General features: G+C 39.4%; 4 protein-coding genes and 1 long non-coding RNA gene across 5 annotated transcripts in view; 1 reads left to right on the forward strand and 4 right to left on the reverse strand.

The window, feature by feature from the left end:
- The first annotated feature begins 4,466 nt into the window (after positions 1-4,466).
- LOC123578466 (putative protein ZNF720) lies at positions 4,467-5,557 on the forward strand. The gene is made up of 3 exons (XM_045441339.1): positions 4,467-4,487; positions 4,608-4,734; positions 5,236-5,557. Exons 1-3 carry the CDS (start codon positions 4,467-4,469, stop codon positions 5,343-5,345), a joined length of 258 nt encoding a protein of 85 aa, XP_045297295.1. The 3' UTR covers positions 5,346-5,557.
- Positions 5,558-42,783: 37,226 nt separating this feature from the next.
- On the reverse strand, positions 42,784-49,910 carry LOC123578646. The gene is made up of 2 exons (XR_006702445.1): positions 49,870-49,910; positions 42,784-43,041 (listed from the first exon to the last, which is right to left on the reverse strand). It is a non-coding gene; the product is annotated as an uncharacterized LOC123578646 (long non-coding RNA).
- A 1,476-nt stretch (positions 49,911-51,386) lies between these two features.
- Positions 51,387-58,731, reverse strand: LOC123578467 (putative protein ZNF720; the record flags this gene model as incomplete). The annotated part of the gene is made up of 4 exons (XM_045441340.1): positions 51,387-51,516; positions 54,485-54,642; positions 57,299-57,426; positions 58,587-58,731. Coding segments are annotated over 2 exons (252 nt in total), but the record flags the coding sequence as incomplete, so codon positions are not given.
- A 10,233-nt stretch (positions 58,732-68,964) lies between these two features.
- Positions 68,965-76,113, reverse strand: LOC123578637 (zinc finger protein 429-like). The gene is made up of 3 exons (XM_045441639.1): positions 75,734-76,113; positions 75,147-75,239; positions 68,965-70,713 (listed from the first exon to the last, which is right to left on the reverse strand). The coding sequence occupies exons 1-3, from the start codon at positions 75,765-75,767 to the stop codon at positions 69,194-69,196; spliced, it is 1,647 nt and encodes a 548-aa protein (XP_045297595.1). The 5' UTR covers positions 75,768-76,113; the 3' UTR covers positions 68,965-69,193.
- A 62,684-nt stretch (positions 76,114-138,797) lies between these two features.
- Positions 138,798-144,179, reverse strand: part of LOC123578468 (putative protein ZNF720) — a 6,118-nt gene continuing 736 nt past the window's right edge. Inside the window, 2 exon segments of the mRNA XM_045441341.1 lie at positions 138,798-139,042; positions 139,526-139,652. Of these exon segments, the coding sequence (XP_045297297.1) occupies positions 138,936-139,042; positions 139,526-139,652 (234 nt within the window). The 3' untranslated portion in view covers positions 138,798-138,935.

Genomic DNA, 144,179 nt, shown 5'->3' on the forward strand with positions numbered 1-144,179 from the left:
TGGGTGTTTCAGGGAACAATCAGTTTTCAGTGGGAATCGACATCACTAGTGGATGAACGTTGGCAACAAAAGATAAAGACAGATAGCAATGTTATTTTTTGCTCAGGGGTCCTAATCAAACTTCCATCCTCAGCCTTTGGGTTTTCTCTCAGGTACAATAGGGGTCATACAGGGACTAGTATCCCCTTCCCTTGCCAGGACTCTCGTTCCCAGGAACCTCCTATCCCCTGGAACCTCCACCCCATGCTCTCCAGCCCCTGCCACCCATGGCTACCATGGTCCAAAGTCCTGGCCTTCGATGCAGCTGTGGCCCAAGATGGCTTGAGCATGACCATTGATCTAGGGCCTAAGCCTTGTATTCCTCTATTATGTGCTTGCTGCCCTGTTGGGTTTCCTTATTTATGGGGCAATGATTAACTCAGGGCAGAGATTCTGACGGATCTATTTGAAGCTTGATGAGTGATGCACTGTGGAGTGTGCCAGTATCAGTTGAACATTTGCCTCACAAGAAGGTTGGTAGCTCATCCAATAGGACTGATCATGTGATCAGTACCACTAACCCCAGCTAAAGTGCCATGAGAGACAGAGCATAGACAACACGTTGAAAAGTCATTTATTTCCCCTTGTTTTCAAATGTGGTTACTACTGTCAAAATCTAGATATTTTCCCCTTTGTGGGAAAAAGAATTTCTGGCATGACATTTTTCAAAGAAATCTCAGTCCAGTTAATGAATTGGGACAGATAAACTAAGGAGAAATGGGTGTGTAATGCTCAAAAGGCCTAGACACAAAGGAATAAATTCATAGACAGGGACCCATTGTTCTTTATGGGAGAGCCATATTTTTCGAACTGTTTTAGCTCTCTGAGGCAGGGGCTGCTGGTAGCACTGGGTTTGAGCACTAAAAGTGTAGCTCAGCTGTAAGGACACAAACAGTTTTATTCCCAGTGTAGACAGTAGTTTCTCCAAGCCAGTTGACAGGGAGGACTAGGAAGATGCCTGTGGTTCCTTGGAGCCTTATCATTGGGAATGAGGGAGACATGGAAAAGGTCGGCTAAAGAGCTGAAGGTGTGTTTGGCTCTTAAATTTGTAAGTCTCTTTTTTCCAATGTCCAGAAACTCTGATCACTGGAGAAGAAATGGGTTTAAACCTGGATAATAACCATAGCCTTCCTTACTTCCCTAAATGGTTCCCAAAGGGATCCCGTGTGGAGTTTCAAAACCGACCCTTGCTGTTGCCCCCCTCCTCAGATTCTGTCAATTGGTGTGGATTGAAACAACAGTGTTGGCTTAATTAAGTGCTCCAGGTGATTCTCTCTGAGGCCAGAGTCAGTTGGCAAGGCTTCCCATTAATTTATGAGATTTGAGTGCAGGCTTCTCTCAAGGAGAGGTAACTCCTCTACGTGAGTGTGGGAGGATTAGGTCTGCGCAGCACACTGTTCCTATGCTGTAGCAGAATTTGCAGGTGCCTGTGGGAGTCGAAGCCACTGAAACTATAGAAGAAAAACTCAGAATTGGGATCCAAGTACATAGTCTCCGTTTCTGAAAAGCTCCCGACACAAAAAACTAAGAAGTTTTGTCCTTCTGCATTCCAAAGTCCCGCCTGCCAGTGAGCACTTTTCTGGTGAAGACGTTCTGTTCGTGCCTTTAAGGGCATTTTCTCCTGATGCATGTGTGATTTTTCCCCAAATACCTTCTGAGAAAGAAATCTAGAGGACAAGGGGAAAGAAGAAGAAATGGGCAGCTCTCAGGTAAGCCTGGTGTTCCAGGTCGGAGGCCGTGCCATCTTTTCCCCCTAAAATTCCATGCATTTATAAATTGCAAATGTTGGTTTCTCTGTGTTTGGTGTTTCTGCCTTATGTTTTCACCAAAGCTTTACAACCTTCTCAGGAATGATACTCAAGGTTGGGTCTTTAGAACTCTTCTCCCCTATATGCAGGAATCTACTCTATGCTCTCAAACAAGGCTTTCACTAGGACGTCAACACTTGTCACTTTGAGGTGAAGTCCTGCAACTATTGCAAATAATCCCTTTAGGACAGACCCAAAGGGGAAGGTGTTAAGTCCAAGATTCCTGTTGCTGATGGGGTCTGGTGGTGGGATTTCAGTCGAGGAGAACCGCTCCTCTTTAGTTCCCCCATTTAGTAACTGTCTGTAGCGCAGGATGAAGAAAATGAAAAATACAAGGCCCCCAGTATCTTAGGAGTCCTCTTAAGCATATGGGAATCCTTCTGGAGACCTCCCTTTTGCCTTTCCCTCCCCCAGCTGCATAGTCACTCTTCACAAACCCACTGTGGATCTTGGTGCCCACAGGTCCTCTTTTTGTATTATAATAATACGAACTTTTTGCACCAAAAAATAAATGGAAAAAAACAGAGAATGGATATGAGGCATGTATAACTTGGAAAGTTAAAAAAGCAGGGGGAGAGCAGTCTTGGTTTGTCAAATGTGAAAAAGATACTCTGTTTAAAATATACTAGACATGACAGGACAGGGAAACAGCCATCTAAATGTGGTGTTTCTCCCATTCAGATGGGGCTCCCAAATATGGGACAATGATCCTGTGGAAGCTGAGGGCATGAGTGGTGAAAAGAATTCACCTGTCAGAATAAGATTTATGAATACACCTCAAGGGAGTGGTGGGCAGGACAGCAGAGGAGAGGCTCTTGCCTTGAGGCAGTGACTTCGGGCTGATTTTGCAGGGGGAAGATGAGTTTGTATGGTGACTTATGGAATTTGCCCTCATGTGGTAATTCTGTCTGGTTGTAAGTATCTGTGTTAGTTAGGGCCTATAGATATTTTAAGGCAGGTCACCTGCTGGGCCTGCCTCTCTTCAGCCAGGTGGGCCCTGTGGACTCCTCTACAATCCATTGCTTGAAACTGTTTGCCTCAAAGCAGCCTCTACTGAAAGTATATGTGATTGAAGTTTGTATAAATAGACTGTATTCTCTCATAATTAGACTGATAATCTGATTTAACAGAACACACCAGTGATCATGTGTCCTTTAGTGTTTCTTAGGCACTGATAGCAGTTTGTTTCCTTACAGTTGTTGTTCACTTCTTTAACTGTCCTGGTTCTCTATTCCAGATTTCTCCCCTATAACGTTCATCTTTTCCCCCCATCTTTCCTAAAGATCTTAGATTTGCTGAGTGATGTGCAGAAACCATCACATTTCAACTGGAAACTTCTTTCTTCTGAGTTTCTCTTTGCTTGTAGCTTCTGATGATAACTAAGGCAAAAGAAATGTAGCTTCAATTAAATTTCCTTATAACTTTCAGCCCCTTGATAAAGGATGTCATACTCTGCCTGTCTCAAGAATTGAATTAAAAAAAAAAAACATGAAGGCACGAAAGCAACTATGATTTCCTTCAGGAAGGGCATGTTCTGCCTGTCTCAGGTGTCTATTATTGGGCTGCAAGATGCAAGGAAGTTTTATTTAAGCTACGTGTCTCTTGACCTTGTATCACTCATCATTTTCCTCCTTTAACAACTTTGACCCTTACGTGTTTAAGATTGGTAAAGTGGAAGGTCTCCTCTTCCGTAGCTTCTTCCTGATGAATAAGGGCATAGAGATGTTCCTACCTATGAGGGAAGATCGGTCAGTTGAGAGTTTTAGTAGGAGTTAGGAAAGGCTAAGGCAGCTGTCTTTAGCATTGATAACATGTGGGAGTTTCCTTGAGGAGAAAGAATCATCTGTCCCCTTGATGTTCTGCCACTGAGTGTAATCACCAGGTGGAGAGAAAAAGGAGAAAACAGCAAAACATGATAGAATAACAAAAAGAAAAAAAAGCCCTAATAAATTTTTATTTTACTCCATACTCTGGTCACAGAAATACCCTTTTATTTACTGCTTTATATGTTGAGAAAATGAAAACAATAATCACATAATTGATGTATTTGTGTGTCTTAAAATCCTCCAAGATAATAGAGTCATAGATAGAAAGTGCAGCAGCTGGGGTTGTCACACAAAGGAAAATTGATTTGCAGCCGATAAGAAGATCAGAGGGAATAACTTCCAAAGGAGACTGTCAGATCAAGGGTGTGTGTGTGTGTGTGTGTGTGTGTGTGTGTGATGATTTCCTTTTATTTTAGATTTGGGTGGATAATGAGGAAGTGGAACCTGGTCATCTTAGGTAGAACTGGACATAATGTCACACATGTGACTTAAGAGAACACTTCTATGCATACTTTGTGTTATGTAGGTGAGGTTTATGTTCTTCCTTGGGTGGAGACTTTGGTATTACAAGAGGTTAAGATAGCTGTCCTCACTCCATGTGTTAACTCCATCATCCATATACATAAATATGAGTTGGGTTAAGCTCAAAGTGGCCTGCCCAAGCTCTTTCTTAGGACAGTCTTTATATTTTGTTGAATGTTTTCTGTTTCCATGACAGGAGACTGTGTCCACAGGGTGTTTTGCCAGAAGTAAAAGTTAAAATAGAAAAAAGAGGTTAAGTAAAATGAGGAATATGGTCAGTGGGTACATGCAGGTAAGCGGTGAACGTCAGTTCTTGTAGTCTATCTGGTGACAATAATTCCCTCTTTCATCTTAGGTACCATTATGAACTATGCCAATGGCCACTTCTTTGTAACTTTGGTATTTATTGCAGGGACTGCTGACCTTCAGGGATGTGGCAATAGAATTCTCTCAGGAGGAATGGGGATGCCTGAACCAGAGTCAGCAAGAACTGTACAGCGATGTGATGTTAGAGACCTATGGACACCTCCTTTTCTTGGGTAAGGGTAATGCCTTCTAGTTTTCCCACACCACCCTCAGAGTTTTGTTCCTTCCTTTGACAACTCTCTCTTGGAAGCTTCCTCTTTGCATGACTGAAATTGAGATTCCTGCAGTAAGGGAAGGAGGTAAGGATTTGTAGATGTAGAGAAATTTCTTCATGATGTTTCCTTTTCAGCTTTAGTCTCCCCTTTTTTTTAAGGTATCATCACCATTTATGAAGATTAATGTCAATTCTAAACATTGAGTGGCATAAGATGGTATTGCCTAAATCTTAAACTCCAATTTTTATTCCTTATTGTATTGGTAGTACTTGGAATGCAGGTCATGATGTGAATATTTGAAACTCCTCCTGCATGTTCTAAAGGGGCTTTTTCTTGTGCAACTCTGGGAAATCATTTTTTTTAGAATTCTCCTATGTCCCTTCTTGTTTGCTGAGTACAATACTGGGTTGAGAGATAGAATCTGCAGCGATAATTATATTCCTTCTTTCTGATAAACAGGTCTTGTTGTGTCAAAACCAGACCTGGTCATTGTTTTGGAACAAGAGAAGGAGCTGTGGGGTGTGAAGAGAAAGGAGACAGTAGCCTTACACCCAGGTAGGTGGAAGTGAAGCAGATGACACAAGTGAGGTCCAAATGTGAAGGAGGAAGATGGGTCTTAAAATGTTGTTCAGGTAGCTCTCCTTGAATGGAAATTCATTTACAAAGCCGAGTTTTATGTCTTCCCTCTCACAGAGGGACATCTGCTGTCTAACACATCACGCTCTTTGATTCTCCAAGGACTGTCCTTCAGCTCCATTGAAGGTCCACCACATCCACGGTGAAGGCCTCCATAATCTGAGAGCTTCTCCATTGCTGTGAGAGCCCTAGAGTAAGGAGATTGAGCCCCATGTCAGGCTATGAGCTGAGAATGGAACCTGCTTGAGATTCTCTCTCCCTCTCCTCCTGCCCTTCCCCAGCTCTCTCTCTCAAAATAATAATAATAATAATAATAATAATAATAATAATAACAACTAATAATAATAATAATACTCTACCTGTGTATCAAGTTTAGATTTTTTTTTTTTTTTTTAATTGGGTGTCGTACCCAGGACATGCTTTGGTACCATTCTCATTAACTTTTGTGTCTTCTATAATATTTTCTTTGTGGTTTACATAAAGGTTACCTAAAAGATCTTAAAGATATAAAAACCCATTTTAAACTGATAATTGCATACAAAATTATTCTACTTATAAGCTCCATCCCTGCACCCACCTTAAGTTACTGTTATCACAAATTCTATCTTTTAATATGTAATTTATTACCTAGATTTATGATTTTTGTACTTCTTTAAGATTTGTTTATGTATATAGAGAGAATGAGCAGGGAAGGGGCAGAGAGCAAGGGGGTCAAAGGATTGGAAGCAGGCTCTGTGCTGTAAGCATGGAGCCTGATGTGGGGCTCAGACTCTTGAACCGTGAGATCATGACCTGAGCTGAAGTCTGATGCTTAATCCACTGAGACACCCAGGTGTCCCAGATATTTTATACTCCTACTGAAAAAAAAATACTGTAGCAGAAATTAAAGTGACTTGTGCTACCTCATTACAACATGACAGGTTTCTATAATTGTGCATTTAAAAAAAAATTCTTAATGTGTTTTTATTACTGAGAGAGAGAGTGAGAGAGCGCAAATGTGGAGAGGCAGAGAGAGTCAGAGACACAGAATCTGAAACCGACCCCAGGCTCGGACTGTCAGCACAGAGCCTGATGGGGGGTAGAACTCATGGGCCTTGAGATCATGATCTGAGCCAAAGTCGGTCGCTTAACCAACGGAGTCACTCAGGTGGCCCAATTGTGTAAATTTTTATATTTAGCAGAGAGTTTTATGTTCTCATGTGGTTTCAGTTACTATTTACAATCCTATTATTTCAACCAGAAGGACCTCCTTTAATATTTCTTAAATTTTTTTTTTTAACATTTTATTTATTTTTGAGACAGAGACAGAGCATGAACAGGGGAGGGTCAGAGAGAGGGAGACACAGAATCCGAAACAGGCTCCAGGCTCTGAGCTGTCAGCACAGAGCCCGACGCGGGCTGGAACTCACAGACTGCGAGATCATGACCTGAGCCGAAGTCGGCCGCTTAACCGACTGAGCCACCCAGGCGCCCCCCTCCTTTAATATTTCTTGTAGGACAGGTCTACTTGTAAACTTAAAGGGATTTTTATTGGGAAAGTCTCTATTTCTACATTCGTGGAAAACGGTTTGCCAGGTAGGGTATTCTTAATGGATGTGTCTTGACCTTTCAATACTTGAATACATTGGCCCACGTACTGCCTCCATAAGGTCTACTGAGAACCCCAATACTAGTCTTACAGGAGCTCTCTTGTAAGAGATGAGTGGCTTTTTCCAAGCTGGTTCAAATTTCTCTTTTCACTTGTGAGTTTTGATAGGTTAAGTATAAGATGTCACTGTGTTCATGTCTTGACATTTATCCTGCTGTGAATTGACTGAACTTGTATCATTTGTCTCTTCTTTCCACATACAAGACTTGACTTCTTGATGTCAATGCTCTGCCCCCTTTCCCTCCCCTCTCTTCAGGAGTTCCCTTAATGTACATATTGAATTACCAGTTGGTGTTGCATGAGTCCCTAGACTCTGTCCTTTGATTCTTCGTAGATAGTTTAATACAAGAGTACTTTAGGTTGTCTGATTCTTTTTTCTGCTTGATCAAGTCTGTCACTGACCCCTTAGTGTATTTTTAAATTCAGTAATTATACTTTTTGTCTCCCAATTTCTTGTTAACTGTTGGTTATAATTTGTTTCCTTGGGTTTACATTTTGGTCATGAATAGTTTTCCTGCTATATTTTAGTTACATATCTATTTTTCTTCTTCCTCCATAAGCATCTTTATGATGGTTATTTTTAATTCTTTGTCAAGCAATTAATACTACTTTATTAATTTAATACCAGTTTTGGAGATATATTTTGTTCCTCTAATTGGAACACAATTTCCTATTTCTTTGTATCCCTTTATATCTTTGGTTGATATTTGTGAATTTAAAAAAAAAAACAAGCAAACAAAAAACCCCACCAAAGGTAAAACAAAACAAAACAAACAAACAAAAAAACCTACAGCCTCTGGGCTCAGGATTGTGGACTTTTGTTATACAGAAGAACACAAATTATAGTAATTCTGGGGACAGTGACACATTCTGGGCATTTGTCATGTCTGAATTTCTGTAACTGCAAAGTTTAAAAAGTGTAGTTACTCTTTAGAGCTCGTGATACCTTCCTCTCTCTGTCTTCAGCTCTGTAGTCTCTCCAGTGTTTGAACAAATGCTCACCTTTTGTCTGAGCAGCCACCACAGTGTATCCAGAGGATGCTCTCATTTCTTCTGTTTTCCATGCCGTGCATGACAGAAACAAGTCCCTCAAGACAACAAAGAAACCAGATCGTTGAACATACATTTGTTTCTCTCCTCGACAGAGGGAAGACTTTTCTCACAGTGTTGCCATGGAGTGTCAGGTAGGGTGAGCAGCTGTTGTAGGCAAGTGTCCTACACGTTCTTTGTTTTTTCAATGTGGATCTTCTTTTACACTTGTCTGGATGTGCTGTGTTCTGCTAACTGGCTTCTGGAGCACTCAAGAAGGTTCTTTGGTCTATATTTCGTCTCCGTGAAAGAGTAAAGTCCTGTTGCCTACTATTTCTCTATTCTGCTGATGTCCTATCATGGGTATTAATTTTGCATATTAGCCTTTTTACATATATGCCTGTCAGTGTAGTAACTGCAATGACTTCTTTTGTATCTTTTAGTTGTATCTTTCTGTAACACCCTAGGTTTGTTGGCACCAGGAGACTCTCCTGTACCAAAGGAGAGTCATTTGGTACAGTGATATGGGAAGAAGTAGAAGCTGTGTCTCTGAGTATTTCTACTTAAGAAAATGATGAGGAAGATGAAGGGGGCATAAGAAATGCAGAAATTATATTATACTGGATGTAACCAAAAAGAGACAATTACTTGTAATGAAATCCTACTGCTAGAAGAGATCAAGTATAGAAAACATTTGGAGGAAAACCCCTCCTTAAGTCAGTTATATTTGCAGGACAATGTCTTTGAAGTAAAATCCAAAAATCCATTTTTAAACCTACATATTCTCTGGAAGGACATTTGGAAATGCAGGAAAATCACCTCGTCCATACCAGAAGTAATTGCTGAAAGCACTTCAAATATAAAACTGGATGAATTCCGCAAATTTGGCATTTGAAAAGGAAGATAAAAATTCTAAATACGATTGATTTGAGAAGTCCTGTTTGGAGGGTTCATTATTCTTCCACCAACGCATAATTCCCCCTGTTTCAAAGTCTCTAATTTTGATAAACACGGGGAGGGGGGTGGAGATTATCCAAACATCAGTGTTCAATAGTTATCATATAATACTAAATTTGGAGCAAGCATTTATGTGCTGTGTTCTTAGGAAGGCCTTTAGTGAGGACGCTATCATTTGGATTACTGAGGTGTTAATAATGGAGATAGAACTTACAAAGGCAATGAGTGTGGGAAAAATATGAATCGAGGGTCAAGTCCTAATAAACATCAGAGAACTCCATCTCCAGAGAACCAGTGTGAAAGTAAAAGCTATGGAAAAGTCTTCTATGAAAGCTCAAATCTTATCGTACATTATATCCTTACTGCAGAGAAGACTAGCAAATATAACACCTCTGGGACAGCTTTTTTTTTTTTTTTTTTTTAATAAAAAAAAATTGTATTTTTTAAATTCACATCCAAATTAATTAGCATATAGTGCAACCATGATTTCAGGAGTAGATTCCTTAGTGTCCCTTACCCATTTAGCCCACCCCCCCTCCCACAATCCCTGCCATAACCCTCAGTTTGTTCCCACATTTATGAGTCTCTTTTGTTTTTCCCCCTCCTTGTTTTTATATTATTTTTGTTTCCCTTCCCTTATGTTCATCTGTTTTGTCTCTTAAAGTTCTCATATGAGTGAAGTCATATGATTTTTCTCTTTCTCTGACTAATTTCACTTAGCATAATACCCTCCAGTTCCATCCACGTAGTTGCAAATGGCAAGATCTCATTCTTTTTGATTGCCGAGTAATACTCCATTGTATGTATGTGTATGGACTCTTTCCATACTTGGGCTATTGTTAATAGTGCTGCTATAAACATGGGGGTGCACGTGTCCCTTCAAAACAGCACACCTGTATCCCTTGGATAAATGCCTAGTAGTGCAATTGCTGGGTCGTATGGTAGTTCTATTTTTAGTTTTTTGAGGAACTTCCATACTGATTTCCAGACTGGCTGTACCAGTTTACATTCCCACCAGCAATGCAAAACAGATTCTCTTTCTCTGCATCCTTGCCAACATCTGTTGTTGCCTGAGTTGTTAATGTGAGCCATTCTGACAGCTGTGAGGTGGTATCTCATTGTGGTTTTGATAACTCTGGGACAGCTTTTAACTGTTCTTCAAAATTCACTCAACAGCAGAGATTTCCTAATGGGAAGAAATCTAACAAATTTAAACAAGGCAAAGTCTTTACCGCTCAAAACTTATCAACCTAAGGAGATACATACTGGGGAGAAGGCTGACTGATGTAGGTATATATGTAGGTGTACACATACACAAAAATAAATAAATGGCAAAGTTGTTAATCACAACTAAAAACTTCCTGAACATCAGAAAAACATACTGAGTGATACCCTACAAATGTAAAGGATGTGGTGAAGTGTTTAGTTTGTAAGTAAAAGTATTCAACATGAGACATACTGGGGAGATAACTTACAAATAGCAAGAATACTGGCAAAGTCTTTACCTGGAACAGAACCTTAAGTAAAGGAAACATACTGGATAGAAACCCTAGAAATGTAATGAATAAGGAAAGACTTTGGGTTTTAATACACACATCAGTAAAAACCAGTCTTTATAAAGGATAAAAACTTGAAATATGTAGACATTTGGCAATCTATGTAATGAAAAGGCAAATCTAAACAAAATCAGAGAATTCACAGCAGGAAGCAGTAAGTCAATACCACTTTTCAAACATGATTCTAAATCAGAGTGTTTATTACAGAGAAAAATCCAAAGTTAAAATACCGAGATCACTTACATCAGTGTAGGATAAGGGGCACTAACCCCTCTACCACTGAAAATCTCTGTGTATCTTTTGAGTCCCCAGAACTTAAAACCATACCTACTTTTCCATGGAAATATCCTATTGTTGAGGCTCTGTGCTGACAGCTCAGAGCCTGGAGCCTTCTTCAGATTCTGTGTCTCCCTCTCTCAGCCCCTCCCCTGTCTGTCTCTCTTTGTCCCCTGCTCTGTCTGTCTGTCTCTCCTTCAAATATAAACATTAAAAAAAGTTTTTTTAAGTTAGAGAAACATTCTGAATTTAAATGTTTTGCTAATTAGCGTATAGAAAAAATATGGTAGCAACTCAAAAATCTGAGTAGATCTTCATAATAGCAATTGTTACAAGTCAAGAATATTATTTATGCAGTTAAAATAAAGACATTTTCACAGATATCTGAGGAAAGTATAGCTACTCTTCTATAAAAGGATGTAAGATTATTGTAAATCTACTTTTACTCAATAATTAGCCTTAATTTGGGTAGCATGGAAAGTACAACTCACAGATCATTATATCAGAAGAACAAGAATGGTTCTTGAAAAACTGTAATGTGCATTTTGGCCAAGGTCATACAGTGATTTTGCAGTAGTTTTCTTAGAGTGTATTTGAAATTAATATATACCCATTAATAACCCTGAATGGATTTTGTGTAATGAAAGAAGTGTTATCCTATACCAACCTTAACTTACCCCACCTTCATCAAGGTTGCAGGTAAACAGACAGTAACCCAAATTACACTTGACCCTCGTACAGCATGGTTTTGAACGGTGTGGGTCCACTTATAGGCAGATTTATTTATAGTACAGTACTGTAAATATAATTTCTCTTCCTTTTGACTTTTTAAATATTTTCTCGAACTTCCTTTATCATAGGAATACCATATACAGCAACTATAACATATCAAATATGTGTTAACTGACTATTTTTGATAAGGTTTCTTGCCAATAGTAAGCTATTAAAATAACGTGTTGGGGAGTCAAACTTGTACATGGATTTTCAGCTGCATGGGTGGTGGGAACACCAAACACCTGCATTATTCAAGGGGTGCTTTTTAAGCAGTGGGGTGATATCACTAATCTCTTTTCCCAGTGGTCTTAAACTTCAAATTATTTGAACTTAATTTTCCCAAAGTTTACATATTATATCTTTTCTTCCTTTTTGTAAGTGCTGGGGCATTAGGTGCTTTTAATAAGGATGATATAGGACTTATTACTGAGAGTGTAGCTGAACAATTTCCAGATACTGCTGACTTGGAATCCATAATGTATAACCAGGCTGGCTGCAGGGGGTTTGAACTGACTCTAGCTCCACCTAATAGCAAACACACTAGAGAACAGCCCCACAGTCACAAGCAAATAGAAGTTCTTCATAGGAATTCCCCAATCATCATTTGTATAAGAGTTCTCACTCTCAGTATATTTACCTTGTGCATCCCTTAGAGAAGAGCCCCACAGAGTCTGCAATTCTCCCTTCATTTTCATTTGAATTGTGCATTCTAGACTTAGCTCAGGAACTCTGAAGCAGTTCAACCATGTGCCCCAAAAAGGCATCTTCCCCAATCCCTGCCATTCTCTCTGCCTGCACTCAATCTTGACCTCTCCATGTTACTCTCATGGCATATTGTGTACATTCTCCATTATCTATGAGCAGTAAATTATTTCAATTTGTTGTTGTTGTTGTTTGTTGATCCATGGCTCACAAAATAATACACAGGGGTTCTACTTAACAATTGTTAATTCAACAAAGTCACTACAAATATAAGACATATCTACAGAATTCTCAATCACTAGTCTTATCCTATGTGTTTTTTAGTTTTGTTTTGTTTTTGCTTGTGTGGTTTTGGTGAGCATACAGAACAGAGTTTTATGATTTTGATATGCCCAGAATGCAATATATTATATTAAGCTAAAGATGGATTTTGGAGTGACGGTACTAATTAGGAAGAAGTATGCATGTGTATATGTGTGTATGCAAACCTGTCTCTTCGGAAGGAATGGGAATATTAGTTCAAATGAGGATATTTCAAATTTCAAAATTGATTTCCTGACAATCAAAAATGTTACAGATTTATAATGGGAATAATTCTCTCTACATTGTTTGTATTAAACTTATATCCCCTAAATCTCTGTGTATCTTGGTTTGAGAATCTCCCCATACAAATCCTGTCTTATCTACCTGGCTATTAGTCATGTAGGATCTACTCTGCTTTCATGTTCCAATGTTCATGAACTGTTGCTTATATGACTTGCTCAGGGATTTTAAGATTATTTGCATGAAATGACATGGTGATCAAATGTTAATTTGAATATAGGAGTAATTCTACAGGGAGCATATTCCATGTAGTTTAACCGATACATTTCCTTCCTTCTCAATTGGAGAAGAACACTGAGTAAGATTTCTTTAATGTTCTTTTCCCTTCTTGGAAATGATACCATCCATGTTACTCACTTTAGCAGGACAATTTGATGAGGTGAAAACTTGGAGAGTCATGGGTTGTTTTCACATTTATTTCAAGGGAAAAAGACATGGACAGTGCTGAGAATTTAGTAGATGTTCTAAATGTAGGAAGAAAACAATATTCTATTAAGATTGGTGCAGTCCAAGATAAGAAATAAAAAACATCTAGGCTGAAGCATTGGCACAAATTCTTTTTGTGGGGAAGGACATCTGTCCTAGGCTGCATGAGAGACTGAGTTATAGAAGGATAAATTTTACTCATTTTCTTTATAAATCATCTCCAGTTCTTCTGTCTCCTCATCCCCATTCCACTGATGTAGCCATCACAGTGTTTTTCTTTGCTGTGTTAAGGAGAATCTTCCCTTCCCATGTAAGCCCTGTAGGCACTTGTTTATTCTTAGTAGCTTGGAATTTTTAATTTTTTTTAAGTTTATTTAATCATCTTTTTTTTTTTTTTTATTATATGAAATTTATTGTCAAATTGGTTTCCATACAACACCCAGTGCTCATCCCAAAAGGTGCCCTCCTCAATACCCATCACCCACCCTCTCCTCCCTCCCACCCCCCATCAACCCTCAGTTTGTTCTCAGTTTTTAACAGTCTCTTAAGCTTTGGCTCTCTCCCACTCTAACCTCTTTTTTTTCTTTTTTCCTCCCCCTCCCCCATGGGTTCCTGCCAAGTTTCTCAGGATCCACATAAGAGTGAAACCATATGGTATCTGTCTTTCTCTGTACGGCTTATTTCACTTAGCTTGTGAAAGAGAGACAGAGAGACAGAGGGAAAGAGAAAGAATCCCAAGCAGAATCTGCACTGTCAGCACAGAACCTGATGCGGAGCTCAAACTCACAAAATGTGAGATCATGACCTGAGCTGAAGTCCGATGCTAAACTGATGGAACCACCAGGTGCCTCTAGAATTTGTTAATATAATAGGAAATGGTTGATAATTAGATCATTTGAGTCCATCTCTAATATTTAAACACCATTTTGTCACCACTTCCCTGGAAGAACAGAAAAAACACCATCAATGGACCACAGGATTATTTCAGGCACTTGGTACTGAGAGAGTTATGAGGACAGATAAAACATGAGGATAGTATACTTTGAGAGGAAGATAGATCTTACTAAAAGCAAATATGGAGCAGTCCTGAAAGGCAAGGAAGGACAGAGTAGGAGGCTCCCTTTGGTCACTGTAAGGTCTTAGGAAACTTCTTGTGACAGAGATGTGGACTTGGGAACCAACATGGTGGTTTTCTGGGATTGAGGGAAGTCAGATCCTTTTTTTTTTTTTTTATGATTTAATGAATTCCCCAGTGGTACTAAGGACTAGATGCTGTTGGATGCCATAGGTAACTCTAGTTTGACAGACCCAGATGTATGGGGGTTGATGGAGAGGGGATATTGGATGACTTAAACATTGTGGGCATAGCTTGAAGATGTCATATGACAAAGTTGATGTTGAAGAAGAAAGCTGCTGGACACTAATAGTCAGAACCTGCAAGACCTGTGGGTAGTTCCTGAAAGCACTGACATTGCAGGTATATAAGCCCAACATAGGTCTGACCTGGTGTTGATGGGTGACCTTCCAAGGATCCTGACCCACAGCTGGCAGAAACCTCCCTCACTTCCACTTGGCCCTGTGACAAGTTTAATCCTGTCTCTGAACTGTGTGCAGAGCACTGATTAGTCCAGAAGCAGGTCACCAGTCACCAATACTGAGCATATTTCTGCTCTAAACAGCCTACCCAGTTTTTAGGCTAGATGTTCCTATGTTGTTTCATGGCCTAGGCCATCCTTACACCCATTTGGACCTGAGTGGGAAGAGAATGTCTATCAGTTGTAGAAACCAGTAAAATAAAGTAGGGTAGCATGTTCTACTCCCATTTACATTTGTTCAATGGAAGGAGAAGAATTCATTTTCACTACCTGTTATGTTGGGGCATTGAGATTTGCCCAGTGATGTCTAATGTGAATAGTTGCCAATTCAGTTTCTTCTGAGAAGTACTGAAGTGTGAACTACCTATGTCACCATCCTAATGATGTCAATCTGTCAGTTCTCTGTGATGAATGTTTTTATGTCTCATGAGCTAAAAAAGAAAGGTTTCCCTATATACATGTGTTTATATTTGTACATGTATACACACACACATATATATGTATGTGTTATATATATATTTATATTTATATATATTTATATTTATATATACACATACACACACAGATATATGCATATATACATATATACACATAAGTATATATGTGTGTGTGTATTTATTTATTTATTTATTTATATTTGGGGGGTATATATCTGTGTGTGTGTGTATGTATAAATATGCATACACACAGATTGCTTCTTATCCATGAAGTAAAATATTGAAATAATGTAACTTAATATTGAAAATAACACTATTAGTATAATTACAAAATCCTTGTTTGTTAAAAATTATTTTTTATGATATATTGCCTTGCTGGTTGTTTGGTTATGACTACATGGTTTTTGTTTGTCTTTTTTGTTTGTTTTTTCAATTTTATCATCCTGTTTTAGGTATAGTTCTAGGAAAATTCCAATGTACTATCTTCAAGCAAAGTTTAGTGTTACCAGGAACATAATGTTTATTTATGTTAATATTCCAGTGAAAATATTGGAGTTTAGATTTACCACATTTGTTTTTCTTACATCTTATATACATTTTTTTTTTATTTTTTGTTACCTGTGTTTTCTTGTATTCATATTCAGAAAATACTTCTACATATCATTCTATTTCTGTGGACATTGTGTACTCAGTAACATATTGCTTTAGATAGAAATTAAAGCATGCTTTTTTTGAAGCATGCTTTTAAAATCTAGTCACTGTGTAAAATTACTTTCTACATTTAGTATCAATTTGTCAGTATATATACATTGATACTTATCTATTTACTTCTATTTTTTAATGGAGTTTTTTTTTTTAAGTAAAGTCACATGTACAATTGATAAGTGAACATCTCAAGGGAATTTCACAAGCTGATCACATCTCTGTAAGCCACTGAGATCAAGAAACATAAATGTTTGTCCTCTATACTTGCTTCTCATGATTAGTGGGTTTTTTTTCATCATTTTTAGAAATCTTCCTTTATATTGAGACCACAGAGTCACATTCCTTTTTCTTTTTCTAAAAATACCATTATCTTTACAATTTCAATAAGAAATGTATTAAAAATCCCTGTGTTGTGTGGTGTGTGTACTGACTGAGATTTTCTATTCTTTTCTTTTTCCCCCAACATGGCTAACAAACTACATGTTAATGAATATGTTGTATTGTGCTTTCTTTTCATTTGCTTGCATAAGTCATTTCTCGACATGGATTGACATCAGCGTGATCTTAGAACAGAGTTTTGTTGTTTCTCTGTCTTTTTCTACCTCTGGTGATGTTTAGAAATCTCACAAGATGACATACTCAATGTCAATTTTGATGTCAAAAGCCTTAAATGAACCTCTTTGCTTAGATCAATGCTTATTCCTCTATATCCATGACAGAATGATCTGCAAGGTCTTGACAATAGCAATAATTTCATGTCACAGACTCTAGCATATGTAGAATATTGGCAAACCAATTACTCGTTTACCATTATCTCTCTCTTTACTGAGTGTACATTGATTTCTAGATTTTTTTTTTTTTTTTTTTTTTTTTTTGCCAAAGAAATGAGTGTAGTCAACCCATTGGTCATTGTCTCTAAAGGAGTCTGAACCACATTGAAAACTTTTGGGTGAAAAGATTTCTGCCATGATTTTTGATGCACAATTTCTGATATGTTTGTAGAATGGCCAGGGGTGTATCCATTGTGGTACAATGTGCATCTTTGGTGACTTCCAGACCATTCATATTAGCCCCATCAACCTGGTTGGAAGGAGCTTAAAGTAAAAGCTTCCAGCCATTGAGTTTTTAATTTTCCTCTGTATGTCACTACAAAATGAGCAGCAAAACATCATGAAGGCAAATGTATTTTGGGTACTGTTCTGAATATCTGAAGAAAATCATATATTTGCTATATACAGCATTGTTACTATTTCTTGAGATCATGTTGTGACCTTATGAACTGGACCAGCATTTCTTTGATTTTCATCCAGTACAGGTAGAAGCAGTAGGTCAAGTGCATTCATAAGATCACTGTCTCTTCCCTATCTTCATCTAGGTTCAGAGCCATCCACAGTATTTTTGTCCTTGTGATCACCCCTCTGTTTGATTTCACACAGTGTCCTCCACCTTTTATCTCTGTGTTGTACCTTTTAATATTCCCTATAGATGGTTGGTGAACACATGTCCTAATTCTGATCTGTTTTGCACTATCAGCCCTTTTATTGCAATGTGCCATGATTTCATGGTATCTAGGACCTGCTCTGCCTGGGTAAGGAATACAAAATTCTCTCATCTTATCAGATACATGTAAGTCCTATGCTTTTGCACAGTTCAGGTGTTTCTTCATCCATCTCCCTTAGAAAGTTCACTACAGAAATTCAAGGTAGACCATCATGGGTATTAGGATATCTTTACCTGGTTGAATGTAGTACCCGCAGTGACATTGAAAAAGTGAATGCTACAGGTCACCTGATTTTTCTGCATTGAATCTTGCTGATCACAGTCTTGGAAAATGTTTCGTGGTGTAAATTGAATAGGTCTTATTCCAGATCCTGTGTCAAGTTAATGACAGAATTAGTGCTTGATGAGGTGGTGTACACATGGGAAAATTATGCAGGAGCCAAAGCAAGGTCAAACTGGTGGATATTGCTGAGAGATTCTTCTCTATGAGTTTAAGTTTCTCTAAGGGTTATGTATAGAAGCATTGAAAGTTCTTATTTTAATTTTTTTTAACATTCATTTTTGAAAGGCAGAGAGAGACAGAACGTGAATGGGGGAGGGGCAGAGAGAGAGACACAAAGAAACAGAAGCAGTCTCCAGGCTCTGAGCTATCAGCACAGAGCCCAACGCGGGGCTCGAACTCATGGACTGCAAGATCATGATCTGAGCCAAAATCGGCCACTTAACCAACTGAGCCACTCAGGGTGCCCCGAAAGTTCTTATTTTAATGTCATTCCAGTTATGTGTGTGTGTGTGTGTGTGTGTGTGTGTGTGTGTGTGTGTGTGTACATATATATGTAAATTTTTGGAATATAATGGTAGCATCTTGCTCTTGGATGGAGGATAGATTTGTTTCTTGGGTATGAAAACACATGTCTCCTTCCACAGCAATGTTCAAGCAGATATGCTAGATGTTCATTTAAGATACTAGGGTTTCCTATGCTCAGGGTCTCACAGATGTAACACAAACCCACTGCATGTGCAGCATCTACCCATAGGAATTGAAGGTGGGGGCTGAGAAGTGAAATTAAAGTGATCAAGAAGTTGAAGGTGGGGGCGCCTGGGTGGCGCAGTCGGTTAAGCGTCCGACTTCAGCCAGGTCACGATCACGCGGTCCGTGGGTTCGAGCCCCGCGTCGGGCTCTGGGCTGATGGCTCAGAGCCTGGAGCCTGTTTCCGATTCTGTGTCTCCCTCTCTCTCTGCCCCTCCCCCGTTCATGCTCTGTCTCTCTCTGTCCCAAAAATAAATAAACGTTGAAAAAAAAAATGCTTAAAAAAAAAAAAAAAGAAGTTGAAGGTGTTTGCTGTGTCGTGACCCATAAGATCCTTAGATTTCAATCTAGGAATTTCCTGTCTTCAGCCAGGATTGGAAAATTGTTACCAACTTGTTACATCATGGAATGTGTGCAACCTTGGAATTTTTATAGTTCTTGAGATTATTTGTGGACTTGGTTCAAAAAGTCAATATTCATGGGTATATTTCTCCTCTTGTTTCTGTGTTTTGTTGTTTAGTTGTACATAGAAGTTAAATCATATGGTATTAGTCTATCTTTGACTTATGTCACATAGCATAATACTTTCTAGGTCTATCTACATTGTCACAAATGGCAAGAAAGGACAACAAGGGTAGAAACAGCTATAAATATCTCTGATTGACTTTAATAAAGCCCCTTGGAAGTATGAGCATGATACCTTGCTTACAGAGTTCCCAACAGCCTTAGCAGGTGAATCAAAAACTTCATTTCCTAGGGGCACCCGGGTGGCTCAGTTGGTTGAGCATCCGACTTAGGCTCAGGTCATGATCTCACAATTCGTGGGTTTGAGCCCTGCATCAGGCTCTGGGCTGACTGCTCTTGATCAGAGCCTGGAGCCTGCTTCAAATTGTGTCTCCTTCTCTCTCTGCCCCTCCCCCGCTCATGATTTGTCTCATTCTGTTTCTCAAAAATAAATAAATGTTAAAAAAAAAAATTAATTTCCTAAAAGCTTCAATAATGCTTGGATATTTTGGAGACCTCAAGAATACAGGAATTCACCCAAATCTATAGGTATTGCAGACAAAGTCTGATGGCAAGTATTTGGCTTGTTTTATACACTTGAAAGGCTATTAATAGTTCAATCTAGCGATTCCTCAAGAAAAATTCCAGTAAAGCTGGTTTTAAAGAATCTATAGATAAAAGCTCTATGCTTGCTGCACTCATGAAAATAAACAGGCTGAGTTTTGTTTTGTTTTGTTTTTTTCTTAAAATACACTTAGTTTGCAATCAAATTAGTGTCAATTTGGCTCTGTTTGGTAAAAAATGAGGGTGACTAGAGTGAAAAAAATTTTCAATAATCCATCTTTGTAGGTATTTCATTTTAATACTATTCATCATAACCTGGACCAGATCCTGATTTCTTCTAGTGTCCTCCAATACCTGGCTAGAAATTCTGCAAGTAATACATTTATTAAATGTTTGTTTATTGATTTTGAGAGGGAGCATGAGTGAGGGAGGAGGAGGAGGAGACAGAGAAAGAGAGAGAGAGAAAGGAGGAATCCCAAACAGGCTGCTCACTGTCAATCAGGGCAAAGTCCAAAAAGGGGCTCAATCCAAGGAACAGCTAGGTGAAGACCTGAACCAAAATCAATAGCCAGACACTTAATAGGCTTGGCCACCTAGATGCCCCTCTCCCCAAAGTAATATTTTTATTTGTCTCCTACCTTCCTGACTTGAAATCATTTGAAAACTAAAACTGCCTCTTTTCCTGAAGCTCTGCAAACTTAATATAAGTGATTTGATGTAAAGAAATTGTCGTAATAGCTCATATATAGGCAATCTTAGTGCTGTGGTTCTATGGGCCACTGAAAAGATTGCCAGAAGTGTTTGCACTATAATACAGGAAGATCTGTCAGTTGTCCCTACCTGCCCTACTGTATCTGAAGATGATTCAAGTCTGACATCTAGACGTCTGTGCCACTAGCCACCCTTAGAAGTCAGAAACTGATTTAATAATTGATCTAAATATGAAGCATAGTTTTTACTTTGTTTTCATATAAATGCCTCATTTAATAACATTACTTGAACCACAGAACTAACTTTGACAATATACTTGTGTTGTTGCCTCCTAAAATGATTTTGACTAAACTGATCAGTCAGGACTAAACTGCTGGATCAATGACATGAGACTGTCACATCAACTTTTAATATCAGAAACTCCTCGGGAAGTTTCTATGGGGGAACTGATGGGTTTAGGACAGTCTTTCCACCTCTAATCCCCACATTGTGCTACTTGGTCCTGTGGATAATTGGAGATGAAGAAAGTTGAGAACCTACAGGTTCGAAAGAACGTTTCCCCCTTTGTTAACCACACAGAAGAATCTATATTGGGGGTCCTCCCAGAATAAGAGTTATTAACAGAGCCAAAGCTTATCTTAGTGACCCATCTGTAAGGTAGGACAAACATCTATTTACCAAATATGTGCTTTTCTTATCCCTCTGTGAAAAGCATTAATTTCCTACAAAGAGCCAGAGTCCTACCCATAGTTCACCATTATATTTGTACATCATCTTTCTGGCCAGTCTTTAGAATTGCATGTTTATGTGGATTTCCTGTACATACACCTATTAAATTTGATTTTCTCCTGTCAGTCTGTCTCATGGCAATTTGATTCCAATCCAGTTAGAAGGACCTTCAAGACAACAAGAATTCTTGTTCTCTGACAGAGAATTTGACTTAAATGCCTCATTTCTTGGCGTCCCATTTCAAGTATAAACAGTATAAAAAGATGCTGGAGTGATAGGACGTACTTGTAGAGGAGTTGATATTTTTGAACTCAGTTTTTGTCACTATTTCAGAAGGTTCCTTATTTATTTCCTGTGTGGATACTATGTAGTCAGTGTTTTCTTGAAAAACTTCTAAGTAGCAGTCAAAATATGTATTCCATTCAATTTAATATCGAGGTTTAATATAGATGGTTCTCTGGAGGTGGATGCATAAATGTACAAATTAAGTATTTCAAGGCCACTTGAGCATTAAAATCCTTAGTATAATTTCCTATTTACTTAGATACTTGCAAATATGTCATCCATATGTGTTAAACATGAATCCCATCAGACTGTTGGAAGATGGTTCTCCATCCTTTTCCCCATTGTGATGGTTTATTTTGATTCCTAGTGGGCTTAAATGCTCAGCACCACCTAAGGGGTTTTAGCTGTGAATGAATGTGCTACTTAGAATGACCTTGCTCCCTCAGGTGTCATCCTGGAGTTTGTTGATTGTATTTTGTGTCTTGGGTTTCTCTGGACTTAACCTGCCTAAATTCAAAGTGCTCAGGATGTTAAGGGACTCATTCTTCAATTCTTCCTCTGAGAGACCAACTAAATTATTTGTGTTGTGAATGGGAATTCTGGTAATGGCTGCTGGGTGCTATTCACTCTGTCCCTGTCTAATGAAGGAACTAATGTCCTTTGTCTTTGGATTCATTCAGAATCTCATCTACAGAATGCATCAAGCATTTACATTGAAAACACTATGAAGAATTTTAAGTTTCTAAGAGGAAGAGTCATTTCTGACACAGACCTGGAATATGTGCTTTTCCTGACTCTACAGTATATTGGGCCATGCAGTATTACAAAGGAAAATGATCATCCTTTATTAGAGTCCTAACTGAACACCGTCCATTATGTAACATGCAGCCTAATGGGCTGCAGGTGGGGAACTAGATCAGAAACAGTTCCGCATTGGCAGCCAAGAAACAAACAACACACACACAGAACCAGAACCAGAAAAGATCTCAAGTTCTGAAAACTGTTATAACCAGAACTGGACTAGTCCTAGGGAAATGAGTTTATGATGAAAGCCAACCAAATAATTAAGAAATTTCTCTGGTGTCATCACATGCTGTTATTTACCAAGAGAGGTCTTCCCAGCTAGATAACTTATTTCTCTCACTGCAAAATGAAAGCACTGTAGTCAAGAGTCATTACAGGGGCGCCTGGGTGGCTCAGTCAGCTAAGTGTCTGACTTCGGCTCAGGTCATGATCTTGTGGTTTGTGAGTTTGAGCCCTGCGTCGGGCTCTGTGCTGACAGCTCAGAGCCTGGAACCTGCTTCAGATTCTGTGTCTCCCTCTCTCTCTGCCCCTCCCCTACTCACTGTCTGTCTCAATAATAAATACATGTTTAAAAAATTTTTTTAAATAAATAATGAGTCATTACACATTTTCCTCATAATCTTCTTAAAGGTAACTTTTTCATATGCTCAGTCTTTTAAAACTAACCTTTTGTAGGGTGCCTGGGTGGCACATTCTGTTAAGTTTGTGACTCTTGGTTTTGACTCAGGTCATGATCTCACAGTTCCATGAGTTTGAGCCCCAGAGGGGCTCTGCACTGGCAGCTTGGGATTCTTTCTCTTGCTTTCAACCCCTCCCCAACTTGCACTGTCTCTGTCTCTCTCAAAATAAATAACCTCTAAAAAATTATAAAAATAAAAACAAACTAACCTTGTATGTGTGTGTGTTCATGACAGCTTAATTCTAAATTTTATCCTGTGTCTTTAATAGAGAACAATTGATTTTGACATGAATTTTCCTTACATATATATTTGTAGGTGAAGACCAAATGCACAAAGTCTTGGACAGGTGATGGGTGATGTGTCTATATCAGAAAAAAATGTAAAAGGGTCACAGATCCTACAACCCTAAAAAACTCCTCGCTTTATAAATGCAATACTTGTTGCCTCTATATAATGGGATATATTAAAAGAACAATGTGTATATTCAGTATGTCAGCATTTCCTAGTAATTTCTCTTGAATCCATTTTTTATACCAAATATTGTACAGTTTAGCAACTTCTCTTCAGGCCAATACTGTCCAGACTGTATACATTTATAATACAAATTTTTAAAACTCATCATTCTTCTGTATTTAAGAGCTAAGCACATACATGCTTGTGTAGGGCTCAGATTTGAATGTATTTCTTTTGAATATTTGAGAAAATGGGAAGTCCTTTCCAGAAAATCTAAGAGACAACAATCCTAGCTTACTGACACTAAGGGAAAAGGACCTCATTCACTCCTTCATGCAGTGATTTACTGGTCCCTAGTGATTTCCAAATTGGGTGACTGTAGTAAGCTGTCTATGCTGGAACTTCTGAAAGTCAGCCCTGGGATCCATATTTGTTTTGTGTTCTGCTCTATCAGCAAGAACGATAAATTTGATGCTTTAAAATAGGATGTGTCAGAGGCTTTCTCTAGTCACTGAGCAAAATGATGTCTCCCTTTACTGTTACCCGTTTTCACTATATGTGCTTTATATATCTAATATTTATTTCATTACAGATTAAATTCTTGTTCCTTCATCTATATAATCACAAGTCTAATATTGTATTGATGTGCAAATCAAATTGTGTAATAAAAATCTCACTGGATTTAGGCAGATTAGAAAATGTTATGTTACAAAAAAAAAAAACAAACATTTACAGTTGGAATTCAGACCTCCATTGCACTTCATTGCCTTATTATTAGAATAAGGTGAATTTGAACACTTGTATTGTCCTCAGCTTATCACAAATAATAGAAATGGTGTGCACTTGTGGTCTAAGGTGAAACTGAAAGAGAAAAGAAATATTATAGTAGATACCTCAAAAATAAAAACAGCAAAAGTGCCATAGGCCAACAAGGTCTGGTCAGCTGCTGGATGGGACTTTGAGATGCCTCCACTAGTCAGGGGCAAACAAATCATTGGCAGAACATCCACATGGGACTGGGTTCCCTTTCTTTCATAAACTTTCTGTACTTTTCAGCGTACAGATCTTTTAAGTCTTTGGTTAGGTTTACTCCTAGGTATCTTATGGTTTTTGGTGCCATTGGAAATGGGATTGATTTCTTGATATCTTTCCTGCTGCTTCAATATCAGTGTATTGAAATGCAACTTACTTCTGTACATTGATTTTATATCTTGAAACTTTAATGAATTCATGTATCAGTATTTTGGTGGAGTCTTTCAGGTTTTCAATGGAAAGTATCATGTCATCTGTAAAAAGTGAAAGTTTGACTTCTTCCTTGCCAATTTGGATGCCTTTTATTTATTTTTATTTTCTGATTGCTGAGGTTAGGACTTCCAGTACTATGTTGAGCAACAGTGGTGGAGTGGACACCCCCATTACAATCCTGATCTTAGGGAGAAAGCTCAGTTTTTCCACATTGAGGATGATATTGGCTGTGGGCTTTTCATAGATGGCTTTGTGATGTTAAGGTATGTTCTATCACTACTTTCTTGAGGGTTTTTTGTTTTTGTTTTTTTTATCAAGAAAGTATCCTGTATTTTGTCAAATGCTTTTTCTCTGCATATATTAAAAGGATCATCTGGTTCTTACCCTTTTATTAATGTGGTTTTATTAATGTGGTTTATCACATTGATTGATATGCAAATATTGAACCAGCCCTGCAGCCCAGGAATGAGTCCCAATTAATCGTGGTGACTAAATCTTTTGACGTATTGTTGAATTTGATTTGCTAATATCTTGTTGAGAATTTTTGCATTCAGGTTCATTGAGGATACTGGCCTGCAATTCTTTCTAGAGGTGTCTTTGGTTTGGAATCAAGGTCATGCTGGCTTTATAGAATGAAGCTTTCCTTTCATTCTATTTTTTGGAACATTTTGAGGAAAATAGGTTTTAACTAATCTTTAAATGTCTGGTAGAATTCCCCTGGCCCAGGACTCTTATTTGTCAGAAGATTTTGGATAACTGATTCAAATGTTTTTGTTTGTTTTGGACCTGTTCAAATTTTCAATTTCTTCCTGTTTGATTTTTGGTAGTGTGTGAGTGTCTAAGAATTTGTCCATTTCTTCCGACTCTGCAGTTTGTTAGCATATAATTTTTCACAATATTCTATTATAATTGTATTTCTGTGGTGTTGGTTGTGATGTCTCCTCTTTCATTGGTGATTTTATCTATTTGGGTCTTCTTGCTTTTCTTTTTGAGAAGTTTGGCTAAGGGCTTATCAATTTGGTTTATTCTTTCAAAAAAACAGCTCTTGGAGCACCTGGGTGGCTCAGTCGGTTGGGCATACAACTTTGGCTCAGGTCATGATATCACAGCTTGTGAGTTTGAGCCCCACGTTTGTGCTGACAGCTTGGAGCCTGGAGCCTGCTTCAGATTCTGTGTCTCCCTCTCTCACTGCCCCTCCCCTGCTTGTGCTGTCTCTCCTTCAAAAATAAATAAACGTTAAAAAAAAAAAAAAGCTCTTTGTTTCATTGATCTGTTCTACATTTTTTGGATGCTTTATCATTTATTTCTGGTCTGATCTTTATTATTTCCCTTCCCCTGCTGGCTGTGGTCTTTATTTGCTACTTCTTTTCTAGCTCGTTTAGGTGTAAGGCTAGACTGTGTATTTGGGAACTTTCTTGCTTCTTGAGATAGGCATGAATTGCCATTTATTTTCCTTTTAGGACTAACTTTGCTTGATCCCAAAGGGTTTGTACCATCATGCTTTTATTTTCATTTGCTTCCATATTTTTAAATATTTCTTCTTTAATTTCCTGGTTGACCCATTCATTTTTTAAAAATGTTTATTTTTGAGGGGCGCCTGGGTGGCTCAGTCAATTACGTATCCAATTTCAGCTCAGGTCATGATCTCACAGTTTGTGGGTTCAAGCCCTGCATTGGGCTCTTTGCTGACTGACAGCTCAGAACCTGAAGCCCACTTTCTGTCTTCCCCTCCCTCTGCCCCTTCCAGGCTCATGCTCTGTGTCTCTCTGGACTCATTGTATAAAGTGGGAGTGATACAGTAGGTTGTGAAACCGGAGTCATATAAGCTGTGATCGGGTCCATAATGCCTGTTGATGTTCCCCTAGCCAGACAATAGTAGCCTTGAATGCCTGAAGTTGGGCAAAGACTTGTTGATCAATTCTCACTTGTTATTCTAAATCTAATGTGGTATTTTGCATATACTGGTTTATCTGATATTCGGCCTGTAAGGAGATAAGTGTCTGCCCAGGCAGCTGTTGCTGCAAGTGCCACAATGGCCAAAATAGCCACCAACAATGTGCCTAGAAAATTTTTGGTTCTCTTTCTTCTAATGCACAGGCAAGCTGTTGCAGTGGGGACCCCCCACCCCCCACCTTGCCAAGGCCGATTTAATTGGACTCACAACCAGAGCTGTGCCTTTTGTTTGGTTGTATAGTCAAAGGTTATATATAAATGTGATATGTTTGCAGTGGAGAAACAGGAGTCACCCACTTTTTGTTCCCTGTGAAAACAGTGTTTATCTCATTAAAATACGGAGTTGTAGATGCAAGTAAGGAAACCTGTGGCTTGGTAGTACATATAAGAGTACTATTGATTTCATCAGTGTAGGACCAGTTAAATTTACCACATATAAATGAAGCAGGTCCATATCTAAATTTTCTTTGAATAAATGGTCGGTCAATCCTCCAAGAGGAAGTTTTAATAGAGGACTAGGCATTGGCGGAGTATTTGAGTCTAAGTATTGGACCCACAAATCCAGGATTCCATATGGGGTTAGAAGTATCATAATGGAAAGGAAGTGACCAGTCCCAGATATGTCCTTCCCAGGTTCTATTAATTTCCATCACCATTAGTCTTTGGGTCCTTACTTCTCAAGGGTTGTATTGTTAAATAATGATATTTGAGTAAAATTACAAGAACAGCAGAGGTGCCATGAGAAGCCATCATAGGACACTGTCTCCAGCCAGGGCCTGGTCCATACTGGCACTGGAGGTTTCGGTACTCATTTTCCTTCACATAGGTCTCCTCCTATTCCTATTGTGAGAACAAAATGTTGATATTTGATACTACTTACCTGAGATTCATCTTCTGGTATTTTAAGTATGTTATTCATATACCATTGTTTGTGAAGAGGGACACAGAGGCTTAGGTTAGTATTGCAAATATTAGGACTATAATAGGAACAAAGAGGTATGCCCAAGTGAGACAAAGTCCAATTTATTGACAGTCTCTATGTGATAGACATATCATCAGCATTAATAGGAATCCAGTGTCCTCTGGGAATAGAGGAGTCACTAGGTGAGATAGGAATTTCAGGATCTTCCCAGGAGACTAGATCAAACATAGGAGGGCTAAGAAGATGAGCTGAAGAGGTAAAAGTAGAGTATAGGTGAATAGAAGCAACAGGTAAAGAATGCAGACACATTAGCAGGAGTGTTACCTTACTTGAGTTGGCAGTAAGGCAAGAGATGAATGGATAGAAACATATTTTCAGGGGTCACAGGCATGCCCCTGTTCATTAAAATGTCTTCAGGCTGGAGGTTATTTTTTTTTAATGTTTATTTTTGAGACAAAGAGACAGAGCAAGAGTGGGGGAGGGACAGAGAGAGAGGGAGACACAGAATCCAAAGTAGGCTCTAGGCTCTGAGCTGTCTGCACAAAGCCCGACTCAGGGCTGAAACTCACAGACTGAGATCATTACCTGAGCTGAAGTAGGATGTCCAACTGACTAAGCCACCCAGCTGCCCCTGGGAGGTTAATTTATTAACATCACCCCAGGAGATGTCTTGGCTGGCTGAGTGGTCAACCTTCCTCTTCTTTGGATTCAACATCCCAGTGGGAGGAGCCACTGCTATCAATTTGAAGGCTGGTACTGGATTCCTGAGTCCCTCATGCCATCTCATGATGTGGTTTTATTAACAGGCAGGTACCCACACAGGACCTTGAGGAGAAAGCACAGCAGCATAACCCCTCCCCCAGGTTAACAATGGTACTGGACCCTTCCAGGTTGGCCCCTCATTGGACAACCTATACCGTACCTTGTGTTTTGGGAATCCCTGTTCCATTTGGAAATGTTTGAACATTGCAGAATGAGAATTTCTAATTGTAAATGATTTAATGTGAATAGGGCTCTCATTAATCTGGTCCTACGGGTGGAATTTCCCCCCTTTTGTTCTAATAAAAGTAGTTGTAGGAGGACATTTGCATGTTCCATGATAGCTTGACCTTGTGGGTTATAAGGAATTCCAGTGGAGTAGTATATATTCCTTTGTTGTAAGAAGAGTTCTAATTGTTGTGAGGTGTAAATCAGGGGATTATCAATTTTGATTTTTTTCGGGTACCTCCATTACAGTAAAACATTCCAATAAATGAGAGATAACAAGTGAGGTGTGCTCTCCCCTCTGTTCGGAAGCCCATATATACACAGAAACAGTGTCTATAGACACATGCACCCATTGAGACTTACCAAAAGATGATATATGTGTAACATCCATTTGCCATAATTGATTGGCCATTAGGCTCTGAGGGTTTATTCCGTGGGGCAAGTAAATAGGGGAGAACTGTTAACCTTCTGGGCAGGAACAAGTGACATTTTTCTCTTAAGAGGAACAGAAAATTGTTTGGATACAGAGTGTGCACCTCGGTGAAAAAAGGAGTAAGAAGTGATATTAATGAGAAAAGTGATCCTATTAATAAGGAGTCACCTAAGTCATTTCCGTACATAAGGGGTCCAGATAAATGAGAATGACTTCGAATGTGAAAATGAGATGATGATGCATTTGTAAAAGTGCTTGGGCTTCTAGAAACATGTTGAACAAAGGTTGATCAAGGTTAATATTGAGAGTGGCACAGAAGGTCATTAAGTAATTGAACAATATATTGAGAGTTGGTAATTAAATTAATTGGTTGATTCAAAAATGTTTTGAGAGCCAATATAGCAGCAACCAGTTCAACCCTTTGGGTAGAAGTAGTGGGAGCAGTAAAGGCAAATTTCAAGGTGGTGCTTCCTATCCATGTAATGACATCTCGGAAGGCCGCTTTCGAGCCATCAATAAAAACAGAGCATCAGAAATTGGTTGTTTTGAAATGAGGGGTTTAGCAGAGAAATGAAGAAATTGAAGTCCTTGGATTCTTTCATCATCCAGAAAAGAATTAAAAAAATCATCTGTGTAATCTGCCATAGTAATTAGGAAAAGTTCATTGTGGGTCCAAAGGTATTCCATCTTATCTTTATTAGTTCCTGGGAAAATAGATACAGGGTCAGCCCTGACAAATTGAATGATGTGATTGTGGCCTTCACGGACTAATTGCAGTCAGAGTGACAGATAAGGGAGATAAAAATAACCATTCAGTGATCAGATATTTAGTAAGCAAAAGTTGATAAATAATTCCAGTGGGAGAATGGGCTATGTTTACAATTGAAGAAGTGAAAGAAAATTGGGATGCCTATCGATTAATGAAGATAATGGAGGCCTATGGGCTATGAGACAATTGCTCTAGAGCTCTTGGTATGATGTGTTGTGGGGAAGCAGGACTAGGGTACCCTGTTAACAAGTCAAACAATGAAGTAAGGTGATAAGTCAGGATTCCTAATGTGGGTCTGAGCCAATTGATATGTCGTAAGCATTGTTGTAGTGAACTAAGGGTCCAAGGATTAGGAAGATGAATTTTTTATATGTTGTGGGATGACATAACTTTGCAAAAATTTATATCCTAAATATTTCCATGGAGTTGACCTCTGAATTTTTTCAGGAGCAATGAGGAGGCCGACTGAAGTAACTGAATAAGAAACTGTAACCAAGTCTCAAGTATTTTTTGGGGGGTGGATGCTGCTGGTAGAGTATCATTCATGTAATGATAAATGAGAACTTGGGGCTTTCTGGTGGGTGTTACAGCTGCAGTAACAAATGACCCATGATGGTGCTGTTCATCATGTGTGGGGGCAGGAATTTCCAGTGAAATCTCTGTATATGTTGGTGATTATTACTAGTAGGGGACAAAGAAAGCAAATTTTTCCTTGTCATCTGGATGTAATGGAATAGTGAAAAAAAATATTTTTTTTTCAATATATGGAGTTTATTGTCAAATTGGTTTCCATACAACACCCGGTGCTCATCTCAAAAGGTGCCCTCCTCAATACTCATCACCAACCCTCCCCTCCCTCCCACCCCCCATCAACCCTCAGTTTGTTCTCAGTTTTTAAGAGTCTCTTATGCTTTGGCTCTCTCCCACTCTAACCTCTTTTTTTGTTTTCCTTCCCATCCCCCATGGACTTCTGTTAAGTTTCTCAGGATCCACATAAGAGTGAAACCATATGGTATCTGTCTTTCTCTGTATGGCTTATTTCACTTAGCATCACACTCTCCAGTTCCATCCATGTTGCTACAAAGGGCCAGATTTCATTTTTTCTCATTGCCACGTAGTACTCCATTGTGTATATAAACCACAATTTCTTTATCCATTCATCAGTTGATGGACATTTAGGCTCTTTCCATAATTTGGCTATTGTTGAGAGTGCTGCTATAAACATTGGGGCACAAGTGCCCCTATGCATCAGTACTCCTGTATCCCTTGGGTAAATTCCTAGCAGTGCTATTGCTGGGTCATAGGGTAGGTCTATTTTCAACTTTTTGAGGAACCTCCACACTGTTTTCCAGAGTGGCTGCACCAATTTGCATTCCCACCAACAGTGCAAGAGGGTTCCCATTTCTCCACATCCTCGCCAGAATCTATAGTCTCTTGTTCATTTTGGCCACTCTGACTGGCATGAGGTGAAATCTGAGTATGGTTGTGATTTGTATTTCCCTGATGAGGAGCAACGTTGAGCATCTTTTCATGTGCCTGTTGGCCATCCGGATGTCTTCTTTAGAGAAGTGTCTATTCATGTTTTCTGCCCATTTCTCACTGGATTATTTGTTTTTCGGGTGTGGAGTTTGGTGAGCTCTTTATAGATTGTGGATACTAGCCCTTTTTCCGATATGTCATTTGCAAACATCTTTTGCCATTCCGTTGGTTGCCTTTTCGTTTTGTTGATTGTTTCCTTTGCTGTGCAGAAGCTTTTTATCTTCATAAGTTCCCAAGTTCATTTTTGCCTTTAATTCCCTTGCCTTTGGGGATGTGTTGAGTAAGAGATTGCTACAGCTGAGGTCAGAGAGGTCTTTTCCTGCTTTCTCCTCTAGGGTTTTGATGGTTTCCTGTCTCACATTCAGGTCCTTCATCCATTTTGAGGTTATTTTTGTGAATGGTGTAAGAAAGTGGTCTAGTTTCAATCTTCTGCATGTTGCTGTCCAGTTCTCCCAGCACCATTTGTTAAAGAGACTGTCTTTTTTCCATTGGATATTCTTTCCCGCTTTGTCAAAGATTGGTTGGCCATACGTTTGTGGGTCTAGTTCTGGGGTTTCCATTCTATTCCATTGGTCTATGTGTCTGTTTTTGTGTCAATACCATGCTGTCTTGATGATTACAGCTTTATAGTAGAGGCTAAAGTCTGGGATTGTGATGCCTCCTGCTTTGGTCTTCTTCTTCAAAATTCCTTTGGCTATTCGGGGCCTTTTGTGGTTCCATATGAATTTTAGGATTGCTTGTTCTAGTTTCGAGAAGAATGCTGGTGCAATTTTGATTGGAATTGCATTGAGTGTGTAGATAGCTTTGGGTAGTATTGACATTTTGACAATATTTATTCTTCCAATCCATGAGCAGGGAATGTTTTTCCATTTCTTTATATCTTCTTCAATTTCCTTCATAAGCTTTCTATAGTTTTCAGCATACAGATCTTGTACATCTTTGGTTAGATTTATTCCTAGGTATTTTATGCTTCATGGTGCAATTATGAATGGAATCAGTTTCTTTAAGAATGCACTGATTTCTGTACATTGATTTTGTATCCTGCAACTTTGCTAAATTCATGTATCAGTTCTAGCAGACTTTGGGTGGAGTCTATCAGATTTTCCATGTATAATATCATGTCATGTGCAAAAAGTGAAAGCTTAACTTCATCTTTGCCAATTTTGATGCCTTTGATTTCCTGTTGTTGTCTGATTGCTGATGCTAGCACTTCCAACACTATGTTAAACAACAGCAATGAGAGTGGACATCCCTGTCTTGTTCCTGATCTCAGGGAGAAAGCTCTGTTTTTCCCCATTGAGGATGATATTAGCTGTGGAGTTTTCATAAATGGCTTTTATGATCTTTAAGTATGTTCGTTCTATCCCGACGTTCTCGAGGGTTTTTATTAAGAAACGTTGCTGAATTTTATCAAAGACCTTTTCTGCATCAATTGACAGGATCATATGTCTCTTATCTATTCTTTTATTAATGTGATGTATCACATTGATTGATTTGCAAATGTTGAACCAGCCCTGCATCCCAGGAATGAATCCCCCACTTGATCATGGTGAATAATTCTTTTTATATGCTGTTGAATTCGATTTGCTAGTAGCTTATTGAGAATTTTTGCATCCATATTCATCAGGGATATTGGCCTGTAGTACTCTTTTTTTTACTGGGTCTCTGTCTGGTTTAGGAATCAAAGTAATGCTGGCTTCATAGAATGAGTCTGGAAGTTTTCCTTCCCTTTCTGTTTCTTGGAATAGCTTGAGAAGGATAGGTATTATCTCTGCTTTAAACATCTGGTAGAACTCCCCTGGGAAGGCATCTGGTCCTGGACTCTTATTTGTTGGGAGATTTTTGATAACCGATTCAATTTCTTCGCTGTTTATGGGTCTGTTCAAGCTTTCTATTTCCTCCTGATTGAGTTCTGGAAGTGTATGGGTGTTTAGGAATTTGTCCATTTCTTCCAGGTTGTCCAGTTTGTTGGCATATAACTTTTCATAGTATTCCCTGATAATTGCTTGTATTTCTGAGGGATTGGTTGTAATAATTCCATTTTCATTCATGATTTTTTCTATTTGGGTCATCTCCCTTTTCTTTTTGAGAAGCCTGGCTAGAGGTTTATCAATTTTGTTTATTTTTTCAAAACACCAACTCTTGGTTTCATTGATCTTCTCTACTGTTTTTTTAGATTCTATATTGTTTATTTCTACTCTGATCTTTATTATTTCTATTCTTCTGCTGGATTTAGGCTGTCTTTGCTGTTCTGCTTCTATTTCCTTTAGGCGTGCTGTTACATTTTGTATTTGGGATTTTTCTTGTTTCTTGAGATAGGCCTGGATTGCAATGTATTATCCTCTCAGGACTGCCTTCACTGCATCCCAAAGTGTTTGGATTGTTGTATTTTCATTTTTGTTTGTTTCCATATTTTTTTAAAAAAATTTTTAACGTTTCTTTATTTGAGACAGGGACAGACAGCATGAATGGGGGAGGGTCAGAGAGAGAGGGAGACACAGAATTTGAAACAGGCTCCAGGCTCTGAGCTGTCAGCACAGAGCCCATGCGGGGCTCGAACTCACGGACCCTGAGATCATGCCCTGAGCCGAAGTCGGATGCTTAACCAACTGAGCCACCCAGGCGCCCCTCCATATATTTTTTAATTTCTTCTCTAATTACCTGGTTGACCCATTCATTCTTTAGTAGGGTGTTCTTTAACCTCCATGCTTTTGGAGGTTTTCCAGACTTTTTCCTGTGGTTGATTTCAAGCTTCATAGCATTGTGGTCTGAAAGTAGTCATGGTATGATTTCAATTCTTGTATACTTATGAAGGGCTGTTTTGTGACCCAGTATGCGATCTATCTTGGAGAATGTTCCATGTGCACTCGAGAAAAAAGTATATTCTGTTGCTTTGGGATGCAGAGTTCTAAATATATCTGTCAAGTCTATCTGATCCAATGTATCATCAGGGCCCTTGTTTCTTTATTGACTGTGTGTCTAGATGATCTATCCATTTCTGTAGGTGGAGTGTTAAAGTCCCCTGCAATTACCACATTCTTATCAATAAGGTTGCTTATGTTTGTAATTGTTTTATATATTTGGGGGCTCCCGTATTTGGCGCATAGACATTTATAATGTTAGCTCTTCCTGATGGATAGACCCTGTAATTATTATATAATGCCCTTCTTCATCTCTTGTTACAGCCTTTAATTTAAAGTCTAGTTTGTCTGATATAAGTATGGCTACTCCAGCTTTCTTTTGACTTCTAGTGGCATGATAAATAGTTCTCCATCCCCTCACTCTCAATCTGAAGGTGTCCTCGGGTCTAACATGAGTCTCTTGTAGACAGAAAATAGATGGGTCCTGTTTTTTTATCCATTCTGATATGTCTTTTGGTTGGCACATTTAGTCCATTTACATTCAATGTTATTATAGAAAGATATGAGTTTAGAGTCATTGTGATATCCGTAGGTTTCATGCTTGTAGTGATGTCTCTGGTACTTTGTCTCACAGGATCCCCCTTAGGATCTCTTGTAGGGCTGGTGTAGTGATGACGAATTCCTTCAGTTTTTGTTTGTTTGGGAAGACCTTTATCTCTCCTTCTATTCTAAATGACAGACTTGCTGGATAAAGGATTCTCGGCTGCATATTTTTTCTGTTCATCACATTGAAGATTTTCTGCCATTTCTTTCTGGCCTGCCAAGTTTCAGTAGAGAGATCAGTCACGAGTCTTATAGGTCTCCCTTTATATGTTAGAGCACGTTTATCCCTTGCTGCTTTCAGAATTTTCTCTTTATCCTTGTATTTTGCCAGTTTCACTATGATATGTCATGCAAAAGATCGATTCAAGTTACATCTGAAGGGAGTTCTCTGTGCCCCTTGGATTTCAATGCCTTTTTCCTTCCCCAGATCTGGGCAGTTCTCAGCTATGATTTCTTCAAGTACACCTTCAGCACCTTTCCCTCTCTCTTCCTCCTCTGGAATACCAATATTGCGTAGATTATTTCTCTTTAGTGCATCACTTAGTTCTCTGGTTTTCCCCTCATACTCCTGGATTTTTTTATCTTTTTCTCAGCTTCCTCTTTTTCCATAATTTTATCTTCTAGTTCACCTATTCTCTCCTCTGCCTCTTCAATCCGAGCCGTAGTTGTCTCCATTTTATTTTGCAGTTCATTGATAACATTTTTTAGCTCCTCCTAGCTGTTCCTTAGTCCCTTGGTCTCTGTAGCAAGAGATTCTCTGCTGTCCTTTATACTGTTTTATAGCCCAGCGATTAATTTTATGACTATTATTCTAAATTCACTTTCTGTTATATTGTTTAAATAATTTTTGATCAGTTCGTTAGCTGTTGTTATTTCCTGGATGTTTTTCTGAGGGGAATTATTCCGTTTCATCATTTTGGATAGTTCCTGGAGTGGTACGGGACTGCGGGGCAGTTCCCCTGTGCTGTCTTGAATAACTTGCATTGGTGGGTGGGGCCACAGTCAGACCTGATGTCTGCCCCCAGCCCACCGCTGGGGCCACAGTCAGACTGGTGTGTGCCTTCTCTTCCCCTCTCCTGGGGGCGGGATTCACTGTGGGGTGGCATGGCCCATCTGGGCTACTTGCACACTGCCAGGCTTGTGGTGCTGGGGATCTGGCATATTAGCTGGGGTGGATTGGCAAGGTGCACAGGGGCAGGAGGGGCAGGCTCAGCTCGCTTTTCCTTCGGAGATCCACTTCGGGAGGGGCCCTGCAGCACCGGGAGGGAGTCAGACCTTCAGGAGGGATGGATCCGCAGAAGCACAGCGTTGGGTGTTTACCTGGTGCAAGCAAGTTTCCTGGCAGGAACTGGTTCCCTTTGGGATTTTGGCTGGGAGATGGGCGAGGGAGATGGTGCTGGCGAGTGCCTTTGTTCCCCGCCAGGCTGAACTCTGTCCTCCTGGGCTCAACAATTCTCTCTCCCATTGTCCTCCTGCATTCCCGTTCTCCAAGCAGAGCTGTTAGCTTATAACCTTCCAGATGTCAAGTCCCACTTGCTGTCGGAACACACTCCCTCCGGCCCCTCCACTTTTGCAAGCCAGACTCGGGGGCTCTGCTTGGCCAGTGGACTGCCCCTCTGTCCTGGCTCCCTCCTGCCAGTCCGTGTAGCGCGCACCGCCTCGCTGCCCTTCCCACCCTCTTTTGTGGGCCTAAGTGATCAGCAGGATGCGCGGTGAGCCCAGCGTCCTCCTACGCCGCCATCTTCCCAGGATCCATGAAAAAAATCTTTTAAATCAACTATAATATTATAGTCTCAAGGAATTAAAGCTGGGTTAGGAAGAACTACCTGCAATGACCCCATTGGAATCAAGTGAGCATTAACATCCCTGAACTCATGGAGGAGCCTCTATTTACCTGACTTGTTTGGAATGCAAAAATAGTGTTCCAGGGGCAGGTTGAAGGTTCAACATGTCCAAGATTAAGTTGTTCTTCTCTTAATATTTGAATTTGCTTTAATTTTTACCCTTTTAAAGGTCATTGCTCCACCCAGACAGGTTCTCCAGCTTTCCAGGACAGTTTGGGGTGGGGGTGGGGGGTGATTTTGCCAACAATGGCCATTAGGGTAAATTTGTATGGACAGGTTTAATTGGGTAAGTAAGTCCGGACCCCATGATGATAGTGGGAGGTCAAGGACAAATGGGATAATGGTAGTCTGGTATCCCTCCGTGTCAGTACAGACAGGAAATTTATTTCCTAAAGGAAATCCTTTTCCCCCTATCCCATTAATGATCTGTGTTGTAGAGACAAGGGGGATCTCAGATGGCCAATCATGTGTCTTAATAACTGTAACACTGGCCCAGTATCAATTAGACCATTGTTTGGTTTGCAATTTTTATTTGTAAAGTAGGTCTTACATGTTGTATGAGCATGGCCCAGAATGCTTCATCTTTAGGATTAGTGCGCTAAAACCTTTAGGGCCACGCTTAGCATTGGCAGTTGCCAGCACCCAAGAAGGTATTTTAAGAAATTATGCTATAGGGATATTTGCAGGAATCTCTGTGTAAACAGAGGAAATAAGCATGATATGAATTTCTGCAGTAAAGTCAGAATCAGTAACTCCAGGTAAAACAAATACACCCTTTAAAATGGTGCTAGGCCTCCGTAATAGAAGTCCTGTGTAACTGGAAAGCAGGAGGCTGAAAATACCTGTAGGTCCCTTCTTGACTTCCCCACGATGTCAAGGGTTAAATTAGATGTAAGGGCCAAATCAAGTCCTGCATTGTCAGAGGTGGCAGCCAGGAGATATGAGATTGTCTAGGTTTTGATCAAAGGGGTTGTTTGTTTACTTGAGGAGCCATTCCTTGGCATTCACATTCCAAATTTGGGATGCCTGATTTCCATTTGTCTTGGGGCATGGGCACCCCTCTTCAAGTTTCCCTGAATTAGGGTTACCTTGGGAATCTATTCTTGATCTGCATTGATTGTCCCAAGGATATCCTGTTTTACATTTCAGGTATTTTTTAATAGAGCATTTTAGGTCTTGTTTTCCATATTTAAAATATTTTGGGGGTTTTAATGCTGAGGCTAATAACACTGCTTTATAGGATTCAGTCCCCACATTTTGACAGGCTTTAATCATTTCAGCAATATTAAGGTTTTGTCCCTTTAAGGAAGCAAGGATCTTCTGGCCATCTTGGTTAACATTTTCCTATGCCAATTGAAGGGTTAGGACATTTTGAGCATCCACATTATCAACCTGTCTTAAGATAGCAGTTTGTAACCTTTGATTAAAGGACATATAGGGTTCATTTGCACCTTGTTGGATGGTGGCAAAAGAAACCCATGGGTGTCTGAGTGTCAGGGATACAGGATCAAGCTTTAGATGCTGCATCTGAGATCTGGGGAAAAGTTCTGTGGTCCATGTTTATTTGAGGCTATATAGGCATATAGGGACCCTCCCCCCAAAGCATGTCCATTTCAATAGGAATTCCATTCTTTAAATTCTTAGCTGGGGGCACCTGGGTGGCTCAGTCAGTTAAATGTCCCACTTCAGTTCAGGTCATGATCTCTCAGTCTCTGAGTTTGAACCCTGCATGGGGCTCTCTGCTGACAGCACAGAGCCTGGAGCCTGCTTTGGATTCTGTGTCTCCCTCTTCCCTTCCCCTGATCATGCTTTGTCTCTCTCTGTCTCAAAATAAGCATTAAAAAATATTTTTTAATAAATACTCAATAGCTGTAATTTATAAGGCATCTTTAAATTCCTGCAACCAGAGGGAATATTGAGGAGTACTGAGAATGATTTTAAGTAAAGTTTTCCAATCCCAAGGGGTCATCTCATATCCTCCCCCTACTTCCTCTATAATTCCCCTGGTAAAGGTGCAGTAGAGTCCATTTTCATGTATGCTTTTATGGAGCTCCTTACACACCTGGAAAGGAAGGTGATCATGCCAAGGTGCCTGACCTTGAGCCCATAGAATAGGGAAGGCCATAGCAAAATCTTCCTATACTTGTCCTTCCTTTAACATGCGTTCTACTAGAGAAGGTGAAGGGCTTGAGGGCATTAATGCAGGATCCACTGGCAGCACCAGAGGAGGACATAGAGGAAAAGGAGGGTCCTGCATATTATTGGAGTTGGGGTTAGACATATTTGTCAATGTGCCTCAGGCTACAGGTTTGGGGTGTTAGCCCTAATGGGAGATGGAAGCATTGAATGAGGAGGCAGAGGGACTAAGTCTTGGCAACTATTTGTATCCGATTTTTCTTGTAAAGCATGAATAGCAATATGGCATAAGGTGTGTAAACTAGAGATCATTATTGGGCCAAGAGCTTTTCCTTTCATTTTCCTTTTTCTTTTTCTTTCTTTCTTTCTTTCTTTCCTTCCTTTCTTTCTTTCTTTCTTTCTTTCTAAGTAGTACCCTATGCACTCCCAATCAGCCACTTCAAGGGATCCCTTAGTGGAGTATCATGGGCATTGATGATAAATTATAAAAAAAACAATTGGGTTAAATCTTTGGGACTTTGCATCCTGATGAGTGCAAAAGCATATGGATTGCTCCTTGTGTATATTTTGCTGTTTAGATAGTGAAACTTCCATGACAAGTAAACATAAAAGTAAAAGAGACAAGAAGTTGAGGGGTTCTGCATGCCTGATTGGAAAAGGAAAGACAAGGTATATTTTGCTCATCGTGTCATGGGCACCGAGTGCCGGTAGACCCTACCTAAATGAGGTTTATGGGCACCAAGTGTCAGTAGATCCTACCTGAATGAGGGTTAGGGGCAGTGACTGCCAGTAGTTCCTACCTGAATGAGTGGATGTCCTTTTGCCTTTTTGGGGCTTGAGAGATGAGCTGCATAGCTGGGAGCTAGTTGATTCTGCTGGTCCCTGTTGGGGCACCACTTGTAGCCATGCACTGAAGAAAAAGTTCTCAGACACTTAGACTGAGTGGATGTGCAGGGCTGTCTTTGCCAGCAAAACAGCAACAGCAGCAGCAAACTGCACATACTCTCTATTTCATGTTCACCAGATATAAACATCTAAGATGTTAAAGCATGGAAGGAAAACACAAAGAGCCTCAAGACATAGACCAAACACACATCTGGCGTTTACAGAGAAGCATGCAGGAAAGATGTGCAGTTTCAAGAACTGGTAGGTAGTTACAGTGGGTCAGTCTCCTAACTGGCCCCTGGGAGATCATGGGGCTCTGTTCTCACGGTGCTCTCACGTCTGACAGCCTTGAGACCAGAACATCGCTGATGCTTCAGCAATTATCCCATTCACTTTCCCAGGGCTTACAATATACTTTCCAGAAATTACTTGATGCATTATGTGATCTTTTTTGGAGAATGTCTCATGTACACTTGAGAAGAATGTGTATTCTGCTTTTGGGTGAAAAGTTCTAAATATATGTGTTAAGTCCATCAAATCCAATGTGTCATTCTGAGCTGTTGTTTCCTTATTGTTTTCCTGCCTAGATGATCTGCCCATTGTTGTAACTGGAGGATTAAAGTCCACTACAATCACAGTATTATCATCTATACAGTTATTTATGTTTATGATTGATTTATATATTTGGGTATTTCCACATTAGGGTGTAACACATAGCTCCTCTTCATGGATAGACTCCTTGATGATGATATAATGTCCTTCTTTATCTCTTGTTACATTCTTTGTTTTTTTTTTAATTTTTTTAACGTTTATTTATTTTTGAGACAGGGAGAGACAGAGCATGAACAGGGGAGGGTCAGAGAGAGAGGGAGACACAGAATCCGAAACAGGCTCCAGGCTCTGAGCTGTCAGCACAGAGCCCGATGCGGGGCTTGAACTCACAGACTGCGAGATCATGACCTGAGCGGAAGCCGGATGCCCAACTGACTGAGCCACCCAGGTGCCCCACATTCTTTGTTTTAAAATCTAATTTGGGGGCACCTGGGTGGCTTAGTCAATTGAGTGTCCAACTTTAGCTCAGGTCATGATCTCACGGTTTATGACTTCAATCCCCACGTTTGGCTCTGTGCTGACAGCTCAGAATCTGGAGCCTTCTTCAGATTCTGTGTCTCCCTCTCTCTCTGCCCCTCCCTTGTTTGTGCTTTGCCTCTTGCTCTCAAAAATAAATATTAAAAAAAATTGTAATCTAGTTCGTCTGATTAGGTATGGCTACTCCAGATTTCTTTTGATGTTCATTAGCAGGATAGATGGTTCTCCATCCCCTCACTTTGAATCTGCAGCTGTCCTTAGGTCTAAAATGAGTCTTTTATAGGCAGCATATAGATGGATCTTTTTTTTTTCTTTTTAATCCATTCTGATACCCTGTGTCTTTTGATTGGAACATTTAGTCCATTTACATTGAGTGATTATTGAAAGATATGGATTTAGTGTCTGTTATGTTATCTAAGGTTTCATGTTTGTGATGATATCTCTGGTCCTTTATATTCTTGGCTGCTTTCCACTCAGTCACCCTTTAGATCTCCTGCACAGCTGGTTTAGTGGTCATGAATTTGTTTCGTTTTTGTCTGGAAAAGACTTAATCTCCCTTATTCAAATAACACCTTCCTGGATAAAGGATTTTTGGCTGCATATTTCTCCTATTTAGCACATTATTTCCTGCCACTCCCTTCTGACCTGCCAAGTTTCAGTGGACATGTCTGATAACTCCCTCAGGTGTCTACCCTTGTAAGTTAAGGCCTGTTTGTCCCTAGCTGCTTTCAGTATTCTCTTTGCATTTTGCCAGTTTCACTATGATATGTTGTGGTGTTGACCTGTTTTTGTTGATTTTGAAGGGAGTTCTCTGCCTCTTGGACTTGGATGCCTGTTTGCTTCCCCAGATTAGGGAAGTTCTCAGCAGTGATTTTTTTCAGGTAATCTCCTGCCTTTCTCTGACTCTACTTCTTCTGAAACTTCTATGATATGGATATTGTTTCATTTCATGGATTGAAAATGTCATTTCATGGCCTTACCACATTTTTCACATATATAGTATTCTATTTGAGTATGGATCCTGTGATGTTGAATGAGACTTGAACATAAAGGGCTTGCCAAATTCTTTATATTTGTAACACCATCTCCAATATGCATTTTCTGATTAGTAATCAGGGTTTACATTGCCTAAAGACTTACCACAGTTTTTAGGTGTATCATTATTCTCCAAAATGAATTTTCTAATGTGGAGTAGGGTTGAGCTGTTCTTACAAATACTGTCAATCTTAAAATTTGTAAGGTTCACTCCAATATGAATTCTAGGATAATGAGTAAAGATGGAAATGTGATTAAAGGACTTCTCAAGTTCTTTACTTTGCTAAGAATTCTCTCCACTACAAATTTTGTGATAGTTGAGTAAGACTCGAGTGGTAGGTCAAGGTTTTGGAACATTCTATACATGTATTTGGTTTTACCTCATTATGACTTCTGTGATGTCAAGTAAGAGTTCAGTGCCTCTTAAAGACCTTGTCACATTCTTTACCTTTGTAAGGTTTCTCTTGAGTATCAATCCTTTGATTTCTAATAAGGTTTAAATTATGGTAAAAGTCTTGCCACATTCTTTACTTTTATAATGTTTGGGTTTTGTTATTTATTTACTAATTATTTAAAATTTTTAAATTTATTTTAAGGTTTGGGTTTTAAAGGATTTACCACATTATATACATTTGTAGGGTTTCTCCATAGTAAGAATTCTGTGATGTTGAGTAAGGTGTGAGTGGCTCTTAAAGGCCTTGCCATATTGTTTACATTTGTAAGGTTTCTCTTCAATATGAATTCTTTGATGTTAAATATGGTTTGAGTGATTGCTAAAAACCTTACCACATTCAGGGCTCCTGGGTAGCTCAGTCAGTTGAGCATCCAACTTCAGCTCAGGTCATGATCTCACTGTCCACCAGTTTGAGCCCCATATTGGGCTCTGTGCTGACAGCTCAGAGCCTGGAGCCTGTTTCAGATTCTGTGTCTCCCTCTCTCTCTGCCCCTCCCTCACTCATGCTCTGTCTCTCTCTCTCTCTGCAATAATAAATGAACTTAAATAAAAAACAAAACTTACCACATTGTACACATTTATAAGATTTCTCTCCCATATGAATTCTGTGATGTCGATTAAAGTTTGAGTGGTGGACAAAGACGTTGCCACATTCTTTACATTTATAAGGTTTCTCTTTAGTATGAATTCTTTGATGTTGAATATGGTTTGAGTGACTGTTAAAAGCCTTGCCACATTCTTTACTTTGGTAAGTTTTTTCCCCAGTATGGATTCTCCTATGTTCATTTAGTGATAAGCCATAAAGTTTTACCACATTCTTTGAATTTGTAAGGTTTCTCTCCAGTATTCATTCACTGATGATAAGTCTTGAGGGCAGGAAGTTCAGGGTGCCATGTGAAGATACAGCTGAAAGATACCAAATAACAGAAAAGTAAAATCATTCCACTTCTTATTCTCAGAGGATGTGCTGACAACTTCTAATATACAACCTTAAAATCAGAATGTCAGCAAGGTGGCTGAGAAGCAATTATCAGGACATCATTCCTCCATAGACACATAATCTTGCACACAACTTAGTGACCACATAGCCTAATAGATAATGCTGTGGTATTGTTGTGGTATAGCACAAATCATTTTCTTATACCTCAAATACTCAGGAAAAATACAACAGGAGCACAAAATACCCCAAGGAAGGAAATTTAAACATAAAACGAAAATGAACAATATAGGATATAGCAAAACCAGGAAAATATCAACAATAGAGTTCATTTTCAGAACAAATGAACAAAACTGACAAGCCATTAACTAAATAATGAAAGAGAGACCAATTACAATCAGAAGTGAAGGCAGACACAGTATAACTGATATCATAGAAATAAAAATAATTAGAAGAGGTAACAATAGAGAATTACATACCAAGAAACAGATAGTGAAAAATGGGTATAAATGTCAAAAACATAGAACCTATCTAGACTCTCTCAAGAAATATTTTTAAAAATCTCAACTGATCTTTTTTTTTTTTTAATTTTTTTAATGTTTATTTATTTTTGAGAGAGACAGAGACAGGGTGTAAGCGGGGGAGGGGCAGAGAGAAAGGGAGACAGAATCCAGAGCAGCCTCCAGGCTCTGAGAAAGCTGTCAGCACAGAGCCCGACGTGGGGCTCGAACCCACAAACCGCAAGACCATGACCTGAGCCGAAGTCGGACACTTAACCAATTGAGCCACCCAGGCGCCCCTCAACTGATCTTTAACTACTAGGTAGATTGAACAAGTAATTATGAGAAAGTACTTCAAATCTCTTCAAACATTTCCAAGAAGGAAAAAGAAGGGAGATTAAGAACACGCTGTCTGTGACCCCAGCATTAGTAGGTTATCAAAGCAAAGGAAGACATCACAAGTAAAGAAGAGTACAAACTACTACCTGTGGGAAATATTCATGGAAAGTCCACAATAAAACAAAGCAAATTAAATTTTAAAAATTAATATTTTAAACCATTAGCAAGTAGGAAATCTTCTTGAAATTCAAGGGTGTTTCAGTATATGGAAAACTATGAGTTTAAGCCTGTGCCTTAACAGAATGAAGATCAAAAATGGCATGATCGTATTAATCTATGCACAACAGGAAGTGAGCATATTGGACATAATTTTGTGATTAAAAACATTCAATAAAGCAGGAATAGAAGGAAACAACAGCAACTTAATAAAGGCCATGAATGTTGGAAAGATAAAATCTCACATATTCAATAGTAAAACACTAGAAGCTTCTCCTGTACGATCAGAAAAAAGGTAATGAAGTGACTTCACTACTTCCATTCAACATAGCACTGGATAGCCTATTCAGAACAATTAGGCAAGAAAAAAAAATACATTAAAGGCATCAAAAACAGAAGAGAAAAAACAAAATGATTTCTGTTTACAGATGATTGATCTACAGAACTCCTACAGAATCCTTATTGTTATATTTTTGATGTTTTTGCTTTGTTTTGGTCATCACTTGTATTACTATTTCTGCTAATTTTATCTAGTAGACACTCCATTTTCAAATTTTTATTCTATCAATGCTTGAATCAAGTTGTTAATTTCAACATTTTTCTTTTGTTTCAATGTTTGAGAGAGTAAGAGGTGGAGAGAAAGAGCAGGGGAGGGGCAGAGAGAGAGAGAGAGCAAGACTGAGAATCCCAGGAAGGCTCTACACTAGCAGCACAGAGCCTAACTTAGGGCTTGAACTCATGAACCATGAGATCATAACCTGAGCTGAAATCAATAGTCAGACACAAAACTGACTGAGCCACCCAGGAGACCCTCATTTTTGTTTTTGTAACATTACATCACAACGAACTACAGAAAATAAAAAACTATAGGTAAAATTCAGTAGAGGAAGGAAATAACAAGGAAAATAATAAATAAGTGACAAATAAAATAGAATAAACAAATAACATTGAAAGTGATGACCAGTTTTTAAAATAAGCATAATAGGCAATAAGTTAACTAAGAAAACAGGAAAGAAAACTAAAAATCCAAATGAAAAATGGAAGAAAAAATGACACGATACCCCCAACAGTGTATCATGTGATAACAGATTACTATAAACAAATCAGATAACTTAGGGAAAAAATAGATAAAATGCTTACGTTACCAAGATTGAAATATGAATCTTAAACCCAAGAAACAGGAACTCTTCTTAGACCACAAGAATGAAAGTTGAATTTGGAATAAAAACTCTCCCAGCACAAAAAAGCCCAAGACCACATGCCTTCATTGGTCAATCCTAACACATGCACATACAAACACACACACACAAAGATAAATAATGATCTTCATCCAAATCTTACAAGTACTGGAATAGAGGGAAGATGTTCAAAATCATTCTATGAGGCCAACATTACCCTGATAGCAAAGCGATATAAACACAAGAACAAAAATGTCCAGTTTGTCCATCATAATTATTGCTACTCTTTCTTCTGACCTCCATTTGCATGATAAATGTTTCTCTCACCCTTTCAATCTGCAAGTGTCCTCAGGTCTAAATTGAGTCTCTCCTAGGCAGCATATACATGGGTCTGGATTTTTAAAGTCCATTCAGACACCCTATGTGTTTTGATGGAAATGTATAGTACTTTTTTCATTCAAAGTAATTATTGATAGATATGGGCTTGTTGCCATTTTATTACTTGTTGTGTCAATATTTCTGGAGATTTTTTTCTGATCCTCTCTAGTCTTTGTCACTTTTGGTGTCTTCATTGCACTCAAAAAGTCCCTTTAACAGTTCTTGCAGAGCTGTTTCAGTGGGGATGAATTCCTTTAGATTTTGCTTATCTGGGAATCTCTTTATCTCTCTTTCTATTCTGAATGATAGCCTTGTTAGATAGAGTTCGCAGCTGCATATTTTTCCCATTTAGCACATTGAAAATATTATGCCATTCCTTTCCTGCTTCCCAAGTTTCTATTGAGAAATCGCTAGCTAGCCATATGGTTCTTGTCTTCCCTTGCAAGTAAAGACTGCTTTTCTTTTGCTTTTAAGATTTTTTTCTATGTCACCATATTTTGCAAATGTAATTCAAATATGTCTCCGTGGCAGCCTGCTTTTTGCTTACTCTGTGCCTCCTGTATGTGGATGTCTGTTTCCTTCCCCAGAATAAGGATGTTTTCTATTATTTCTTAAATTTCTGTTCCTTTTCTTACTCTGGAGCTCCTATAATAAGAATGCCATTAATTTTGATGGAGTCATTGAGTTCCTAAGTCTATTTTCATGATACAAAATTTTTCTATTTTGTCTTCTAGGTCACTAATTCATTCCTCTGCTTCCTCCAGCCTGTTCATTGCATCAAGTCAATTTCTAATCTTGTTTATTGCATTTTTCTCCTCACTGCAGACCACTGATCTGCAGATGCTCTCCTTGCCTGCTGTGGACAGTGTTTTGTGCCTGGCCTGAATGTGGTTAGTGTTCACTAGTGTGCTGAGGTCTTTTTGTGAAATCAGACCTGACACCAACTCCACCAGCACTGAGGCCCTGCAGAACTGTCTGGTCAGGAGACATGGTAAGATCAGGGGCTTATGCAAGTCTCCTGGAGAGGGGCTGACCTTGCTGGGCCTGAGGCAAGCTTCACTGAGAAGGACACTGCAACCACAGCACAGGGTGGTAGGACTTGGTGTAAGCGACTTAGAGAACCAGTCTCCCCATTGAGCTACTTCACTCAGGTAGCTCTGTGTTCATGATGAGGGGTGGGGGAAAAAATGGTGCCACTCAGCTCCTTTGTTCTCAGACATCTCAGTGAATGTTGCCATTGAGGGAAGTGCTCATAGAATAGTGAATAATCTCACCCCTGTGTGTCCCCCAGTGATCTTCAGATCACTGTTTCTAACCTATCTGCCCCCCCCCCCCCCCACACACACACACAGATTGTATGCCTGCCTTCTCTCCAGGAGCAGTGCACTGCCCTCCTATCTACAGCTCACCTTTAAAACTCTAGGCATTAAGCCATGCTGGTTCAAAGAACTCACAAAGTTCAACTCCTCTTGTTTCCCAAGCCACTGGCTTTGGGGGAAATAGCCTCCTTGTGCTTCTCTTTCTCTGCAACCTCAGTTCCCTGCCCTCCATAGCAGTACAATCTGTTTCTCTCTAAGCCATGTCTCAGAACTGCCTACAGTCTTTGACGTGCTACTTCTCTCTCATTAGTTGGGTAGTTCCTCTGTCAATCTTCAGGTTTCTTTTTGGGATATTAATGATGATTTGACAGTCACCTAGTTGTGTTTTGGGATGTGATAAGCCTAGGGTCCTCCCATATCACCTCCGTCATCCTCTTTTCTGAAGAATCCTTGCTTTAAAAAACCTGTTAAAACTCACACAAATTTTACAAAGTTGGAAATACAAACCCAAGACTTAAAAATTAACTGTTTCTATGCAACAAACAACAATCCCAAAATAAAGATAATTAGATTTACAATAGCATTACAAAGAATAAAGTGTATAGGGTTTAGCACCTTGCTAGAGGTCACAGCTACTGTGATGAAAACTATAAAATATTGTGCAGGATTGAAAGAAAAATAAGTGGAACCATATCCATGTTCCTGCATAGGAACACTTAACACTACTGAGCTATTGGAGTGCCTGCTGGTTTACTTGGTTAAGTGTCTGACTTTGCCTCAGGTCATGATCTCATGGTTTGCGGGTTCAAGTTCTGTTCAGGTTCTTTGTTGAGACTCTGTGTTGACACGTCAGAGCCTGGACCCTGCTTCAGACTCTGTGTCTCTCCCCCCACCTACCCCCCAAAAAAAATCACTACTGAGCTGTCAATACTACTCAATGTTATATATTTAATGCAATCTCTATCAAAATCCCAATGACATCTTAGGCAGGAAGATCAATACCCATCCTAACATTCATATTGATTAATGGGATATCACATAATGAGAATATTCATGAAAAAAAAAAAAAGAGTACATTGGTAGCACCACACTTCCTGATTTAAAACATACTAGGAAGCCACAGTTATCAAATAATGTATTACAGATGTAAAGACAGGCATAGAACAATGGAAAGTGTTCTTTCCATTGAAAGCTACACATGTATGTCTCTAATGCTAATGTGTATGGCAATGAACTAAAACTCTTGTTAAAATTCATATTTTGATTGGGGTTTCTGGATGAGGTCTGAGTTTTTCACATTTCTCATTAGCTTCAATGGATGTCAACATCTTCAGAAGCCATACTTTTGGGGAGCCTGTGTGACTCAGTTAAGTGTCCCTCTCTTGATCTCAGCTCAGGTCATGATCTCATGGTCATGAGATTAAGTCCCAAATCAGGTTCTGGGCTGAGCATGAAGCCTACTTGAATTCTCTTTCTCCCTCTCTGTCTACCCTCAGCCACTTGCAAACTAAATAAACATTAAAAAGGATCAATACTTTAAAAAAATGGGTGATAAAATGGAGGAGTGCCTGGTGGCTCAGTTGGTTAAGGGTCCAACTTCAGCTCAGGTCATGATGTTAGGGTTCGTAGTTTTGAGCCACATATCAGGCTCTGTGCTGACAGCTCAGAGTCTGGAGCCTGCTTCAGATTCTGTGTCTCCTTCTCTCCCCCCTCCCCCTTCCCTGCTCATGCTGTCTCTCTCTCACAAATGAATAAACATTAAAAAATTACAACTTCTAACATGAAGAACAGAAACAACAATTCTTACTGAACATTTACTACACACTACAGACCATTCTAACAGTTTTTCATAAATTCACCCATGAGTCTACACTAACCTATGAGAAAAGAATTGTTCTTCATCTTTTAAAAAAGTCTTGGCAAAACTTGAGAAATAGTAGAGCTTAAGTTTTACCCCAGCAAGTCTGACTTTGAATTCATCTAAGAGGAACACACAGACTACTATACAAAGGCAACCCTAAAAGAAGGTTCACAGCAGGCTTCAAACTGACATGGTAATACAAACACATTGACACCACACACCTGATCAACTAAAAGAAGTGAATATACAATATAAAATATGAAAATTACATATTGAATAAAAAAGACTAGAGGTAATAGAGTAAAAATTTTTTCATTGGCATGGAAACTAAGAAATGTTTTCAGGGGCATAAAATTTAGAAATCTATTTGTAAAAGAAAGTTATAGTGTTTTGCAAACACACCACAGAGACAAACACATACCCTATTTAACCAAAATAGCTATTTTTTGTGAGTCTCCTATAACACTTAAAGTTTTTGTCTCGTATCTTTTGTACTGAATTATATTTCACAGTTTGAAGGCAGTGGAACATACATGGTGCATGTTTTCTTTCTCTGAAACAACAGAGCAGTGATAATGAAGATTGTGTCTGTGATAGGAGTGTGAAATAAAACGTAAACTTGTAGGACTGAGCCCTGACTGAAATACAATCTCCACTTCAAACACCAGTATCTTCAACAAAAACAGGAGAGAGCCCTCGTTTTCCAAGGCAGATTCAAAACAAAGTGAAAACATGGAAGGGAGTTTCTAGAATGAATATCCTCTTGCAGTAAATCCTCCTAAGGTACTTAATATTAAATGAGAAAAAAACTATTAACCTTATGGTAGAGGGATGTGGCAGAGAGAAAATGAAGTTCTTGAACCTACTATAATGGATCACATTGGTGTCAAGTGCCTAATGATTTTCAAAGGACATAATAACTGCATTGAAATAAATGTCCAGATTAAGTATGTAAATCATAATCTAAATATAAACGTAGGGGCATCTGGGTGAATCAGTCACTTACGTGTCCAACTCTTGATTTCTGCTCAGGTCCGGATCTCACGGTTCATGTGTTCGAGCCCTGCATCAGGCTCTGCACTGACAGCATGGCATCTGCTTGGGATTCTCTCTCTTCCTCTTCCTGGCCCTCTCCCACTCACACTTGTCTTCTCTCTCAAAATAAAATGTAAAATAAAATAATAAAATAAGATAAAATAAATGGATAGCATCTGTTTTATTCAATTACCGAGCCCAATATAGCACCCATATCTTTTAACTATAATAATATATTTGAGCTTTGTCTTTCATGAGTGATCAGAGACTTTCAGAAGCTCCTCTTTGAATTCTTATCAGCTCAATCACAAAAGCTTGGGCCAGAGATCCTGACATGAGAGATTACCTGATGTACAATGCTTGGAAAACTATGATCTCCTTTTGGTGTCCTTTCCTAATTTAATGATATTCTCCAGCGTTCCTGAAACATTGTGGGATTTCTCCACTGCAAAACAGATGGACTGGGAGTTTTAAAAGAAGCCCTAGTCCTCATGCTGACTGATATCCTGTCCCATTTTTTTTTTCTCTCAAAGATGATGTTCCTCTTTCTCATAGTGCCTATAGCACAGTATCTTTCTATAAAAACATTATTGATCTAGTAAGTAGAAGAGGAACAAAGTTCATTTAATGCTTCATTCCATTGATTTAACAAGCACAGGTGACCCTGTGTACCCACCTCCCATGCTGTTGAAATCCATGTATAACTTTGACTCCCTAACAATTCATTTTAATAGTCTATTGTTGACAAGAAACCTTATCAAAGAGTCAATTAATATATATTTTATTTTATAGGTGTTAAATATGGTATTCCTGCAATAAAATAAGCTCAACAAAATAAGATGCTAAGAACATCAGAAGGAAGATAAAATATAATATTATACTGTAAATACATCTGACTGTAAGTGGATACACAGTTCAAGGCCATGAGATTCAAGAGTCAAGTGTGTTTTGTGTTACTATCTGTTTACCTGCAGCCTTGATGAAGGTGGGGCCAGCTAAGGTTGGTGTAGGACAATAGTTCATCTATTACAGATCACTGATCACACAGTAAAATCCATTCACTGTTATTTATTAAAATAATAAGTTCAAAAACTCACTAAACAAACCACTGCAAGATCACTGTAGGATCCTTGGTCAAAATACCCATCACAAGCATTCAAGAACCATTCTTATTCCTGATATAATGATCTGTGACTTGTACTTCACATGTTTTTCACACTGAGGTTAATTATTGAATAAATGTGGATTTACAATATCTTGTGCTCTTATGGGAAAGTTAGCTATACTTTCCTCAAGTATCTATGAAAATTTCTTTATGTCAACCCTGTAACAAACGTTCTTCTATGAATGGCTATTATGAAAATACATCCAGATTTTAATGAATTGCTAGTGTCTTCTCAAACAGCAAGTGGCAAAACTATTTAAAATTAGACCATATCTCTGTCTTACTTTAATGCAAAGAATGATGCCCTGAACACTTACTTCATGCTGACTTACATCACTTTTGTACATCAACAACAAACAGCATCTTCAGGTAGACTTTCTTCATACATTGTACATGACAGCCTCTTGAATCTTCCATCAAAAAGTAGGTATGAATGCCACATCGTATAAGAGCCTATGTGTGAGACAGCAACAATCAAATCACTTTGCATGCACACAAATAAAGCCATAGCATGAGATGATTTAAGAGTAAAATTATTAATATGCCTATTGCAAATACTCTTATAGTAAAAAAAAAAAAAATGAGAGACACACTGATAATAACTATCCCTCTCCAGACATCCATCCCCCCCCTAATACTTTCATGCATATTAACAAATACAGTTGCCAGGGCCCCTGGGTGGCTCAGTGAGTTACGGGTCTGAGTCTCAGTTTCAGCTCAGGTCATGATCTCAGGTTGTGAAATTGAGCTATGCTTCAGGCTCTGTGCTGACAGTGCAGAGAAGGCTTGGGATTCTCTGCCCATCCCTTCCTCTCAAAATAAATAAACATTAAAAAAAAAATACAGCTAACCATTGAATAACATGGGTTTGAACACTGTGGGTCCACTTATGCACATATTTATGTATATTTTAATACAGTACTGAAAACATGTTTCCTCTTAGGTTTGATTTCCTTAGTATTTTCTATTCTCAAGCTTATTTTATTATAAAAATACCATATATAATACAGATAGTATACAAAGAATGTGATGATTGACTGTTAATATTCTAGGTAAGTCTTCTAGTCAACAGTATACTATTTCCATATAAAAGCAGGTATGATTTTAAGTTTTGCAGACTCAGACATTACACACAGATTTTCAATTGTGAAGGGGTTAGTGCCCCTAACAATTGCATTGTCCAAGGCTAACATATAATTGATCTGAGTGTTTTAAGTTTTCATTCTTCTATGTAATAAATACTCTGATTTTGAATCATGTCTGAAAACTAGTATTTACTTATGCTTTCTGCTGTGAATTCAGATTTTATCTAGATATAGCTTTCTACTACATAGTTTGCTGATTGTTTACATCTTCCTGTTTTTATCCTTTATAAAGACTCTATTTTAGGGGGTGCCTGAGGTGCTCAGTTAGTCGAGTGTCTGACTCTTGATTTTGGCTTGGTCATGATCCTATGGCCATGGGATTGAACCCCACATGGACCTCTGCATTGAGCATGGAGCCTGCTTAGGATTTTCTCTTTTTCTCCCTCTGCCCCTCTCCCTCTCTCTACAAGAAAAGGCAAGACTGTATTTTGTACTCAAGTGTATTTTAAAAACAAAGGTCTGCCATCATTTTTTTTTTTTTTTTTACATTTCTAGGGTTTCTATCCAGTATGCTTTCCATAAAGACTTTGCCAATATTCTTCACTTTTGTAAGGTACCACCCGAGGATTTGCTATCTTCTGTTGAATAGTTTTGATTATGAGTTAAATGGTATGCCACATTCATTACATTTCTTTATATTTTATTTTTTAAATGTTTATTTTTGAGAGTGAGAGCAAGAGCAGGAGATGGACAGACAGAGGTGGGTAGGAGGGAGACAGAAGATCTGAAGTAGGCTCTGCACTGACAGCACAAAGCCTGATGTGGGACTTGAGCTCACAAATTGTGAGACTGTGACCTGAGCTTATGTGAGAAGTTCAACCAAGTGAGCCACCCAGGTGCACACAGTCCTTACATCTTAAGGTTTTCTCCAGTACTCTCTGATGTTCACAAACTTTATAATTCTGCTTAAAGGCTTTGTCACATTTTATTTTACATTTGTAGCCTTCTCCCAGCTATTTATAACCTTATGTTGGTAAGTTTTGTGTGGTAGTTAGCATCTTTGCCACATTTTGTTTGTAAGAGCATTCTTCCCATTATAAAATCTCTGCTGTTGAGCAAATTTTGAAGACAAGTTAAGTTTTGCCACAGTTACTACATTTTTAGGTTTTCTTTCCAACAAGGATACAATGATGTGTAATAATATTTGAACTTTCATAAAAGCCTTTCCCATCCTTATTACTTTAAGACCGATTCTCTGGTGTTAGGATTAACATTTTTCCCAGATTCATTGAATTGGTAAACTCTGTTTCCATTATAAAATCCTTGGTAATTATGGAAGATAGAGTACTCACTAAAGATTTCCCTAAGATCACAGCACATGAAAACTTGTTTCAAATTGTTCAAGAGTATCACATAATACTCATGTTTAAAATAAATATCCAACCATGTTTGTCAAAATTAAAAGACTTTGGAACAAAAAGGGATGATGTCTTGGTGGAAGGAATCAAGAACCCTTCAAAAAAGACTTGTTAAATCCATCCCATTCAGAATTATCTTCATTGTTAAATATCTAACCTTCAGAAATGTTTCAGTGAATGATTAAACCAATGTTCTATATGAAGTGGTTTGAATGATTACTTTTAGCATGGACTAGGTGACTTTTCAGAACTTCCGAATGTCCTTTCAGAGAATATAGATGTTTCAAAAATGGATTTGGATCCTTTCATTCAAAGACAGTGTTGTGAAAATATAACTGACTTAATGTTGCCCCCCCGCCCCCCCCCCCCCCGCCAAGTTTTTATATTATTGATCTGTCCTGACAGTAAGGATTTCATTGTGGTGATTTGGCCACTTTTGTTATAACCATCATAACATCCTTTCTACCCTTACCACTGTCTAAGTGTAAATACTCAGAGCCACAGCCTCCAGATCTACCCAAATTAGGTGTAAGGAATGAATCTTGTTTTGCCAATCATTGCCAACAAGCATAGGGTCTTATGGAGAGACACAACTACAAAATATAAAAGAAGTTTTCCCACTTACTAAACTCACACAAGCGTACATTAAAATGCTAACGTACAAAATTAGTTCCCATCACAGGACATCAGCAGAATGGAGAAATAGGAAATACCAGCACTTTGCTCTTCCATGAAATCAAAGTGGACCAAATTACCTTTGGAATGCTCCAGAAGCCGGTTAGGAGAACACAGCATACCCAGAAAAGTAAAAATGGAGAAGAGCCACATCAAAGAGACAATGAACATTGGTGAAACTTGCCCACAACTGCTGTTCACCCTCTCTGGCACTCCGTGGAAAGACTGTGAGAAAACTCTTACCTCCTCTAAGGAGAGAAACCATAAGTGACCTGAATAATGATCTGGCTTGTTTGTAGCTGCGTGAAGAACTTGTTTATCCTGGCAGGACATACAAAGCTGAAGGAATGAGAGGACCCACTGGATGCACCATGGCAGCTGCTCAGATAAAATGTGACTATCTGTTCAAACAACAGAAGATACAGAGGTGAACACAATCAGAAAAAGGAAGGTGTCATACATTCTCAAGTAACTACATTTTCTCAAACTGGGAAATTTAAAAAACTCAGACATCACAAATGGCCAAAATGTGTGACAGATGCCAGAATTACTATTATTTGTGTTTTCCTCTACAAAGCAACTTCATAAGCCCATGCCCAGAGGATTTTTTTTAATTCCCAAATAGAGAGGTCACAAAGTATACAAAGAAAATGTAAAATGCATTGCAATCAGAGTAATAAAGTGCATCTTCAAAACTGACCCTAAATTAATAAGGAACTATTAATTGTCTGACAAAGATGTCAAAAAAATAATCATAAATGAGGCACCTGGCTGGTTAAGTCAGTGCAGGGTGTGATTCTTGATCTCAGGGTTCTGAGTTATATCCCCACATTGCATGTAGAGATGAGTTAAAAAATAAAATCTTAAACAAACAAAAAAAATGTATCCTAAAGATGCTCATGTAGGAAGAAGAAGAAAGAGGTAGGTAACAAAATAATATCAGAAAACTATGCATGACCAAAATGAAAATCCAAAGAGACAAAACAACAACCCAAAATTAGGAGCTGAGGAATACAATTACTGAAATTGTGAAAAATTACTGAATAGTGAAAAATACACTAACGGGACAGCAACAGACTTGATCAAGCAGAAGAAAGAATCAGACAACCTTAAGACCCCTTGTTTTAAATTAACTACTAAGAGAACCAAAGAAAAATGTGGAAAAGAACAGAGTCTAGGGACTCATGGGTCACCAACAAGTCTCATTCCCCATACGGAGAGGAGAGGAGAAAGAAATCATATGAAGAACTAAAGGCTTGTGGTTCCCATGTATGTGGAAAGAAGAGACCAACAAGCTCAGTAAATTCAAAGGATACGTGTCAAGATATGAACACAGTGACACACTTTAATTAACCTATCAAAAGTCATGATGATAAATGATGAATTGTTAAACACCATGACAAAAGCAGCTCATCTTCTACAAGAGAGCTCTTTTAAGATTATGAGTGGGATTCTCAGTAGATCTGATAGGAGGAAGAACATGGGACAATGTATTCAAGTACTGAAAGATCAAAAATATCCACCAAGAATACTCTACCTGGCAAAACTGTTTTCCATGGATGTAGAAATGAAGTCTTTTCCAAGTGAAACCATGCCCCCCACCCAGGTTTACCAGTAGACCTCTCCTATAGAAATGTTCAAGGAAGTCCTTTTAGTTGAAATCAAAGGATTCTAAACGGTAAATGAAACCATATGACAACATATGCTCTCTGCTAAATATAGAGTTACACAATTACAGATATCTTTAGTGTTGTAATTGGGTAGCACATGTCACTTTCATTTCTGCTAGCATTTTTTTAATAAAAGCATAAAAATCATTAGGTAACAAAGTATACAACATAAAGAATAGAATTAGTCATATTTGTCAAGTGGGTACATGGGTGGAGATGATAAGTAGAAGAATTTTGCATGTAATGGACGCTATCAGTTCACAATAGTTTGTTTAAGATGTTTTAAGTAGTCTCTCGGGGAACCACAATGAAAATATATACAGAGGACACAAAAGCTAATGAGAATGGTATTAAAGCATGCCATGGGTATAATACCAGAATTAAGGATAAAATATAATATCTAAACTTGATACAGTGATATAAAATGTGTATTACTTTCAATTCACAAAAAGGGTTTCTCTCATGCAGAGAGAACATAAATTCACCAATAACTAGATGATGAAATTAATTTTATTATTATGACAACTCATCTAGACATATGATGTAAACTGAACACTAACCAGGAAAGAAATGAAAAACATGTGTCTCAAATTATTCACGGGTGGTATTTATTCAGGCAAATGCATAATTTTATGGGTGAAGGGCATAAAGTTGATTTACATTTGAGTTAAACTCATACTGTCTTAAAATGTAGTGAGATGAAAATTGTCAGCCTGTAACAAAATTCACAGGCAGAAATTTAATTACAACTACATAATGTGGTGAAAGTTCCCACCAAAAGGAACCACATTATTATGGGATTATAAAATCAGAATAACATTTAACCCCAAAATACTACATAAGATGAATTTTTAAAAGGAAACCTTCTATATTACTGTAATTTTAAACTGTGTAACCATGAAAAGCAAGCATTTTGATTTCTTGTCATGCTTCCATTGACAATAAAAGTAAAGAATATTCAGTAAAATCAACTATAAAATGCTCTAATTAAAAATTTTATGAATAGGGGCGCCTGGGTGGCTCGGTCGGTTAAGCATCCGACTTTGGCTGAGGTCATGATCTCACGGTCCGTGAGTTCAAGCCCCGCGTCAGGCTCTGTGCTGACGGCTCAGAGCCTGGAGCCTGTTTCGGATTCTGTGTCTCCCTCTCTCTCTGCCCCTCCCTTGTTCATGCTCTGTCTCTCTCTGTCTCAAAAATAAATAAACGTTAAAAAAAGTTAAAAAAAAATTTTATGAATAAACACTGAAAATACATTAAAAATGTATTATGTTACAAATTTGTATTATATTATGTGTTATGTCAGTATTATGTTACTAATTTCCATTGAAGGAGAACTACTCAAATGACATTTTAAGTTCCATCTTCCTACTTTACATTTGGATCTCACCTCTGTCATCTGCTTCATTCATTACCACCTACCCAGATGAGTGGCTACTCTCTCTTTTTGCTTCACAGTCCAAGACTCCTTCTTTTGTTCCAAAATGATGACCAGGTCTAGTTTTGACACAATATGACCTGTTTATTAGAAAAAAAGGAACATTTGAGACAAATGAATGGCTCAGTTGGTTTAGCATCTGACCCTTGATCTAAGCTTGGGTCATGGTCTCCTGATCTCAGGATCTCATCAAGACCAAGTTGGGCTCTTTGCTGACAGTGAGGAGCCTGTTTGGGATTCTCTCTTCTCTCTGCTCCTTTCCTGCTTGTGCTCTCTCTCAAAAGAAATATTTTGTTTTTAATAAAGGAATATGAGTATTGATGGAGATTCTAACTTTCAATCCATTATTGTGTTCAGGAGAAAATAAAGAACATTGTATAATTCTAGACAGTGATTTCCAAAATGCTGTTGCCCAACAATCCCTTTAGAACATGCAGGAGGGGGGGCGCCTGGGTGGCGCAGTCGGTTAAGCGTCCGACTTCAGCCAGGTCACGATCTCGCGGTCCGTGAGTTCGAGCCCCGCGTCAGGCTCTGGGCTGATGGCTCAGAGTCTGGAGCCTGTTTCCGATTCTGTGTCTCCCTCTCTTTCTGCCCCTCCCCCGTTCATGCTCTGTCTCTCTCTGTCCCAAAAATAAATAAACGTTGGAAAAAAAAATTTAAAAAAAAAAAAAAAAAAGAACATGCAGGAGGGATTTCTGATGTTCAGATCTTGACCTCCACTTCCTAGTACTACCACTATATCAAGGAGTAGAAATTGGTATTTAAAATGGGGGAAATACCACTGGATTCCACTCAGTGTTTAGATTGCCACTAAGTGCAGCGCCTGGGTGGTTTGGTCGGTTATGCATCTGATACATGGTTTCTGTTCAAGTCATGATCTCATGGTTCCTGGGTTTGAGCCCTGCATGGGGCTCTATGCTTACAGCATGGAGCCTGCCTAGGATTCCCTCTACCCCTCTCTCTGCTCTTCCTCTGCTCTCTCTCAAAATAAACTTAAAACATTTTTTTTTAGAATTGCCATTAATCTACAGAAATGATGATGTTACCCTAAGGAAGGGGAAGCTAAAGCTGAAAAGGAAACATGAAGATTTTTCTCTACATCTACAAACCCTACTTTTTTCCCTGACTACAGGCATCTGAATCCCACTCATGCAAAGAGGAATTTTCCAAGAGACAGTCTTCAAAGGAAGGAACAAAACTCCGAGTGTTGTTTGGGAAGTCTGGAAGGAGTTATCCTCACCCAAGAAGAGGAGGTGTCCATAGTTCTCTAACATCACATCCCTGTACAATTCCCGTTGACTGTGGTTCAGGCATCCCCATTCCTCCTGAGAGAATTCTATGGCCACATCCCTGAATGTCAGCAATCCCTGCAATAAATACCATAGTTACCTAGTGGCCATAGGCTGAGGTCATAATGGTACCTAAGATGCAAGAGGGAGTTAATGTCACTAGCTAGAACCCCAGACCTGACCTTCACTGCTTGCCTGCTTATACCCACTGACCTTAAACCCACGTTTTACCTAACCTCTTTTTTCTATCTTATCTTTTACTTAAGACAAAACACTCCATGCCATTGTGTCCTGTGGAGGAAACAAAAAGTATCCCACAAAAGGACATGACTACCCTGAGGAAGAGCTTGGATTGGCCCAATTTGAGCTTAATCCCTGACGTACTTCTAAGCAGCTGAACAAGAGAGTAAACCATGGAGTGAGGACAGTTACCTTCATCTCATATTAAAAAAAATAATAAATGTTTATTTCCTTGAGAGAGAGAACACAAGTGGGGGTGGGGCAGGGAGACAGAGAAACAATTCCAACCAGACTCCATCCTCAACGTGGAGCTGGACTTGGGGCTTGAACTCAGGAGTGAGATACTGACCTGAGCATAAATCAAAAGTCAGATGCTCAGCCGCCTCAGCCACCCAGACGCCCCCTTTTACCTCATTATAATACTAAAATCTCCACCCAAGGAGGAGCACAAATCCATTTACTATGTAACATACAAAGTATGTATAGAACTGTTTTTTTAAGGCTCATGTGCAACCTTATCCTGACCTATATATAGATGATGACCTCTCCTTTTTAAATATCCACCCTAACCCTAAATAAAAGGAAACCATTCCCACTTCCTCTGAGTCTCTGCTTTGGATGTTATTCCCTGTGATCTTATTGGTTTTTTTCTTTCTTAATGCCTATTTTTGACAGAGAGAGACACAGAGTGTGAGTGGGGGAGGAGCAGAGAGAGAGGAGACAGAATCCAAAGTAGGCTCCAGGCTCTGAGCTGTCAGCACAGAGCCCGACCCCCAGGGCTCGAACCCACAAGGCATGAGATCATGATCTGAGCTAAAGTCAGACGCTTAACCAACTGAGCCACCCAGGCACCCATCTTCTTATTTCTTGTAAATCAATTTTCCTTGGTCTGACATTCCTCCCCCCCCCCCACCCGCCCCCCTGCTCCATGTAGTTTTTTTGTGATTCACCAAGGAGTGAACTCATGTTACTTCAGTTATATTAGGAGAACTGTTTCTGGCTTAGGTGAATTTCCTGCTTTCTGCAGTAAGAGAATTGGTAACACAGTATTAGGCTCTAGTATATTCTCTAAATTTGAGGTGAGTTGAGCTACCCATGTGCCCTGCAATTTCTACAGGCATGAAATTTCCCAAGAAACAGACAACAGAGCCTCTGGCCTTGGATGCAAGGCTTACCCGAGAACGGGCCATTTCTTCTTCTTTCACTTTTCACCTTATCCTCTAGATTTCTTTCTCAAGATCTTTGTGGAGAAATCACAGCTGAATTAGAAGAAAATGCCTATAGAGGACGGAGGGAAGATGGCGGCGTAGGAGGACGCTGGGCTCACCGCGCGTCCTGCTGATCAATTAGATTCCACCTACACCTGCCTAAATAACCCAGAAAACCGCCAGAGGATTAGCAGAACGGAGTCTCTGGAGCCAAGCGCAGACGAGAGGCCCACGGAAGAGGGTAGGAAGGGCGGCGAGGCAGTGCATGCTCCACGGACTGGCGGAAGGGAGCCGGGGCGGAGGGGCGGCTCGCCGGCCAAGCAGAGCCCCGGAGTCGGGCTTGCAAAAGCGGAGGGGCCTGACGGACTGTGTTCCGACAGCAAGCGCGACTTAGCGTCTGGGAGGTCATAAGTTAACAGCTCTGCTCAGAAAGCGGGAAGGCTGGAGGACAAAGGGAGGGAGAGCTGCTGAGCCCCCGGGATGACAGAGCTCACTTTGGTGGGGAACAAAGGCGCTCGCCAGCGCCATCTCCCCCGCCCATCCCCCAGCCAGAATCCCAAAGAGAACCAGTTCCGGCCAGGGAACTTGCTCGCTCCGCGCAAACACCCAACTCTGTGCTTCTGTGGAGCCAAACCTCCGGCAGCGGATCTGACTCCCTCCCGCTGCCACAGGGCCCCTCCTGAAGTGGATCACCTAAGGAGAAGCGAGCTAAGCCTGCCCCTCCTGCCCCTGTGCACCTTGCCTACCCACCCCAGCTAATACGCCAGATCCCCAGCATCACAAGCCTGGCAGTGTGCAAGTAGCCCAGACGGGCCACGCCACCCCACAGTGAATCCCGCCCCTAGGAGAGGGGAAGAGAAGGCACACACCAGTTTGACTGTGGCCCCAGCTGTGGGCTGGGGGCAGACATCAGGCGGGACTGCGGCCCCGCCCACCAACTCCAGTTATACGCCACAGCACAGGGGAAGTGCCCTGCAGGTCCTCACCACGCCAGGGACTATCCAAAATGACCAAGCGGAAGAATTCCCCTCAGAAGAATCTCCAGGAAATAACAACAGCTAATGAGCTGATCAAAAAGGATTTAAATAATATAACAGAAAGTGAATTTAGAATAATAGTCATAAAATTAATCGCCGGGCTTGAAAACAGTATACAGGACAGCAGAGAATCCCTTGCTACAGAGATCAAGGGACTAAGGAACAGTCACGAGGAGCTGAAAAACGCTTTAAATGAAATGCAAAACAAAATGGAAACCACCACAGCTCGGATCGAAGAGGCAGAGGAGAGAATAGGTGAACTAGAAGATAAAGTTATGGAAAAAGAGGAAGCTGAGAGAAAGAGAGATAAAAAAATCCAGGAGTATGAGGGGAAAATTAAAGAACTAAGTGATACACTAAAAAGAAATAATATACGCATAATTGGTATCCCAGAGGAGGAAGAGAGAGGGAAAGGTGCTGAAGGGGTACTTGAAGAAATCATAGCTGAGAACTTCCCTGAACTGGGAAAGGAAAAAGGCATTGAAATCCAAGAGGCACAGAGAACTCCCTTCAGACGGAACTTGAATCGATCTTCTGCACGACATATCATAGTGAAACTGGCAAAATACAAGGATAAAGAGAAAATTCTGAAAGCAGCAAGGGGTAAACGTGCCCTCACATATAAAGGGAGACCTATAAGACTCGTGACTGATCTCTCTTTTGAAACCTGGCAGGCCAGAAAGAATTGGCACGAGATTTTCAGTGTGCTAGACAGAAAAAATATGCAGCCGAGAATCCTTTATCCAGCAAGTCTGTCATTTAGAATAGAAGGAGAGATAAAGGTCTTCCCAAACAAACAAAAACTGAAGGAATTTGTCACCACTAAACCAGCCCTACAAGAGATCCTAAGGGGGACCCTGTGAGACAAAATACCAGAGACATCACTACAAGCATAAAACATACAGACATCACAATGACTCTAAACCCGTATCTTTCTATAATAACACTGAATGTAAATGGATTAAATGCGCCAACCAAAAGACATAGGGTATCAGAATGGATAAAAAAACAAGACCCATCTATTTGCTGTCTACAAGAGACTCATTTTAGACCTGAGGACACCTTTAGATTGAGAGTGAGGGGATGGAGAACTATTTATCATGCTACTGGAAGCCAAAAGAAAGCTGGAGTAGCCATACTTATATCAGACAAACTAGACTTTAAATTAAAGGCTGTAACAAGAGATGAAGAAGGACATTATACAATAGTTACAGGGTCTATCCATCAGGAAGAGCTAACAATTATAAATGTCTATGCGCCGAATACCGGAGCCCCCAAATATATAAAACAACTACTCACAAACATAAGCAACCTTATTGATAAGAATGTGGTAATTGCAGGGGACTTTAACACGCCACTTACAGAAATGGATAGATCATCTAGACACACGGTCAATAAAGAAACAAGGGCCCTGAATGAGACATTGGATCAGATGGACTTGACAGATCTATTTAGAACTCTGCATCCCAAAGCAACAGAATATACTTTCTTCTCGAGTGCACATGGAACATTCTCCAAGATAGATCATATACTGGGTCACAAAACAGCCCTCCATAAGTTTACCAGAATTGAAATTATACCATGCATACTTTCAGACCACAATGCTATGAAGCTTGAAATCAACCACAGAAAAAAGTCTGGAAAACCTCCAAAAGCATGGAGGTTAAAGAACACCCTACTAACGAATGAGTGGGTCAACCAGGCAATTAGAGAAGAAATTAAAAAATATATGGAAACAAACGAAAATGAAAATACAACAACCCAAACGCTTTGGGACGCAGCGAAGTCAGTCCTGAGAGGAAAATACATTGCAATCCAGGCCTATCTCAAGAAACAAGAAAAATCCCAAATACAAAATCTAACAGCACACCTAAAGGAAATAGAAGCAGAGCAGCAAAGGCAGCCTAAACCCAGCAGAAGAAGAGAAATAATAAAGATCAGAGCAGAAATAAACTATATAGAGTCTAAAAAAACTGTAGAGCAGATCAACGAAACCAAGAGTTGGTTTTTTGAAAAAATAAACAAAATTGACAAACCTCTAGCCAGGCTTCTCAAAAAGAAAAGGGAGATGACCCAAATAGATAAAATCATGAATGAAAATGGAATTATTACAACCAATCCCTCAGAGATACAAACAATTATCAGGGAATACTATGAAAAATTATATGCCAACAAATTGGACAACCTGGAAGAAATGGACAAATTCCTGAACACCCACACTCTTCCAAAACTCAATCAGGAGGAAATAGAAAGCTTGAACAGACCCATAACCAGCGAAGAAATTGAATCGGTTATCAAAAATCTCCCAACAAATAAGAGTCCAGGACCAGATGGCTTCCCAGGGGAGTTCTACCAGACGTTTAAAGCAGAGATAATACCTTTCCTTCTCAAGCTATTCCAAGAAATAGAAAGGGAAGGAAAACTTCCAGACTCATTCTATGAAGCCAGTATTACTTTGATTCCTAAACCAGACAGAGACCCAGTAAAAAAAGAGAACTACCGGCCAATATCCCTGATGAATATGGATGCAAAAATTCTCAATAAGATACTAGCAAATCGAATTCAACGGCATATAAAAAGAATTATTCACCATGATCAAGTGGGATTCATTCCTGGGATGCAGGGCTGGTTCAACATTCGCAAATCAATCAACGTGATACATCACATTAACAAAAAAAAAAGAGAAGAACCATATGATCCTGTCAATCGATGCAGAAAAGGCCTTTGACAAAATCCAGCACCCTTTCTTAATAAAAACCCTTGAGAAAGTCGGGATAGAAGGAACATACTTAAAGATCATAAAAGCCATTTATGAAAAGCCCACAGCTAACATCATCCTCAACGGGGAAAAACTGAGAGCTTTTTCCCTGAGATCAGGAACACGACAGGGATGCCCACTCTCACCGCTGTTGTTTAACATAGTGCTGGAAGTTCTAGCATCAGCAATCAGACAACAAAAGGAAATCAAAGGCATCAAAATTGGCAAAGATGAAGTCAAGCTTTCGCTTTTTGCAGATGACATGATATTATACATGGAAAATCCGATAGACTCCACCAAAAGTCTGCTAGAATTGATACATGAATTCAGCAAAGTCGCAGGATACAAAATCAATGTACAGAAATCAGTTGCATTCTTATACACTAACAATGAAGCAACAGAAAGACAAATAAAGAAACTGATCCCATTCACAATTGCACCAAGAAGCATAAAATACCTAGGAATAAATCTAACCAAAGATGTAAAGGATCTGTATGCTGAAAACTATAGAAAGCTTACGAAGGAAATTGAAGAAGATTTAAAGAAATGGAAAGACATTCCCTGCTCATGGATTGGAAAAATAAATATTGTCAAAATGTCAATACTACCCAAAGCTATCTACACATTCAATGCAATCCCAATCAAAATTGCACCAGCATTCTTCTCGAAACTAGAACAAGCAATCCTAAAATTCATATGGAACCACAAAAGGCCCCGAATAGCCAAAGGAATTTTGAAGAAGAAGACCAAAGCAGGAGGCATCACAATCCCAGACTTTAGCCTCTACTACAAAGCTGTCATCATCAAGACAGCATGGTATTGGCACAAAAACAGACACATAGACCAATGGAATAGAATAGAAACCCCAGAACTAGACCCACAAACGTATGGCCAACTCATCTTTGACAAAGCAGGAAAGAACATCCAATGGAAAAAAGACAGCCTCTTTAACAAATGGTGCTGGGAGAACTGGACAGCAACATGCAGAAGGTTGAAACTAGACCACTTTCTCACACCATTCACAAAAATAAACTCAAAATGGATAAAGGACCTGAATGTGAGACAGGAAACCATCAAAACCTTAGAGGAGAAAGCAGGAAAAGACCTCTCTGACCTCAGCCGTAGCAATCTCTTACTCGACACATCCCCAAAGGCAAGGGAATTAAAAGCAAAAGTGAATTACTGGGACCTTATGAAGATAAAAAGCTTCTGCACAGCAAAGGAAACAACCAACAAAACTAAAAGGCAACCAACGGAATGGGAAAAGATATTTGCAAATGACATATCGGACAAAGGGCTAGTATCCAGAATCTATAAAGAGCTCACCAAACTCCACACCCGAAAAACAAATAACCCAGTGAAGAAATGGGCAGAAAACATGAATAGACACTTCTCTAAAGAAGACATCCGGATGGCCAACAGGCACATGAAAAGATGCTCAATGTCGCTCCTTATCAGGGAAATACAAATCAAAACCACACTCAGGTATCACCTCACGCCAGTCAGAGTGGCCAAAATGAACAAATCAGGAGACTATAGATGCTGGCGAGGATGTGGAGAAACGGGAACCCTCTTGCACTGTTGGTGGGAATGCAAATTGGTGCAGCCGCTCTGGAAAGCAGTGTGGAGGTTCCTCAGAAAATTAAAAATAGACCTACCCTATGACCCAGCAATAGCACTGCTAGGAATTTATCCAAGGGATACAGGAGTACTGATGCATAGGGGCACTTGTACCCCAATGTTCATAGCAGCACTCTCAACAATAGCCAAATTATGGAAAGAGCCTAAATGTCCATCAACTGATGAATGGATAAAGAAATTGTGGTTTATACACACAATGGAATACTACGTGGCAATGAGAAAAAATGAAATATGGCCTTTTGTAGCAACGTGGATGGAACTGGAGAGTGTGATGCTAAGTGAAATAAGCCATACAGAGAAAGACAGATACCATATGGTTTCACTCTTATGTGGATCCTGAGAAACTTAACAGGAATCCATGGGGGAGGGGGAGGAAAAAAGAAAAAAAAAAAAAAAAAAAAAAGAGGTTAGAGTGGGAGAGAGCCAAAGCATAAGAGACTGTTAAAAACTGAGAACAAACTGAGGGTTGATGGGGGGTGGGAGGGAGGGAGGAGAGGGTGGGTGATGGGTATTGAGGAGGGCACCTTTTGGGATGAGCACGGGGTGTTTTATGGAAACCAATTTGACAATAAATTTCATATATTATAAAATAAATAAATAAAAAAAATAAATAAAGCTTGGAAAGATAAAAAAAAAAAAAAAAAAAAAAAAGAAGAAAATGCCTATAAAGCCACCAACACAACCTCTTCACCTGTAAACTGATCACTTGCAGGCAGGACTTTAAAATGCAGGGGCACCTGGGTGGCTCAGTTGGTTGGGCGTCCAACTTCGGCTCAGGTCATGATCTCACGGTTTGTGGGTTTGAGACCCAGGTCGGGTTCTGTGCTGACAGCTCAGAGCCTGGAGCCTGCTTCAGATTCTATGCCTCCCTCACCCTTTGCTCCTACCCTGCTTATGCACTCTCTCTCTTTCAATAATAAATGAACATTAAAAAAAATTTTTTTTAATGCAGAAAAGGCCCAACTTCCTAGTCCTTTGTGTCAGGAGCTATTCAGAAACTATGAGCTCCCACCTGGAAATCGATCTCTGAATTTCACTTCCCTGCTTTCAGAGGGCCTCCCCCCACCCCCACAGAAGCCCACAAATTCTGCTTGATCATACCAACAGTGTGCTACATGGACCTGACCCTCCCCAACTCCTATGGAGGAAACCCTTGTTACCTCTCCTTGAGCCAAAGCCTGCACCCAACTCTCATAAATTAATAGGAAGATTTCCTGCTTAACTCTGGTTCTCACTGAGAATTATGGTAGGAAAAGATAGGATTCTGTATGCAGAGAGGGAAAGATTAAGACCTGAAGACCTTGGGTGAGGAAAAACACATTTTAGAACACTGTGATTGCATTGTCCAACATGCCCTTCTGAACTGCCAGTGATCAAGGTCTGGACAGTCACTGGAATCATCGTCATCCAATGGCATCTGGTCCTCAGTAGGATACAGGAATTCAATTCAATCATGAAGGTGGTCTTCATGACTTAATCTTTTAATCTTCAGGAATCCACCACATTTGCCAATTTCTTAATTCTGTGACATTTACCAGATGATGCCACCAAAGAGCTGCCTGTGACTTTGAAGTTAGAAAAGGGAGCCATTTGGGTTCCCTCCCTCCACTGCAAAGAGCTCTTCACATCTTTTTCCTTTCCATACTTTTCCCACCTTTAATAAAATGAGATAGGTTATCACTGGTGGTGGGATAACATTTCATTCTGTACACAGCCATGTCAACATGTCAAAAACCATTATGTCTTCTTAAAATGTGTTAAGTTCACACACAGACCAAGTCATGCATTTCCAATCCACCCAATTGTCATTGTTCAAAATGCAGACTACACGCCTTCCAAAATTATTTGTTGATAGTATGATGCGAGAATATAGATTTCCATAATTTTCAGGCCTGACATCATTCTTTAAAAATGCGTATGTACAATTTTACTCCATTTGGGGGAAGAGTTGGCTATCCTCTTTCTGATATCTGTGAGGATTTCTTCATTTCAACCACATCAACTGGCATTTTCTCCTTCTAACTATTGCTATGATGAATACACACCAATATGTTTTACTGCACTGCGACCTTTTTCCCTAAAGACCAGTTGGCAAATTATTTTATTGATAACATTCAACAAGATTTTAATACAGGGAGAAGAATGATGTTCAGAACACATTATCATGGTAACTTACATCAATGTTATAACCACAAACAGCATCTGAATTAGATTTTCTTAAATATTGTGTGTAATGTTGTCCTTTGTCTTCCATAGAAAATTACGCCTGAGTCCCACCTCAGAAGAACATGTAGGGGCGCCTGGGTGGCTCAGTCCGTCAAGCGTCTGACTTCAGCTCAGGTCACAATCTCACGGACCGTGAGTTCGAGCCCCGGGTCGAGCCCCGCGTCAGGCTCTGGGCTGATGGCTCAGAGTCTGGAGCCTGCTTCCGGTTCTGTGTCTCCCTCTCTTTCTGCCCCTCCCCCGTTCATGTTCTGTCTCTCTCGGTCTCAAAAATAAACGTTAAAAAAAAAATTAAAAAAAAAAAAACAGGGGCGCCTGGGTGGCGCAGTCGGTTAAGCGTCCGACTTCAGCCAGGTCACGATCTTGCGGTCCGTGAGTTCGAGCCCCGCGTCGGGCTCTGGGCTGATGGCTCAGAGCCTGGAGCCTGTTTCCGATTCTGTGTCTCCCTCTCTCTCTGCCCCTCCCCCGTTCATGCTCTGTCTCTCTCTGTCCCAAAAATAAATAAACATTGAAAAAAAAAATTAAAAAAAAAAATGTCATATCTTTGCTGCAACAACAATGAGTCACGTAAGTTTCCAAGGAATGAATGAATTTCAGAAGGAAACAGAGAGTAGAAATGCATTGATACTTGGTAGTCATAAATGTCAGGATAGATTTGAGGGGGGAAAACTCATTTTTTATTTTTTTTTACAAATGTTTATTTTTGAGCGCTAGTGGGGAGGGGCAGGGAGAGAAGGAGACAATCTGAAGCAGGCTCCAGGTTATAAGCTGCCAGCACAGAACCTGATGATCTCACAAACTGGGAGATCATGACCTGAGCCAAATTCGGATACTTAACTGACTGAGCCACCCAGGTGCCCCCAAAAAACTCAGAATGAAATTAGCCATATTTATGCAACAATTCATCCAAATAACCTTTTGAAGCATAATAGCACATACATTTTGAACATGTTTAACTTTGTATTATTCCTTATAATGAATATTTTGATGTAATATATTAATAGTAACAACTGCTTTCTCTGTAAATTCTGGGATATTGACATTTGATGTTCAATTAAATACTTTTATAAATATTTATAGCTTTCAAGTTACTTTTATGTAGTCTCTGGTGTATCCTAATGTGTACATTTAATATGAAGACCTTTCCTCATTATGTTTGTAGAGTTTACATCTAATATGCACATTGAAATACTAAGGAACGAATTCCAGTTAAAGGGACTGCAACTTTCTCTATATTTTATGGTTTCTATTCTGTAAGAAAATAATGATATTGATCAAGTTGTGAGTTCCAGCTACACGCTTGACACATTCTTTCCCTTTGTATGTTTCTCCCGAGTCTAAACTCTGTGATGCTGAGTAAGGGTTGAGCAGTCCTAAAAATTTTACCACATTCTATACATTTTAAGTTTCTTTTCCAGTATGAATTCTTTGATGTATAATGAAGCTTAACCTCAAATAAAGGCCTTGCCACATTCTTTACATGGGTAATGTTTCTCTTCAGTGTGAATTCTGTGGTGTGCCAAAAGGGTTGATTTCTGGATAAAGGCCTTGCCACATTTTTCACATTGGTAAGGTTTCTCTCCTGTATGAATTCTCTGATGTACAAAAAGGGTTGATTTCTGGGTAAAGGCCTTGCCACATTCTTTACAATGGTAAGGTTTCTCTCCAGTATGGATTCTGTGATGTCTGATAATGCTTGTCTGGTGGGTAAAGACCTTGCCACATTCTTTACATTGGTAAGGTTTCTCTCCAGTGTGAATTCTGTGATGTACAGTAAGGCTTGAGTACCTTTTAAAGGCCTTGCCACATTCTTTACATTGGTAAGGTTTCTCCTCAGCATGAAGTTTCCGATGTCCAATAAGGCCTGACTGCCAGTTAAAGGCCTTGCCACATTCTTGACATTTGTAAATTTTCTCTCCAGTATGGATTATCCTATGTTTATTTAGTGATGAGCTGTACTTATAAGTTTTACCACATTCTTCACATTTGTAAGGTCTCTGTCCAGTATGCTTTTGCTGATGTAGAATTAGTGTTGAGTGCCAGTTGAAGGCTTTGCCACATTCCTTACAAATGTAAACTTTCTTCCCAATATGGATTGTCTTATTGATATTAAGTCTTGATGGCTGACTAAACATGTTCCCAGGTTCATTGCATGTGTACGGGCTTTTTCCCACAGGACTCCTCGGATGATCACCACCATTGGAGGACTGGTTAAGAATTTTCCCACACTCAGTATATTCAGAAGGATTCTCTCCCAAATGTATTCTCTTCTGTCTAATAAGGTTTGAGCTTTGATAAAAGACTTCCCTACATTTAGTACAGTCACAATGGTTCCCTGGCAAAGGAGTCCGTAGATATTCATTAACATTTGAATCCTGGTTCAGTATTTTCTCAGATTCACTGCAATGAGCAATTCTGTTCTCATTGAAAATGCTGTGGTTTTGTTGTAAGGTCGACTGCTCAGGGAAGGACCCCTCAAATGGATACCACTTACCATTTTTGTCTTCCTTTTTCAATCTCTGACTTTCAGAAATATTTGACTGAAAGGGTAATACACTCCTATTGTCAAAATGGTGCAAAGAAGTATTTTCAGCATGGGCTAGGTCACTTTCCAGATTCTCCAAATTTTTGTCCTGCAAATATGTCTGTTGGACCGCTTGATTTGAGCCTTTGATTATAGAAACACACTGCCTTGCAGAAGTAACAGTGTTAGAGAGGGGGGGGTTCCAAAATGTTTTATATCCTTCACTGTTTTGGGCAGTGAGATTCTTATAATGGGCAGTTGTCTCTATTTGCATATGTGTTTCATGAGATCTTTGATGCCCTTGTCTCTCCCCAACACTGTTCCACTCTATCACTAAGTGTCCATTCTCAAGGGCACTATGTTTATATTTATCCACTGATACTCTTTCGAAAATAGTTCCTATGCACATCTTTGGAAAGAGGCTCTGGGTATCGTGTGAAGATACAGCTGGAAGGTAACAAATGAAAGTAAAATCATTCTACTTTCTACTATCAGATGAATACAGTTAAAATTTCTTACACACAAGACTAAAATTGGACAACTTCGACTTTTGGAAAAATAAATCATTATTTTTTCTACTTTTCAAGATGTATCTGAATTTAACCCAAGGATTCTTTTTATAAAGTGATCGTTGGCCTACTTTACAACTTTGGTGGTGTTTGTTTATTTAGAAATGAAAGGTTTTGGGGCATCTCAGTGGCTCAGAGGGTTGAGTATCAAAATCTTCACTTCAGCTCAAGTCATCATCTTGTGGTTTGTGAGTTCCAGCCCCGCATCCTACTCTGCACTGAGAGCACTGAGCTAGCTTGGAATTCTCTCCCTCTCTCTCTTACCCTCCTCCACTCTCTCTCTCTCTCTCTCTCTCAAAATAAAATTTTAAAAAAACTAAAAAAAATAAAGAAAGAAATGAAAAGTTTTTCTTTCCTTAATATTAAAGAATGGATTATACCCTTAAATTCTGTGTAATAGGAGGGATCTATTAACATAATACATTTAGTCATCCATAAAAGTTTTCATTAGAGCTTCCCATGGTTGATTTTATGAATATTCTTTATAATTTTATGCCCATGAAGACATGCCAGTAATTCAAAATGTTCCTTTTTTCATGGGTACACTGTCACAGTTTACAATTACAGCTACAGGGTGCTTGGGTGGCTCAGTTGGTTAAGCGTCGACTTCAGCTCAGGTCATGATATCAGGGTTCCTGGGATGGAGGGCTCTGTGCTTTGTGACTCAAGCTCTCTGACAGCTCAGAGCCTGGAGGCTGCCCCAGATTATGTGTGTGTGTCTCTCTCTCTGTAACTGTCCCCTGCTTGTGCTCTGTCACTGTCTGTCTCAAAAATAAACATTTAAAAAAATTAAAATTATATACATTACACACACACACACACACACACACACACAGCGGAGCACCTGGGTGGCTCAGTCGGTTAAGAGTCTGTCTATTTTGACTCGGGTTATGATCTCACTCCTCCGGAGTTGGAGCCCTGCTTCAGGGTCTGTGCTGACAGTGCAACGTTGCTTGGGATTCTCTCTCTCTCTCCCTCACCTGTTTGTGCTCTCTATCTGACAAAGTAAATAAACTTTAAAGTAAAATTATTGTAGGTTTCCTTTAATTCATCATTTTTTATATAGAATTTTTGGGGTTATATTTTGTCTTATTCTGGTTTTGCAATTCCATACTAATGTGCTTCATTTTGTTAAAAAAAATTTTTTTTTCAACGTTTATTTATTTATTTTTTTGGGACAGAGAGAGACAGAGCATGAACGGGGGAGGAGCAGAGAGAGAGGGAGACACAGAATCGGAAACAGGCTCCAGGCTCTGAGCCGTCAGCCCAGAGCCCGACGCGGGGCTCGAACTCACGGACCGCGAGATCGTGACCTGGCTGACGTCGGACGCTCAACCGACTGCGCCACCCAGGCGCCCCCTCATGTGCTTCATTTTGTATGGGACCTTCCACAGCATTATTTAGGTGTGATTTTGTTTTTACCTGTGTATGTTGTTACAGTGACAATTTTCAACTCATTCCGTTTTTGGATGATGTGAATGTAACTCAAATACGAATCAGTTTTATGCCCTGTGCCAAAAAGATCATCCATGTATTTGTAGAAATATTACCTATGCATACTTTGTGACTCATCTTGTGTATTTTTCTCCTTGGTTAGTGGTCAGTGAATGTTGTATCAGGTCTATGTGAATTGTCATAATAATGGAATTAATTTCATCATCTATTTATTGGTGAATATATTGTCTGTATTTTCATTGGTGGTTACCTTAAAGATTCCTTAAAACATCTTAAAGGTAGGGGCGCCTGGGTGGCGCAGTCGGTTAAGCGTCCGACTTCAGCCAGGTCACGATCTCGCAGTCCGTGAGTTCGAGCCCCGCGTCGGGCTCTGGGCTGATGGCTCAGAGCCTGGAGCCTGTTTCCGATTCTGTGTCTCCCTCTCTCTCTGCCCCTCCCCCGTTCATGCTCTGTCTCTCTCTGTCCCAAAAATAAATAAACGTTGAAAAAAAAAAAAAAATCTTAAAGGTATAACGAACCATCATAGTGCTGCTAGCACAGAGCTCAACACAGGATTTGAACTCACAAACTATGAGACCATGACTTGACCTGAAATCAAGAGAGGGACACTTAACCAACTGAGCCACCCAGGTGCCCCTATGTAGCTATAATTTTAAACTGTGACTGTGTGCCCATGAAAAAATGAACATTTTGAATTATTGGCATGTCTTCATGGACACTAAAACTGTCAAGTATATTCATTAAAATCAACCATGGAAACCGGTGATGAAAACTTTTATGAATTAAGCACTTAAAAGACATAGATCCCTCTTATTACAATGAATTTTTTTTTTTAATTTTTTTTCAACGTTTATTTATTTCTGGGACAGAGAGAGACACAGCATGAACGGGGGAGGGGCAGAGAGAGAGGGAGACACAGAATCGGAAACAGGCTCCAGGCTCTGAGCCATCAGCCCAGAGCCTGACGCGGGGCTCGAACTCACGGACCGCGAGATCGTGACCTGGCTGAAGTCGGACGCTTAACGGACTGCGCCACCCAGGCGCCCCAAGATTTTATTTTTTTTATTTATTTTTTTTTTAATTTTTTTTTTTCAACGTTTATTTATTTTTGGGACAGAGAGAGACACAGCATGAACGGGGGAGGGGCAGAGAGAGAGGGAGACACAGAATCGGAAACAGGCTCCAGGCTCTGAGCCATCAGCCCAGAGCCCGACGCGGGGCTCGAACTCACGGACCGCGAGATCGTGACCTGGCTGAAGTCGGACGCTTAACCGACTGCGTCACCCAGGCGCCCCTTATTACAATGAATTTAAGTGTATAATCCGTTCTTTAAAATCCAGCAAACAAAACCTTTCATTTCTTTTTTTTAAGTTTTTTTTTTTAAGTGTATTTTGAGAGGGGGAGTGCAGAGAGAGGGGGAGTGCAGAGAGAGGGGGAGAGAATTCCAAGCAGAGTCCACAGTCAGTGAAGTACAGGACATGGGGCTCAAACTCACAAACCTTGAGATCACAACCTGAGCTGAAATGAAAAGTCAGATGCTCAATCCTGAGCCACCAAGATGCCCCAAAACCTTTAATTTCTAAATAAACACCACCAAAGTTATAAAATATGGCAACAACTGCTTTAAAAAAATCTTTGGGATTAAATTCAGATACATTGAGAGCAAAGTAGAAAAACTATTTCATTTTTCTTGAAGTGAAATTACACTTACAATTAAAAGTCCTTTTTTTTTTTTTACATGGGAAGTTTACTAATTACCTACTTTACTTTTTATAAAACACATGCCCGTGTCACATCAGAGCGTTCGATCTAATAAATCATAAAGGAATCTCACTCAGAAAGTGAAAACACATATGACAAAGTCACAAGAACTTCATATTATAAGGACAAAAGTATAAAATAATTCAACTACTAGGACATAAGGCAACATCTGAGACTTTATCATAGGCTGCAAATTTTAAATTCTAAATGTTCTAGCTTCCCCATGCCTTTAATTTATATAGGAATTCTAGGAAATAACAGGTGTTTTAAATTATTTTACCATCGAATAATGAAATTCATAGAGTGGAAATTTCTTATTTTAGTTAATACAAAGAAAATGAACTTTAAAAATTTTTTTTAAGTTTGTATTTATTTTGAGAGACAAAGAGCAAATGGGGGGGGGGGAGGTGGAGCGAGAGAAAAGCAGACAGAATCCCAAGCTAACTCTGTGTTGTCAGCAAAAAGCTCTCTGTACTGCTGGAACTCACGAACTGTGAGATCATGGCTTCAGCCAACGTCAGACACTTAACCAGCAGATCCACTCATGTGCCCTGAGAAATGAACTTTTGAAGTGAAATAAAGGATTAGATTTTCTCATTTGAGAGAGGCACTTTGCTATCTGATGAAATTACTGGGTTTCATATTTGTGCAAGTAAGATTAAAGCTTCTGTAATACTGGAAAGCATAAACCAGATAACATGTAATCTCTGTCTCCAGTGTTCCTGGGATTTCTGCACCAAACCCCAATATGCCCACCACTACCCTGACACACTTCTCACCTCACACGAGGCAAAACAGAACTCAGTAATGGATTAGCATAAAGTTCCTCAGAAATAGAGATTTCCCCAAGAACCTCAAAGCAATGAAGAGCCAATCACGTTATGGATGCCCTCACAGTGGAACTGAAGGAGAATCTTAAGAGAAGGCAAGATCATGATGTGTTGGCAAGCAGATATCTGCTGAGAGGGAGAGACATAAAACTAGGCTTCTCAAACTTATTTCCATTTGAGGAGAGCTGCTCAAACCACATTTAAGGTCCATCTTCCTCCTTGACATGTGGATTTCACCTCTGTCATCTGTTTCATTCCCACCTACCTGGGTGTGAGGCTACTGTGTGATTTCTCTTCACATCCCAGAGCTCCTTTTGTTCCAAAAAGATGACCAGGTCTGGCTTTGACAAAACAAGACCTGTTTATCAGACAAAAGGAATATGAGTGTGGCTGGAGATTCTACCTTTCAACCCAGTATTGGACTCAGTAGACAAGAGAGGACATTGTAGAATTCTAGAAAATTATTTCCCAGATGATGTTGCCCAACAACCCCTTTAGAACACATGGGAGGGTTTCTAGTGTTCAGATCTTGACCTCTACTTCCACATAATACCACTACAATAATGAGTTGAAATTGGTATTTAAGACGTGGGAATTCCCATTTTATGCCACTCAATGTTTAGAATTGACATAAATCTATAGAGATGACGATGTTACTCTACAGAAGGGAAAACTAACCCGAAAGGAAACATCATGAAGATATTTCTCTACATCCACAAACCCCTACTTCTTTCCCTGACTGCAGGCATCTGAATCCCACTCATGCAAAGAGGAAGTTCCAAGAGACAGTCTTCAAAGGAAGGAACAAAACTCCGAGTGTGGTTTGGGAAGTCTGGAAGGAGTTATCCTCACCCAAGAAGAGAAGGTGTCCATAGTTCTCTAACATCACATCCCTGTACAGTTCCTTCTGACTGTGGCTCAGGCAGCCCCACTCCTCCTGAGAGAATTCTATGGCCACATCCCTGAATGTCAGCAACCCCTGCAATAAATACCATAGTTACTGAGTGGCCATAGGCAGAGGTCACAATGGTACCTAAGATGCAAGAGGGAGTTAATGTCACTAGCTAGAACCCCAGACCTGACCTTCACTGCTTACCTGCTTGTACCCACTGACCTCAGTCCCACATTTTACTTAACCCTTTTTTCTACCTTATCTTTTACTTCAGGCAAAACACCCCATGAGCATAGTGTCCTGTGGTGGAAACAAAGTATCCAATAAAAGCTAGTGTGTACTCTGAGGAAGAGCTTGGATTAACTCAATCTGAGTTTAACCCCTGACTCACACCTATGAAAATGAACAATAGAGTAAACCATGGAGTGAGGTCAGTTACCTTTATATCATTATGCTAAAAAAATTAAATTTTTATTTCCTTTAGAGAGAGAACACAAGTGAGGGTGCAGCAGGGAGGGAGTCAGAGAGACAAAGACAGAGACAAAGAGACAGAGAGACAGAGACAGAGAGAGAGAAAATTCCAACCAGGCTATATGCTCAGTGTGAAGCTTGACTTGGGGCATGATCTCAGGACTATGAGATCATGACCTGAGCCTAAATCAAGAGTCAGATGCTCAACTGACTGAGCCACTCAGGAGCTCCCTTTTAACTCCATATAATACCCAAATCTCCACCCAAGAAGGATCACAAATATTTTACTATGTAACATACAGAGTATGTACAGAACTGTTTTCTTAAGGTTCAGGTGCAACCTTATCACAAGCTGGGCATAAGATGATGACATACCCTTTCTGAATATCCACCCTAACCCTAAATAAAAGTAAATGATTTCTCCTGCCTCTGAGTCTCTGCTTTAGAAGTTATTCCCTGTGACCTCTTATTTCCTGTAAATCAATTTTTCTTTGTCTGACATCCCCACCTGGTGTAGTGGTTTTGTGGTTCACCAACGACTAAACTCCTGTTAGCTCAGTTATATTAGGAGCACTGGTTCTGGCTTAGGTGAGTTTTCTGCTTTCTGCAGTAAGAGAATTTGCAACACAGTATCATGCTCTAATATATTCCCTAACATTGAGATAAGAACATTTATAAATATTGTGTTTATTCAAGTGAATTTGTAAAATGAAGGCATCAACACAGCCATACACATTTTTGAATCTTTTATTTACATCATACAGTACATGTGTCTATTTCCTAAATGGAAAGTTTTGGTGAGTTACAAATGTACTTAGCATATTCTAATGTGAATTAGAGTTTACAACAGTGCACTGGGGATCCTATTAAAATGCAGATTCTGTTCAGGAGTTCTGGGATTGGGTGGGTTTCTGCATTTCTAACAAGGCATTAGTCTATGGGCCAATGGATACATATTTTAATAACAAAGAAGAACTCAAAGACAAGAACTCTTGGAGGACTTGGAACTGAATGGGTTTTATAGCAATTACAAGTTCTTCTAGGATAGCAAGAAAGTTGACAAGCCTTTCCAATCATTTCCTGGTTAGTAGATAGCATCTAAAAGCATCATAAACTCATGGAAAATAAATAATAATGATCTAAGAGAGCAAACACATTATTCTTCCATTTTTACGGAATATTTTGTCAAATATCCAGTACATGGTACAGATCAGGTTTTAACCCAGGTTAACTGACCTAAAGTTGATCTAAAATGACACATAGGTCAATAAACAGAGGGGACCCTAAAGCAATGTTTATAGCAGGTGTCGAGCCTGAGAAGAAGGTATCCACACAAAATTGATCTTTATACATTCCATGCACACATCCATTCTGAAAGTAGTTATATACACATTAAAAGTGATAGAATAGAAAATTATCAGGATGACTAAGAAATATATTTAATGAGGGGTTCGCCAGATGACTCAGCCTGTTAGGTGTCCAACTCTTGATTTTGGCTCAGGTCATGATCTCATGTTTCCTGAGTTTGAGCCCCATCTCAGGCTCTGTGCTGAGAGTGTGGAGCCTGCTTGGGATTTTCTCTCTTTCCTCTCACTCTGCCCCTCCCTCTCTCTCTCTCAAGAAAAAAAAGAAAGAAAGAAAGAAAGAAAGAAAGAAAGAAAGAAAGAAAGAAAGAAAGAAAGAAAGAAAGAAAGAAAGAAAAAAAGAAAGAAAGAAAGAAAGAAAGAAAGAAAAAAAAGAAAGAAAGAAACATTTTCAATGCCATGAAACTTGTAAATCTAGTTATAGATGATCATGCTTAGGTCTTTCACTCAACTATCAACACAAACACATAGAATTATATAAATAACACAGTATTTGTGAGTCTAGTATGATTAGGGATGCAAGAAGAAAAATGTTCACCTTCAGCACAAAGACTGCGTGTTTTTTATTTTTTTCCAACGTTTTTTTTTTTTTTTATTTATTTTTGGGACAGAGAGAGACAGAGCATGAACGGGGGAGGGGCAGAGAGAGAGGGAGACACAGAATCGGAAACAGGCTCCAGGCTCCGAGCCATCAGCCCAGAGCCCGACGCGGGGCTCGAACTCACGGACTGCGAGATCGTGACCTGGCTGAAGTCGGACGCTTAACCGACTGCGCCACCCAGGCACCCCTATTTTTTTAAATGTTTATTTATTTTTGAGAGAGAGAGACAGAACATGAGCAGGGGAGGGACAGAAAGAGAGAGGGAGACACAGAATCCGGAGCAGGCTCCAGGCTCTGAGCTGTCAGCACAGAGCCCAATGCAGGGCTTGAACTCATGAACCATGAGATCATGACCTGAGCTGAAGTCGGATACCTAACTGACTGAACCACCCAGGCACCCCTAGATAGTTTTGATAAACATCAAATAAAGGCTGGTTCCTCCATTCTGTTTTTCAAGTGTTTATTTATATTGTGAGAGATGCATGGGCTATCAGGGTGTGAAAGGTGGAGGGGCAGAGAGGGAGAGAATCCCAAGCAGGCTCCAGTCTGTGTCTGAGCCACCCAGGGACCCATGGATGATACATTTTAAAGGGTCTCCTGACTGCCCTTATTTCTCACTAATAGTGAGCTGAATCATAAGCACCAAAGAAATCTTGCAGAAGTAGTTTTACAAGTAGAAAGCTAAAGAAACATTTGTAATTGAACTCTCAGCACACCTACCCTTCCCCTTGAACATACATATAAGCTCCAAGCAGCCAAAGTACAGTTCGTTCTGCCCACGGGTCCTGTCCCTGTGCGATTTCAGTAAATTCCCTGTCCTGTACCATACAGTAACTCAAGAATAGTATCTTGACCATAGTACTCAATGATCCCATAACATACTAGTTCTTGGAAAGCTTTTTTAAAATTATTTTTGAAAATTCTTTATTTTTTATTGAGAGAGAAAGACAGAGGGCACAAGTGACTGAAGGTGTGGGGAGGGAGAGAAGGGGAGGGAGGGAGAGGAGGGAGGGAGGGAGCAGGGCACATGTTTACCTCAAGTGGGGCATGCCCTCAACTGAAGTAGGTCTTGAGGTCACACCAAATGGGACTCAAATCAGCAAACCGTGAGATCCTGACCTTAGCCAAAGTCAGATGCTTAAGGGAGTGAGCCACCTAGGTGCCCTGAATTTTTTTTTCCTTTAGACGTTTGCTTATTTTGAGAAAGAATGAGCAGAGAGAGATAATTCCCAAGCATGTTCCAAGCGAACAGCATACAGCCTGACATGGGCCTCTATCTCATGAACCATGAGACCATGATCTGTACCGACATCAAGAGTTAAGGCTTAACTGAGCAAGCCACCCAGGGGCCCCTCATTGAAAGCTTTTGTTTCAATCATTATTTGTGCTCTATTGTATTTCAGGATTTTCAGACACTCAAACATGCTAATTATGTGATTTGTCTTTTTCTGAATATCCAAAAAGTAAATACAGGAATATGTCTGTGTCATGACTATGGAGTGAAATAAAAACCTATGGGATGAAGGAGCTCCTGGGTGGCTTAGTCGGTTGAGCGTCTGACTTCCTCTCAGGTCATGATCTCATGGTTTGTGAGTTCAAGCCTCACATCAGGCTCTGTGCTGACAGCTCAGAGCCTGAAGCCCGATTCAGATTCTGTGTCTCCTTCTCTGCTTCTCCGCTGCTCACGCTGTCTCTCTCTCAAATAATAAATAAACATTAAAAAAAAAAACCTATGGGATGAAGGTCTGTTTGACTTAGAACCTCTACTCCCAGAAGTCAATAGCTCTACTACATAAAGGTGAGGGGCTTCGTTGCCCAGTGAAAACTGATGTGACATGAGCCAAGAGTAAATGCTCAAAGTATCTTGAAGCCTTTTTGCTGAAAGAGACTTTTTTATTAAAGCACAGGGATAGAGGGGCGCCTGGGTGGCGCAGTCGGTTAAGCCTCCGACTTCAGCCAGGTCACGATCTCTCCGTCCGTGAGTTTGAGCCCCGCGTCGGGCTCTGGGCTGATGGCTCAGAGCCTGGAGCCTGTTTCCGATTCTGTGTCTCCCTCTCTCTCTCTGCCCTCCCCCGTTCATGCTCTGTCTCTTTCTGTCCCAAAAATAAATAAACGTTGAAAAAAAAAAAATTTTAAAGCACAGGGATAGGATCCAGGGGAAGAGTTGCAATGTGATTGGGAGGAACCACTGATTATATACTTCTAAGGGGGAGGGGGGAGGGAGCTGTGGGGGAAGACGAGCTATCCCAGTCTGATGGCAAGGCCCAGGCTGTGGGCAAGGCCCAGGCTGTGGACAGATTGGTGACTGCAAGGCAGCCCACCGACAGTGAAGCTTCTTGTACTCCAGGTTTTAGGTAATTTGGTCTTACTAAAAGTACCTGGGGTATTGTCTGTTGGGGAACTGCCCTCGCCAGGCCCCCTGGGAAAAGAACCATTAGGAAATAAAATAAGGTTCTGCAAGAAATTGTGCAGCCCTATATTTAGCCCTTGCCATCCCCTATGGAGACTCCTCTACGTACAGGAAGGATAGCCTCATACATTTGCCAGCAAAGGAGGCCAATAAAGGAGAGACATATGGATTTGAAAGCCTCACTCTGGCAACTAAGGACTGTATCTACAGGCACAAGTCACTCTAACCCTAGTCCCACTTGGCCCCCAGGAGGCATTCCAGATGATGATAATGATTGAACCTAGTTGGTTAAGGTACAGGATGGTTCATTATTTCCTAGGTTCATTGTCTCTCTGAGAATCTATGAGGCATGGGTTTCTAAGGCTTTTTCGGCCCCTTCCCAGCACCTCGGATGGAGGCAAACACATTGTTCTTCTGGCTTCAAGTGGTTAAGGAAAAACAACTAGGAGGTCATGTCCCTGTAACTGTTGCACTTGAGGTGTTGAGAGATAGATGACCTTTCATGAAAACAGCAAAGCAAATGCTTTATAGATTATAGAATAAACATAGATGCATAATGGAATAATGTAAGAAATTAAACAATAATCAAAGGGTATGAGGGAACATTATGAGAAAATCGCCATGTTATTTCTTAAAGATTGATCACACATAGGAACATTTTCAAAATTAGGTAATGTTAGAAAAACATAGATGACATATGCTACAAGGAAATCACTAGCAAATATAATGCCACGTTTGCTACAATAAATTGGTCAATTCAACACACTGCAGTTGTCCGTGTCCATTTTTATTGTTTTTTATTTTAGTTTTGTTTTATCTTCACTTTCTCCCCAACGCCATTCATCCTTCAGGAACCCCTGGTTGGTTGCTGGAGCTGGACTCCAGCAGTTGGGGGGTGGGGGGGGGAAGGGGTGGAAATAATAGATGTTTCTAAAGGATTTTTATATGTTAAGGACTTACAGGATATTGGAAGTCTGGCTATTGTCAAGCTAAGGTTGCTTTTGCCTCTATAAAAGCATTAACATTAAAGCAGTTGTGAATTCCTTGAGGAATATCTTCCTCTGTCAGCCTCAAGTATTTGTCAATGGGTTGCAAGTTGTAAGAAAACTTATTTTTATCTGCATTTCTTTTGCCTTTGTTTTCCTCATCAGAAACTACAAAGAAGTGGTTCCTGGGTGGCTCAGGCAGTTAAGGGTCTGACTCGATTTCAGCTCAGGTCAAGGTCTCATGGTTTCATGAGTTCCAGCCTTGAGTCTGGGTCTGCACTGACTCTGTAAAGTCTGCTTGTGATTTGCACACTCTCTTGGCAACTCCCCTGCTCCCGCTCTTTCTCAAAATAAACAAACTTAAAAAAAAAAATACAAGGAAAGAGAAACTAGGAGAAAGAAGGTTCCAATTTAAATGTGATGGTGTCTGGAAATCGCTCAGGGAATCTGCCTAAAATCATTACAACAGATAAGAAGGAAAATATGAACGTTACGGGCAGGTGGGGGGGGGTAATCTGGCAGAAAGCCAAAGCCAAGTAAAAACAAAAGGTAACATCAACTGTAAGGAAACAAATTGATATCAGTGCCTATAGCTCTGGACATGGGATCACTGATATGTTCTTGAGACCCACAAACAGTAAATCAGAATATAAACAACTTTGAGGATACAGTGGATTTATACAGACTTCAATCACATATACTTTCCATTTCCTGTAATATCTAGTATATCTTAAATAGAGTATGTTTTCCACATACTAAAAAGCAAGAATTTCTTTTTATAGAACGTTCCAAGTTATTCTGTGCCTCATATCCATCTTGTGTATTTGTGTGTTTTCATAATCCTACTCTACCCAGAGCAGAGAAAGCATTCAGATTAGACCTAAATGGGAACTGTTTTCCTTGAGTGCTATCCCAGAACCAGCAAAAGGACTCTTGGATTCAACACCTTCCCCTCTGGATCTGTCACAAAGGGAATATTTTCAATACTTGCAGGAATTTAATTCTAAGTGACAACTGTTGTTGCCCTACTGGAAGCCATGTCGGAGAGAAGGGAGAGAAGTCTATGGGATATGGGGGAGGAGTGTTCTAAAGACATAACCTAGATTATCATTTCTGAAAGGTTAAGTATTAGGTGAAAACATAAAGCAGAACCATCAGAACTAAAAAGAAAGCAAGAAAGAAAGCAAGAAAGCAAGCAAGAAAGAAAGAAATCATTGATTTTTTTTTTTAATTTTCTTTCAGAGAGAGAGTGTATGCGCATGCAAACAGAGGAGAGAAACAGAGAGAGAGAATGGAATCTTAAGCAGGCTCCATGCTCAGCACTAACCCTGATGCAGGGATGGATGGCAGGACCCTGGGATCAGGACCTTAGCTGAAATGAAGAGTGTGATGCTCTATGAACTGAGCCACAAAGGTGCTTTGCAATTTCTACATGCATGAAATTTCCTGAGAAAAAGACAACTGGGCCTCTAGCCTGGGAAGCAAGGCTTACCTGAGAACAGGCCATTTCTTCTTTCACCTCCTCCATTAAATTTCTCTCTCAGAAGATCTTTGTGGAGAAATCGCAGCTGAATGAGATGTCTTTAAAGCCACCAACACAGCCTCTGCACCTATAAACTGCTCACCTGCAGGCAGCACTTTGAAATGCAAAAAAAAGGCCCAACTTCCAGTCCTTTGTGTCCTGAGCTATTCAGAAACTATGAGCTTCTACTTGGGGACAAATTTCTGAGTTTCCCTTACCTTCTTTCAGGGGGCCTCCCCTCCTGCAGATGCCCACAAATTCTGCTTGAGCATAGGAACAGTGTGCTACATGGACCTGACCCTCCCCAACTCCTATGGAGGAGACCCTGTTACCTCCCCTTGAGCAAAAGCCTGTACTCAACTCTCATAAATTCATGGCAAGACTTCAGCTTAACTCTGGGCCTAAGAATTATGATAGGAAAAGATAGGATTCTGGAAGCAGAAAGGGAAAGATTAGGACATGAGGTCCCTGGGTGGGGAAAAACATTTTTGAACAAGGCTGGGAGTGTCCAACCACAGCAAACCCCCTCAGGCATAAGGTTCCTTTTAAGACTGTAACAAACACTACCTACTCACCCCCAGGTTTCCCTCAAGAGTTTGACTAAAAGACCTAACTAAAAATAAATAATAGACCCAAGACTTAGAACCCCCAAGAAACACTATGGCCATAGACCACCCCTCATACAATGGAAACACACCAATCAAATGTCCCCTCTCTCTAAACAGAGATTTTCTACTACACTTACTTTCTTATACTCTAATAAATTTTTGCCTGTTGCTCATTTTGTGTCCACCTCTTCATTCTTTGAAGCGGGAAGACCAGGAATCCCAGGTAGTGAGGGAAAAAATCCTGCAACAGAATCCCTTGGAGCACTTCAACAGAACAACATTGTGGTTTCCACCCACTCAGTTGAGGGAATCTGGGGGGGGGGGGCAGCAGCAATGATCCTTCTTGAAACTCCACACGTGATCCTATTGGGAAGCATTTGAGGAAGTGACCACGCAAAAAACGGTCACCAAGGCTGTGGTTGTTATCCAGATTTAAATCCTTTCCCTCTCCACTGACCAGTTTCTGGAGATTTATACATTCTCCCTCTTTCTGCTTCACAGAGGGAGAGACCCTTCTAAATGGCACTTTCCGGCTTTCCCTTATACATGCAAATGTCTCTTACAAAGGAAACTGTACTTACAAAGGAAACTTATAAAAGTATAAAGTGGAACAAAAATCAAAATGGCAGCATTAAACCATCAGCGAGGCATGTTATTAAATGTATAACTTCATTTTCCCTTTTGGAACCCCCCCCCCCTTATGTCTTCTTAGCCTTAAAAAAAAATGTTTTTTAATGTTTATTTATTTGTGTGTGTGTGAGAGAGAGAGAGAGAGAAAGAGAGAGAATGAGCTGGGAAAGAGCAGAGAGGGAGACATGGCTCCAAAACAGACAGCAGAGAGACTGATGTAGGGCTCGAACTCACTGTGAGATCATGACCTAAACCAAAGTGGGATACTTAACTGAGCCACCCAGGTACCCCTCTTAGCCTTTTTTTTTTTTTTTAATGAGAAATCAAGGACCACACTGAAAACATGATGAACAAGGCTGGTAGGGCATACACAATTCCTGTCAAAACCGGATGGATCCTTTATTTCCCTAGACCCCACTGACCCCTTCCTGGAGGTGGGCTTGCAGTTCTGAAGGCCCTAACCTGCCTCAGCCTCCTCAGCCCCCCAAAGCAAGAAAGCTACTCTTTCTCTTTATCCCAAACTCTGTCTTCATGTTTTATTTTGACTCTGAAGCACTAAGGTCAGTTTTCAACGGAATGAATGTGTAAGAGAGGAACATATTTTTTTCATTTGTTTTCTACTCTTTGGCTAGCTTAATAATTCAACTGACAAGACAATTGCACAAGAGAAAAAGTATTCTTTTTATTTTTTAAAAAAAAAATTTTTTTTTTCAACGTTTATTTTTATTTTTGGGACAGAGAGAGACAGAGCATGAACGGGGGAGGGGCAGAGAGAGAGGAAGACACAGAATCGGAAACAGGCTCCAGGCTCTGAGCCATCAGCCCAGAGCCCGATGCGGGGCTCGAACTCACGGACTGCGAGATCGTGACCTGGCTGAAGTCGGACGCTTAACCGACTGCGCCACCCAGGCGCCCCGAGAAAAAGTATTCTTAATTATAGGAACATCAATTATTTGAGGCTCAAAGACGGGATTGATGTTTATGTGCCATTGTGACTTAAGGAGAAGGGGGTAGGGATTCAGAATTTCAAAAAGGGTCAAGTACATTCACAAGAAAAAGGAAAGAGTAAATTTTGCCAAACAAGTACTTGCCATGCCAGGCCAGTAGCTCTTTATAAAGAGTTCCTCTCTGGTATTAGCTCTTTTCTCGAAAGAGGTCCCTCATCTAATTTATATTTGGTATAGCAGGCTCAGAAGTGGAAGACGTCTCCCTTTGCTGCAGCAGAATAATCCTAGAGAAAATTCTGTTCTCACACTGGGTTCCTTCTAGCTTGTCTCTTGGCTCAGGAGGGAGACCCTGAGGAGAAAGCAAACCTGAGGGGAACAGGAACTACCCCCTCAAGCCACAAGGACTGCCCTGAACCAGAAAGACCCCACCCCTGATCGAATCCTAGACAATTACATATTTAATCTGCACTGTCCACCTGCAGGTACCCACTCACTTTTGCCCCCGTTTCCCTCATATAAACCTGTGTCTCCAGCACATTGGAGACAATCTGTGAGACATTAGTCAGCCAGCTTCCCAGTGTTGATCTCTCTGAAATAACTTCCTTTCTTATCTCACCACTTCTCATCTCTCTGCCTTTGGATTTTATGTATCTCAAGTGGCTGAACTTGATCTGTTGGGGACCCCAGAGACAGGCGCTCTTGCACCCTTTCCTGCACACCAGGTAGCAGAAGAGAGATGAGTGGTGGCAAAACCAGAATGGGATTTTTGTCAGCAAGGTCAGTACTGAGAAGGCAGGGGACTAATGTCTCAAACACGGTCTCCAAACTGCTGAACATTCTTCCAGGTTCATATAAAGAAAATGTAGGACAAAGGGTGGTGGTACATGCAGATAGTGAAGGTCAGGCCGATCACTGCATTGTTGTCAGGGATGTGGGGTCTTGCTCTTTCAGGGCAGTCCCTATTGCTGGGGCGGCAGGGGGCGGGGGAAGAGTTTCCTTTCCCATCCTGGGATGCTTTGCCTGCTGGGGCTTCTACAGGAGCTAAAAGATGAGCTGGAAAGGAGTGAATCAGGAAATATAGATGAAGGTCAAAGTGGAGACAGTTGAAGACACTGCTGGGTCCTCTTTCCATTTCACAACATCTATGTATATTTATTTTTTAAAACTCGAGTGACCATTAGATGTTCAGAAATGGAAAACAGGGGGCTCAGTGGGTTGGCTCTTGAAGCTACCATGGCATAAATTTGGAGAGTCCACACACACATGGACATTCCAAAGTCAGGCAGGCAAAATGAGGTATAGCTCTCATCCTGAACTAAGGAGAAGGGAGTAGGAGTCTGGGATTTCAAAATAAAGAAATGCATTGACAGGCTGAATAGGAGAGGAGCAGGTGTTTGGTGAAGAGGTTCAGGACAGTCACTCCCATCCCCACCCAGAATGTCCCACTTTGGCATGTGGATTATTCTGAGCTGAAAGTACTTGAAAGTCCCCATGGTCTCAGGGGAAAGGTTTGCTCTTCCCTTCACCATACAGAAGAATCTAAATTGAAGGTCCTTTCCAGAATAAAGGTTACTAATGAATAAATTTTCTCTGAGCGACTCATCTCTATGGTAGGGCAAATGTCTCATCACTAAACCTCTACTCTTCCTATCACCCTGTGAAGTACATTCCTTTCCTTGAAATCCCAGGTACCTACCCCCTTCTCCTCAGTTCAGAATACCTGTATACCTCATTTTGCCTGTCTTAAAATGTCCATGTCTAGGTGGATTCCTTGTACACATGCCATTGCACTTGATTTTCTCCTGTTAATCTGTTTTCAGTCAATTAGACCCTTGAAGGGGACATAAATTCTTGCCATGTGACACAGGTAATTAGATGTTTGCTCTGCCATACACATGGATCACTCAGATAAAATTTATCCTGGGTAATAATCCTTGTTTTGGAAAGGGCACACAATTTGGAATCCTGCATGTAGTTAAGGAAGGTACCAAAGTTTCTCTGGAGCCCACAGGGTCTTGACTGCCTCCAGCTCCAAATAATCCTAATATACCAAAGTGGTACATTCTGGTGGGGCCTGTCCCAACCCCTTTCAAAGCATGTTATGTAATGAGAAATTATGAGATTAAGGCACCAAAACACACAGCATTTCCTTCAATGTATCTGACTTGGGGTTTCAGCAAAATATTAGCGCCTACCATTGAGGCATGGGAAGAGCAGTGAGCCAAACCTCTGACCTCCTCTAATCTGTTCAGTGAGGGGAGAGCCCAGGGTAGGGCCAGACCTGGAAAAGCTTAACAGAGGGTTCTGGAGGAGCTGTGGAGGCAGAGGGCTCGAGGCTACTAATCTCCCTGCCTGTGGGATATTGTCAGTTTTGTCTCTCTACATTTGTCTAACAAAAACTTTGTACAATTCTACTCTACTTAAGTCAATCCCCTATTTTATGACATAAAATGATAAGTGATTTAACAAACACTTAGAGGTTTCTGGGACAATACTATAGTTGGCCCTTGAAACACAGGTTGAAGTGCATGGCTCTTTCTGCATACAGTTTTTGTTTGCATAAACACAGAATACTGTAAATGTATTTCCTTATGATTTCATTAATATTTCTCTACCTTACTTTTATTGCAAGACCGTGTGTGTGTGTGTGTGTGTGTGTGTGTGTGTTTGTGTGTGTGTGTATAAAATACAAAATGTGTAATTGACTATGTTATCCGTAAGGTTTCCAGTCAACAGTTGTCGGTTAAGAATTATGTTTTCAAAGTGTCATAAGTGATACAGGGATTTTTCACCTGCATAGCGGTGTTGGTGCCCCTAACCACTACATCGTTTAAGGGTCAACTACATTTTATTCTTTACAAGGTAAACAAATACAAGTATTACTACTACTAACAACTAGTTTCTTTGTGGATGGCCTTCAGGGGCCATCTTTGTACTCACAAAACCACAGAGAAATGAAGTCATAATCCCCCATAAATCATGCCTTCCTTGCAGTTACCCCAAAACCTTAAATTCAACCATTTAAACATTTGCTCTGTGTGACTGGAAGTCTCTCAATTATAGAGGTCATGGCACTTCATCTCTGTTTTTCTAATAACCATATTAAATATAAACCATCACTTTCTCTACCAGTTTGCATCTCCAAGCCTCCTCAGAGTTTGTCACGGTACCTATAAACACATTTTAATCCTGACAAAAACATCAAATTCCATATTACAGATTAAAAAAAACAAAAAACAAAATAAAACAAAACGAACAAACAAAAAACCCCACCAAACCAGGGTTTCTCAAACCTGAATTGTATAGAAACTTGGGAAAGACTGAAAAACTGATACAGAACAAAGGATATTGCAGGGAGATAATGACTATAAATTGCTATTTTGGATAACATCCTTGTGGAGGAAAAAAAATAATTGAAATTAGTGAAATAATAATTCTGTAATTCTATAATATTAAGGTGACTTGTTAGTTGTATGTTTTGTCAAAAGTACCAGAGCAATGTCCGACGTCAAGAACAGGGAACAGGATGAGGAGTATATGAGAACTGTGTTCTCTCTGCCACACTTCTGCAATATTAATTTATTACATAAAAAAAATTCACATTAAAATTATAACTTTACAGGGTCCCCTGGACTGCCCAGTCTATTAAGCCCCCGACTCTCTTTTTCAGCTCACTTCATGATTTCACAGTTCAAGAAACAGAGCCCACCCAAGGCTTAAAGGCTTTGTCATAGACTCTGCACTTGTTGGGTTTCAACCCAAGGATATACACTCTGATGTGAAGGAAAGTCTGAGCAATGGTTAAAGGCTTCAGCAAATTCTTTACGTTTCCAAGGTTTCTTCCCAGTATGAATTATCTGATACCCATGAAGGCATCAACTCCAGGTATAAACTTTGCCACATTCTTTACATTTGTAAGGTTTTTCTCCAGTATAAACTCTATGATGTGAAAAAAAATGTAAGTACTGGTGAAGGGCTTTGCCACATTCTTTACATATGTAAGTTTTTTTCTCAGGTTGGAAACTTTTTTTTTAATGTTTATTTATTTTTGAAGGAGTGAGAGACAGAGTGTGAGTGGGGGAGGGGCAGAGAGAGACACAGAATCTGAAGCAGGCCCCAGGCTCTGAGCTGTCAGCACAGAGCCCGAAGTGGGGCTCCAGCTCACAGACTGCGAGATCATGACCTGAGCAGAAGACGGACTCTCAACTGACTGAGCCACCCAGGTGCCCCTCAGGTTGAAAACTCTTGAGCAAGTTGTGAAGGCTGCTTAAAAACTTTGCCACATTTACTACATTTCTAAGTGTGCTCTCCAGTCAGGAAACAATGACATTTAATAAAGTTTGAGCTTTGATGGAAGACTTCCCCAGATTTATTTATTTTATGCTCATTCTCTAGAAACTGAATGCTCTGCTGTTTATTAGGATTTGATGCACAGTTAACCTTTTTCCCAGATTCATTTCATTAAGTTGTCTCCATGGTAAACACCTTGGTAGTTATTGAAGACAGAGTCCTCACTAAAGATCTTCCCTAATTCACAACATGTGAAAAGTTGTTCCAAATTCAGTATTATGTGATCTTATTGAACAGCAATGCTTGGATAAAGACCTTCTCATAATTATCAAAATTAGAGACTTTGGAACAAAGAGGTATTATTTATTGGTGAAACAATAAAAAAACCCTCAAAAAGAATACCTCAAACTGATCATATTTAGAAATTTTATCTTCACTTTTAATTTTCGAGAAATCAGAAATGTCAGAATAATTGATCCAATCCTATATTTGAAATGGTTGCAATGGTTACTTTTGGCATGCACTTGGTGACTTTCTAGATTTTTCAAATTTCCTGTCAGAGCATATACAAGTTTAGAAAATGGACTTGGGTCTTTGTATTCATAAAGACATTGTTCCACAAAGATAGCTGTCTTAAAGTGGAATTCCCCCAAATGTTTTATATCTTCAAATTTTTTTTAATGTGTGTGTGTTTGTGTGTGTGTGTGTGTGTGTGTGTGTGTGTGTGTGTGTGTGTATGTATGTATATATGTATGTATTTAGGAAGGGAAGGCATAAAGAGAGGGAGAGAGAGAATCCCAAGGAGGCTTTCAGTGCACAGCTTAACACAGGGTTCGAATCATGAACCATGAGATCATGACCTGAGTCAAAACCAAGAGCGATACTTAACTGACTGATCCCACCAGGTGCCCCTCATCAATCTCTTTAGGCAGTAAGGATTTCATTGTGGGTAAATGCCCAGTTTGGTTCTACCCATCATAATACTCCTTCTGCTCTTCCTTCTCCCCTTCACCTTCCCAATCTTTCACTAACTGTGAATTCTCAAAAGTCACATACCTTCCCAATAGCACCTCATGGAAAGAATTTCCTTTGCCTGTCTTTGTCAACAAGCCCAAGGCGTAACTGAAAGATACCAAATAAATGATCCCACAACTGCACTTGCATCAATATACGGTAAGGTGCTAATGCAAAAACTTAATACCCATCACCAGACAGCAGACTTGAGAAATAGGAGGCACAGAGACTTTGCTCCTCCAAGGAGAAACAGACTGACCAAACTGCCTTTTCAAGTGCCCCAGAATCTGGTTGGGAGAACAAAGCACTTCCAGGCAAGGACAAACTGAAAAAGACTCACATCAAAGAGGAAAGAAAAGTTAGTGACACTTTCCCCCAATAGCTCTTCACTCTACCTGGGACTCCATGGCAAGATTATGAGAAAATGCTCAACTCTGTGCAAGAAATAAGACATGAGTGACCTGTGTAAAGATCTGGCTCTTTTGTAGCTACCTGAGGGGACTGGATCCTGTCATACAGGACACTGAGGGCTCAAGGAATGGAAGCATATTATGAAAGCATTATGCTGGCTGCTCAGAAAAAAAGCTGAGTATTTCTTCAAACACCAGAGACTGCAGAACTTAAACCAAACAACAGGTGAGAGAGGTGAATCATGTGCTCTAAATAAGACCCAACACACACTTTCTTAACTGGGAAATTACAAAAGCTCAGACTTTATACATCCTCAGAATATGTTTCATAGGACCCAGGATTTATTAGCACAGCTTTTATTTGTGTTCTCCTTTACAAGGCAAGTTCATAAAGCCTGGGACCAGAGGCTGGGTTTTAAATTCCCAAATCTCAGTGAAAGATCATAAGGCATAGCAAGAAACAGAAAAATGTGTTCCAATTGAAGGAATGAAGTAAAGCTCCAAAACTTACCATAAATTTATACATAACTATTCATTACCTGACAAAGAACTCAAATTAATCATCATAACCATGCATATGGAGAATGAAGAGAGAACAAATGGGGAACTAAATGATATCAGAAAAACTATGTATGGCCAAAATAAAATTCAATCTAACAGAAAATATGCAAAACAATGAAACAAAAATTGCGAGCTAAAGAGTCCAGTAAATACATTTTAAAGACCAGTAAAAAGGGGGTGCACAACTGGTTCAGTTGGTACAGCATGCAACGTTTGATCTCAGGGTTCTGGGTTTGAGCCCCAGGTTGGGTATAGAGATTACTTTAAAAAATTATATATTAAAAAAAATAGTAGGGGCACCTGGGTGGCTCAGTCGGTTAAGCGGCTGACCTCTGCTCAGGTCATGATCTCATGGTCCGTGAGTTTGAGTCCCACATCAGGCCCTGTGCTGACAGCTCAGAGCCTGGAACCTGTTTCAGATTGTGTGTCTCCCTCTCTCTCTGCCCCTCCCCCGTTCATGCTCTGTGTCTCTCTGTCTCAAAAATAAATAAACATTATTTTTTTAAAATAGTAAAGGGTTAACAAAAGTCTTAATCAGAAAAAAAAAATCAGAGAACTTAAAGGTCACTTGTTTTAAATTGTCCACTGAAGGACCAAAGCAAAAACAAACACACAAAAATTAACAAAGGACAGAGTCCAATGAACTTTTGGAACACTAACAAGTGAACCAATATACATATTAAGAGGACCTCTTATGAGAGGAGAGTGAAAGGGAACAGAGAGCTTACATGAAAAACTAATGGCTCATAATTCCCATATTTGTGGAAAGAAACAAGCCAGAAGCTCAGTGAATTTTTATGCAGGATAAATGCCAAGTCTTAAATTTATATCTTAAATTATAGTGACACACTATAATTAACTTATCATAAATCAGAGGTGAACGAAAACTTTGAAACACTATGAGGAAAGCAACTCATCTTGTCCAACAGATCCAGTGTAAGATACTAGCAGTTTCCCCACATACCTTGTAGGAAGCAGTGCATAGGATAATATATTCAAGTACTGAAATATCAAAAAAATATCAACCAAGGGGTGCCTTGGTGGCTCAGTCAGGTAAGTGTCCAGCTACAGCTCAGGCCATTATATCAAGGTTCCCAAGTTCGAGCTCCATTGTCAGACTCTGTGCTGACAGCTCAGAGCCTGGAGCCTGCTTCAGATTCTGTGTCCCCCTCTCTGTCTGCCCCTCCCCCACTCATGCTCTGTCTCTATCTCTCAAAAATAAATAAACGTTAAAAAAAAAAGAAAGAAAGAAATGGAGAAAGGAAGACTTTCTCAGGAAAAACCACTAGAAGTTTAGCAGTAAACTGGCTCTATAAGAAACATTAAAGGGAGAGTCTTGTTAAAATACAATTCTAAAAGTGACTGAAGTGTAATGAACATATAAAACTCTGCTCAATATATTGAAACAAATATAGAAACCTGGAGTTCGTAATGAGAAACCAAAAATCAGTTATATTTCTGTGACAGAGTATTTTAAACAAATAATAAAAGCATAAAAATCACAAACCCATGTCATAGAGTATACAACATAAAAAGCAGAATTTAGGATATTGGCAAGACAAAGTAGGTACAGTGGTGAACATGATATGTCTGAGAGATTTTAAGTCCTTCTCATGGTAACCACAAAGAAAATTCCTATAGAATACAGAAAGCAGATGAGAATGTCATGAAAGCATATTATTACAAACATCAAAGAAACAAAATGGGATACAGGAAGAGAAGAAAAGTGTCATAAAATAGCTACAACAAGTACAGAAAACTATTTAAAAAATGGCAATAGTAGTGGTTCCCTTTCAGTAACACTTTGATTGTAAATACATGAAAGTCTCCCAATGAAAAGATATAGATTGGCTGACTGAGTAACAACAAACTCCTACAATCTCTTGTCTATAAGAGATTCACCATAGATCTAAGATCACACACAGGATTCAAGTAAAAGTATGTAAAAAGACATTGCGTGCAAATGGGAGCCAAAAGACAGCATTCGTGTGTCTATACCAATACCAAATGACTAATGCCAAACAAATACACATTAAAGGTTAAAAATTTTCATGACAGAGGCTCCTGTGTGGCACAGTTGGGTAAGTGTCCATCTCTTGGTTTCTGTTCAGGTCATGGTCTCATGGTTCGTGGGTTTGAGCCCTGCCTAGGGTTCCACACTGACAGTGTAGAACCTGCTCAGGATTCTGTCTCTCTTCCGCTCTCTGCCCCTCCCCCGCTCTCTTCCTCTCTCCTTTTCTTTCAAAATAAATAAACTTAAAAAAATATTTTAAAACGTATTTAAAAAATGTTTTTGAATGTCATGACAGAAAAAGGACATAATATAAAGACTTGAAATTACAGGACACTATAACAATTATAATTATGTGGGCACCTAACATCAAGATCCCATACAGGTGAAGTACAAATGACAGAATTGAAGCAAGAAATAAACAGCATCATAAGAGTAGCAGAGGTCAACACTCCAGTTTAACTGGATAGAAGGACCACATTCAACTTCAGTAAGAAGCACCCTGAAGCAACATTACAGACCAATTTCATATAACAAACATAAACAGATTGCTCCACCTAGGAAGAATATATTACACAATAATCTCCATTGAACATTGATCATCCTGTATAGATGATAGTATACAAAACCAGTGTTAAGAAATTTGGAAAGATTAAAACCATACAAGCATGTTTTTTGGCCACCATGGAATCAAACTAAGTTTTAAGAACAGATGGAAAATTGGAAATTCTACAAACATTTAGAAACTGAACAATATGCTCTTAAACAATCAATGAGTCAAAAGATATTGAAGAAAAGGACCAGAAAATGCCTTGAGCCAAGTGAAATGACACACAATATACTCAAACATATGGAATTGAAAGAAAGTAATTCTAAGGAAATAATGGAGTGAATAGGCAACCTGTGAAATGGAAGGAAAGTTTTTACAGAGCATTTAGAGCATAAGGAGTTAATATCCAGAATATAGAAAGAACTTGTGCACCAACAACCAAAAAGCAAATGACATGATTTAAATTTGGAGGGAGGATAGAATGAGCACCATCCAGTGATGATATACAAGTGGCCAACCATATGAAAGAGACTCAAAACCATTATTCCTTAGAGAAATACAAATCTGACCACAGTGGGTTATCGCATTACACCACTTCACATCCCACTATTAAACAAATAAAAACAACACATGTTGGAAAAGATGTGGGGAAATTGGAACCTTTATGCACTGCTAGAGGAAATGCAAATGATGCAACCACAATGGAAAACAAGATGAGAGTTTGAGAAAAAAAATTTCAATAGTATTATCATAAAATCCAGCATCCCACTTGTGGGAATATAACCAGAAGAATTCAAAGTTGGGTCTCCAAGAGAGGTCTTATTCAGAAAAGCCAGTAACAGGAGAAAGCAACAGAAATGTCCATGGGTGCATGAATAAAGAAAATGTAGCATATACACACAATGAAATAATATTCAGCTTTGAAAGAAAGAACACATCTCGTCACATTATACAACATGGCTAAAATGTGATGACGTTACACTAAGTGAAATAAATGAGTCAAAGAGACAGATACACTGATTTCACTTACTTAATGTAATGTAGTGAATCTCATGAAGAAATAAAGGAAGGAAAGGACAGAAGGAGAAAGGAAGAAAATGTACTTGGGGCTTAGAATACATACAAATGTGGAAGTGGCTGTTTAACAGGTACTGAGTTTCAGTTTTGCAAGATGAGAAAATTCCAGAGACTGGTTTTGCAACAACATAAATATACTTAACACTACAGTTTAAAATGGCCAAAATGGTAAATTTCATGGCATATGTTTCAACCACAATTAAGAGTAAACTATAAAACTTAAGGTTGATACAAAATTATGAGTTTAAAAAAATTACCTTCAATGGGGTGCCTGGTTGGCTCAATTAAGTGTCCGACTTTAGCTCAGGTCATGATCTCTCAGTTTGTGAGTTCAAGCCACTCATCACACTCTGTACTGACAGCTCAGAACCTAGAACCTTCTTCAGATTCTGTGTCTCCCTCTCGCTCTCTGACCCTCCCCCACTCATACTCTTGTCTCTGTGTCTCTCTCAAGAATAAATCAACATTAAAACAAAATTAAAATATTACCTTCAAGAGGTATTTCTCTCACAAAGGGCATACACATTCATCCATAAATAGATTATGACCTTAATTTTGTTGTAACAACTCACCAAGATAGGAAAAAACCACTGACCACTAACCAAGAAAAGAAACAAGGTAAGTCATGACCAAAGAATGTATGGGTAATATTTATACAGACAAATACAGAAGTAATTTTATTGGCAATTGACATATGGCAGATTCCTATTTGAATTAAACCCTAAACTGTCTTCAAACGTATTCAGTTGGAAATTGTTATCCACAAACATAAAACATAGATAAGAAACAAAAACAAAATTAAATTAATGTTGTGGAACCTATCATACAGAAGGAAGCATGGTTACAGAATTGTCAGACAAGAATAAGAGAAATTTTAACCATCGAAATCCTGAATATCATAGATATATATTGATAAAAAGGATCCCACTACAACAAAACAAAAACAAAAACAAAAAAAAAACCCCTCCACTTCCAAATATTATTGATACAATAACAAGGAGTGAAGATGAGAATTTAAGAAGTAGTCAGTACCATTTAATGTCACTATTTAGAGTTGTCACTCATCATCAGTAAAGGATGATGGTACCTTAAGAACGGGGACACGAAAGCTCAAGATGAAACATCGGGAGGACTTTTATCTCAACATCTACAAATTCCCACTTCTTTCCCCTGCAGCAGGGATCTGAATTCCAGTCATGCAACAAGTAATCTTCCAACAGACGTTCCTCCAAGGAAGGAACAAAACCCCAGGTTTTGGCCAGCATAGACCAGTTTGAGCTCCAGTATAGTTTCATGTAGGAGATGGGCTATGAAGTGTCAGACACTTCCCTGTACCTCAGTATAATGTTAAAATCTCCACCCATAGAGGGGCACAGCCTTCATTAATATAACACAGGACACACGTTTAGGCTTGTTTCCTAAGTACACATGGGCTTGAGCCTGCCTTATTCCTACCTTTACATAGGATGACAAAACTCCCCCTTAAGATATTCATCCTAACCCTAAATAAAAAGAAGCCACTCACCCCTGCTCTTCAATATACAACTTTGAAAGTTATTCCCCTCATCTCCTTATTTGTTGAGAATAAAGTTTCCTTTGAGTGACAATTCCACCTAGTGTAGTCTCAACGTGTAACTCACCATGGAGGAAATTCGCGTTAGTTCAGATACAGGAAGTCAGCCCCACCCAAGAAGAGGAGGTTTCCATATTTTTGTAAGCTCACATCCCTGTACAATTCCCACTGAGGGAAGCTCAGGCATTCCCACTCCCCCTGAGGGAATTCTATGGCCACATCCCTGAATATCAGCAACCCCTGCAATAAATGCTACAATTGCCAACTGGCCATTGGCAGTGTTCATTATGATACCTAAGATGAAAGGAAAGAGCTGGGACAAATGGTCCTGTCTTAAGTGTCCTGTCTTAAGTGAGTTTCTTGCCTTACCCAGTAAGATAATTTTTAACACAGCTATATACTTTCATATATTCTCTACCTTTGAGCTAAGAAGATGGCATAATATTCACAGAACCACTATAAACACTCTATTTCTCCAAGATCAACTGTAAACTGAAGGCGTCAACAGAGGCACATGCATATTTGAGGACTTGCATTTACATCATATAGTATAAGTTGTATACATTTCTTAGATGGAAAGTTTTAGTGGGTCAGAAATGTTATCGAATTCTAATGAATTTCACAACAGTGATTTGGAGATGGTATTAAAATGCAGGCTCTGATTCAGGAGTTGGGATGGGAACTGAGTCTGCATCTCTAACAAGGTATTAATTAGCCTATGTGGGAAGGTATTCACTTTTGAATAACAAAGGAGCAGAAGAACCAGGAAAGAATTATCAGAGTACATGAAATGAATGGGTTCTATAGCAATTATAGATTCTACAGGTTAAAGCAAGAAAGGCAACACCGATACATTCTAAGCATTAATAATTACTAGATTCTAAAAGTTTTCATAGATCAACACACACACACACACACACACAAATAATCTAGGGGATGAAACATTATTTTTTCCCTTTACAGAATATTTTTTCATACTTCCAGTAAATGTAAAAAACTAGATATTCTTAAATTAACCATTTTATTTATTTATTTATTTATTTATTTATTTATTTATTTATTTATTTAAGTCAGAGAAAGTGGAAGTGAGGAGAAGGGCATACAGAAAAGCTGAGAATCTTAAGCGGACTCCACACTCAGTACAGAACCCCACGCGGAATTCCATCCTACATCCCTGGGATGACCTGAGCGAAAATCAAGAGTCAGACACTAAAACCTACGGAACCATCCACGTATCCCATGAAACTGAATTTTAACCTGGGTTCCCTGACCTAGAATTTATCTAACAAAAAACATTAATCAATAGACACCAATGTAAAATTACATTCATAGCAGGTTTCAAAACTGAGAATGGTGATAAAAACAAGAAGGTATCCACACCAAACTGATCTACCTTTTACATTTTATGCACATATGTAAACTTTCATTTTGTCTTCAAAAATTTTGAAGAAAAATATACACCCATGTGTGGCTTGAGCTTCCAACCCTGAGATCAAAAGTTTCATGCTCTACTGACTGAGCCAGCCAGGCACGCCTGCACATATCTAAACTTTTCAAAAGGGCAATATACACATTGAAAGTGAGAGAGCAAAATGTTGTCTTGGTGACTTAAATTAAGAAACATTCTCCCAAAATACCTCAATGGCATAAAACTTATAATTCTATTTGTGGATGATTATGTTTCTGTCATTTAATCACACTATGGACACATACACAGAGTGATATAAAGAAAATAGCTAATATTCCTGAGTCTTGTATTTCTCTGAAATTTTTCATTTCAATCAGCATTTGTATCTTAAGATTTTGACACTTTACCCTGTTAACTATGTGATCCTTGTTTTTTTTTTCCTGAAAATACAAAGAAGTAAAGAAAAGAATGTCTGTCACATGAGTAAGAAATACAATGAAAACTTACAATTTGGAACCTCCCTGACACAGAACCACCTCTCCCAGAAGTCAGTATCTCCAGTACACAAGAGAGAGAGAGAGAGAGAGAGAGAGAGAGAGAGAGAGAGGAAGCCTTCACTTTCCAGTGGAAACTACAAGCAAAGAGAAACTCAGAAGAAAGGAGTCTCCAGTTTGAATGTGATGGCTTCTGCACATGTCTTAGTAAAACCATACAATCCATAGGAATGACTAAGAGACATATTCACTTTATATAAGAGGAATGTGGCAGAGAGCACCAAGCCAAGTAAAGGAAGTTAACATTCGCTTTAATGAAGCCAACTGTTATCAGTGCCTGAGGCAGATGGAAGGACGCATTATCACACCCGTGTTCTTGTGGCCACCCAAAAGTAAATCAGAATAGGAATCTAATTGAGAAAAAACAGTGGGTTTATAAAACTCGCAAGCCACAAATAGCGCCAATTCCCCCTTAATGTTGAGCGTGTTGTAAATACAGCATCTTTTTTTTCTTTTTCCCCTTGCATCCTGGAGAGCAAAGCTGTTTCATTTCCAGAACTTACGAGGTTATTTTGGGCCACATGTCCATCTTGTTTATTTGTGCATTTGCCTAATCCTAGTCCACAAAGAGCTGATAAAGCATCCTAATGTGACTTAAATATGTTCTGTTCTCCTTGACTGATACACCAAAACACAAGCCCATCTACTGTAGGAGTCTCAGATTCAATGCCCTCCCCCACAGACCTCTCCCAAAAGGAACATTTTTAAAAGTTGCAGGACAGTAATTCAAAATGACAATTTTCATGTCCTATTGGAAGCCAGTTTGGAAAGAATGGTGAGAAGGCTCTAGAATAAAGCAAAGAAATGCTCAAAGAGATAACATTCAATATCATGTTTTAAAAGCAGGTGAAAAGACTCATAAGACAATAATATCAGAACTAGAGAAACAAATTTTTGCAATTTTTGAATGCACAGAACTTCAGGAGGAAAAAATGACACATAGCCTCTAACCTGGGAGGCAAGGCTTACCGGAGAACCAGCCATTTCATCCTCTTCCTCCTGTGCCCTAGCTTTCTTTCTCAGGAGATACTTGTGGGGAAGTCACGGCCCGGAACGTGAGCATTTGCCTTTAAGGTAAAGTCTCTTCACCTGTTAACTACTCATCTACAGTCAGGACATTGAAATACTAAAAAGGCCCAACTTCCTACTCTTTTCTGTGTCAGGAGCTATTCAAAAACTATGAGCTCCTACAACAAGATCAATTCTCCCAGTTTCTCTTTCCTGTCTTCATACAGCCTCCTCTCCAAACGACATCCACACAATCTACTACAGCATAGGAAATCTGTGCTGTGTGGACCTGACCCCTCCAAACTCATGTAGAGGAGACAGTGTTATGTCCCTGTCTGTGTGTTAAGGAGCAAAGCCAGCACTCAACTCTAATAAGTTTCTGAAGGGCCCTCATGCTTTACCATAGCCTCGCTTAGAATCACCTGGAGCACTTAATTAAAAGAACCCTGAGGCTCCTATGGAGACCTATTGGCAGAATCTGTGGGCAAGGTTACCAGTGATGATTATATTTAAAACACCATGTTATTCTAATGGAAAGACTGAGCTCAGAATCAAGTAACTAAGGCTCCTTGAGCTTTAGTGTGCATAGAAATTATGTATTCCAGAAATCCACTAGGAAATTATGATGTTGCAAGTTTGGGATGGGAGCCAAGAAGTAGCATCCTAGAAGTTCCATGCTAGTCCTAGTGTCGCACCACATAGACCCAGAATCAGTAGCACTAAGTGACAGAAAAAAGACCCAGCACACCTGAGCCCAGGCACTCACCATCTTGTCTCCACACAAGCACTCTTGGTTCCCAGTCCTGAAACATCACATTCCTTACTGCTCGATTGAAAGTTACCAAATGGTAAAAAAGGCAATAATGTCACTCAAACCTGAGTTCAGTTGTTCCATGCTAAAAAGACAGTACTCGAGAGACAAGTGTTGGTGATGTTAACCTTAAAAATAGACACTGACAGTCATTTTATCAGCAAAATATGGGGTTATTCAGGAATAAATCAGAATTGTGATCCTGTACAAAAAAGCTACAGCAAACCCTACTTATGCCTGGGGAACAAAGAAGAGACAAAATTTAAAAAAAAGAAAAGAAAAGAAAAGAAAAAGAAAGGATAAACAGAGTATGTTGTGAAGGTTGTAATGAACTAAAAGTCCTTTAGAGTAACCTGGTAGTTTGACGTGTGGTGGCTTCATTGTTGGTTCTATTGCCCAGGATGATGAGGAGAGAGTCTCTTTCTGACTGGAGAAGCAGAGTAGTATCTGGGCACAAGGTTTAGTCCATTTCAGGTCAAGTCCATTTTTTATTTCTGGGTATACAATTAACCACGAGTGGGAGGCCTTAAGACCTCCCCTTGCCAAAACCACCCAAATCGATTTTGGTGAGGTTTCCCATTACTAAGTTTCACATTCCCCTTTTTGATCAAGATCTTTCCTTGAAAGGATCACTTATCAACAGTCAGGTTCTTTATGTTTCATGGTTTTGTTCCTCAGGGCCAGGAAGGACCTTTCCTGGTTGTCATGTCTCAGGTCACAGGGAAAGTACTCAACAGCTGGAAACCACTGAAGCCACACATGAGTGATAGGGAGGGTTACAAGGGAAAAACTCTCCAGTGCTCCCATCTGAAGTTTGTATCTTCTCAAGACTGAGTATTTAACCAGCATCAACTAATGCAACACATCTTTCTTGTAAAATATTGATTAACAGCAATTACAGATCAAAAACAAATGACAATTTGCAACTGTATGTTGGATATAAACCAGGACCTTGGGTCTGAAAGTAGCCATCTGAAAATATTTATTAGCACTTATCTGGACTTAGGGAAGAAGCATTTCTTTCTATGAAGGCAAGAATAGTATGCCTCCTGAAAATAACCTTTTAAACTTCTTATGAGGCAAAATAGTGTAATATTATGTGAAGCACTGAATTGAACAATTTAGCATATTTGGGAACATATAATACATGTATAAACATGAAGCACCAGTTAATGAAAATTTGCAGGATTGCACATGGAACATTCTCCAGAGTAGACCACATACTGGGACACAAATCAGTCCTCAACAAGTACAAAAAGATTGAGATCACACCGTGCATATTTTCAGACCACAGTGCTATGAAACTTGAAATCAACCACAAGAAAAAATTTGGAAAGGTAACAAATACTTGGAGACTGAAGAACATCCTACTAAAGAATGAATGGGGTAACCAAGAGGTTAAAAGGAAATTAAAAAACTTCATGGAAGCCAATGAAAATGATAACACCACAACCCAAAACCTCTGGGATGCAGCAAAGGTGGTCATAAGAGGAAAGTATATAGCAATCCAGGCTTTCCTAAAGAAGGAAGAAAGATCTCAGATACACAACCTAACCTTAAGCTTTAAAGAGCTGGGAAAAGAACATCAAATAAAACCCCAAACCAGCAGAAGACAGGAAATAATAAAGATTAGAGCAGAAATTAATGCTATTGAAACCAAAAAAAAAAAACAGAACAGATCAATGAAACCAGAAGCTGGTTCTTTGAAAGAATTAACAAAACTGATAAACCACTAGCCAGTTTGACCACAAAGAAAAGGAAAGGACCCACATAAATAAAATCAAGAATGAAAGAGGAGAGATAGCAACCAACACAACAAAAATAAAAACAATAATAAGAGAATATTATGAGCAATTATTTGCCAATGAAATGGGCAATATGGAAGAAATGGACAAATTCCCAGAACATACACTACCAAAACTGAAACAGGAAGAAATAGAAAATTTGAACAGACCCACAGCCAGTAAAGAAATCGAATTAGTAATAAAAAATCTGCCAAAAAACAAGAGTCCAGGGTCCGATGGCTTTCCAGGGGGAATTCTACCAAACATTTAAGAAAGAGTTAACACCCATTCTCTCGAAGCTGTTCCAAAAAAATAGAAATGGAAGGAAAACTTCCAGACTCTTTCTATGAAGCCAGCATTACCTTGATTCCAAAACCAGAGACCCCACTAAAAATGAGAACTACAGACCAATTTCCCTGATGAACATGGATGCAGAAATCCTCAACAAGATATTAGCCACCTAGATCCAACAATACATTAAAAAAAAATTATTCACCACGACCAAGTGAGATTTATACCTGGGAGGCAGGGCTGGTTCAATATCTACAAAACAATCAATGTGATTCATCACATCAATAAAAGAAAGGACAAGAACAATATGATCCTCCCAATAACTGCAGAAAAAGCATTTGACAAAATACAGCATCATTTCTTGATAAAAACCCCTCAAGAAAGTAGGGATAGAAAGATCATACCTCAAGATCATAAAAGCCATATGAAAGACCCAATGCTAATATCATCCTCAATGGGGAAAAACTGAGAGCTTTCTCCTTAAGACCAAGAACAACACAGGGATGTCCACTCTCGCCACTGTTACTCAACATAGTATTGGAAGTCTTAGCCTCTGCAATCAGACAACACAAAAAAATAAAAGGCACCCAAATTGGCCAGGAGGAGGTCAAACTTTCACTCTTCGCAAATGACATGATACTCTATATGGAAAAACCTAAAGATTCCACAAAAAAAAACCTGCCAAAACTGATTCATGAATTCAGCAAAGTCGCAGGATATAAAATCAATGCACAGAAAGTGGTTGCATTCCTATACACCAACGGTGAAGCAACAGAAACAGAAATCAAGGAATTGATCCCATTTACAATTGCACCAAGACCCATAAAATACCTAGGAATAAATCTAACCAAAGAGGTAAAAAAAAAAATCTATACACTTAAATCTATAGAAAGCTTATGGAAAAAATTGAAGACGACACACAAAAAAATGGGAAGATAGTCCATGCACCTGGATTGGAAGAACAAATATTGTTAAAATGTCGATACTACCCAAAGCAATCTACATATTCAATGTAATCCCTATCAAAATAACACCAGAATTCTTCTCAGAGCTAGAACAAATAATCCTAAAATTTGTATGGAACCAGAAAAGATGCTGAATAGTCAAAGCAATCTAGAAAAAGAAAACCAAAGCAGGAGGCATCACAATCCCAGACTTCAAGCTATACTACAAAGCTGTAATCAAGACAGTATGGTACTGGCACAAGAACAGACATTCAGATCAATGGAACAGAATAAAGAACCCAGAAATGGACCCACAAACGTATGATCAACTAATCTTTGACAAAGCAGGAAAGAACATCCAATGGAATAAAGACAGTCTCTTCAGCAAGTGGTGCTGGGAAAACTGGACAGTGACATGCAGAAGAATGAACCTGGACCACTTTCTCACACCATACACAAAAATAAACTCAAAATGGATGAAAAACCTAAATGTAAGACAGGAAGCCATCAAAATCCTTGAGGAGAAAACAGGCAAAAAAACCTTTGATCTTGACTGCAGCAACTTCTTACTCAACACGCCTTTGGAGGCAAGGGAAACAAAAGCAAAAATGAACTACTGGGACCTCATCAAAACAAAAAGCAGAGAAGATTTTTGCAAACGACATATCAAATAAAGGGTTAGTATCCAAAATCTATAGAGAACTTATCAAACTCCACACCCAAAAAACAAATAATCCAGTGAAGAAATGGGCAAAAGACATGAATAGACACTTCTCCATAGAAGACATCCAGATGGCCAACCAACATCATGAAAAGATGCTCAACATCACTCATCATCAGAGAAATACAAATCAAAACCACAATGAGATACCAACTCACACCTGTGAGAATGGCTAACATGAACAACTCGGGCAACAAGAGATGTTGGCAAGGATGTGGAGAGACAGGATCTCTTTTGCATTGTTGGTGGGAATGCAAGCTGGTGCAGCCACTCTGGAAAACAGTATGGAGGTTCCTCAAAAAATTAAAATAGAACTACCCTAAGACCCAGAAATTGCACTACTAGATATTTATCCAAGGGATACAGGTGTGCTGTTTTGAAGGGATACATGCACCCTAATGTTTATAGCAGCACTACCAACAGTAGCCAAAGTATGGAAAGAGCCCAAATGTCCATCGATGGATGAATGGATAAAGAAGATGTGGTATATGTATACAACAGAGTATTACTCAGCAATCAAAAATAATGAAATCTTGCCATTTGCAACTACATGGATGGAACTAAAGGATATTGTGCTAAGTGAAATTAGTCAGAGAAAGACAAATATGACTTCACTCATATGAGGACTTTAAGACACAGAACAGATGAAAGTAAGGGAAGGGAAGCAAAAATAATATAAAAACAGGGAGGAGGACAAAACAGAAGTACCTCATAAATAGGAGAACAAAGGGTGACTGGAGGGGTTGTGGGAGGAGGGATGGGCTAAACGGGTAAGGGGCATTAAGAAATCTACTCCTGAAATCATTGTTGCACTATATGCTAACTAATTTGGATGTAAATTAAAAAAAGAAAATTAAAAAAAGAAAGAAGGAAAGAAGGAAAGAAAGAAAGAAAGAAAAAGAAAGAAAGAAAGAAAGAAAGAAAGAGAAAGGAAGAAAGAAAGAAAGAAAAAAGAAAGAAAGAAAGAAAGAAAGAAAGAAAGAAAGAAAGAAAGAAAGAAAGAAAGAAAGTGTGTTGGTTATTGGGTAAAATAGAAATGTTGGGCATTATGCCAATTGGAACTCAGCTTGAGGTATAGCTTTGCTTTGATACTTAACATTTTAGTCTCAGAGTCTTCATCAAGAAAAAAAAAACATTGTGCTGAATTGCTGTTAACTTATAGATATTATTTATATAGTACCTGACACACAAAAAATTATTGAATAAGAATTATTATAATAATAACATTGGTATTGACAGAGAAAAAATTTTGCAGGATTGGTAAACGTTCAAAGACATTTTATCATGGAATTGTTATCTCAAAATAACTGTGTTGAATCACATGTGTTGTCCATAATACTCTGAAAAGTTTTACATTTACAAACCATGCATTGGGATAAAAATCTATAGTTAGTTAATAGTTTCAGTAAAAGAAAACAGTTTGATTTCTATGACATCTAATCATTCAATAATGCATACTAAATCATCATGAGGCTTTTTCTTAAAAGGTCATAATCCAAAGAGGGTTCCCACTTTTGCAAGAGATTGGGAAGTGCAGGTCAAAGCCATTTTCTTTCCACACAAGGGACAGAAGAGGCAACTGGGAGAAAAGATATACAGGCCCTGCCCATACATCTTGGGAAAGCTGTCTTCCCAGATGTTGTCTGTTACAATTCCAGGAAATCCACCCCTTCAGATCACCAGATGGTGTGCAGGCCCAGTTAGGCTTTGGTGTTTTCTTTAGAAGTGTCACGTCAAGTCCATTCCCTGGAGTTTGGGAGCACAAGGTTATTCAACAAGACCCATGATTATTTCTTCAATAGCTTCAACCAGAGGGCAGTGGCAGGAATGGCTCTGGACCAGGGGGTCCCAAGAAGCCGCAGGGTCCAGTTGATGGCTATAATACCCTATGGGGCAATGTCGGCCCCCATGTTTTTGGTTGAGCACTCCAAGGACATTCCCTTCCCTATCATATACAATGAGGATAAAGGGGAGTTGACAATTGGGATGTCCAAGGGTAGAAGCATTTTTTTACTTTACTTTGAAGTCTCAAAGGCTATGTCATCCTCTCCTTTCCAAATAATAGGGTTAGGTTTGTCTATTTTAGTAAAGCATATACAGGCTGAGACCTAAAAGAGAAGTTTGGAATTCAATTTTGGCAATAACCAGCAGAGTCAAAGAAATCCTCACCATGGGTGCTAGGCTTAGGTTTGGAGACATTAAGGATGGCTTGCTGTCTACATGGATCCAAATCTAGTCCTTGCTCTGAAAGCAGGTACCCTAAATATCCAACCTGAGCATGAACAAATTGCAATTTTTTTTGAGACTTTGTCTCTTTAAGGGCAATTATTTTATTTATTTATTTATTTATTTATTTATAGGGGCGCCTGGGTGGCGCAGTCGGTTAAGCGTCCGACTTCAGCCAGGTCACGATCTCGCCGTCCGTGAGTTCGAGCCCCGCGTCGGGCTCTGGGTTGATGGCTCAGAGCCTGGAGCCTGTTTCCGATTCTGTGTCTCCCTCTCTCTCTGCCCCTCCCCCATTCATGCTCTGTCTCTCTCTGTCCCAAAAATAAATAAACGTTGAAAAAAAAAATTTTTATTTATTTATTTATTTATTTATTTGAGAGAGGTAGCTTGAGTGAAGGAAGGGCAGAGATAAAGGGGGACAGAGGATCTGAAGCAGGCTCTGTGCTGACAGAACAAAGCCCTATATGGGGCTCAAACTCACAAACTGTGAGATCATAACCCGAGCCAAAGGCGGATGCTCAAAGTCAGATGCCAGGTGCCCCAATGGCAAAAGTTTTAACAGATAGCTGATGTCTTCATCTGAAGAAGCTTGAGAAGGGAGCAGAGAAGAATATCATCTACACATTGTAACAAAGGAGAACCTACAGAAAACTTTATGTCATTCAAATCAGTCTTTAAGTTTTGTGACAAATAGGACGGACACTCTGTGTAACCCTGAAGATTACTGACCAGGTGTATTGCCATTCCTTCCAGGTAAAACCAAAATGATGCTGGCTTTCCTCCTCAACCGGAATACTTAGAAATGCATTGCATAGGTTAATTTCACCAAAACCTTTGCTTTCAGTGGGAATGGATTTCGCTAGAGAATGAGGGTTGGGAACTCTCTGTTATCTATTGCTCAGACTCTCTGGACAAACCACCCTCCTCAGACATCAGGTTTTCTCACAGCTAAAATACAGGCATTACAGGGAAAGCGTTAGAGCATAAGGAGGCACTTAGCCTTGTAATCCTCTACTATAAGCAAGTGCGCTGAAGAGTTTCTTTGTTTAGAAACCTTTTTTTTTTAGGATAGTGATTAAGTCTAGACACAGATTTGGGGGGGATCTGTTTGAATCTGGATGGTAGGTGCACTGTGGATTGTGCCAATAACAGGTGAACATTTTCCTCATTAAGAGGATGGTAGCTGATACAATACGAATAAATGATCAGTACCGCTACCCTCAGCTAAAGTGCCACGAGAGACAAAGCATAGAAAATATGTTGAAGGGTCATTATTTCACCTTGTTTCCACTCGTGGTTCCTACTGTAAAACTCTGATTACAGAGTATGGCGCTTTATTTGGCTTGGTATTTGAATAACACGGATGTGTTCCTGTTTACATGTAGATATTGATTTACTTCCTCTGTCCTGGACATTAATACCACAGCAGTTGTTCTGAGTCCTTTGAAGAACGTTAGGCACCTGACCCCAATGTGTACCATTATAGGTCCACGTCCTTCATCTCCTCTGTACTCTCTTCCACATCCTTCCACTATAACGTTAACATACTTTCTCATTTATCATTAAGTACCTTAGGAGGATTTACTGAAAGATGTGCATCAATCATCTCACTGAATGTGGTAAGTCCCTCCTCTGGTCCGTGTTGTTCATAGTCTGCTTTGGAAAATAAAGGCTCTGTCCTGTGTTTGCCAGAGATACTGGTATTTGAAGTGGAGATTGTAAGTCAGGGCTCAGTCCTGCAAGTTGCCATTTTAATCTGCATACTCTTCCTTATCACCTCTCTGTTGCTGCAGAGATAGAAAATGTGCATATATATGTTCCACTCCCTTAAAATTGTAAAATATAACTCAGCTCAAAAGTGAGCTAAGTGAGACAAAAAAAAATTGAGTGGTAGAGGAGACCACAAACAATAGCTATTTTGGTTACATCACTGAGTGTGTTTGTGTCTGTGGTATGCTACAAGACACAAAAAACCTTTATCTACAAGCAGATATAGAAATTTTATGCCACTGAACACATTTCTTATTTTCAATGATAAAAAAAAGTTACTGTCTCATTTTTATTCTTTTCTAATTTAATGTGTAACTTTTGAGTTTTGTGTTTACCTTCACTTACATCTTTCAGTTGATCAGTTCTGTGGTTTAATCATGTTCTATTAACATTGTCACTTTAAAACCTGCTCTGGGCCTTCTTTTAGGATTATGCTCTGTGTGTTCCTCTTGATGAATTCAAAGTCTGACAATCTGGAAAAAAAATCACACTATACTATTACTGAAGTTTTGCCAAGATATTTTTGAAAGAGAGAACAGTTCTATGGTTCTCATAGGTTACTGGGCATTTATGGATGAATTTAAAAATAGTTAGAATGGTATATAGTAGTTAGTAAATATTCAAGAAGAATTATTTCTTTTCTTGGTGTTAGAGGTTGTAATTTCCACAATATTCTTTAAATTCATAGTCATCCATGATTTCTGCCATTTCATTTTTTTTATTTTTGGAATTTAAAAGTGTGGCTTTTTAAAGAACACCCTACTAAAGAATGAGTGGGCCAATCAGCCAATTAGAGAAGAAATTAAAAAATATATGGAAACAAATGAAAATGAAAATACAACAATCCAAACGCTTTGGGACACAGCAAAGGCAGTCCTGAGAGGAAAATACATTGCAATCCAGGCCTATCTCAAGAAACAAGAAAAATCCCAAATACAAAATCTAACAGCACACCTAAAGGAAATAGAAGCAGAACAGCAAAGGCAGCCTAAACCCAGCAGAAGAAGAGAAATAATAAAGATCAGAGCAGAAATAAACAATATAGAATCTAAAAAAACTGTAGAGCAGATCAACGAAACCAAGAGTTGGTTTTTTGAAAAAATAAACAAAATTGACAAACCTCTAGCCAGGCTTCTCAAAAAGAAAAGGGAGATGACCCAAATAGATAAAATCATGAATGAAAATGGAATTATTACAACCAATTCCACAGAGATACAAACAATTATCGGGGAATACTATGAAAAATTATATGCCAATAAATTGGACAACCTGGATGAAATGGACAAATTCCTAAACACCCATACTCTTCCAGAACTCAATCAGGAGGAAACAGAAAGCTTGAACAGACCCATAACCAGTGAAGAAATTGAATCGGTTATCAAAAATCTCCCAACAAATAAGAGTCCAGGACCAGATGCCTTCCCAGGGGAGTTCTACCAGATGTTTAAAGCAGAGATAATACCTATCCTTCTCAAGCTATTCCAAGAAACAGAAAGGGAAGGAAAACTTCCAGACTCCTTCTATGAAGCCAGTATTACTTTGATTCCTAAACCAGACAGAGACCCAGTCAAAAAAGAGAACTACAGGCCAATATCCCTGATGAAAATGGATGCAAAAATTCTCAATAAGATACTAGCAAATCGAATTCAACCGCATATAAAAAGAATTATTCACCATGATCAAGTGGGGGATTCATTCCTGGGATGCAGGGCTGGTTCAACATTCACAAATCAATCAACATGATACATCACATTAATAAAAGAAAAGATAAGAACCATATGATCCTGTCAATCGATGCAGAAAAGGCCTTTGACAAAATTCAGCACCCTTTCTTAATAAAAACCCTTGAGAAAGTCGGGATAGAACGAACATACTTAAAGATCATAAAAGCCATTTATGAAAAGCCCACAGCTAACATCATCCTCAATGGGGAAAAACTGAGAGCTTTATCCCTGAGATCAGGAACACGACAGGGATGCCCACTCTCACCGCTGTTGTTTTTTTTTTTTTTTAAAATTTTTTTTTTTCAACGTTTATTTATTTTTGGGACAGAGAGAGACAGAGCATGAACAGGGGAGGGGCAGAGAGAGAGGGAGACACAGAATCGGACACAGGCTCCAGGCTCCGAGCCATCAGCCCAGAGCCCGACGCGGGGCTCGAACTCACGGACCGCGAGATCGTGACCTGGCTGAAGTCGGACGCCTAACCGACTGCGCCACCCAGGCGCCCCTCACCGCTGTTGTTTAACATAGTGCTGGAAGTTCTAGCGTCAGCAATCAGACAACAAAAGGAAATCAAAGGCATCAAAATTGGCAAAGATGAAGTCAAGCTTTCGCTTTTTGCAGATGACATGACATAATACATGGAAAATCCGATAGACTCCACGAAAAGTCTGCTAGAACTGATACATGAATTTAGCAAAGTTTCAGGATACAAAATCAATGTACAGAAATCAGTTGCATTCTTATACGCTAACAATGAAGCAACAGAAAGACAAATAAAGAAACTGATTCCATTCACAATTGCACCAAGAAGCATAAAATACCTAGGAATAAATCTAACCAAAGATGTAAAAGATCTATATGCTGAAAACTATAGAAAGCTTATGAAGGTAATTGAAGAAGATATAAAGAAATGGAAAGACATTCCCTGCTCATGGATTGGAAGAATAAATATTGTCAAAATGTCAATACTACCCAAAGCTATCTACACATTCAATGCAATCCCAATCAAAATTGCACCAGCATTCTTCTCGAAACTAGAACAAGAAATCCTAAAATTCATATGGAACCACAAAAGGCCCCGAATAGCCAAAGTAATTTTAAAGAAGAAAACCAAAGCAGGAGGCATCCCAATCCCAGACTTTAGCCTCTACTATAAAGCTGTCATCATCAAGACAGCATGGTATTGACACAAAAACAGACACATAGACCAATGGAATAGAATAGAAACCCCAGAACTAGACCCACAAACGTATGGCCAACTCATCTTTAACAAAGCAGGAAAGAACATCCAATGGAAAAAAGACAGTCTCTTTAACAAATGGTGCTGGGAGAACTGGACAGCAACATGCAGAAGGTTGAAACTAGACCACTTTCTCACACCATTCACAAAAATAAACTCAAAATGGATAAAGGACCTGAATGTGAGACAGGAAACCATCAAAACCCTAGAGGAGAAAGCAGGAAAAGACCTCTCTGACCTCAGCCGTAGCAATCTCTTACTCGACACATCCCCAAAGGCAAGGGAATTAAAAGCAAAAATGAACTACTGGGACCTCATGAAGATAAAAAGCTTCTGCACAGCAAAGGAAACAACCAACAAAACTAATAGGCACCCAACGGAATGGGAAAAGATATTTGCAAATGACATATCGGACAAAGGGCTAGTATCCAAAATCTATAAAGAGCTCACCAAACTCCACACCTGAAAAACAAATAACCCAGTGAAGAAATGGGCAGAAAACATGAATAGACACTTCTCTAAAAAAGACATCCGGATGGCCAACAGGCACATGAAAAGATGCTCAACGTCGCTCCTTATCAGGGAAATACAAATCAAAACCACACTCAGATATCACCTCACGCCAGAGTGGCCAAAATGAACAAATCAGGAGACTATAGATGCTAGTGAGGATGTGGAGAAACGGGAACCCTCTTGCACTGTTGGTGGGAATGCAAATTGGTGCAGCCACTCTGGAAAACAGTGTGGAGGTTCCTCAGAAAATTAAAAATAGACCTACCCTATGACCCAGCAATAGCACTGCTAGGAATTTACCCAAAGGATACAGGAGTACTGATGCATAGGGGCACTTGTGCCCCAATGTTTATAGCAGCACTCTCAACAATAGCCAAAGTATGGAAAGAGCCTAAATGTCCATCAACTGATGAATGGATAAAGAAATTGTGGTTTATATATACAATGGAGTACTACATGGCAATGAGAAAGAACGAAATATGGCCCTTTGTAGCAACACGGAACTGAAGAGTGTGATGCTAAGTGAAATAAGCCATACAGAGAAAGACAGACACCATGTGTTTTCACTCTTATGTGGATCCTGAGAAACTTAACAGAAACCCATGGGGGAGGGGAAGGGAAAAAAAAAAAAAGAGGTTAGAGTGGGAGGGAGCCAAAGCATAAGAGACTCTTAAAAACTGAGAACAAACTGAGGGTTGATGGGGGGTGGGAGGGAGGGGAGGGTGGGGGATGGGTATTGAGGAGGGCACATTTTGGGATGAGCACTGGGTGTTGTATGGAAACCAATTTGACAATAAATTTCATATATTGAAAAAAAAAAGTGTGGCTCTTAGACCAAAGAATGGTATCTAGTACAAGCTTTGGAGAAATGTAGAAACTCAGACCGTTCTGCTTATCAAAATTAGAATATGAATTTTAACAAAATCTTCAGTTCTTTGTCATAACTGGAGAAGTACACATCCAGCTCAACATCTCTTTCCCATAATCCTATGCCTGTCTTTATGTCTGTAGTACATTATCTTGTTATATGGCTTCATAGTATGCTTTAAATCAGGACGTGTGGTACCACCAATATACTCTTCATTTCCAAGATTACTCTAGTTATGTGTTATCCTGTGACATCCATATGAATGTTAGAATGGGTTTCAATCTTTCTACCGAGCACAGCATTGGGAATTTGATAGAGATGTATTGCTTTCAATGTTATGTTATTGTTTATTCTGATCTCTATATTATTTATTTCTGATTTTTCTTTTTTACTTTCCTCCTCTACTAAATTTCTGCTATAATTCTTCATTTCCTAGTGACTTATGGTATAATTTTAACTGTCTTTTTCTTAACTCAAGGTTTTAGAGCATAAAAAAACCGGAAAATGGAAAGTCCAGTAGGGAAAAATAGCAAAAATAAACAATACAAGTGATGACCAAAAATTAAAACAGCATAAAAATAAAAATAATGATTCTTTATGGTTTTCTATAAACTACATCATCTGTGAACAGAGATAGTTTTACATTTTCTATTGGATTCCTTTTATGTATTTTTTCTTGCATAACTGTTCTGAGTAGAATATCCAGTACTATTTTGAATGGAAGTGATGAAGTCCTTTCATTACTTTATTTCTGATCATACAGGAGAAGCTTTCAGTCTTTTGCTATTGAATTTGTTTAATTTCAGCTTTTCCTACATATATGGCCTTTACTAGGTTGAGGTAGTTTCCTTTTCTTCCTATTACTCTCTCTCTCTCTCTCTCTCTCTCTCTCTATATATATATATATATATATATATATATATAAAATTGTTTTCAGTTTATTTATTTATAGAGGAGAAGAAATACAAGGGGCAGAGAGAGGGAGAGAGAGAGAGAGAGAACCTCAAGCAGGCTCTGATGCAGGGCTCAAATTCACAAACCACAAGACCGTGACCTGAGCTGACATAGAGTCAGAAGCTTAAGAAACTGAGGCACCTAGGTGTCCCTATTGAGTGTTTTTAATCATGAAACGGTGTCCAATATGCTCAGTTCTTGTTCTGCACCTATTAATACAATAATGTCATGTTCGTTTTTCATTCTGTTCATGTGCCATCTTAAATTTATAGATTTCTCTATGTTGAAACACCCTTGAATTCCAGGAAAAATTCCCACTTGATTATGTTGAAAATAATAAAATGTACTTTTAATTGTTTGCTTTATATTGCTGTGAACTTTGTATACTATTCATCACAGGTAGTAGTCTGTACTCACCTTTGCTTTTAATGTCTTCCTTTGGCTTTGCCAACCGGGTAATGCTGATGTCCCCGAGAATGTTTGATAATTTCTCTTCTCTTCACTCCTTGGAAATGTCTGGGGAGATGTGAAATACTTTCTCATTAAATGTTTTTTTGAATTATTCAGTGAATCCATCTAGCATAGGACTTTCTGGGTTGGGAGTTCATTTATTACTTTTTCACTACAATTACTACAATTTTATTACTACAATTACTTAGTAGTTGTAGATCATTTGAAATTTTTTTCTCTAATTTCCATGATTGAGTCAGGTAGGTTATACCTTTTTTGAAACTTATATACTCCCTTTGATAACTATTTGTAGGCATAAAATTATCCATCGTCACCTCTTATAATTATTTTTCTTTCTAGGGTATTAGTTATACTGTGTCTGCCTTCACTTCGTCACTTCTGCTTTCAGTTGCTCTTCTTTCATTCTTACTTGATTTAAACATAAGTTTTGTTGATCTTTTCTGAAAACCAACTCTTCCTATTGTTGATATTCTCCTGTTTCTGCTGTATCCTACTTTGTTGATTTCTATTTCATGTTACTATTCTTTCCTTCTGCTAATTTTGAGCTCACATGGTACTTTTCCTGATTTTGTGAGGTATAGGAAAGTCATGTGTGCTAGAGCATGACAACATTACAAAGCTGTCTATTGGGCCATGAGGTCAGTACATTGTGTGCAAGTTTATGTGTCCATGGAGGAATGATGTCCTCTTGATTATTTCTCAGCCATATTGCTAAAGTTCTCTGATTTCAGTTTTGTGTATAAGAAATTTTAATATTTATCTGACAGTAAAATAGTGGAATGAGTTTGCTTTTCTCTTGTTATCTTTCAGTTCTATCTTCAAATGGCATCCAGAGCCTCCTTCCAAAGATGTGCATAGAAACTTCTTTCCAAAGAATGTCAGTGGGTAGATATAAACATAGCACCCCTGAGAACTTATACTTAATGATAGACTGGAACAATGTTGGGATAGAATGAGGGCATCAAAGATATCATAAATCACATATCCAAACAGAGACAACCACCCATAATAAGAATCTCACTGCCCATAATGGTGAAGGATATAAAACATTTTGGAACACCCCCCCCTTTTAAGTCCATAACTTCTGCAAAACAGTGTATTTTTATTAGGAAAGGCTCAAATCAAATGGTCAACATACACATTTGCAGAACAAAAATTTGGAAAATCTGGAAAGTGACCTAGTCCATGCTGAAAATAATTACTTGTAACATTTGGACAATAGGATTTCGTTGACCTTTGAAATATTTCTGAAAATCAGAGATTTAAAAATGAAGAAAATAGTGGTAAGTGGGGTCCCCATCCATTTGAGGGGTCCTTCACTGAGCAGTTGACCTTCCAAGATAACCACAGCATTTTCAATGAAAACACAATTGCTCAATGCAGTGAATCTGAAAAAAAAAAAAAAAATTAACCAGGGTTCAAATGTTAACAAACATCTGAGGACTCATTTTCCAGAGAACCATTATGAATGTAATAAATATAGGGAAGTCTTTTATCAAAGCTCCACCCTTGCTATACAGAAGAGTATACATATGGGAGAGAATCCTAATAAATATAAATGGATGTGGGACAATTCTTAACCCATCCTCCAATGTTGGTGATTATCAGAGGATTCATGTGGGAAAAAACCCATTCACATGTAATGAACCTGAGAACATGTTTAGTCAGACATCAAGACTAAATATAAATACAACACTGGTACTGGAGAGAAAAGGTACATTTGTCAGAAAAGTGTCAAATCCTTTAAGTGTCACTCAAGACTAATTCAACAACAGTGAATGCATACCAGAGGAAAACCTTACAAATGTGAAGAAAGGGGTAAATCTTTAAGTATGGCTCATCATGATATGGACACAGGTGAATTCATCCTGGAGAGAAAAAATACAAATGTAAAAAATGTGGGATGGCATTTACCCAGCACTCAACTCTTACTCAACATCACAGAATTCATACTGGAGAGAAACCTTACCAATGGAAAGAATGTGACAAGGTGTTTAATCACTGTTCAATTTTTACTCAGTATCATAGAATCCATACTGGAGCAAACATTACATATTTAAGGAATGTAAGAAACCTTTTTGGACTGCTCACCCCTTACTTCACATCTGAAAATTTATACTGGAGAATGATCATTGAATTCTAAAGAGTGTGGCAAGGCCTTTAAGCAATGCTAAACCCTGATTGCTGATCAGAGATGGTTTAATCAGGAGGATTCTGCAAATATAAAGAATTTGGCAAGCCCTTTATTCAGACGTCAAGCTTCATTCTACTCTGTCACTCTTCTCTTCATTCACCCTATCACAAAATTCATACTGGACAAAAAAACTTACAAAAGAAACAATATGGTAAAACTTTTAGAAGTAATCAACCTTACTCAGCACAGCACAGAGTTATACTGATGAGAAACATTACAAACGTAAAGAATGTAGCAAGCCTGTAGCTGGAACTCACAACTTGCTCAATATCATAGCTGTGTTACAGGAGAGAAGTTGTCATGCTTTTAAGTGGAATTGGATCCTTAATAAATACCCCAAAGTGCACAAGAGATGTAAACCCTACAAACATAATGAATGAGGAAAGTCCTTTATGTTAAATGAACACTTTAGCAAACGCCAGAGAGGGCATACAAAAAAAAAAAAAAAAAAAAAAAAGTAGCTTGAAAGCTATAAATATTTATAAAAGTATTTAATTGAACATCAGATGTCAATAAATGTCACAGATTTCACAGTAGAAAGCAGTATGTCATTCACTCTATTCAGACATTACATCAAATACTCATTATAAGGAATAATACCAAGCTAAATACTCACAAAATGTATATGTGATCATGCTTCAGAAATTAAGTGAATCAATTTTTGCATGGATATAATTAATTTCAATGTGTTTTTTTTCTCATCGACACTATCTGACACTTGTGGCTAGCAAATATTGATGCATTTCTACTCTCAGTTTACTTTTTAAAAAAATTTTTTAACGTTTATTTATTTTTGAGACAGAGAGAGACAGAGCATGAATGGGGGAGGGACAGAGAGAGAGGGAGACACAGAATTGGAAGCAGGCTCCAGGCTCTGAGCCATCAACCCAGAGCCCGACATGGGGCTCGAACTCACGGACCGCGAGATCATGACCTGAGCGAAGTCAGCCGCTTAACCGACTGAGCCACCCAGGTGCCCCTCTCAGTTTACTTTCAAAATTCATTCATTCCTAGTGGGTTTGGAAAATCATGTGGCTGATTGTTGCTGCATTAAAGATATGACATGTCTTTCTTCTCTAGGTGGGACTCATGTGTAATTTTCCATGGAAGATGAAGGAAAACACTACACACAATATATAAAGAAAATCTAAATGCAGATGCTGTTTGTGGTTATAACATTGATGTGAGTTATCATGAAATAGGTGTTCCAAACATCATTCTTCTCCCTGTATTAAAACTAAAAATCTTCTTGAATATTATATATAAAATAATTTGCCAACTGGTCTTTAGGGAAAAATGTCGCAGTGCAGTAAAACATACTGGTGTGTCTTCATCATAGCAATAGTTAGGAGAAAATGCCAGCTGATGTGGTTGAAGTGAAGAAATCCTCACAGATATCACAAAGAGGACAGCTAACTCTTCCCCAAAATGAGATACAATTGTATATACACGTTAAAAAAATTTTTTTAATGTTTATTTATTTTTGAGAGAGAGAGAAAGACAAAGTGCAAGTGGGAAAGGGGCAGAGAGAGAGGGAGCCACAGAATCAGAAGCAGGCTTCAGGCTCAGAGCTGTCAGCAAAGAGCCCAATGAGGGGCTCAAACTCATGAACCAGGAGATCATGACCTGAGCTGAAGTCAGACACCCAACTGACTGAGCCACCCAGGCGCCCCTGTACACATTATTAAAGAATGATGTCAGGCCTGAAAGTTATGGAAATCTGTATTCTCATATCATGCTATCAACAGACAAATAAATCATTTTGGAAGGCTTGTATTCTGTATTTTGAACAATAATAGAGTGATTTGAAATGCATAACTTAATCTATGTGTGAACACAATACATTTTAATTAATAAACCATAATGGTTCTTAATGTGTTAACATGGATGTGTACAGAATGAAGTGTTATCCCACCACCAGTGATAACCTACCTCATTTTATTTTGGGTTGTAGGAAAGGGATGGAAAGGAAGAAAATGTGAAGAACTCTTTGGAATGTAGGGAGGGGAACCAAGGTGGCTCCCTTTCCTAGCTCCATCACAGGCAGCTCTTGGTGGCATCAGATAATGAATAAATGTCATGGAGATAAGGAATTGGCAAATGTTTGGGGTTTCTAAGGATTAGGGAAGTCCCATTTCTTCTTCATGATTTAATTGAATTCCTGTGTGTTACTGAGGACAAGACATCACTAGATGATTACAGTGATTGCCCAGGCCTTGATCAGTGGCAGTTATGGAGGAGGGCATATTGGATGAGGCAATCATTGTGGGCACAGCTTCAAAATGTCATATGTTACGGTAGATATTGGAGATGAAGAAGCCTTCTGGACACAGTAATAGGCAGAATCAGCAAGGCATGTGCTGTGGTTCCATTAAGCATTGGTATCCCAGGAACATAACCCCACCGTAGGCTGGATCCATTGGAGATGAGTGGCATTTCAGGGAATGAGGCACTGCTGTGAGGGACCTTCCTTCCTTCAGTCAGGGCCAGAAGACCTCTTCACATTCTTTAATAGGTCTCATCTTTCGTCTTTCTGAGGACATTGCCATCAGCATGTTTTCCTTATATTTCCATCCCACAACACAGGCAAAGAGATCTGTGATGCCTATGTAGCTGGAATCAAAAATGAGGAAAAATAGAACTGGAGATCTGGAGAGAACTAGGAATTAAAACAAGTAGAAGTTATTTTTCTAGCTCTAGGGAGTCAGTTCTATAACCTGGGACAAGTGTGTCCTGCTCCACATGCAGAATTCATGCCAATTCTTCATCCTGTTTTCTAGGTCTTCCCGGGGGTTACAATATCACTCCTATTGGAATGTTTCTCCTATTGGTGGGGTATCTATTCCACCACCAGCACTGTCACATGTGCATGGTCACTCCATAGAAAAGATCTAAAGGACACCCCCAGTGATTACTGGGGGCACATACCTTTATTAGGGGCCATGGTGGAGTGCTTTAGAGTCCCTGGGCTAAGTCCAGATTGGGCCATTCAAACTAAAACAGGTTTAGGTAAGTTCTGTGGGAGTCTTCTGTAAGGGACGCATGAGGGGAAAGTCATGGGAACCAGGGGAGAAGGTTGATTACAAGGGTGGATTGGGTATGTCATTTCAGAAGTTATATTAACTGGGCACTGGGTGGCTCAGTCGGTTAAGCATACGATTTCAGCTCAGGTGATGGTCTCACAGGAAGTTTGAGCCCCACCCACACAGGGCTCTGTGCTGACAGCTGAGAGCCTGGAGCCTGCTTGGAATTCTGTGTCTCCCTCTCTCTCTCTCTGCCGCTCCCCTGCTCATGCTTTCTTGCTCTCTCAAAAATAAACATTAAAAGATATTTACAAAATAATAACTTATATTAACTTGTGACTCTGCATGGTGCTGTCTAGGGAATGCACTAGTGAGAAGGGCTGGTGTCAGTTCAAGGTCCTTTCAAAACTACTGGCTACAAAAAATAGATGCCACGTATCACCATCATGGAGTCCTTGAGCTAAAGGGTCAATAATATCCCTATATAATCTGTAATATATCCATTGTAATATCCCACTATTCCCAAGGATGATACAATAAATAAACTGGGGGAAAAATAATCACAGATTATTTGAACTTTAAGGTATACACTAAGTATATTGTTCTACCCCATTAGAAAACAGGTGATGGATACCATCCTTTTCCTACAAACCCTTTAATAAAATGAGATAGGTTGCATTGGTAGTGGGATAACACATCCTTCTGTATACATCTGTGTTAACACTTTAAAAAACATTTTTTTTAATTAAAACGTATTAAGTTCACACGTAGACTAAGTTATCCATTTGAAATCCACTCTATTATCATTGTTCAAAATACAGAAAAAAAGGTCAAAAAGTATTTGTTGATATAATGATGTGGGAATGGTGATTTCCATAATTTTGAGGCCTGAGGTCATTCTTTAAAAACATGAATATACAGGGGTGCCTGGGTGGCTCAGTCGGTTGAGCCTCCGACTTCGGCTCAGGTAATGATCTCGCGGTCCGTGAGTTCGAGCCCCGTGTCGGGCTCTGTGCTGACAGCTCAGAGCCTGGAGCCTGTTTCAGATTCTGTGTCTCCCTCTCTCTCTGCCCCTCTCCCTTTCATGCTCTGTCTCTCTCAAAACTAAATTTTAAAAAATATAAAAAAAAAGTCAAACAATATGTTGGAAAAACTTCAGTAACAGTATAGTGTGATTTTCCCCCTAGAGTGTCTGACTTTGAATTCCTCTAAGAGGAACACACAGACGACTATCCATAGGCAACCCTAAAAGAAGCTTCAGAGGAGGTTTCAAAGTGATAATCATACTAGAACATGATTAAACCACAGAGCTGATCAACTAAAAGATGTAATTGAGGATAAAACACAAAACACAAATATTAGAAATTAAGTTTAAAAGTATAAATATGATAAGGTAATCTTTTTGTTATTATTGAAAATAAATGTTTTCAGGGGCGCCTGGGTGGCGCAGTCGGTTAAGCGTCCGACTTCAGCCAGGTCACGATCTCGCGGTCCGTGAGTTCGAGCCCCGCGTCGGGCTCTGGGCTGATGGCTCAGAGCCTGGAGCCTGTTTCCGATTCTGTGTCTCCCTCTCTCTCTGCCCCTCCCCCATTCATGCTCTGTCTCTCTCTGTCCCAAAAATAAATAAACGTTGAAAAAAAAAAATAAATTTAAAAAAAAAAATAAAAAAAAAAAAAGAAAATAAATGTTTTCAGTGGCATAAAATTTCTGTATCTACTTGTGGATGAAGGTTTTTGTCTTATCAGCACACCACATAGACACACACAATGATATGAATAAATAGCTCTTGTTTGGGAGTCTCCTCTATCACTGAAAGTTTCTGTATCATTCACCTTTTTTTTTTTTAATGTTTATTTATTTTTGAGAGAAAGAGAGACAGAGTGCCAGCTGGGGAGGGGCAGAGAGAGAGGGAGACACAGAATCTGAAGCAGGTTCCAGGCTCTGAGCTTTCAGCACAGGGCCCAACACGGGACTCAAACTCACGAACCGTGAGATCACTACCTGAGCTGACGTTGGCTGCTTAACCGACTGAGCCACCCAGGCACCCATTCGTTCATCTTTCGTACTGAGTTATACTTTACAATTGTAAGGCAGTGGAACATATATGGTGTATGTTTTCTTTCTCTGCAGCAACAGAGAGGTGATAAGAAAGAGCATGTCTGTGACAGGAGTGCAGAATAAAATGGAAACTTGTAGGACCAAGGCCTGAATGACTTACAATCTCCACTTCAAACACCAGTATCTCCAGCGAACACAGGACAGAGCCTTTATTTTCCAAAGCAGACTACAAACATGAACCAAGAAGGGACTTAGTACATTAAATGAGGTAATTGATGCACATCTTTCAATAAATCCTCCCAAGGTACTTTTTGATGAATGAGAAAATATATTACCATTTAGTGGAAGGGTGTGACAGAAAGCAGAGGAGATAAAGCACATTGGGGTCAGGTGCCTAATGTTCTCCAAAGGACACATAATAACTGCTGTGAAATACATGTCCAGAGCAGAGTAAGTAAATCATAATCTACATGTAAACATGAAAATATCTGTGTTATTCAAATAAAGTGCCCGTGCCCTGTAAGCTGTATTAGTGCATTCCGTCTTTGTCTTTTGCATGTGATCAGAAGCTTCATGGGTTCCTCTTTGCATTTTCATCAGCCCAATCACAAAGACTTGGTACAGAGTCCCTGCCATGGGAGGTTAACTCATGTACAAGAACTGGGGAACTCTGATCTCCAGGTTTTCCCAGAAGAATCCACGTCAACAGAAAGCTTTCATGAGACATGTGGCCATTATTACATACACTTTAATGGTGATGGGAGCACACTGCAGGAAAAACAATTTAAGAAGTTCTCACAGAAATTACTGCTGTTCCATATATCCTCTGGGCTGCTCAACCTGTGAGGGCTCCAGATTCTGTTCTCCTATTCACTTCTCTACCCTGCTGGGCACACTCTCCTCCCTCCCATACTCTCTCCTTTCTCCAGCAAGTTTATTCCACTGTGTTACAGAGAAACTTATTTTCCTCAATCTATATCCTACTATAAATACCTAGGATGACCTTGATTTGGAGAGTAGGTTAGCTTTCTTTACAGGCAACTTCTTAAGACAGTAGTTGAACCTATACATGTATATGCATATTGTATCTATTTTGTAGTCTCTCTTTTCTATTAAAGTATACTTGACATACAATCTATATTAGTTCGGGTGTACAGTATAGTGATCAACAACTCTGTAGGTTCTACCACGTTTACCACAAGTGTGGCTACCATCTGTCACCATACAGAGCTATCATATCATTGAGTGTATCGCCTATGCTGTATCTTTTATCCCCAGACTTATTAATTCCATTTCTGGATGCCTATACTTCCCATTCCCCTTTACCTATTTTGCCTATCCTCCCACCTCATTTATTTCTGGTAAACAGCAGGTTGTTCACTGAATTTATGGGTCTGTTTGTTTTTTATGTTGTTTCTTGCCATTTGGGGCAACGTGGATAGATGCAGAAGGAAATTATGCTGTGTGAAATCAGTCAAAGAAAGACAAATACCATATGAATTCATTTACATGTAAAATCTGAACAACAAAACAAAGGAATGAGCAAAAGCAGAAACACACCTAGAAATACCTATTTTGTTTTGAATACAATCTCAAGAACTATAAAAATTCCAAGATTACACGTTTTATAATGTAACAAGTTAACCTGTAACAATTTTCCAATCCTGACAGAAGACAGGAGACTCCCAGATCAAAGTCCAAGGATCTTATGGCTCATGACACAGAAAACACCATAAACATCTTGATCACACTAATTTCACTTGCCAGTTCCATACCCATAATTCATACAGAGAGATGCTGCACATACAGTGGGTTTACGTCACATCTATGAGACTCCGAGCATAGGAAACCTGATATCTTAAAGGAACATCCAGGATATCTTCCCAAACCTTTGCCATTGGTGGAGACATCTCTGTTTTCTTATCCAATAAACACATCTGTTCTTTAACCAGGGGCAAGATACTATCACAATATTCCAAAGGTTTTTATACACAAATATTAATGGAAACACGATTAGAATAAAAACTTTCTATGTCTCTATCCATAACACATGGAGAAACTGAAACACAGAGAGTCTTCTCACAACAATATCCATCACTCAGTTTGGTCCCAGCTTGACGCCTGCTTAATTTTTCCATGTGTAAACCACCTCTTCAAATAGTCATTACTCTGACACAGGATGTGGGATAAAATCTGTTCAATTTAGGTCATGAAACATTTTATAAGGCTATGATCATCAGGGTATAGTAGAGTAGCATCAGGTGACCTGTAACATCCACTGCTGCAATTTCTCCATGGGTCTTGCATTCAACCAGGTAAAGAAATCCCAATATCCATGAGGGTATACTTTAAATTTCTATAGTGAGGTTTCTAACATAGATGGGTACAGAAACATTTCTGCAAAGGCAGACAATTTACATGTGTCTGATGAGAGGATTTTGTACACTTTTCCCAGACAATGCAGGTCCTCCATATGGTGGAATTGTGGCTCATTACAACAAAAAGTCTGAAAATTTGGAAACAAATGACAGTTGGACAGAGAATTAGGGCAGAGGTGGTCACAAGCCATCAAGGGGAATATTAAAAAGAGCAACATAGGCATAAAAGATGGAGGTGATTATGTCAAGTGAAACAGAGGTGGTCACAAGGAGAAAAATATTTTGGGTGGCTCTGAACTAAGGGGAAAATATGAAGGAAACACTGCTTCTATGAATTAACTTGGTCTACTGCTTGTGCCTGTGCTGGATGCGAACTGAAGGAACTTGATCATGAGCTCATGACATGATTTCAAGTGATAACACCAATGCCGTATATAACAAATGTATGATTTTGCTGTGATATCCACAACAGTACCCAAAATACGTTTCTCTTCATGATGTTTTGGCTTCTCATTGGGCAGGGACATACAGAAGAAAATTAAAATCTCCATGTATTCGGAAGGTTTTATTTTAAAATTCTTCCAACCACTGTCCATTAGAACTAATGTGAGTGGACTGGAAGATACCCAAGACATACACGGCAACACGACAGACACACCCTACCACTCTGTAAACATACCAAAGAAGTGTACATCAAAACTCATGGCAAAAATCTTTTCACTAAAAGCTGTCACTGTTGGCAAGACTCCTTTAGAGACCCATGACCTATGACTTGACTATACTCATGTGTCTGGCAATGAAACCTGTAGAATTGAAACTACACCCAGTGAAGTAAGATAATGGTAAACAGCTATCAGTTTGCCAAGACTCCAGGCTACATTCTGTAACATGAAGATTATTGCTATTGCCAAGCCCCTGGAGGCCATTCTGCTATGGGAATAAAGGAATCATCATTCATCTGAACAAATAAGGCCATCGAAGTTCTTTGACATCAAAACAGACACTGAGTGTGTGGTTCTGGGAGAGTGTTAAACATCACTAGAAGCAAGAAAAGATGGAGAGAAATCACAGAAGACTGCTCCATGATTATGATGTTGTTAATTCATGTGAAGAAATGACTTGTGCAAGCAACTGAAAAGAAATCACAATATTTTCAGAATATGTTTCACTTTTTAGTAAACTTATTGGGGAAAAAAAAAGAAAAGGAATAGAAAATCTCAGTCACTATACAAACCACACAACACATTGATTTTTAATAGATTTCAGATCGAAATTGTAAGGATAATTAATGATATTTTTAGAAAAACACAGTGGATTCTATCTCTGTTGTCTAAGTATAAGAGAAGATCTCTCAAAATGATAAAACACCCTCCCCCGTTCATGCTCTGTCTCTCTCTGTCCCAAAAAATAAATAAACGTTGAGAAAAAAATTTTAAAAAATAGGGGCGCCTGGGTGGCGCAGTCGGTTAAGCGTCTGACTTCAGCCAGGTCACGATGTCGCGGTCCGTGAGTTCGAGCCCCGCGTCGGGCTCTGGGCTGATGGCTCAGAGCCTGGAGCCTGTTTCCGATTCTGTGTCTCTCTCTCTCTGCCCCTCCCCCGTTCATGCTCTGTCTCTCTCTGTCCCAAAAAATAAATAAACGTTGAAAAAAAAAATGATAAAAGAGGGTCATCTAGGTGTCTCCAATGGTTGAGCGACTGACTCTTGATTTTGGCTGAGGTCATGATGTCACAGTTCATGAGAATGAGACCGGTGTGGGGATCTGTTCTGACAGCATGGAGCCTGTAAGGGATTTTCTCTCTCTCGGTCTGCCCACCCCCCACTATGCTCTCTCTCTCTCTTCAAATAAACAATCTTAAAAATATATAATAATTCATAATCAAAATGTAAGACACACCAGCCACAATGGGGAAAATGACTAATTGAATTACATTAAAATAAAGTAGGTCTCTACATTAAAAGCTGAAGAGATAGAGGTAGAGTGAGAGGAGACAAAGGTCTCATTCTCAGCATATATATAGAACTACAAAGCCTGACAGAAAGGGTATCACAGCAGAACAAATGGGCACAGTAACTAACAAGATAGTTTGAAAGAGATTACCTAAAAATTAAGGCCCAACTCCCTAGTAACAGGAAGTAACAACAAGAAAAAGACGCTCAACATCACTCATCATCAGGAAATGAAAATGAAAACTATGTTGAGATATCATGTTACACCTGTCAAAATAAAAAACATTAGAGAAGCAACATGTGTTGGTGATGATGTGGAGAAAGGGGGGCTCTCATACACTGTTGGTAGGAATGTAAACTGGTGCAGCCACTCTGGAAAACAGTATAGATGTTCCTCAAAAAATTAAAAATAGAAGTAATTACCCAATGATCCAACAATTGCACTACTAGGTATTTACCCAAAGGATACAAAAGTACAGTTTTGAATGGATACATGCACCCCCAATGATTATGGTACATTATCAACAATAGCCAAACTATGGAAAGAACCAAATGTCCACTGGCTGCTGAGTGGATAAAGAAGATGTGGTATGGTGTGTGTGTGTGTGTGTGTGTGTGTGTGTGTGTGTGTATTACTTAGCCATCAAAAAGATGAAATATTGCCATTTGCAATGACATGCATGGAGCTGGAGTCTACTATGCTAAGTGAAATAGGTCAGTCAGAGAAAGACAAATACCATATGATTCCACTCATATGTGGAATTTTAGAAACATAACAGATGAACATATGAGATGTGGGAAAAAGAAAGAGGGAAACAAACTGTAAGAGACTCTTAATGATAGAGAAAAAACTGAGGGATGATTGAAGGAGGCGGTTGGGACATGGGCTAGATGGGTGATAGGTATTAAGGAGGGCAATTGTTGTAATAAGCAGTGGAGTTGTATGTTAAGTGCTGAATCACTGAATTCTACTCCTGAAAACAACATTGCAGTGTATGTTAACAAATTAGAATTTAATTAAAAGTTAAGGGAGTGTGCCTAAGTGGCTAGGTCTATTAAGCATCCGACTTTGGCTCAAGTTAGGATCTCCAGGTTTTTGAGTATGAGCCCCACAATGGGCTCCTCACTGAAACTGCAGAGTCTGCTTATGATTCTCTCTCTCTAGTTCTGTCTGCCTCTCTCTTTCTCTCCTTCTCAAAATAAGTAAAGGTAAAAAAAAAAAAAACTTTACAAAAACTAAAGGAAATAATAAAGAAAAAAATGTAAACTTTATTATAGGCAGCAAGTTCTAAGTTTTAAATGTTCTACCTCCCCATGGCATTAATTTATATAGGAATTCTATGATACAAACAGACACATTAAATTATTTCAACATGGAGGAATGGAATACATAGAGGAGGAATTTCTACTTTTAGTTAATACAAGATAAATGAACTTTTGAAGTGAGGTAATAGGTTAGATTTTCTCATTTCAGGGAGGTGCTTTGTTATCTGATGAAATTACTGAGTCGTAATTGTGCGATTAAGATTAAAGCCTCCATAACATTGGAAAGCATAAACCAGAAAACACGATATCTGTCTCCAGTGTTCCTGGCATTTCTGCACCAAACCTCAATATGCCCACCACTACTTTGACATAGTTTCCAAGGACACAAAACAGAACTTAGAAAGGGCTTAACATAGAGTTCCTCAGAAATATGGAGATTCCTTCTGAGGCCCTCAAAACATGGAAAAGCTCTCAGATTATGGAGGCTGACCCACTCCAAGGGGAGTCACCTGGCCCTAACTGTAGATGTGATGGACCATCATTGGAGCTGAAGGAGAAGCTGAAGGACAGATGTTCCTCTGTGAGAAGGAGAAAAAGAAAATGAGGCTTCTCAAACTAACTTCCATTTCAAAGAGACTACTTGAACCACATTTTAAGGTCTATCTTCCCCCTTCATAGTTGGACCTCACCTCTGTCATCTACTTCATTCATGCCCACCTACCTGGGTCTGTGGCCTCTGTCTCCTTTCCCTTTACATCCCGAGGCTCCTCCTTTTACTGCAAAAAGATGACCAGGGCTGGCTTTGACACAACAAGACTTGTTTATTAGAAAAAAGGAACATGAGTGTGGTTGGAAACTCCAACTTCTGATATACTATTGTGCTTAGTAGGGAAAAGATGACACTGTAGAATTCTATAAAATTATTTCCCAAATGATGATGCCCAATAGATCCTTTAGAACATGCAGGAGGGATTTCTGATGTTTAGATCTTGATCTCTACTTCCAAAGTATCATCACAATAATGAGTAGAAATTGGAATTTAAGACAGGGGAAATAACATTTTATGCCATTCAATATTTAGAATGGCCATTAATCTACAGAAATAAGATGTTACCTTAAGGAAGGCAAAGCTAAAGCAGAAAAGGAAACATCATGAAGGTATTTGTCTACATCTAACAAACCCCTACTTATTTCCCACATTGCATGGATCTGAATCCCAGTCATGCAATGAGGAAAGCTTCCAAGAGACAGTCTTCAAAGGAAACAACAAAACCCTGAGTGTGGTTTGGGACATCTGGAAGGAGTTACGCTCACCCAAGAAGAGGAGGTGTCCTTAGTTCTCTAACATCACATCCCCGTACAGTTCCCGCTGACTGTGGTTTAGGAATCTCCACTCCTCCTGAGAGAATTCTGTGGCCACATCCCTGAATGTCAGCGGTCCCTGCAATAAAAATCACAGTTACCAAGTGGCCATCAGTAGAGTTCATATTGGTACCTAAGATGAAAGAGGGAGGTAATGTCACCAGCTAGACCTCAAGATGTGATCTTCATACTAATCTATTATGCCCAATGACATTTGTCCCACATTTTAGTTATCCTCTTCTTCCCATCTTATCTTTTACTTCAGGCGAAAGACCCCATGGGCATAGCCTCCTGTGGTAGAAATGGAAACTACATTAAAAAATGTAGTGACTGCCCTGAGGAAAAGCTTGGGCCCATTGGTTTCAACTTAACCCTTGACTCAAACCTATGGGAATAGACCAAGGTATAACCCAGGGAATGACAGACAGTTACACACACCACATTATAATACTAAACTCTCCACTCAAGGAGGAGAACAAGCCTCATTTACATAAGATGCAAAGTATTTAAGCAACTGTTGTCTTAAGGTGCTTTTGCAACCTTGTACCCAACTCTTCATAAATGACAGAACACCTCTTTCTAAATATCCACCCTAACCCCAAGAAAAGGAAACCATCCCCCACCCTTTCTCTGTGCAACTCTGGTTTGGAAGTTATCCCCTCTGATCTCCTTAATGATTAAAAATCAAGTTTCCTTTCTGTGACGACCCCAGGTGGTATAGTTTCTATCTATGACTCTATTATATTTCAGGGTTTTAAGACATTCAAACATGTTTCTTTTCCTGAAAATACAAAAAAGTAAACAGAAAGGTTTTTCTCTGACTGAGTGTGGAGGAAAATACAAACCTACAGAATGGAGATCTAATTTAGAACCTCCACTCCCAGAAGTCAATATCTCTATTACTCCAAGGTGAGAGGCTTCATTGTCCAATAGAAACTGATGTGATGTAGGCTGGGAGCAAAGTGTCAAGAAAGCATTCTTGAAACATTTATGGTGCAAAAAAGATGTATTTATCAAAGCATGGGGGCAGGACTTGTGAACAGAAGACCAGAATTGTCCACATGAGAAGCCATCCATTATATACTTTAACATTGGGGCGGGGGCTGGCAGAGATAAAGTTAGTGAACGGATTTTCATATGTTAAACAAGATACAGGATCCTGAAGGTCTGGCTGTTATCAAGCTAAAGTTGCTTTTTACTTGTAGCAAATATTAACATTAGGGCAGTTGTGAATTCCTTGAGGAATGTCATACTCTGGCTGTCTCAAATACTTATCACTGGGATGCAATTGAAGAAAATTTACTTTTCTCTAAATATCTTTGGCCCTTGTTCTCAACGGAAACTACAAGCAAAAGAAACTGAGAAGAAGTTCTGTGTAAACATGATAGTTTGTCACATTAGTAATCCACCTAAGATCCTTAGGAATGACAAGAGGGATAATATGAATTTTATAGTGGAGGAATCTAGCAGACAGCATCAAGCCAAATAAAAGAAGGTAACAACAGCTGCAAGAAAATGAATTGATATCAGTGCCTAAGACACACCGAAGGACACATTATTACTGGTGTGTTCTTATGGCTGCCAAACATCAAATCAGAAGATACATCAAATTATGAGAATACAGTGGATTTATACACCCTTCAAACACATATAGTTTCCATGTCCTGTAATATCTAATATATTTTAGTTTTGTTTTTTTTTTTTAATTTTTTTTTCAACGTTTATTTATTTTTGGGACAGAGAGAGACAGAGCATGAACGGGGGAGGGGCAGAGAGAGAGGGAGACGCAGAATCGGAAACAGGCTCCAGGTTCTGAGCCATCAGCCCAGAGCCCGACGCGGGGCTTGAACTCACGGACCGCGAGATCGTGACCTGGCTGAAGTCGGATGCTTAACCGACTGCGCCACCCAGGCGCCCCTAGTTTTTTATTTTAATGTTTATTTTTGAGAGAGAGAGAGACAGACAGAGACAGAGCACAAACGAGGGAGGGGCAGAGAAGGAGGGAGACATAGAATCTGAAGCAGGCTCCAAGATCTGAGCTGTCAGCACACAGCCCAATGCAAGGTTCGAACTCACAAACCATGAGACCATGACCTGAGCTGCAGTTGGAAGCTTAACCAACTGAGCCACCCAGGTGCCCATTGAGAATATATTTTAAAGAGACAATCGTTTTAAAATTTGAAAGAGCAGGATACTGCATCCCCCACTCCCACCTTTTTTTTTTGAGAACTTTCTGAGTTAATCTGGCTCTCATACCCATTGTATTTGTGCATTTTCTTAATCTTGTCAACACAGAGCTAATAAAGCATACAGACAGTACCTAATTAAGAACTTATTTCCGTAGCCATCAAAATCCTTGAGGAGAAAGCAGGCAAAAACCTCTTTGATCTTGGCCACAGCAACTTCTTACTCAACACGTCTCCAGAGACAAGGGAAACAAATGCAAAAATGAACTACTGGGACCTCATCAAAACAAAAAGTGGAGAAGATATTTACAAACGACATATCAGATGAAGGGTTAGTATCCAAAATCTATAAAGAACTTATCAAACTCAACACCCAAAGAACAAATAATCCTGTGATGAAATGGGCAAAAGACATGAATAGACACTTCTCCAAAGAAGACATCTAGATGGCCAACCGACACATGAAAAAAATGCTCAAAATCACTCATCATCAGGGAAATACAAATCAAAACGACCATGACTTAGTACCTTATACCTGTCAGAATGGCTAACATTAACAACAGATGTTGACGAGAATGCAGAGAAAGAGGATCTCTTTTGCATTGCTGGTGGGAATGCAAACTGGTGCAGCCACTCTGGAAAACAGTATGGCAGTTCCTCAAAAAATTAAAAATAGAACTACCCTATGGCTCAGCAATTGCACTACTAGGCATTTATCCAAGCGATACAGGTGTGTTGTTTCGAAGGGACACATGCACCCCCATGTTTATAGCAGCACTATCAACAATAGCCAAAGTATAGAAAGAGCCCAAATGTCCCTCAATGGATGAATGGATACAGAAGATGTGGTATATATACACAATGGGGTATTACTAGGCAATCAAAAAGAATGAAATCTTGCCATTTGCAACTACGTGGATGGAACTGGAGGGTATTGTGCAAAGTGAGATTAGTCGGTCAGAGAAAGACAAATATCAAAGACTTCACTCATATGACGACTTTAAGACACAGATGAACCCAAGGGAAGGGAGGCAAAAATAATATAAAAACAGGGAGGGAGACAAAACATAAAAGGCTTATAAATATGAAGAACAAACAGAGGGTTCCTGGAAGGGGTGTGGGAGGGGGGATGGGCTAAATGGGAAAGGGACACTAAGGAATCTACTCCTGAAATCATTATTGCACTACTAATCATTAGTATGCTAACTAATTTGGATGTGAATTTAAAAAAATAAAAAATAAAACGAGCTAAAATTTAAAAAAAAAAAAAAAAAAAAAAAAAAAGAACTTATTTCCTTGACTGAAATCCCAGGAACAGACCTCATCAGCAATAGGAATCCTTGATTCCACAACTTCCCATGTGGATCTGTGACAAAGGCAATGTTTCCAATAAGTGCAAGACTTTAAGTCAAAGTGACAAATGTTGATGGCCTATTGGCAAACAGGTGGGAGACAAGAGAGAGAAAACTCTGGGCCTTTAGAGAAGTGCTCTAAGTATCATTGAGTATTGCGTATCATTTATAAGAAGACTTTTAAAAATTAGGTGAAAATATGAGACAGAAACATCAGAAGGAATCAACATTTGCAATTTCTAAATGCATTGAATTTCAGGAGAAAAAAATGACAGGGACTTTTACCTGGGACACCAGCCTTACTGTAATAGGTCAACTTACAAGATATCAGAAAGCTTATTGTATATAAGTTCGGCTTAAACTCACCTTTCACGAATAATTGAGATAAAAGGCTTATGTGGTTCCCTATTAGGGTTATCAAAAATTACCAACCACCCTATCTCGCTTCTGTGACCTCGCCTGCTTGCTAAATAGATAACTTAGGATGCAAAATGCTCCCCTACTCCTTCTACCAAGATCTGGCCTAGGCAAGACCAACATATAAAAAGTCACCTATTCACTGCCCCAAGGTATCTCAGGTGTCTAACTATGATTGGTCATTTTAAACCCTCTTAGGACAAAGACCTTTAAATTGATAGGTTTCCACCAAAACAAATGTCTGTGTGTCACAATATAATTGGCTACCATGAAATGTTGTAAATTGTAATTGGTTAACCAAATAATGATGTATTCTGACTTGGTAAAATCCATATAAGCTCACTGCTACCTTTGTTCGGGGCCATTCTCTGCATTTTTCTCCTTAAGATCAGGAGATCAGGTTTGGCCCGGCCGTGAATAAAATCTTGCCTCACTTCTATTCAGCGTCTGGGGGTTTTTTCGACAGCACCCTGTTTCATTACCTGAGAACTGGCCATTTCTTCTCTCACCTTAACTCCTAGATTCCTTTCTCAGAAGGTACTTGTGGAGAAATCACAGCTGCATCAGGAGAAAATGCCTTCAAAGCCACCAGCTGACTCTCCTCACGTGTAAAGTGCTCACCTGCAGACAGGACATTGAAATGCAGAAAATGCCCAACTTCCTAGTCCTTTGTGTCCTGAGCTTTTCAGAAACTGTAAGTCCCTACTTGGAGAACAATGCCTGAGTTTTCCTTCTCTACTTTCAGGGGGCTCCCTTCCACAGAAGTTCACAAATTCAACTAAAGTATAGGAATAGTGTGCTGCATGGACCTGAAGCTCCCAGACTCAAGGAGAGGAGACCCTGCCTGTTACCACTCCTTGAGCCAACGCCTGCACTCAACTCTCACAAATTAATGGGAAGTCTTCCTGCTTAACCCTGGCCTCACTTAGAATCACCCAGAGCACTTAATTAAAACAACACTGTTGTTTCCACCCAACAAGTTGAAGGAATCTGAGGGGGATGGCAGCAGCAATGATCCTTCTTAGAACTCCACACGTGATAGATCCTATGGGGGAGCATTTGGGGAAGTGACCAAGCAAAGCACAGTAACCGTGGCTATGGTTGTTGTCCAGATTTACATCCATGCCTTCTCCACTGATCAGTTTCTGGAGATTTGCACATTCTCCCTCTTTCCTTTACACAGAAAGAAACACCCTTAAATGGAGTTTTTCCTCATGCTTGAAAATGTGTCTTACATAAGAAACTTATACTGGGTTTCTAGCTTTTTTCTTGGTCTGTTTTTTCCTCAAAATAGCAATGTTGGGGGCACCTGGGTGGCTCAGTCGGTTAAGCATCTGCCGCCTTTGGCTTAAGTCATGATCTCAGGGTTCATGGGTTCAAGCCCCACATCAGGCTCTGTGCTGATAGCCCAGAACATGGAGACTGCTTCATATTCCGTGTCTCCCTCTCTCTCTCTCTGCCCCTCACCCACTGGTGCTGTCTCTCTCTCATAAATAAATATTTTTTAAAAAAAAATTTAAATAACAAGACATATTTTTGGCTGACAAACTGCACCCCTTCAGTACGAATTCTGTGATAATGAGTAAAGGTTGAAGAGTGATTAAAGACCTTACTACATTCTTTACATTGTTAAGGTTTCTGTAAAGTAGAAATTTTGCGATGTCAGGTAAGGTGTCAAGGGTCCATTAAAGGCCCGGTCACCTTCTTTACATTTGTAACGTTTCAATCCGGTATGAATTCTGTGATGTTTAGTCAGGTGTGATTGTTGGCTAAAGGCCTTGTCACATTGTTTACATTGGTAAGGTTTCTCTCCAGTATGGATTCTGTGATGTTCAGTAAGAGGTGAGTGTTGGGTAAGGGCCACCCCACATATTTTATGTATGTAAGGATTCTCTCCTGTATGGATTTTCCCATGTCCATTTAGTGATGACCCATACTTAAAAGTTTTACCACATTCTTCACATTTGTAAGGTCTCTCTCCAGTATGCATTTGCTGATGTTGAATTAGTGTTGAGTGCCAGTTGAAGGCTTTGCCACATTCCTTACAAATGTAACCTTTCTGTCCATCAAGGATTGTTGTGTTTATATTAAGTCTTGATGACTGACTAAACATGTTCCCAGGTTCATTGCATGTGTACGGGTTTTTTCCCACAGGACTCCTCAGATGATCACCAACATTGGAGGACTGGTTAAGAATTTCCCCACACTCAGTATATTCAGAAGGATTCTCTCCCAAATGTATTCTCTTCTGTCTAATAAGGTTTGAGCTTTGATAAAAGACTTCCCTACATTTAGTACAGTCACAAAAGTTCTCTGGCAAATGAGTCCTTAGAAATTTATTAACGTTTGAATCCTGGTTAAATATTTTCCCAGATTCACTACAATGAGCAATTCTGTTTTCATTGAAAATGCTGTGGTTTTGTTGTAAGGTCGACTGCTCAAGGAAGGACCCCTCAAATGTATACCACTTACCATTTTTGTCTTCCTTTTTCAATCTCTGGTTTCAGAAATATTTGACTGAAAGGTTAATGCAATCCTATTATCAAAATAGTACAAATAAGAATTTTCAGCATGGACTAGGTCACTTTCCAGATTTTCCAAATTTTTGTTCTGCAAATATGTCTGACCATTTGAATTGAGCCTTTGATTATAGAAACACACTGCCTTGCAGAAGTAGTGGACCTAGAAAAAGGGGGGGGGCGGTTTCCAAAATGTTTTATATCCTTCACTGTTTGGGGCAGTGAGATTCATATAGTGGGCAGTTGTCTCTGTTTGCATATGTGCTCCATGAGATCTTTGATGCCATTTTCTCTCTCCAAAACTGTTCCAGTCTATCATTAAGCGTCCATTCTCAAGGGCACTATGTTTTTCTCTACCCACTGACATTCTTTGGAAAGAAGTTTCTCTGCACATCTTTGGAAGGGGGCTCTGGGTATCATTTGAAGATACAGCTGAAAGGTAATGAATAAAAGTAAAATCATTCCACTTTCTGCCATCAGATGAATACAATTAATATTTCTTACACACAAAACTGAAATCAGAGAACTCCACTTCAGGAAAAAAGAATCATTAGTTTTTCTACTTCACTCGAATTGTATCTGAATTTAAATCCAAATATATTTTTTTAAATAAACTTGTTGTTGGCATATTTTACAACTTTGATGATGTTTGTTTATTTAGAAATGAAAGGTTTTAGGGTGCTTGGGTGGCTCAGAGGGTTGAGCATCTGACTCTTGGTTTCAGCTGAGGTCATCATTTCATCCTTTGTGAGTTCCAGCCCCACATACCGCTCTGCACTGACAGTGTGGGCCCTGCTTGGAATTCTCTCATCTCTCATTGCTCCTCCTCCATTCTTTCCCTGTCACTCAAAATACACGGAAGAATAAAAACCATAAATTAAATGAAATGAAAGTCTTTGCTTGTTTGATTTTTTAAAAATTGTGTGTAATAATGTCTTCTAAGTGCTATATTCATAACGGTTTCATTTAGAGCATTCCATGGTTGATATTAATGAATATACTTTACAATTTTACTGTCCATGAAGACATGCCAATAATTCAAAATGTTCCTTTTTTCATGGGTACACAGTCACAGTTTAGTATTATATCTACAGAGGAATCTACGTGGCTCAGTAGGTTCAGCGTCTGATTTTAACTCAGGCCATGAATTCATCATCCGTGAGTTGGAGCCCTGTGTTGGGCTCTGTGCTGACAGCTCAGAGCCTGGAGCCTGCTTCAGATTCTTATCTCCCTCTCTCTCTGCCCCCCCCATACTCACACTCTGTCTCTCCCTCTCAAAAGTAAATAAAAAAAAGATTAAAAATTTATGAAAAGCAAACAATTTATAATTATAGCCACAAAAGGGCTCATGGGTGGTGGCTTAGTTGGTTAAGAGTCTGACAGTTGATTTCAGCTCAGGTCATGATCTCACATTTCAGGAGTTTGAGTCCTTCATGGGGCTCTGTTGTGACAGCACACAGCATGCTTAGGATTCCCTCTCTCTCTCCTTCTCTCTCTGTTCCTCCCCTCCTTGTGCTCCCTCTCTCAAAACAAAAAAATAAAATTATACTAGGTTTCCTTTAAATAATTCACCTTATGTAGAATTTTTTGGGTTATATTTTGTCTTATTCTGGTTTTGCAATTCCATAATAATGTGTTTCCTTTTGTATAGGACTTCAGCTTGAGTGTGGTTTTGTTTTTACCTGTGTATTTTGTTATAGGGTGACAATTTTCGACTCATTACATTTTCAGACAATGTCATTGTAACTCAAAAATGAATCAGCTGTATGCCCTTTGCCAATAAAATGATCTAAGTATTCATGTGTAGAAATATTACCCATGATACTTTGTGAATCGTCCTGTGTTTTTCTTTCCTGGGTTAGTCATCAGTGAATGTTGTCTCACGTCTACGTGAGTTGTCATAATAATAGAATTAATTTCATTATCTATTTCTTGGTGGATGTATTGTGTACATATTTTCATTGCAGTTTCTTTAGAGATTACTTAAAACCTCTTAAAGGTGTAACAAAACATTATATTCAGCACAGAACTTAATAGAGGGGTTGAACTCACAAACTGTGAGACCATGAAATCAAGAGATGAAATCAATAGCCATACTCTTGACCAACTGAGCACCCTGACATCCTATGTACCCCTAATATTAAACTGTGACTGTGTACCCATGAAAAAAGGAACATTATCAATTATTGGCATGTCTTCATGGATGGTAAAATTGTAAACTATATTCGTTAAAATCAACCATGAAACCTCTAAGGAAAACTTGTACAAATTAAGCAGCTAAAAGACATTAAGTAGTGTATTATGTTACTATATCCCTCCAATGACACAGAATTTAGGGGTATAATCCATTCTTTAGAATCAAGCATACAAAAATCTTTCCTTTCTTTTAAGTTTTTTCAAGTGTATTGAAAGAGAGAAAGAGAGAAAGGGAGAGAGAGACAGAGACAGAGACAAAGAGAGAAAGTAGGAGGGGCAGAGAGAGAGGGAGAGAATCCCAAGCAGGCTCCATGCTGTCATGACAGAGCTTGATACAGGGATAGAACTCACAAAGCATGAGATCATGACCTGAAGTGAAATGAAGGGTCAAATGCTCAACCCCCTGAGCCACCTAGGTGCCTCAAAACCTTTCATTTCTAAATAAACAAACACCATCAATGTTGTAAACAGGCCAACAAGCACTTTACAAAAAAAAAAAAAATCTTTGAGATCAAATTCAGATACATTCTGAGGGAAGTAGAAACACTAATGATTCATTTTTCCTGATGTAAAATTACATTTATAATTAAAACATTTTTCTCTAAATATAGGAATTTTACTGATAATCTACCTCATTTCTTATAAAGTACATACCCATGTCATATCAGAACTTTTGATCTAGGGATACCTGAGTGGCTCAGTCGGTTGGGCATAAGACTTCAGCTCAGGTCATGATGTGAATTGTGGGTTTAAGCCCCATGTCAGGCACTGTGCTGACAGCTCAGAGCCTGGAGGATGCTTCAGATTCTCCCTCTTTCTGCCCTCTCCCGCTCATGATCACTTTCTCTCTTTCTCAAATATAAAGTTATTTTTTTAATTTTGATCTAATAAATCATAAAGTAATCTCATATATTAACTAGTAAGAAAGTGAAAACATATATGACAAAGTCACAGGAACTTCATATTATACAAGGCAAAATTATACAATGACTAAACTATTAAGAAATAATCTAACAATTGAGACTTTATTATAGGCTGTGAGTTTTAAATTCTAAATGTTCTAACTGCCCTATGGCATTAATTTGTGTAGGAATTCTAGGAAAATAATAGGTGCTTTAAATTATTTCACCATTGAGGAACAAAACATATAGAGCGGAAATCTCTTAGTTTAGTTAATACAAAAAAAAAAAAAAAAGAACTACTCTTACTTTTTTTACGTTTATTTTTATTTATTTTGAGAGAGATAAACACCAAGTAGAGGAGAGGCAAAGAGAGAGAGGGAGATGGAATTCCAAGCTTCTCTGTGCTGTCATCACAGAGGCCTCTGCGGGCCTCAAACTCACTAACTGTGAGATCACGACTTCAGCTGAAATCATATGCTTAACCAACTGATCCAACCATACGCCCTCAAAACTGAACTTTTGAAATGAAATAAAGGGTTACGTGTTCTCATTTTAGGGAGGTGCTTTATTATCTGATGAAACTAGTGTGTCTCAATTTTGTACGATTAAGATTAATGCCTCCATAAATTTGGAAAGCATAAACCAGATAACATGTGATATCTGCCCCAGTGTTCCTGGGATTTCTGTGCCAACTACTAATATGCCCATCACCACCCTGACACACGTCTCACACAAGGCAAATACTCAGAAATGAATTAACATAGACTTCCTCAGAAATGCAGAGATTTCCCCAAACACTCAAAACAATGGAGAACGAGTCAGATTATGGAGGACCTCACTGTGGACGTGAAGGACCTACAGTGGAACTGAAGGAGAATCCTTAGAGAATATAAGTGCGTGATGTGTTGGAAAGGAGAAGTCCACTGTGAGAGGAAGATACATAAAACTAGGTTTCTCAAACTAATTTCCATTCAAGGAGGGCTGCTCAAACCACATTTTCATGTCTATGTTCCTCCTGGACAACGGCACCTCACCTCTGTCATCGGCTTCATTCCCACCTACCTGGGTGTGTAGCTACTGTCTCCTCTCTCTTGACATCCCAGAGCTCCCTCTTTTGTTCCAAAAAGATGACCAGATCTGGCTTTGACACAAGACCTGTTTGTTAGAAAAAAAGGAATAGGAGTATTGCTGGAGATTTTACTTTTCAACTGGACTCAGTGGAGAAGAGAGGACATTGTACAATTCTGGAAAATGATTTCCCAAATGCTGTTGCCCAATAGCCCCTTTAGAACACACAGGATGGTTTCCAAGGTTTACATCTTGATCTCCACTTCCAAGTATTACCACTACCATAACGAGTAGAAATAGGTATTGAAGATGGAAATACCATTTTATGGCACTCAATGTTTAGAATTGCCATTAATCTAAGAAATGATGAGGTTAGACTAAGGAAGGGAAAACTAACTTGAAAGAAAACATCATGAAGGTATTTTTTTCCATCTAAAAACTCCTACTTCTTTCCCTTATGTAGGGATCTGAATCCCAGTCATACAAAGGGGAAGCTTCCAAGAGACAGTCTTCAAAGGAAGGAACAAAACCTGAGTGTGGTTTGGGAAATCTGGAGGGAGTTATCCTTACCCAAGAAGAGGAGGTGTCCATAGGTCTCTAACATCACATCCCTGTACAGTTCTCACTGACTCTGGTTCAGGCATCCCTACTCCTCCTGAGAGAATTCTACAGCCACATCCCTGAAGGTCAGCAGTCCCTGCAATAAATACCAGTTACCAAGCAGACACAGAAGGAGGTCATCAGGATCCCTAAGATGCAAGGGGGAGCTCATGACACCAGCTGGAACCCACCTTCAGTGCTTACCTGCAGGTGTTCACTGAACTTAGTCCCTCAGTTTACTTAACCTCTTCTTTCCACCTTACCTTTTACTTCAGGCAAAACACCCCATGGGCATACTGTCCTGTGGTGGAAACAGAAAGTATCCAACAAAGGTAATGACTGCCCTGAGGAAGAGCTTCCATTGTCTCAATTTGACCTTAACCCCTGGCTCACATCTATGCAGATGAACATTAGAGTAAGCATGAAGTGAGAACAGTTACCTATATCTCATTATATATATTTTTAAGTTTATTTCCTGAGAGAGAGAGAGCACAAGTATGGGTGGGGCAGAGAGAAGAAATCCCACCAGGCTCCATGCTCAGCATGGGGCTTGACTTGGGGCTTGATCTTAAGACTATGAGATCATGATTTGAGCCTAAATCAAAAGTCGGAAGCTCAAGGGACTGGGACACCCAGGAGATCCCTTTTACCTCATTATAATGCTAAAATCTCCACCCAAGGAGGGGCACAAACCTCATTTACTATGTTAACACACAGTGAATGTATAGAACTGTTTTCTTAAGGCTCATGTACAACCTTATCCCCAGGCTCATTTTCTAAATATCCACCCTAACCCTAAATAAAAGGAAACCATTCCGGGGCGCCTAGGTGGCTTGGTTGGTTAAGCATCTGACTCTTGGTTTCAGCTCAGGTCATGATCTCATGGTTTGTGAGTTTGAGTCCCACATTAGGCTCTGCGTTGACAGAGCAGACAGTGCAAAGCCTGCCTGAGATTCTCTGTCTCCAACTCTCTCTGGCCCTCCCCTGCTCTCTCTGTCTCTCAATATAAATAAACTTAATTTTTTTTTTTTTTTAAAGGAAATGATTCCCCGTTCCTCTGTGAGTCTCTGCTTTTGGCATTATTCCCTGTGATCTCCTTATTTCCTGTAAATCAATTTTCCTTTGTCTGACATCCCCACTTGGTATAGTTTTTTTGTGATTCACCAAGGACTGTATTCCTGTTTGTTCAGTTATATTAGGAGAACTGGTCCCTGCTTAGATGAGTTTCTTGCTTTCTGCAGTAAGACAATTTGTAACACAGTATTATGCTCTAATATATTCTTGAATTTGAGGTATGAACCGTTATAAATATTGGGTTTATTCAAGAGAATTTGTAAAATAAAGGCATCAACACAGGCATACACATTTTGGAATCCTGTATTTCCATCATACAGTACATGTGGTGTCTATTTCTTAGTGGGAAGTATCAGTGAGTTACAAATATACTTAGTATATCCTAATCTGAATAGAACTCACAACAGTGCCTTGGAGACCTTGTTAAAATGCAGATTCTGTTCAGGAGTTCTGAGATGGGGTAGGTTTTTGCATTTCTAACAAGACATTAGTCTATGGGACAAGGGATACAAATACTTCAATAATGAAGAAATAGAAATCAAATTCGAAAACTCTTTGAGGACTTGAAGCTGAATGGGTTTTATACCAATTACAAGTTCTTCTAGAATAGCAAGAAAGGCAACAAGGCTTTTGAAGCATTTCCTGGTTAGTAGAGAGCATCTAACAGTTTCTCATAAATTCATGGAAAATAAATAATATTAATCTAAGAGAGGAAACACATTATCCTTTTCAGTGAATATTCTGTCAAGCATCCAGTACTTGGTATGGATCAGATTTTAACCCAGGTTAACTGACCTAGAGTTGATCCAAAAGGACACACAGATCAATATACACAAAGGACCCTAAATCAATGTTCACAGCAGGTGTTAAAACCTGAGAAGACTGATGGAAAGAAGAAGGTATGCACACAAAATTGATCTACGTTTATACCTTCCATGCACACATCCATACGTTTTGAAAGGAGTTATATAACATTAAACATGATAGAATAGGAAATTATCAGGATGACTAAAAACCAATTTCAATGAGCAGTGACCGGGTGGCTTAGTCAAGTGTCCAACTCTTGATTTCAGCTCAGGTCATGATCTCAAGGTTCATGAGTTCATGCCCCACCTCAGGCTCTATGCTGACAGTGTGGAGCCTGCTTGGGATTGTCTCTCTCCCCTCTTTCTCTGCCCCCCCTTGTCTCTCCCAAAATAAATTAAAAAAACAACCAACCAAAAAACATTTTGATGGCATGAAACTCCTCAATCTAGTTGTAGGTGATAATGCTTAGGTCTTTTACTCACACTATGAACACAAACAGAATGATATGAATATAACAGTTTTTTTTTTTTTCTGACTCTACTATGATGAAGGATACAAACAGAAACATGTTCACCTTCACCACAGGGAGAGGGAGAGGGAGAAGGGGGGAGAGAGAGAGAGTTAGTTAGTTGTGGGACGCAAACTCATGCACTGTGAGATTGGTGACCTGAGTTGAGTCAGATACTTAACCAACTGAGCCACCAGGCACCTCAAAAGCCATTTTTTAATTTAATGTTTATTCATTCTGATAAAGAAAGAGTGAATTCAAGGGAGGGACAGAGACAGAGAGAGAATCCCAGCAGGGCTCCCACTGTCAGCGCATAGCCTAACATGGGGCTCTACCTCATGAACACTGAGATCATGATCTGCACCAAAATCAAGAGTGGAGACTTCATTGACTGAGCCACCAAGACACCCCTCATTGAAAGCTTTTGTTTCAATCATCACTTGTGCTCTATGGTATTTCAGGATTTTAAGACACTCAAACATATTAATTATGTCATTCTTCTCTTTCTGAAAACACAAACAAGTAAATAGAAAAGTATGTCTGTGTCATGACTATGAAGTGAAATAAAAACCTACAGGATAAAGGTCTGACTGATTTAGAACCTTTGCTCCCATAAGTCATTACATCATTACATCTACTACACAAGGTGAGGGCCTTCATTGCCCAGTGGAAACTGATGTGAGGTGGGCCAGGAGTAAATAATGCTCAAGAAACTATTCTTGAGACCTTTTTGGTGAACGAGGCTGATCTTATTAAAAGCACAGGGATGGGACATGTGGGAAGAATGAGCTGCAGTGTGATTGTGAGGAGACATCCATTATATACTTTAAGTTGGGGGGGAGGGTTGGAATAAAGATTCTGAAGGGATTTCATAGTTTAAAGAGGACTCACAGGATCCTGGAAGTCTGGCTATTGTCAAGGGAAGCTTGCTTTTCCCCTCTAGAAAAGCATTAACATTAAAGCAGTTGTAAATTCCTTGAGGAATATCTTCCTCTTCCAGTCTTAAGTATTTCTCAGTGGGTTGTAAGTTGTAAGACAATTTAATTTTACCTACATTTCTTTTGCCTTTGTTTTTCTCATCAGAAACTGCAAGGTAGGGGTGCCTGGGTCCTTAGTCAGTTAAGCATTTGACTCTTCAGCTCAGGTCAAGGACTCATGGTTTTGTGAATTTGAGCCCTGAGTCATGCCCTGCACAGACCCTGTGGAGCCTGCTTGGGATTCATGCTTTCTCTGCAACTCCACTGCTCCTGCTCTGTGTCTCTCAAAATACATAAACTTAAAAAAAGAAAGAAACTACAGAGAAAGAGAAACCAGGAGAAAGTGTTATGCCCAGAATTCATGATCCCCAAAGACCACTAGGGAGCCGAGTCCGATGCAAAAGCAAAGAGCCTTTATTCGAGCTAGCTCGAGCTCAATCCCCTACCTGCACGACACAGCGGTGAGATACCAGGGAGAGAGAGCGAGTTTCAAAAGGACAAAGGTTTTATTGGGGCCTAGGGGCAGTTGGTGAGGTAATGGCTGTGGCCTCAGCCGATTGGCTGGGGAAGGGTCCTGGGGAAGGGTCCAAGTCCTGTTAGACAGGTGAGAGGGAGGGGGGGGGTTACTCAAGGGGAGGAGGTGTGGTCAAGGTGAAGGACACAGAACAAGACTGAGTCCGCCGGCTTAGGCCCGCCCTTTCAAAAGAAGGTACCAGTTTAAATGGGACGGTGTCTGGAAATCGCTCGGGAACTCTACCTAAAATCATTACAACTGATAAGAAGGAAAATATGAACTTTACTGGGGGGAAATCTGGCAGAGAGCCAAGGCCAAGGAATACAAGGTAACATCAGCTGCAAGTACACCATTCATATCAGTGCCTAAGGCACACCTCAGGACACACGATCACCAGTGTATTCTTGTGACCCCCAAACAGTAAATCAGAATATAAACAACTTTGAGGATACAGTGCATTTATACAGCCTTCAGTCACATATAGTTTCCATGTCCTGTAATGTCTAGACTATTTTAAAGTATATTTTCCACATCCTAATGAGCAGGAATATTCCAGGTTATCCTGTGCCTCATATCCCTCTGGTGTATCTGTGCATTTTCATAAACCTTCTCTACCCAGAGCAGAGAAACCATCCATTTCAGACCTAAATGGGAACTGTTTTCCTTAAGTGCTATCCCAGAACAAGCAAAAGGACACTTGGTTTCAACACTTTCGCCTCTGGATCTGTCACAAAGGGAATATTT

The sequence above is a fragment of the Leopardus geoffroyi genome, chromosome E2 (assembly GCF_018350155.1).
Source record: "Leopardus geoffroyi isolate Oge1 chromosome E2, O.geoffroyi_Oge1_pat1.0, whole genome shotgun sequence".
Lineage (NCBI taxonomy): Eukaryota > Metazoa > Chordata > Mammalia > Carnivora > Felidae > Leopardus > Leopardus geoffroyi.

Coding starts and splice junctions, on each gene's coding strand:
- LOC123578466 (XM_045441339.1), top strand. CDS start 4,467: ATGGTCAGTGGGTACATGCAG. Junction 4,488..4,607: donor TGGTCAGTGGGTACATGCAG/GTAAGCGGTGAA, acceptor TATTTATTGCAG/GGACTGCTGACCTTCAGGGA. Junction 4,735..5,235: donor TGGACACCTCCTTTTCTTGG/GTAAGGGTAATG, acceptor TCTGATAAACAG/GTCTTGTTGTGTCAAAACCA.
- LOC123578637 (XM_045441639.1), bottom strand. CDS start 75,767: ATGTTAGAGAACTATGGACACCTTCTCTTCTTGG. Junction 75,240..75,733: donor TGGACACCTTCTCTTCTTGG/GTGAGGATAACT, acceptor TCTGATAAACAG/GTCTTGTTTTGTCAAAGCCA. Junction 70,714..75,146: donor CACAGTAGCCTCACACCCAG/GTAGGTGGGAAT, acceptor GTTACCTTCCAG/CTGTATCTTCACACGATACC.